The sequence below is a fragment of the Passer domesticus genome, unplaced genomic scaffold, assembly GCF_036417665.1.
Source record: "Passer domesticus isolate bPasDom1 unplaced genomic scaffold, bPasDom1.hap1 HAP1_SCAFFOLD_84, whole genome shotgun sequence".
In the NCBI taxonomy this organism is placed as follows: Eukaryota; Metazoa; Chordata; class Aves; order Passeriformes; family Passeridae; genus Passer; species Passer domesticus.
Window position 1 is genome coordinate 182654 of NW_026990181.1, and position 138714 is coordinate 321367.

The 138714-nt window shown below is 48.8% G+C and overlaps 6 protein-coding genes and 4 long non-coding RNA genes across 14 annotated transcripts; 4 read left to right on the top strand and 6 right to left on the bottom strand.

Moving 5' to 3' along the window:
- The first annotated feature begins 1466 nt into the window (after window positions 1-1466).
- Window positions 1467-15942, top strand: LOC135293169 (TOG array regulator of axonemal microtubules protein 2-like). Its single transcript, XM_064407162.1, has 13 exons — window positions 1467-1563; window positions 2263-2422; window positions 4412-4517; window positions 5249-5484; window positions 6499-6651; window positions 7799-7916; window positions 8366-8410; window positions 8880-8983; window positions 10360-10564; window positions 11736-11952; window positions 13036-13122; window positions 14415-14969; window positions 15449-15942. The coding sequence occupies exons 1-12, from the start codon at window positions 1467-1469 to the stop codon at window positions 14648-14650; spliced, it is 1764 nt and encodes a 587-aa protein (XP_064263232.1). The 3' UTR covers window positions 14651-14969; window positions 15449-15942.
- Window positions 15943-29697: 13755 nt separating this feature from the next.
- LOC135293170 (uncharacterized) lies at window positions 29698-33551 on the top strand. The gene is made up of 6 exons (XM_064407163.1): window positions 29698-31138; window positions 31643-31720; window positions 31832-31924; window positions 32576-32701; window positions 33062-33212; window positions 33353-33551. The coding sequence occupies exons 1-6, from the start codon at window positions 31048-31050 to the stop codon at window positions 33549-33551; spliced, it is 738 nt and encodes a 245-aa protein (XP_064263233.1). The 5' UTR covers window positions 29698-31047.
- Window positions 33552-42565: 9014 nt separating this feature from the next.
- Window positions 42566-46032, bottom strand: LOC135293178 (zinc finger protein 541-like). Its single transcript, XM_064407168.1, has 4 exons — window positions 45465-46032; window positions 45042-45130; window positions 44427-44513; window positions 42566-42942 (listed from the first exon to the last, which is right to left on the bottom strand). The coding sequence occupies exons 1-4, from the start codon at window positions 45526-45528 to the stop codon at window positions 42934-42936; spliced, it is 249 nt and encodes an 82-aa protein (XP_064263238.1). The 5' UTR covers window positions 45529-46032; the 3' UTR covers window positions 42566-42933.
- A 5061-nt stretch (window positions 46033-51093) lies between these two features.
- Window positions 51094-61889, top strand: LOC135293174 (uncharacterized). Of its 4 annotated transcripts, none has more exons than XR_010355294.1 (4): window positions 51094-54062; window positions 54231-55653; window positions 56015-56192; window positions 58938-61889. It is a non-coding gene; the product is annotated as an uncharacterized LOC135293174 (long non-coding RNA). The 4 variants fall into 4 exon arrangements; XR_010355296.1 differs by having other exon boundaries at window positions 51094-52949; XR_010355295.1 differs by having other exon boundaries at window positions 51102-54487; window positions 55514-55653.
- A 538-nt stretch (window positions 61890-62427) lies between these two features.
- On the bottom strand, window positions 62428-70126 carry LOC135293184 (serine/threonine-protein kinase PAK 3-like). 2 transcript variants are annotated; one of them, XM_064407171.1, is made up of 9 exons: window positions 69772-70126; window positions 68760-68823; window positions 66836-66884; window positions 65574-65620; window positions 64935-65052; window positions 64198-64297; window positions 63500-63696; window positions 62775-62912; window positions 62428-62626 (listed from the first exon to the last, which is right to left on the bottom strand). In XM_064407171.1, the coding sequence occupies exons 1-5, from the start codon at window positions 70004-70006 to the stop codon at window positions 64935-64937; spliced, it is 513 nt and encodes a 170-aa protein (XP_064263241.1). In that variant the 5' UTR covers window positions 70007-70126; the 3' UTR covers window positions 62428-62626; window positions 62775-62912; window positions 63500-63696; window positions 64198-64297. The 2 variants fall into 2 exon arrangements, with proteins under 2 accessions (XP_064263241.1, XP_064263240.1); XM_064407170.1 differs by having other exon boundaries at window positions 65574-65686.
- Window positions 70127-70194: 68 nt separating this feature from the next.
- On the bottom strand, window positions 70195-72504 carry LOC135293181 (uncharacterized). The gene is made up of 4 exons (XR_010355301.1): window positions 72288-72504; window positions 71342-71379; window positions 70818-70940; window positions 70195-70299 (listed from the first exon to the last, which is right to left on the bottom strand). It is a non-coding gene; the product is annotated as an uncharacterized LOC135293181 (long non-coding RNA).
- A 5655-nt stretch (window positions 72505-78159) lies between these two features.
- LOC135293185 (uncharacterized) lies at window positions 78160-79495 on the bottom strand. The gene is made up of 2 exons (XR_010355303.1): window positions 79389-79495; window positions 78160-79078 (listed from the first exon to the last, which is right to left on the bottom strand). It is a non-coding gene; the product is annotated as an uncharacterized LOC135293185 (long non-coding RNA).
- A 201-nt stretch (window positions 79496-79696) lies between these two features.
- LOC135293171 (maestro heat-like repeat family member 5) lies at window positions 79697-85309 on the bottom strand. Its single transcript, XM_064407164.1, has 14 exons — window positions 85284-85309; window positions 84680-84705; window positions 83714-83920; window positions 83409-83472; window positions 83010-83295; window positions 82677-82825; window positions 82287-82434; window positions 81884-82071; window positions 81664-81801; window positions 81271-81385; window positions 80962-81099; window positions 80585-80761; window positions 80302-80457; window positions 79697-80143 (listed from the first exon to the last, which is right to left on the bottom strand). The coding sequence occupies exons 1-14, from the start codon at window positions 85307-85309 to the stop codon at window positions 79697-79699; spliced, it is 2265 nt and encodes a 754-aa protein (XP_064263234.1).
- Window positions 85310-119508: 34199 nt separating this feature from the next.
- On the top strand, window positions 119509-123782 carry LOC135293172 (uncharacterized). The gene is made up of 4 exons (XR_010355291.1): window positions 119509-119654; window positions 119767-119944; window positions 123008-123215; window positions 123533-123782. It is a non-coding gene; the product is annotated as an uncharacterized LOC135293172 (long non-coding RNA).
- A 7771-nt stretch (window positions 123783-131553) lies between these two features.
- Window positions 131554-133535, bottom strand: LOC135293179 (zinc finger protein 629-like). Its single transcript, XM_064407169.1, has 4 exons — window positions 133240-133535; window positions 132519-132578; window positions 131997-132366; window positions 131554-131828 (listed from the first exon to the last, which is right to left on the bottom strand). The coding sequence occupies exons 2-4, from the start codon at window positions 132538-132540 to the stop codon at window positions 131612-131614; spliced, it is 609 nt and encodes a 202-aa protein (XP_064263239.1). The 5' UTR covers window positions 132541-132578; window positions 133240-133535; the 3' UTR covers window positions 131554-131611.
- Between the last annotated feature and the right edge of the window lie 5179 nt (window positions 133536-138714).

The window sequence follows — 138714 nt, forward strand, 5'->3', positions numbered from 1 at the left end:
AAGGCGAGCATGGGAGACATTCCTCTGAAACTATTGGAATGGATATGGAGCTGCATGGAAGACTGTGGCACTCTGTGCACTCTGTGCTCCTGATGAGATGTTGTGTCTGCTTGGTGTGTCTCTCCTTACAGTCTGTGATGTGTTTCCATTGCACCTAGACCCGCGCTGAATTGTGCAGGTTGGCTAAAGAGAACTTAGAGCAGAAGAAAATGGAGATTTTGTTGGAAGAGATGAAGAGGAGACAAAATGAAAAATCATTGCAGCTTCCTCCAGAGACATTTGAGCCTGGAGATGCAGCTGAAGCAAGTAAGTGGTGGCTAAACTTGTAGTGGTCCTTTTTGACCACTTGCTTGCCCTTTGCACAATGTTGCAATCAGACTGGGGGGGCTGTTCTGCTTGCATCTGAGTAAGAAGCTTGCATTAGGATTTAATTCTGTTTCCCAAAGAAAAATAGAGAGACATGAAGTGTCTTGCCCATGGCCTCATTGAGTCAGTAACAGAATATTAGCTTCCCACCTCCACTTGTAAAGTCTTTCAGAGTAGAAAATTCTGTCTTGCAAAGTACACTGGGGCTTCAGACTCTCTCCTGGAGAGCAGCCTCCAGGGAAGGTGAGGCCAAAAGGATGCTTTTCAACCAGGCTGCAACCTGGAAGGAACAAAATTCCATTCCTTCTGATGAAAACACCAGAGATCCTTCTCCTGCTGCTCCCTGCTGAGGAGCTGATGCTGTAGAGCTGTGCTGAAGCCCCAGGCAGTGCTTGTGTTTTCGTCCCAGGAGCAAGCAGCGTTCCCAACTGAATCCTGGCTGAGGGGCTCAGCCTGCAGGGCCGTGAGCGCTGCCCGAGGGCGGCAGCGGGGCCCTCAGGGGCAGCACTCAGCCCGAGGGCATCACACCAGGCTATCTGCACTTTGGTAACTTCCCTGCCTGCCTCTGGAACAGAAGAACAAAAGCAAAGCAATACTCTGGGTTTTCTTTGTTTCTTAGGAGAAGCGTCACTGCAGTTTGCTTTTAAACTAGAAGAGGGCAGATTTACATTAGATATTAAGGAGAAATTTTTTTTAAATGAAGGGGATGAAAAGCTGGCAGGATTTGCCAAGGGAAGCTGTTGTTGGTCTATCCTTGAAGGTGTTCAAGGCCAGTTTACGTAGGGCTCTGAGAAACCTGATCTAGACAACGTCCCTGCTCACAGGGGTTGGACTAGATGGTGGTTAAAGGTGCCTTCCAGCCCAAACTCCTCTGGGATTCTGTGATCACTGTCCCATGTTAGTGTGCCATTGTTATACCTGTAGTTCTTTGGGACAACAAAGAGATGTTACCCAGCTCTAGCAACTTCTCTGGCCTTTTCCATCGTCACCCCGTCCAGCACTCTCCACTTACAGGCTCCTCTTTGGTCCCTGCAGGCTTCAGCCTACCACCTATCAATGGCACAGCTCCCAGTGTACAGAGAAAAGATGCTGGTAGCGCCATGAAGAAAACAGTCGTGAGAAAGCAGGACACGGTGCCCTTACAGCCCAGTACGCCCACCCTCCATGGAGATGGCAGCTTCCCACGCAGCTCCTCGGGTAAGCCTGCTCCATGGCAGCATTTTCCTGCAGGGGTTGGTCCTTGCAAAAGGAGCACGAACTGCCTCCTGCCTCAGCCAGCACAGCCGGGATCTTGGGTTCATAGTGTGTCCTGAGAATGAACAGCAAATCTACTTTGGAGTTACTGGAGCTTGGTAGTCTAGAATATTTGAAGTCAATGGAAACAGAGGCACTGTCAGGTGTGAAGGGTCAGGTGTGGCTGTTCCCTGGTTGTTGCTCCCTGGGGATTGAGCTGGGCCCAGCAGGGCTGGGTTCTTCAGGCTTGGCTTGGTGCTGTCACGAGGCAGCTGCAGGTCTCTCCTCAGGGACTTGCCGAGAGCCCCTGTCCTCAGGGCTGTGGGAAATCAGGGTGCTGAGACAAGAGGGGCACTGAGGGGTTCCCTCCTGGGCTGGCCAGTCCTGCTGTTGGCACTGCCTGGCAGGGAGTGGGAGCTCTGCGGCCTCAGGAACCTGCCGCTGGCCGTGGCACCTGTGGCACTTGGAGCTGGGGCTGCGGGGGCAATTGTCAGGTTTAGCCTGGAGCTGTGCCCTGCTGGGGAGGCTGAGAGAAAGCAGGGAGCCCCACGATCCAGAGAGCAGGGAAGTCTCAGCCCCAGTGGCAGTGTGTGCCACAGGGAACCCTGGCTGGGAGATGGGGCTGCAGGCCGCTCCATGGCGGGTGCCTTGCCCGGGCCGCAGCGCCCATGGCCGACCCTGTCCTTGCAGTGACCTCGCAGACGGCCACTGGTGCCCAGCGCCGAGAGGAGCCGCTCCGTGGGCACAGGCAGAAGGACAGAGCCTCTTCAGATCCACAGCAGGCCTTGCAGGAGGCACTGTCCTTGCTGGGCAGCGACGACTGGTAAGAAAGGCCCCATCACTCTGTGTCCCTCTTGGCGTTAAGGTCGGTCAGAAGCGTGTCTCGCTGGTGCCTCTGAGCCCCGAGAGCCCAGAGGGCCAAAGGGCACTGCTGAAACCACTGTGGTGCTGTGAGAGGATAAAGAGTGGAGAGCAGCCTTTTCTTGGCCTTGCTCTGCAGCACTGCTCCAACTGCAGCAGGTCCATGCTGTTTCCTGGCTTTGGCTGCTGCTCCATGGAGCTGCAAAGGAAATGCTGAGGGAAGAGAGAAAGCTGTAGGACGAGATGCTTTGCTGGCTGAAGGCAGAAGCAGGATGGCAGCAGTTTTGAGTGTAGAGATTTGGGTGCCTTGGGCCACTAGCCCAGTGGGACTGAGTAAGATTCCTCTCTGCTCCCACTGCTGACAGCAATGGCAGGGACTCCTGCATGTGAGTCCCAGAAGCTGCTCCAGGCAGCTCCTCTTTTTGAGAAATGGACTGAGTTGTGCCTTCAAGTCCTTCTGCCTACCATTACTCCTGAAGGGCTCATGGCAGAAGAGAAGGAAAGAGAAATAAAATCCTCTGGGAATCTTGCACTTTTGCAATTCAACTTTTCCTTCTCAAGGAATCATACGGGCTTGAGATGTTTTGTCAATACTCACAATGCGTCCCAAAACTCTACACAGACAGAAGGAGGCCCAGAGGTGATACCCTTCCAAATGTTAGGTGATATTGGTTGTCTTTTTGATGTCTGGGTTAGCATCCACTCACTGGTCGATGCTTCATTCTCACAGGGATAAGCATGAAAAATTAGCCACGTTGCATCTCCTTGTGCAGTCTTCTTTGCTTTGCCCTTTCTCTTCTGCTTTCTTGTTGAGAGCTTTGTAACAAGCTAGCTCCGAGCTAAAGCTCACAGTGAGATTAATTTGACCAAGATACAGAATGAAGGGAGTTGCTATCCCAATTAAACTGTGTCCTTGGCCCACGGATGAAGTAATGCACATACACAGGTGGTGGAGCAAATAGCCTGGGAAAGTGGAATAGTTATACTAAAAACAGCACGTAGTTAGCTGATAGCTAGTTAGCCAATGGTGAGCTGGGATTTTGCACTATGCATGAGCTAATTAAAGGGTGTATAATAATCGGTGATTCGGGAATAAAGACGAGACTTGTCGATCATCATCTGGTGAGCGAGTCTTCCTTCTCCATCACTTTCTCTTCCCCATTTCTCTTTGATGCCCTGGGAGGTGCAGAGAGCTTCTGCAGGTGTGGGGGTCCTGATGACACTCAGGGGTGCCCATGGGATCAGTTGCCAGCCCTGGCTGCAGCCCTGATGCCTCACACACCTTCCTGTAGCTGAGGGCCTGCACAAAGCAAGTGCTGAGAGATGGAGTTGTTTGCACCTTTTCAATAACACTTTGCTGTTGTGGGCATTGTTTTACGTCGGAGTGTTCTGGGAAAAGCCAGAGTTTTAACAGTTCTTGCCCAGGGGTGGAATCTTAATCTTCTGGGACATCCTGCTGCTTTTTTGGGGAATGTGTGAGGTGGAGTGGGTGACACACAGGCCTCGACTGTAGAGTGGAAACTCAGCTCTAGAGTGCCAGTGCAGACTCTCAGTGCTGAACTGCCTGCTGGGGCTGCCAAAGAAGGAAAATGTCCCAGTAACAGCCCAATGGGACTGTGTCTCAGGGACAGGTACAGGGAGGTGACAAGAACCAGCAGCATGGCCTGGCCTCACAGCTTCTAGGAAGCAGTGATGACAGAGGGACTTAATAGCAGAGATTTTCAGAAAAGTCACAAATGAAGACTCTGAAAGCCCTCTCTTTGCCTCTTGGATTTGTGTATGCTTTTGACAGCCACAGCATCCTGTGGCAATGTGTTCCATGATTTCATTAAGTACTCCTTGAAAAGCACCTGCCATGCTTTGACTGAGCTGCCAGCCTGGTGATTTCAAAGGGTGCTGCCAAGTGCTTGGGTAGAGAGAAAAATCAATCTTTTTTGTACTTGCCTTTCAGGGAACGGAAGAAGAAGGGACTCTTGAACATCACACTGCTGGCTGAGTCCCATTCAGAAGTCCTGCTGTGTCGGCTTCGTGAGATTTGCTTGGCAGTTACCAGAGAGGTGAGAACATTGCTCTGAATTGTCCCCCATACTTGATACACGGCTTGTAGAGTAGAATATGTGCTTGTTCATCTCCATGTGTGCTCAGGGACTGCCTTCATTCTGGTTTTAGACCTTCTATTTCTAGTGTCTGTCAGCTATCTGTAGGATCTGTGTGTACATGTAGCTGTATTTGCTGGTAGGTCGAATATCTGACACTTGTCTGTGAGTGAGGTACCATTATAATGCAAGGCAGAAAAGAGACACTAATAACATGATATGCCAGATTGCCAATCTCTGCCCAAGCTGTAATTGAACACTGCAAATGAGTCTGTAGACCTGAGCCTGTGTTTTCTGTTTTCTGCCTGGGTGCTTCAACTACAGGTGTTGCTTTTTTGAACAGGAGCATCTGACTGTTTTATCTTTATGCCTTGTGCCTTTATGGTTTGAAAGCAGCCCTTTCTTTATTTTGCTTCTATGTTTTTCAAATAAAAGGGCCTAAAATCAAAGCAGTAGACATTATAGAAGGGTTAAGTGGAACACTTTAGTGAAGCCTATTTTTCATGCCTGCAGTAAGAAGGTGTGTGGGCAGAAACTGGTGCCAGAGTAAGTGCCTTTCATGCTTGGGCTCTTCTGCTCCTACTGTGCTTTTATACACAGTGGGACGTGTTGTGATTTCCTGGTAGTCTTGTCTAAGGAAACTGGTTTTCTTTGCAAGGTGATGCTTATGTTTCCCCTCATGACTTCCCCAGGTGACCAACCTCCGGTCCAACGTGTCCTGCTCTGCAATTGTCACTCTGGGAGAGCTCTTTGCGATCTTGGGGAAGGACATGGACTCCGAGGTGGATCAGATTGCTGCAGTCCTTCTCCACATGTTGCGGAATTCCCCAGAGTTTATTCAGAAGGCAGCCTGTCAGAGCCTGGGCATGATGGTAGAGAACGTGACTCCTACACGAGCAATGACTGCTCTCATGGACAATGGAGTCAAGTAGGTTCTTCTTCTTTCTGTGATATTCTTGACCTTCTAGTGTGTGGGTGAGGGAAGGGATGACAGAGAAAACGGGAATGGTGGAAGGGAAGGGCCCTGTATCCTGCATCTTCTGTGGACTCAGTGACTTGATTCTCTGATCAACCTCATTTCTCCTTTCTGAGAAATAAAGAGGGTACTTGCTGGGGCATGGAGCACATCAGGGAGAATGTGCTGGGTGTGGCACAGCCTGCACAGCAGGTGCAGCTCCGGCCAAAAGGAGTCTTGTGTGACTGTCCTGGCCTTAGAGCTCTGTTTTCTATTCAAACTGATGTTTCATGTTAGCCCTGAGATGATGGAGCACTTTCCAGGCACCCTCACCAGCTGAGTGCCATGGGACAGCTGAAGCAAATGCTGCCTGAAGTGTTGGTGCTGGGCCTGATAGTTCCCAAGAGACAGCCTCTAGAATAGGACAAGCTGGATAAACTGACTGCCACCCTTTCCTCAGCTTTGGAATATGGTAAAGCACTCAGACGTATCCCTTGCCAAGCTTTACAAAAGAAACAGGCTGCATTGCTGGGTGTTCCTCAACTTCACGGCCCACGGCGTGTTTTCTCTGCATTTGTGTTTTCCCAGGGGTCTGCAGATTTGGGGATGAATGGGTGGAAAGAGCCTCATCCTGCTGCAGCTCTGGGTAGTGGGTGCCCTCTGATGGGTCAGCACGAATTGTCCTTAATTTCTAAATAATTCATATGTAACCTATTACTTTAATCTTTCTCCGAGTAAACTTCGGGAAAGAAATTGAGCATCCAATAGTGCAGGGAGACTGAATGCTTCCCTTTTCCATGCAGACAGCCCATCTGTACAATGCTAACTTTGTGTTTATCTGAGGACAGAACCTTCTACAGGTGTCTGCAGCTGCAGGGAGAAGCCAGGCTCCTTCCCCCAGCAAGGACAGGGAGCAGGCTGTGGCCAAGGCCTGTGCTGCTGCTGCTCCTTCTCCCTGTGTCCCAGGGTTTGCTCTCTCCTTCCCAGGAGCCGCTACGTCCCGGCACGGAAGTGTACGGCCGAACTCCTCCTGTCCATGATGGAGAAAATGGGAGTCACAAAGCTTGCAGGCACACCCATGGCTGAGAGGCTGGCACAGGTGGCAGGGACACTTGCTCAGGACAGTCACAAGGACACGAGGTAATGATCTTCTTTCACCTCCTAGAACAGGAAAACCGTTTTGTGTTTGGCTTTAAACTAAAACCAGAAAGAGTGGAGACTCAAGGCAATAATAAGTGACCTCACAGTGTGGCTAAGGGGCATAGAATCATGAATATGGAGAGTTGGAGGGGACCCATGTGGGTCATGCAGTCCAGCTCCCGGCCATGTGCAGGACAGCCCAAGAGTCACTCCATGTGCCTGAGAGCATTGTCCAAATGCTTCTTGAGCTCTGTCAGGCTTGGTGCTGTGACCACTGCTCTGGGTTGTCTGGGGAAATGACTGTACTGGGTAACCTGAGGTTGGCAGCAAGGAGCATTGCCAGCTCCCTGTGACTTGCGAGATTCTTTACTGAGATTACAAGAGCTCTGATTAGCCAGTCCAACAGTTTTGTTTAGCCTTAGGTGCACAAGAGAAAGCCAAGTGTAGGCTAATGTTCATCACTGAAGGATCCCAAACATCTGTTTCTCATTAACTTAAGACTTCCCTAGAAATATTTTAGAGGTCTTTAGCCAATGTATTCAGTCTTTCTAAACCTCTTCTGCAGATTTCTAGAGTGCTATTATCTGTGGCTCAGTGACCTCCAAATTTCTTCTTGAAGAAAATTGTGGTTTCCTAGTGGCAAAATCACCCCAAGCCACCAAAATCCCCTTCCTTTGATGATGAAATTCCCATTAATAGCTGCCAAGAACACCAGAGCAACTAGCTGCCCATGTGTATACAGATAGTATAGAATAATCAAAAGCAAGGATGAGGTGTTTTGTCCTGGCTTCCCTGCCAGTTAAAGGAAGGAAAATGTATGTGCAAGGGCAGCAGAACACTGCTAATAGGCTCTGACAACAAAGCAGATGTGTTTCCCTTGTTGCCTGGGATCCTTTGATCCCACAGAAGCACACCCTCAGTTTCAGAGAGAAATGGTATTTTTCTGTTGGCCCACATTCTCCTCTTGCCTCTTGTGTTCAGCTGACAGCACTGTGCAGTGTCAAGTGAGGTAAATCTCCCTCTTTGCTGAGTCTAGGTAATGCCTTCTCATGCAAACATTGCACCCGATGAGTTTAAGGTATCAGCATCTTCTGTTAACACTCTTCCTTTGTTCACTTTTCTTTTGTTTCCTTCCTTCCTTCCTTAGGCATTATGGACAGGAGATGGTGAAGATGTTGCTTAGTAATCAAAAATTTAAAAAGCTTTTGGAACAATCTCTTTCCACGCATGACCTGGAAGATATCCTGAAGAGAATTAAGAAGAAAGTAAGTGCTTGGCAGGACAAATGTCTCCTTTGTGCAAGTATTGCCACTGCTAATAGGAGATCAAATATACCCAATGTGTCTGTATCTCATTCCTCTTTTGCTGAATCATTTTATTCCTGAAAATGAGCTGTTAATCCTCAGCCTGTTCTTCTGCAGACCACACAGGAACTGTATTCTTAGGGGAAAAGTAGGGTTTTGAATACTTTGAATATGGGTCACAAAGAGGAAAGGGAGAGAGGAGAAAATGGGTTTACATTCACGTGTAAGCCCCCACAGCACTCTCCCTACCCTGCCCTCAGTAAAGCAATTAAGTGACAATAGTGCTTCTGAACATAACAGAGTCTTTGCAAAAGAGACTCTAAGTCTCTTAGTAGTACCAAGAAAATTTCCAAATATACAAAAGATGTCCAAGTCAATCCTAATTACTACAATTATTGTCTGTCTTTTAGGAATACTGCCCTGCTGTCAAGCCCTGTGGAGCTGGAAGAAGCTTGGTAAATTCAGCAGCATCCAGTGGAAAATAATTTCTTTGATTGGGAGGGATTTTATTCTTTATATCTACATTACAGAAGGGATTTTTTCTTTGTGCAGGGGCAGGGAGAGTAAGTGTTGAACCAAATCAACTTCCAACACAATGGGCCAACCCCCAAAGAGTCCAATTTTTTCTGCTGCTTCCTTTAAGACCACTCATTGCCTACCAGTTTGCATAATTCCCATTTATGGTCAAAACTCATAAATTTGGGATTTTAGACAGCAGCTCAGTATGGTAGCACCCACAACCTGCCTTGGGGTACCAAAAACAAAGAGTTGGCATCACTGAATCTCTGGTCTGTTTATTTCTGTAAGTTAGGAAATGTTTCCCTAGGCCTTGGTAGCAGTGATCCTGGTTCTAACTGGTGTTTTAAAGAGGGAATTTCCTAGTTCTATTCTAAAGATTGATGGGGTTTCTCTGTGTCTCTGTAGGGGATGGAAAACCAGAAGGCTGAACGCCCATCTGTGCAGGAGCCGGTGAAGAAGAGGAATGAAGGCTCCAAGGAGCCCCAGGCCACATCGCCTTCTAGCAAACAGTACTGAGCACTTTTGCCAGATGTGACAAAGCCCATGACATGCTTCACATGCCTCTTCCTCAGGCACATCTTTCTGATGGAGATGACCAGTGCCAAAGATTGTTTCCTTTCCCTACAAATGCTCTAGGATAAAAAATATCTATTTCTGCATTGTGTTGAACACAGCTTCTCTGGAGGGCTTTCCACAAATACTGGGCGACAAAAAGTCACCCATTGCTTGCAGTTCAGATGATCCAGTGCAGTGGCAAGGGCAGGGCTGTGGAGGCTAGGAGAGGGCCAAGTCTCTGCTGCCTGACTTGAGACAAGTAAATTCAACCAGGGTTTTTTTCATCCAAGTGGAGTCCCTTTTAGATGGGTGTTTTAATGAGAAGTCCCAGTCTAGAGGCAGGATGCCATTCCTCAAACAAGCAGTTCCCTTCCATGAGGTTTGGTCTAGCTGATTGTTGGTTTTCTTACCCTCAAACAGCAGTACCAAGTTTGAGTAGTAAGGAGCAAGACAATTCCTAAGCCATTTTGGTCAACAGGTATCTCAAGGTGGACTTTTTGTCTTGTGATTCCTGTCCTTCCTACAGTTTGCTTGATGGACAGCGTGTTTGGTTTATTTCCCCCTGTGCTGCAATCAGCATTTAAGACAGGAATTTGGTCCTTGCTGTCTCGTCATGCCAGTGGCAGAGCTACTTGTACTGTTTTCCTCTGACAACAGAGGGGATTTATTTAGCTCTGTCATGCTCAGCAGTGGCAAGAAAGTGACCACATGCCTCAGTAGCATAGCTAGCATCTTCCCATTCTCATGGAAGAGGCAGGTTGATCCAAGAGGATTATTCCCAGTGGGTTTGTTACGCTGTGCATCTAGTTTCTAGGGAAGCAAATGAAATGTGAGCGTAGTTCTGGGATGTCTGATTTCTGTTTTTCTCTCTGTTACTGATTTTCTGGATCATTTAGCTATGCCCCTGTTCATCTGTTCAGATGCATCTGAGCTACTTTTGCAGATTGTCATGCCTGGTTGTAGAGACACTTCTCCAGAGTGATGAGTTTCCTTATTGTAAGACACACACGTCCCGTATGAGGAGGCATTTAAACTTGGAAGCAGTGTCTCTCTTTCCCCATAAAGCAACGTGGCCTGTGTGTCTTAGAAGCCATCTGAAGATAGATCAGATGCATCTCATCCTTGGTTTTCCTGCGTGAGCACTGGAAGAATGTGACTTGCAGATTGTTTCCCATAATGATTGTCATGAGGTCCACGTTGTTCTTCACTTCAGAGTCTCATGATTTTCTAGCTTGAAATCACATCATTAGGAAAGCTCCCCAAGATGTTTGGCTCACAATTAACTGAAGGGATTATCAGAAACAGATCCTAATTTGACTTTGTTTTCCAGGGCAAAGTCTGCCACTGGTGGACGCCGCCTACACCGTGCAAGAGCCCAGGTCACATTACCTGCATCTGTGGAAGAAAGGGAGCTGCTCCAGAAGCTTTACCATCTCCTGGAAGCCAAGGCGTTCCAGACACGGATGGAAGGAGTGGCACTCCTCCTAGATCTGTCCAAAACCAGACCCCAGCTGATCTCCACTAACATTGTCAAAGTATGTAGAATATCTTCATTGCTCCTTTCATTTAGCTCCTTTCCCAAGCCTGCAGAAGTACATTCAATTCAGTGTGTCTTGGCACTATATCCTGGCTGTTTGGGACAGACTGGCCCTTCTTATCCAGACAAATTAATTGAGCTCCAGGCTTCAGGACAAGTTATTTCAGTCCAGCTGTATTTGTCTGGCAGGTGCCTATTGCTGCTGTTCATCAGATGATGGCAGAATTTTCTGCTGGTGTAATCTCTGCTGTCTCCTACTCCCAGTTGGGTTAAGTGGAGGGAATTGAGCCATTGAAGACATGGCAATTATTTTCTAGAGAAAAAATGGGTTTGCATGGGGAAGAGAAGTATCAGGCTGGGTTGGTTTAAACAAAATGTTTTTAAAATGATACTTCTGTGAACTCCATCTTGTCTTGCACAGGTAAAACTCATTTCCATCCTAGTCCCTGTTCCTCTTGGTAAAGATGGTGCTCACCCTTCTTGGGGGGCCTTTTTTTCTCTTTGGAAAGGAAGAAAACAAATAAGGACAGATCCATCCCTTCTCCTCCCTGTAGCTGCTTTTCCCCTTTTTCCAGAAAAGTGTGCCTGATAATGTGGCTGTCAAGGGACTGAACCTGCTGGAATGAGAGCTGTACAGCACATTATATTTCACAAGTCCACCTGTTAGTCAGAGCAATGGTCTGGATCCTGGAAGAGTTGATCTGAGCCCTGCCCTTCTCCAGACACAGGTTCTGAGACAGACAAAATAAAACTTAGATCTCCTCCAGCCATAGTTTAGGCAAAATCATAGCTGCCCTCAGTACTTGAGGCAACTGTATAAAAAACTGGGCATTGTAAACATCTGCTTCCATACTTGCAAAGCAAAGGTAGTCTTTTGAATTAATAAATGGAATTGATTCAATGATTTATAGGATGAGAGAAACACCATAGGAATTTTTCTGTCCCCACCCAAACCTCTTAAAAACAGATGAAAATCCTTCAAGCAGCATGAGGTTGTGCAACCATTCCAGTGAGTGGCCCACAGGAAAACAGTGAAATTGTGCAAGCAAGGGCTGACCTGAGAGAAAGGATCACTTTCATCTTTTAGATTTCTGAGTGCTCATTTCTACATCGCCTCTTCAAAAAAAGTCATTTTAATCAAGCTTTCATGTTGTTTGTTCTCTTCACAGATTTTTGATTATTTTGGCCTGAGAATCTGTGACACACATAAGAAAGTGAAGCAGAAGGCGCTGGAGGCGCTGGCAGAAATCATAGGACTCCTGCAGGATGCCATGAACCCATTGATGATCCGTTTGGTTGAAGGCATAACAAAGAACCTAAACTCAAAGGATCCTGGGGTTCATGCTGCAGCTATGACGGCTCTGGACCAATCTGTTGTGCATTTAGGTAAGGCTGAGCCCTGGCATGGACTCTCCTCACCTGTGTCTCTGTCTCTCCGACACAAGAGAACGCTGAGTGCCTTGGTAGCTGTTGCTGTCTGTGGAATGCTCCAGCTGACACCCACCAGAAGCTGTGCAGGTGCAGTCCTTATGCACCATCCCCAACTGGCTGGAATGTGCAGCAGCATTTCCCAACAGTCCCAGGAGCCCTTGGCTCTGTGCTGCTGGTCTGAAGAGCAAGTCCTGGACTACAGCTTTGCTGCAATTCAGAGGCAAAGGGGTTTTGGAGTTTGCTTGGGCCCCGTCTGACTTGCCAAATGAACAGCTTTGCTGTAGGCATGAAGGGACACCGGCCCATCAGAGCTTCTGCACAGCAGCCACCTGGAAGGCTCTACATTATAGGCAGTAGCTGCCTGTTTTCCACCTTTCTTCTTTGTCTTCTTTTTTCAAAGGGGACCATAGGATTCATCAAGTTCATTTCTTTATAACACACGGGTCAAAATCCATCTGTCAATGATGCCTTGTTCCACACGTTGTTTTGCATGGGACAAGAAGGAAATGGCAAATACCTATAGAGGCAAGGGCAGCTGTAAATTTTTCTACCACACAGATTGATGTCAGGTCTGAAAATGCCACACTGGGGGAATATGGCTGAACAATGGAGTGTTGAAGAGGCAGGTCTTCAAGGGGAGTTTCCACTTTCTCCACCTCAGCTGCTCTGCGAAGTCATGGACTGCCTGACTCAGTGCCTTTCTGTGTCCCAAGTATGGGCTTCTTCCTTTTGGCTCTGCGATGCAGAACCTTTTCATTGCTTCCATGTGACTGAACTCTCAAGGACCCTGATGTGAAATGTTTTAACATAGCTCCTGATAGAGCAGACAACTTTGGATTTACAAATGTGAAAGGAGAGCTTTTCTTTTGCCATTTTAAACACTGACAAGTAGGCTGGAAGGAAAGAAGGAAAGGATTCAAAAATCAGCAGAAATGGACTTTATTGTATAAAATGGGGTTGCCCCTGTCCTTTCCCTTGCCACTGTCCTCTCTCCTATGCCCTCAGAAGAGTGAACAGAAACGTGTGTTTCACTTGTAGATGAAGTATCACTGATGAAAGAGCTCTGCCACCAATGGAGTCATCTGAGTGGCCAAGCTCTGCTGGATGTCACGGAGCGTATCACAGGTACGGCCTCCCCTTCTAAGCCAAGAGGTCTCCGAGGGAGTATTTACAGGGAATGCTAGTGAACAGACAGTAGAGTAGCTCCTCCACATCAGGAGGTGCTGAGCTCTCACTGGGGCCCTTCTCAAGTCCCATAGTGGCCAGTGTCTTTAATTGCATTTAAACTCAAATGAAGTCCCATTTTTGAATGGGTACCATAACCCTTTTCCTGCTTAGCCAAATTGGTTTTGGGTACTTTCAGGAGCTCTTTCAGTGTTGATGACTGCTGGTGGATTAACAGCATAGAGGAAATGAAGTTTCTTCCACCACAGAATAGTAAATGGCTATTACATAACAGTTTGCCTGATCAGGAAACAAGACTGGTCTCCTGAGCATTTCAGGTTTTGATCTTTCAGCCAAATCTGCCATGCAAGGAGCCTGTTGGTAGTCACTTTTTGTCTGTGTTTGATATAGTTCAGTTCAGAAAATGAGCAGAGAGCAGATTCCAGAGGCAATGTGAGAAAACCCTCGTGTTTTGGATAAATTTCAGTCCCCTGTGTAGCTTTTTTCTGTCTCTATGCCCCTATTTCAGTGCACGTTGTAAGAAGAAATGCTATTAACATTGGGAGGGAAAATGTCATTAAAATGTGGAGATGCTCAAGTGCCGGGGCAAATGCCAGGGCAATGGGTCTGGGTAATTCTCCAAGACACCCTGAGGTTTGAAACAGCTCTTTGTTGGAAGCCACAAAAGCATTCTGCCAAAGACACCAGGCTAGTCTCTGGTGGTTCTCATCCAGCTGTCAAGTAGCAGCCATCTCTGGTGGGCTGGAGTTTTGAAGTGTGTTCTAATACTGCCCTTTGCTGTGGGCCACGGAGCAAAGGGGAGAGCCAGATTAGACTTTTGGCCCTTGACATCAAAGTTACAAAAATGGAATCATTGCTTTTATTAGAAATCTCTCAATTGCCTCTCTAGGGTGCATTTCCAAATCTTCTACGTGGGTTTAGACAACTTGTTAATGGAAATAGAAGGCAATTTGACGTTTCATTCATTGTTCATGCAGAAAGAAATTGTGCAATAATTGAGTAAAGGTACAAAGTCTGCCACACGTACAAGGCTCTGGTTGGAGATATTAGTCCCGAGGGGTTGGTGGTTGTGTTTCAAGGATGATCAGCTGCATTGCCCGTTTCTGGGTCGTGGGGCTGTGTGTGCTGTTTCACTGATCTTGGCCCGAGAGGCTTCCAAGAAGCAAGAGCAGAGGTAGATCCCTGTTTGCATGGAGGCTGGTGGGTAAGCAGCTGTGTCTCTCTCCCGGCAGTGCTTGTGGAATGGGCTCATGCCAGGAGCCCTGAAGCGGTCGAGCGCTACACCCTGCCCGTGCTCTGGTCCTGCCTGGAGAACAAGGCGCTGCCAGTGCGAAGCGCCAACGTCCGCACTGTGGTCACCAAGCTGGCCTGTGCCCTCTGCGAGACACTGGGCAGCCAGATCATTAAGTTTGCTGACAGCACACCTCCACATGTGCAGGAAAACCTCAACAGCCTTCTGGGTTGGTGAAGGTTTGATGTTCTCCAGAAAGCGGACAAGTTTCTGAGCTGGACACCACCGGACGTGACTTTTCAGCTGTGCCAGGAATGACAAAATACTAAGGAAGGGTGTGCATCTGCCCCCGCTCTGTTATCAGCATTGCCCTTCCTAGTCATGACATGGGGGGCCATAAGCAACTGCAGACTGATGACAAGGTAAAGATGAAGTATGGATCAGCCTCAAGTGAACCCAGACTGAGGAAAAGGTGAAGACTAAGCATGGATCAGCCTGAAGCAACTGCAGACTGAGGACAAGGTGAAGACCAAGCATGGATCTGCCTCACACAGAGGTGAAGTGGGAGCTGGGCCGCTCTCTGTTGGGAGGAAGGGTCTTGTGGCAGCCCAGAGAGTCTGTGCACATTGGCAGGGAACATTGGCTTGAATTACATAATGGCTGTACACATTGTGCCCTGCATGTGCCCTGCAATGAGCTGTGCTGCTGCCAGTGCCCCGTGGAGCTGTAGGGCTGCTCAGCTGTGGGGCAGGGAGAGGAGCAGGAGGGTGCATGTGCAGCTGAGCCATGGCTGGAGAGCACAGGGCTCTGGGCTCCCTGCTGTCCCAGGGCAGCCCAGAGGCCAGGCTGTTCCTGTGGCAGCTCTGTGGAAGTGGGGCAGGGTTTTCCTCTGGTCTGCTTCAAGTTGCAGCCAGCAGGAGCATGTTTCCCTGTGCAGCTCTTTAGAAATTTCCAAGGAATCTGTCCCATTAAATACGGAGCTTCAGATGCTTTAGGTTTGCATTCCAGGCTCTGTTAAACTTTGTGTCTCCACAGATACGACTGGCTACAGTCTTTCCAAGAAGTTTTCTCTGGACATTTCTGATATTCCCTTACCAAGAAAGTCCTTGCCTCCAGTCCAGAAATGCTCTTTCGTCCAAGATCAGGAAGAAGCTACCAACTGTCCAAAGAATGTTTCAAGAATAGGATTTAGGCTTTAGGATTATCAAGAATAGGATTCATTAAGAATAGGATTCATCAAGAAAAGTATTCATCAACAATAGGATTCATCAAGAATAGGATTCATCAACTATAGGATTCATCAACAATAGGAGTTAGGATTTTGGAATAGGTTTAGGCTTCATAGTTGCAGATGTATCTATGTTCTGATAGTTTTGAATAAATGTGTTTGATTGTATATTTAAATTTTGATGACATATTTTAATTGTATATATTTTATTTTGATGATTTAAAAAAACTTAAATGAATCAATTAAATTTAAATAAACCAAAAGAAGAATGTGACACCAGGATCTCCTGGAGATTATGGGAGTGCAGTGTCTCACCACATCCTTTCTTCACTGGGCCTCTCTTCTTCCTCTTTTGCCATGTTTTCTTTGTGTCACTTGTGCTGCTGTTTTTAACTTGTCATGACAACAGGGCCACACATTGACATGTTTGGGGGACAATGGATCCAAAAGATCCTGTATGGTCAAAAGTTTTCTACCTAGATGAGTTCTGTGCTCACCAAAGGCCTGAGCAAAGAAACAAAGAGAAGTGTGCCCAAATGCCAAAGCTTTGCTCCTTTGCAATCTCGCACAGAGCTGGTTCACAGGTGTCTTCAATCACAATTTCATAGGTAAGAAGAGGTCGTGTATTTCACTGGGAAACGATGCACTGCTTTGGAAAAGTCATCTGTATATAGATTTACCCAGGCCAGCAGTCCAACTTTGTTGTTTGCAACTTGTTTGCAGAAGGATGAGTGGACTGGGAGGCCAATAACGAGTGACAAGGTTTCCTCAAACCTAAAGTGCAGCCTGTGTGCCATTCAGCCCAGAGCTGAGGGATCATTTGTTCCCATGGACCACTGCCTGCCAGGGTAATGAATTCCTGCATAGCTGGAACAAGCAATTCAGGATTCTGCTCCAGAATTGCTTGGTGGGCTGCATAATCATTGACAATACTCCCTATCCAGAAATTCTTTTGCAGTTTCCTTTCATAGTCTTTTGAAGCTTTTAAAGTTCACATTTCAATTTGCTTTGCCTTAAGGGAAAACACTTCCTGGGCCCAATGCATAGTGCAAGCTCTTGACAGCAAAGTCCTCATGGTTGCCAGCTTCTGATGTTACAGAAGAAACTGCGTGTGAATGCGTTAATTAGGTTTTCTGATGGAAAAACTCTATGTCACGTGGCTGCATGTGTTTGCTTAGCTATGAGTCTAGTCCTGGCCTAGTAAAGCCCAGGCAGGGTGGCATGTTGCAGGGAAAACAAGTCCATGTGCTTATGGGGTTGCCATCAGCAGCAGAGTGAACGTGTGCTTTGGGGCTTTCTCTGGAGACACAATTAGGGACCTGCTCCATGCCACAATATTCTCTTAGATCTTTCTAAAATATTCTAAAAAGGGCAGTGAAACTTCACATCTCCTTGCAAAGCCACTGTTTGAATAGGGGCATTCTTGTCCCTCCTCAAAGCCATTGCTGTTGCAGACCAGAAACATGAACATCCACAAACAGGAACAATGCGAGGACCTCCTGCTGCTGCTTCAGAGCACTGGGAATGCAGACCTGGGTATTACTAATGTGAACACTTAATTAGCATTTCATTCTCCTTCACAATATCCAGATCTCTGGGTTTTTAGTTTCAGCAGCTGCTGGACTGGCTCTAGGGAAGAACAGTAAATGGGAAACAGCGACTGCCAGCCTTGCAGGGGTGGGGGAAAACCTGGAGTGTCTGCGTCAAAAGATGAATGGGAAGAGTGTAAATGCCAAAGCCAAAGCTTTGTTAGGATAGCAGGATCAGTTCTTTACTGCATGCTTGCATGAAGGTCATGTGGGACCTCCTTTTTGTATCTCATGCAAAAAAGGAGGTCTTAATAATACCATGCTACTTAAACCCACATTGTGATGTAGCTCTGTAGTGGTTCACAATGAAGCAGATTGCATGCTTTGTCACTGCCAGCCCTGGTGACCCTGTGAGGGACTGTAGTGTATGCCATGCCTGTTTTACATCCAAGCAAAGCTTGATTTTGCTTATTAGTATAGAATAAATACAAGAATAGTAAAATGGACAACTAAACTGGCCACTTTGGAGGATATGCTCATGGTTTCACACATCACTCCTATACCTCATGCTCTCAAGGCTTGCACTCATCATGAAATATTTTAATAGAAAAACTCAGATCCCATGTTACATCTGAATAAAATTGCATCAGATCATCAAGAATTCTGCAGGCAGGAACAAGACAAAAGCCTTCTGACTCTCGCTTTAAGCTGTCCTGGATTTCTGATGCTCTTTCTGAAAGCTGCTATAGGCAGAGTGCTTGTAGTTGTTTTTATGGGCTTTATGAAAGATATGTGGAACAGTCTGCAGGGCTCTCTGAGCAGAAAACTGCTTGTCCAAGCCCAGGGACATCGTGCTGGCAGAAGTGGAACGGCCCCGCTCCCAGCCCAGGAGTGTGAGCTGTGCCACACTGGGCAGAACAGACACGAGGGACTCCAGCCCAGCTGATTCCCCTGCCGTGACCACTCCACAGAGCTCTGCCATTGGGAGAAAGTCCCAGATGCCAGACGAGCCACCGAACTTTCATCTCCTGCTGGAACTGCTCCGTGACAGCTCCTGTTCTTCCTGAGGGAGAACCCGGAGCCATCTTGTGACGCGTGTCCTGGGGGGATTGTCCTCCGGCATTTTGGGCCTTTGTTCCAGAGGGGGGACAGTGAGGTCTGACAGTTTGATATCTAGAAGTCACTGGCCTTTTTTCTTTAGTTTTCATTTCCTGTTGCTGGAAGGGGATTGTTGGAACAGTTTAGAAGACACAACTTATTGTTTTAAGTTGTCTCAAACTGCATGGGATAGATAGCTTCACACAGGAACATCCGCAATGCTGCTGAAGGGAAGGCACAGAGGGAGACAAACGCAGTATTTCTGAGGGAAATTCCTTGGCACCAAACCAACCTGAGTCATCAAACAGTGCACCTGATGTTTCGAGACATGGGCCAAAGGGGAACCCTTGCAGTGTGTTTGGTCCAGGCCGGGTCATGCTCAAGGCAAAGGTGTGTCAGTGCACTTGGCTCCTCGTCTCCTCCTTGTGTCCAGCACAAACAGGAGCCCAGAGCTCCTGCAGAAACCATCACACCAGCCAGTGGGAGCAAACTTTTGTCCAGTGCTCACACAGAGCTGTGGGGTCCAGCACTGCACCTCACTGGGATGAGGAACTGTTCCAGCCCTCTTGGGAGGAGCTAAAAGGGGGTTTGGCTTTCAGATCAGCTCCTTCCCTGCTCTGGATTTGCTGCCCTGGTTGAGCTGCTGCTTGTGGCAACACTTGTTTCCCAGCTGCCAGCCCTGCTCTGCTGGCCAGCAGCCATTGCAGGAGCTTGTGCTAGTGACACTGAACCTTTCCGATCTTCCTCAGGAAAGCTCAGGGCAGAACTTGTCAAAAGAGCATTGCCTGGGCGATGCCTTTGACATTAAATCTTTCCTCTGTTCTCTGTGCCACAGACAGTAAATATTTGAGGAAGCAAGTTTGCTGCTCCAGAAATTCCTTAAATCAGTCAGTTAAACGGTAAGATAACACGATTTGGGATGTGTAATCTCACTTTAATTCATTGTGCAGAAAGCTACAGTGAGCTGTGTGTCTAACCTAAATGACCTTGCCACCAAGAACTTAGAAAAGTGGGAGAGATGGAATCAGGTGCACAGGATCTGCATTGTGATTCTCCCACAGGCCTGAGGACACAGCCCACTTCCACTGGGCCATGGCTTTTTATCCTACATCAAAACTTTGTGCTTCAGGTTGTGGTAGTGAATGCCCCCGGCCTTGTCCGGCCACACGGTGGCCTGAGAAAGGCTTGTGAGGCCTGGGCCTTGCTGAACAGCCCCTGGGCCCAGCTCCTCCTGAGCTTGTCAGAGACACTGAGCACTCCCAGGAGCTTGTGCTGTCTGACGAGCTCCTGGGGTGTCCTGTGAACAGCCTTGGAAACCACTTTTCTTGCCTCAGTGGCACAACATCCTTCTTCTCCCACTTTCAAAGACAGGCTGCTGACCCACAGTGTGGCCATGATGAAGCATTAACAAAATACCCAATATATAGAGACCTATCTTGCAAAGTTGCCTTAGCCAAGGTGCAAAGCTCCATTCTTGGAACAGATCATCCAACCAGGATTCACCATCCTCTTTAATTTGGGCTGTCAAATCTTTCAGTTTTTGTATGCTTTTGTGAATGGATTCCGAATGATCAGACAGGTTCATACAACACAGTCCTTCAAATTCCTCACAACCATGTCCATGTGCCAGTAAAAGAAAGTCAATTGCTGCTCTGTTTTGAAGGGTAGCATGTCCAACACTATCAACATCGGTCAACATATCACTAATGGCAGAGGATGTGGCATTAGTTTGCTTGCTCAGCCAACACCCAACTCGATCTAATTGTTTCAAAGCCACTGCTGAAGTCAATTGGGGTAAAAATATACTTGCTGAAACCCTTCTTGCAGCTTTCCAAGGCATGAAATCACTCTGACAGTTCCATCATAATGATGAGCAGATCTTGTTTTCCTTTGTTTCCTTTTCATGACCGCTTTAGCTGAGGGTGCAATTACAGTGAGCATCCCAATGCCACAAGGGTCACCTTCAGGGTGTGCTGGAATGCCTTGCCAAGCCCTGTCTCCACAAATGAACCAATATCCCTTAGGCAATTGCCGGGGATATAGGTCAGCCTCAGGAAGCACATCCCAACTGTTTGAAGAATTACACCAAAACCTCAAATTTCTATATGCAAAGTAATGGGGAGTAACATTGAAATTTGGAGGATCACCTTTTCGCCAAGCACTAGCTATGAAGGTAAAGCAAAAATCTATTGTTAAAGAACCAAGGATTTCCAATTCTTGGGGTTCAGAAGCTGACCTCGGAAGTTTTTTGGCCCAAAGGTTCCAATTCAGTGTGGGATTGTTTCCATTGTCAATTTCACCTGGCTTACCATTGGATTGTTTTTTGACTAAAGGCAACTCTTTTACTGGCACACCAACCAGACAGGTTGAGAAAGGTTTTTCTGGTTCCGAATTAGACAACCATACGGTATCTGAGCCGGCTGCCTTGGCTAAGGTCACCCAAACATTTGGTTTTGGTTGTTCCACAGGCAAATCTGCACGACAAAAAAGAATTAAAACCCACCAATACCAACATACAACTTGCATTTGCTTCATCTTATCCATGAGCTAAATTTTGGCAGAATCCTTACATATATATCAATTTCTAAAATTTTGCTTTCAACAAAAACAAAAACCCAAACTTTTGCCAAAAGTCAGCTCTATAAAACAAACATTTGACATACAATTGACACACTTGTAAATAACATTAACACAAAACCAGAATTTGCAGGTTCCACCGATGCACAAGGAACGTCAGGCGTGACCAGGGATCTCTGTGCTCGGCTCACATCTGTGTACTTGCTTCCTCGGTTCTGGACTTGTCAACACGTTCTGGGGTGCGATATGGTTTGACATTTTTGGCTGGGACCCACCTAATTCCAGCACCTGTAGAGACAGAAGCATACCCTTTGCTCCAGGTTATTAATTGGAAAAGACCTTCAATTTGTCCAGATTCAGGGTTTCTAATTAAAACAGGTGGATTTTCTTTCAGTTTCGCCTGAGTGTTATTTGAAAAATGCCTAAAAATTGATGGATCAGGTTCTGCAAAACGAACTGTTTAGGAAATTAAAAACATACAAAGCTTTGTTCAGTCTCATCTGTGGTGTGACCTCTGCTCCCCCTTTCTGTTGATCTAAAATGCGTTTTAATGTTTGATGTGCTCTTTCAATAATTGCTTGGCTTGTGGGAGAGTGAGGAATACCACAAACTTTGATGTGATCTTTTGCTTGAGCGAGTGTGGCAGTTGCAGGCTCCTTTATTCCTGTTTTTGGACTTGACTTAACTTTTAGTTCAGGGAGATTAAGACTCAGGCAATATAGATGGGGGTATTTCCTGCTCGATTTCTCAAGTGATGGAATGTAGGAAGGCCTTCCAGGTGGAAAGAAGTGACGGAGTGCCTGTCTCAGATGAAGAAAGCGAGGCACTGCAAGAAACCAGCTGTCCTGGGTTGACTATATGATGCTTTTATCCCCAATTGTCTTGTTCTGTTTATACTGAATAATAAGTTTTACACCTTTAAGACTCTCTTCCAGACAGTGAGGAGGAGAGGGAAGAAGCGTGCAGTTTGTTTTCAGACTGCTCTCACTCCTCCACATTCCTGCTCCTGTGTTGTCTGTGGATGGACAGACAGCCGGACAGAGCTCCTTTTTCCCTTTTTCTTGCTTTTAGTTAGTTTTAGCTAGCTGAGGCAAAGAAGTTCTCCAGATTGTGATTTTTTCCTTTTTTCTTGGACCTGTTCAAGCCTGCTCTTGACTGAACACCCAGAAGAGCACCGGCAGCTCCACCTGTGGCCCCTGGCCGGGCCTGGGCTGCGGCGTTTCCAGCACCAGAGAGACTGATTAAAGACTGAGTGAGCCGAGCTGCAACCCAGGGAGGGGACTGTTCTGAGTTTGCTTTTCCTTGAATTGTTTAATATTGTTTTATTGTTTAATATTATTTGGTTTCTATTGTTTAATAAACAGGTTTCTTTCCACTTTTCTCCAAGGAGATATTTTCTCCCGAACCGGTTGGAGGGGGGAGGGGCAATTGACTCTGCTTCTGTAGAGAAGCCCCTTTAAGGGTTATCTCCCAAACTTGCCCTAAACCAAGACAAATACAGTTAGTGGCGCCCAACGCGTGGCTTGAGAAAGTAAAAAAAAACCCTTTATTGATTGTAGGTTTGTTGTGCTTGGTGTGTAGTAGGTTAAAGTACCCAGTAGCCATGTTATTTGAATTTGTAATGTCTCTTGGGGAGGCCTTTATATGGCTCTGGTCTCTAGACCTTTTTGAGGTTTCAATACCTTTCTAGTCACTAGGATTATTGTCCCTATCACGTAGTTTTTGCAGTAAAGGGGCACGAATTAGATTAGCTATTGTGTTGGCCTTAGTAATAATGATTTATAAGGCGTTTACAAAAATACTGGCGTCTGTTTACGATATGTATGGTTTATGGTTTCTTCGTCCTACCACCCTGCATCCCAATTCTAGCAGTATGTTTTGGGAATTTATTAGTAATTGCACCCAGCTGGTTAGAGGAGGAGCAGGGAATGAGGCTTTCCAGCCTTTCCTTTCCTTCTTCTCCTTTGAATCTGTTATGTCACTTGTAGAAAATGTTCAGTTTCCCCTGAATATTAAACAGACCATCTTTCTGGCATTTAATCTAGTAGGCTTCCTCTATATAGTCTGCAGCTTCTCTAGAATGAGGGCTGAGATGTCTAGAAAAGCTGATGAGACCCCTGACCCAGAAGCAGACCCACGTGTGGAGAATCCTGAGTGGGGTGGAAAATGGGAAAATATGAGCCAAATCCTGAAAGAATTCTCTGACCCTATAGTCTAAGACTTTCCCCATGAACAAATTCAGAACCCAGCTAAAGTGGGAAAATATCTGAAAGAGAAGTATCTCAATGATGGCCCTAAAGAGAAAAAGATCATTGCAGTGAGCTGGGCCCTGGCATATGCTTATCGCACACTGCTAGATACTCTAGGGCAGCAGACCGAGGAAGAGGGGCAGGGAGATACATCAAGAGCTATCCCAGTCGCTCAAGTTACAACCAACACTCCAGGCTCAAAGCCAACAGCTAAACCACATAGTGAGCCTAAGCCGGCGGTTAAACCAAACAATAAACCTCAACCAATAGCTGTTGCTACTAGCACTAAAAGTAGGAAGTGCACAGACAAGACCGATTGACCAATAAATGATAATTATGATGATGCAGGAGAAGGACCCTCAACATTTCCTGACATAAAATCAGGAGTCAAAGCAACTGGCACAAGATCAGAAGCCAATATTGAGTCCTTCTCCCTGAAAGACCTGCGTAGCCTAAAGAAAGATTACACCCGACGATCTGATGAATCCATAATTAGCTGGTTAGTCCGTCTTTGAGATGCTGCAGGCGAGGCTACAATTCTGGACGGCACAGAAGCGAGACATTTAGGATCCCTGTCACATAATCCTGTCATCGACCAAGGCATGATGAGGGGGGCTAACCCTCACAACCTCTGGGCACGGGTCTTAGACAGTGTAGCGCAAAGATACCTATATGCCGATGATCTCTACATGCAGCAAACACAGTAGAAGACCATAGAACAAAGGATTCAACGCTTGAAAGAAATGGCAGTGGCGGAGATTATATTCTCAAATGACATAACAACTAAGAATCCAGACTTGGTACCATGCACATCTGTGATGTGGCGAAAACTAGTACGACTTAAGCCACATAAATATGCATCTGCTCTAGCTATCATGAAGCGGGATGACACAGATGAGACCGTGCTTGACATGGCAAAGAAACTCCGAGCTTATGCAGATGCTGTACATAGCCCAACACATGCCAGAATCGCAGCGGTAGAAACACGTCTGCAGAGATTAGAGGATAAGATAGAGGAGAATCATAAGAAGCTCAAAGAGGAAATTAAAGAAGACCTTCTCCAAATCTCGACAATACAAATCAGAAGTTCTAGTACCCAACGCAGACGTTCCCCAGATGGAGAGAGAAGGTACACCCCACGAGCTGAGCTGTGGTTCTTTCTGCGTGATTGTGGAGAAAACATGAAGAGATGGGATGGAAAATCCACCGCTGCTCTAGCCCAAAAGGTGTGTGAATTGAAAGAAGACAAGGCTCAGAGAGGAAGTTCCACCACAAAGAAAGCAGCTCCAGTTGCCCATAGCCGAACTGCCAGGTATGATAATAATAATGACATGTCTAATCCCCTTGAAAAAACCTCTAAGACATATGCCCAAAGAAAGAAAGATAACCAAGCTTAGAGGAGCCCTGCCGCTAGCCAAGTAGAAGCTAAAAAAAATCATGTTTTCTGGACAGTATAGATTCGTTAGCCTGGCACATCAGAACCACAAGAGTATAAAGCTTTAGTCGACACTGGTGCACAGTGTACCATAATTCCATCAAGACACGTAGAGACAGAATCCGTTTCTATCGCTAGTGTGACAGGGGGATCACAAGACTTCACTTTAGTAGAAGCTGATGTAAGCTTGACTGAGAATGAGTAGAAGAAACATCCTATTGTGACTGGCCCAGAGGCCCCATGTATCCTGGGCATAGATTATCTGCGAAGTAGATATTTCAAAGACCCAAAAAGACTAAAGTAGACATTTGGGATAGTAACTGTAGTGACAGAGGGCGTCCAACAATTGAATACCTTGCCTAGACTGTCTGAGAATCCATCTACAGTAGAGCTTCTGAAAGGAGAAGAGCAACAGGTACCAATTGCCACTTCCACAGTACATCGTCGACAGTATAGAACCACTCGAGATGCTGTGATTCCCATCCATAAGATAATACAAGAGCTAAAAAGCCAAGGAGTAGTCAGCAAGACCCACTCACCCTTCAACAGCCCCATCTGACCTGTGCGTAAATCTGAAGAAGAATAGAGACTGACAGTTGACTACCGTACATTGAATGAAGTGACTCCACCACTAAGTGCTGCTATGCCAGACATATTAAAACTCCAATATGAGCTTGAGTCCAAAGCAGCGAAGTAGTATGCCACTATCGATATTGCCAATACATTTTTCTCCATTCCGCTGGCAGCAGAATGCAAGCCTCAGTTTGCCTTCACCTAGAGAGGTGTGCAGTACACTTAGAACCGGCTGCCCCAGAGGTGGAAGCACAGTCCTACCATCTGCCATAGACTAATCCAAAGTACACTAAAAAAGAGTAAAGCTCCAGAACATCTGCAATATATTGATGACATCATTGTATAAGGGAAGACAACAGCAGAAGTGTTTGAAAAAAGAGAGAAAATTATCCAAATTCTCCTGAAAGCCGGCTTTGCCATCAAGAAAAGTAAAATCAAGAGACCTGCTCAAGAGATCCAGTTTCTAAGAGTGAAGTAGCAAGACGGACGGCGTCAGATTCCCACTGATGTCATCAACAAGATAACAACAATGTCTCCACCATCCAACAAGAAGAAAACACAAGCTTTCCTAGGTGCCATAAGTTTTTAGAGAATGCACATTCCTAAGTATAGTCAAATCGTGAGCCCTCTCTATCTAGTCACCCGTAAGAAAAACACTTTCCACTGAGACCCTGAACAGCAACAAGCCTTCGTCCAAATTAAGCAGGAGATCGCTCATGCAGTAGCCCTTAGCCCAGTCAAGACAAAACCAGATGTGAAGAATGTGCTCTATTCTGCAGCCGAGAACCATAGTTTGTCCTGGAGCCTTTGGCAAAAGGTGCCTGGGGAGACTTGAAGCCGACCACTGAAATTTTAGAGTCGAAGCTACAGAAAGTCTGAAGCCAACTATACTCCAACAGAGAAGGAAATTTTAGCAGCCTATGAAAGAGTCCAAGCTGCCTCAGAAGTAATAAGCACCGAAGCACAACTCCTCCTGGCACCCCGACTACCAGTACTGGGGTGGTTGTTCAAAACAAAAGTTCCCTCTACCCACCATGCCACCAATGCTACATGAAATAAGTAGATTGCTCTCATAACACAACGCGCCCATATTAGAAAGCCAAATCACCCTGAAATTCTGGAAATAATTACAAACTAGCCAAAAAGTAAAAACTTCAATCTCACTAATGAAGAAGAACAAGAAGTGACACGTGCTGAAGAAGCTCCTCCATATAACCAACTGCCAACAAAAAAAACACAATATGCTCTTTTTACTAATAGTTCCTGTTGCATAGTAAGAATGAATCGCAAGTGGAAAGCAGCCGTATGGAGCCCCACACGACAAGTTGCAGAGGCCACTGAAGGAGAAAGTAAATCAAGCCAACTTACTGAACTCAAAGCTGTTTAACTAGCCTTAGACATTGCTGAAAGAGAGAAGTGGCCAAAGCTCTACCTCTACACTGATTCATAGATAGTAGCCAATGCTCTGTGAAAATAGCTAAAAAGGTAGAAAAAGGCTAATTAGCAACGTAGAAAAAAACCAATTTAGGCTGTTGAAGAGTGGAAAGACATCGCTACCAAAATAAAGAAGCTACCTGTAAAAGTCCGCCATATAGATGCCCATGTCCCCAAGAGTAGAGCCAATAAAGAGCACCAAAACAATAAGCAGGTAGACCAGGCTGCAAAGATAAGAGTGTCCAAGATAGATCTAAATTAGGAGCACAAGAGAGAGTTATTCCTAACTCAATAAGCCCATAATGCCTCAAATCATCAGAGTAGAGATACCAGCTATAAGTGAGCACGAAACTGAAAAGTAGATTTAACCATAGACAATATTTCTCAAATTATCCATGACTGTAAGACGTGTGCTGCCATCAAACAGACCAAGACAAAGTCCCAGTAGTACATGTCAGAAGTTTATTAGAGAAGACAGTTTAGATCAATCCTGCCTCGAATACAGACAAACCCATTCGTGAGGTTGTTTTTGCTCAAGAACCAAGTTGCACATAGTAAATAATGCAAAAAGATAGAAGAACACGATGTGTACCTCAAAGAGATCTGATTGTTGAGTGAGAACCATGTATAAATATCACTATTTGCTGAATGTTGCCACCATTGTCTATATATAGCTGTATATTAGATGTATAATGTATGTGTTTGTAGAGTTAGAATATATATATTAGTTTTAGTAATAAGGTGACGATATAAGAATAAAGAGTAGAATATCCTGGGTTGACTATATGATGCTTTTATCCCCAATCGTCTTGTTCTGTTTATACTGAATAATAAGTTTTACACCTTTAAGACTCTCTTCCAGACAGTGAAGAAGAGAAGAAAGAAGCGCGCAGTTTGTTTTCAGACTGCTCTCACTCCTCCACATTCCTGCTCCCGGACTGTGTTGTCTGCAAATAGACAGACAGCAAGACAAAGCTCCTTTTTCCCTTTTTCTTGCTTTTAGTTAGTTTTAGCTAGCTGAAGCAAAGAAGTTCTCCAAATTGTGATTTTTTCCTTTTTTCTTGAACCTATTCAAGCCTGCTCTTAACTGAACACCCAGAAGAGCACCGGCAGCTCCACCTGTGGCCCCTGGCCGGGCCTGGGCCGCGGCGTTTCCAGCACGAGAGAGACTAATTAAAGACTGAGTAAGCCGAGCTGCAGCCCAGGGAGGAGACTGTTCTGAGTTTGCTTTTCCTTAAATTATTTAATATTGTTTTATTGTTTAATATTATTTAGTTTCTATTATTTAATAAACAGATTTCTTTCCACTTTTCTCCAAAGAGATATTTTCTCCCGAACCGGTTAGAGGAGAGAAGAGGAATTGAATCTGCTTTTGTAGAGAAGCCCCTTTAAGGGTTATCTCCCAAACTTGCCCTAAACCAAGACACCAGCATGCCAGGGAACTGCTGTCCTGGGCTCACGAGTCCGACTGACAGTGGTCCTGCAGGCCTTTGCCCATGCCTGCTCCAGCTGGGCCATCTGCAGCCAAAGCTGGAGGTGTGAGTGCAGCAAAGCTGTTGTCCAAGGAACGCAGCACAGCTGCTGTTGAGGCTGACTGTTGCCTGCAGTGTGTGGGGAGGATATTGCCGGCAGCAATTGCCAGAGAGATGCTTGAAGGCATCTCTGGACAGTGGGCTTTTGGGGGGGTCCTGCTACTTCTTGCTCGGGCGGTAAAGACTGTCCCAAGACAATGCTCTTCCCTTTGAAGTGATGAAGAGGAACCACTGAGCTCCTCACCCTTGTTCCTCTCCTCTGCTCTCCACAGCAGCTCCAGCTGCGCCTCTGCGCTGTCTCTCGTGGGCCTCTCTGAGATACCAGCAGCTCTGAGATAGCCACCCCCTGAGAGGGCAGCCCAAGGCTCTGTTCAGAAGAGAGCTGTGCCTCAACCCTTGAAGCAAGCCTCACAAACTCTTCTCATATAGACACCCACACTTGCAGCCTTCCAGATGCACAACTGAGAGCTGTGGGACATATGCATGCTCATGCCCTGCAGTGCCCTTTCTGAAATGCCTCGGCTGCTTCTGAGGGAGCTGACATGCCACTGCAGCAGCAAAAGAGCTCTGGATTCAATGGGGTCCGGCAAAAAGCGTGCCTGGCATTTGCCTTGTGTGTTGCTCTGTCCAGTCGCCAGTGCCTTGGTTTGCCACCTCATCCCTGCTCTCTGCCACTGGGGCCGGGAGAGGCGGGCCCGGGGCTGTGGGGCTGTGCCGGCCCCGCTTCCCGGGCCGCAGCTCCAGCTGCCGCCGCTGCCTCGGAGCGGCCCCGCTCCGGCGCGAGGGCCGAGGCGCCGGTGCCGGGCCCCATTGGCCGCTGTCGTGCCGCCGCAGGAGAGCTCTCCGCCGTGTCCCGGCTGCAGAGAGCGGCTGCCGGGGCGGTTCGCCTGGGAGTCTGAAGCGAGCATGGCCCAGGGAGCGGAGCCGAGAAATAGAGACCTAAGAGACAGGGGCAGGAAGCAGAACGGAGAGACAAGGGGAGCAAAAGAGGGCCAGGGAACGGGGCCGGAGCTGCGGGAAGGGGCAGCAGGGACAGAGGAAGAGATGCAGAATGAGCAGGAGGGAGCAGGAGAGAGCGAACGCTGGGCTGGGGCGGGATGGAGACTGTTGAAGAAGCTTTGGAGGGACAACAAAATAGAGAGCGAGTGGCAAAGAACAGGGCTATAGCGGGCAAGCAAGGGACAGGCAAGTGGCTAGAGCAACACACAAGGAGAAGCCCAGGGGCAGTTTTTGTATGCACTCCAGTAAAGCCCGAGGTGTTTTCCTGCTGCAGTGGTCGCTGCGAGCCAGCAGCAGCAGCTGGGGCTGAGGCCCGGCAAGGGGGGCCGGCACAGCCCCGCAGCCCCGTGCCCGCCCCTCAGGGCCCCGTGCGCAATGGCGGCAGCAGGGGACGAGGAGGCCGCGGGCTGCGGGCAGCGCTGCCGCCCCGCCGGGCCACACGCCGCGGGCGGCTTCAGCAGCAGCACAGGAGCTCTGGGGACACTGGTGCCGCAGCTGGTGACGGGCCGCCGAGCAGCACAATGGCGCGGAGCGCGGTAAGGGAGAGCCTGGGCGTGTGGCCCCTTAAGGAACAAAGGAGGGCCGTGTTCATTGGTGCTTCCCCTCGGGCAGGAATGGAGGGCCCGAGATGGCGCTCAGACCCAAGGCCGAGGCAGCTGGGCAGCCTGCCTGGGTCCTACGTAGGAAGGAGATGTCACCAAGACATCCTCCAGCCTGCTCTGGCCCTCTGCTCATTATGGGCTGCGGCCTTCACAGTGGGCAGTGATGTGTGCTTGATTCCAGAGGATGCCATGGGCCGAGTTTCTGCAGCTTGTCAGCTGCATAGGACTCTTACGAGCCTTAGAGAGAGACCCGAGGGGTGGAAATCTGTCAGTGCCTCTTTGCTTGCAGCTGGAAACACCTGGGGCTTAAGTGGTGCTTCAGGGACAACTGTACCAAAGGTGCTCTAGAAGGCTGTCCAAGAGCTCCTGAGCGTAGGTTGCCTGGCACACATAAGTCATGCATATTTATTTGCCAGAAGAGCTGCTCAGCTAAAAGGCCAGCAGTGTTACCAGATATCTGCAGCAACCAAGACATTTGTGTGTGTCCCGTGGCGGTGCCTGATGGTGTCCGAGGACAAGGCAGAGGGAGCTCAGGGGCTCTGGATGACTGCTTGAGGGATCTGGGCCGCATGTGGTATTTTCTTCCGCCACGTGCAGTGAGCCAGACCCAGGAAGGCTCTAGAGGTGAATAGCTGGCAGCCTGGTGTTCCCAGCAACAGTGTGGGAGTTTGACCGTGGGTTACTCTACAGGACAGCAGGCCTGATGGTGGCACATGGGCTACATCTGCCTCAAAGGGAAAAAGGCTCTTGGCTCCAGAGTTAGCAGGGCTCCTTGAGAGAGCTTTAAGTAGCATTGGAAGTGGAAAAGGGAGTAAACCAGGCTGACGGGGAAGATGCGTGAGCACTGCACAGCCATGTTTGCGTGACAGTGGAGGATGGAAGCAGTGCTGCCATCAAAGGTCATGAAACTGTAGCAGAAGTCATGGGAAAAGCAGGTTTTTGCCACAATTCTTTCAGACAAAAATACTACCAAAGAAACACTCTTGAATTTGGGCTTTTTACAGCAGCCTTCATCCAGGTCTTCTTCTAGGGAATTTCTGAGGAATAAGACATGAGTGCCTCTGCATTCCCATGCACAATGCTGCCTCCAAAATACTCCAGCCCTTCTCCATTTGGCTCCTTCCATTCCTGTGCAGAATAAGGAAATTCAGTAGAGGGGAGGTGCAGGAATTCACAGGCAACGTGGCCGTACATTGGGGCCTTCACAGCCATCACTTTGTTATGAGGTCACAGAGCTCTGTTTGATGTCACGTTCCAGAGCCCCACTGTGCTCTTCAGTGCTTGCTCTGGGCAACACTGCAGCAGCAGCAGCAGCAGCAGCAGCAGCAGCAGCAGCAGCAGCAGCAGCAGCAGCAGAGTGTTGCTAGCAGGGGGGATCATGGTCCTGAGCCGCTACCTCCTGCTGCTCTTTCTCGTGGCCCTGCCAGCCCAGAATGCCCAGAGTGCTCCAGCAGCTGGGCAGGGAGCAGGTAGGCAGGCAGGGGCCAGCACACAGCCCTGGCTGGCAGCAGCGGGGCCGGGAGCAGGGATGGCTGAGCCAGGAAGGCAGCACGGGGCAGGCAGAGGGGCAGAGGCTCCAGGGGAGGTGTGAGGGGCTGCAGCTGCTTTAGGGTGCAGCATGGAGAGAGCTTCCTAAGGAGCAAGGATGTGGGGAGGGTCGGGTCAGGCCCGGAAGCTCAGCACCAGTTCTCCATCACTCAGCAGTGGCTGTCCGTCCCTCCGCTCTGGGTGTCCAGCCTTCTGGCCCGGCTCCAGGGCTGACCCGCACACAGATTGTGTGGGCACGCCACGGCTTTTCCCTTCATGTGGGAGCTGCCAGCTCAGTGTCCCAAGGGCAGCCAGACCCCCCTGCAGCTGTGAGGATGCAGACCTGCCTGAGTGTGCCCTATCAGTGCCTCCCACATCCAGGCCTTGAGGTGTGCCCATGAGGGCAGTGCACGTGATGGTAACTTCTTGTGGGTGTTTGGTTGTAGTTGTGGACACAGAGAGTGCTCTTTCAGCCCCTGAGCGAGGGGCAGATACCGTGCTGACTCCGAGCTGGTACCTCAAGCGTGAGTAGTCAGTCTGTCCTGCCTTCACAAAAAGGAGCGCCCCTTTTCCCTGTTTTATTCACGAGAAAAATACCGTCATGGGTTAACGTGCTTTTGTAAATCTAACAATAGGGATGAACGATGACAAGGTTCCTGAAGAGTTCCCTGAAGGATTGCCGGATGTTCCAGAGGAGCTCCTGGCAGCCTTGCATGAAGCCCCATCTGGTTAGTATATCCCACTCTGTTAACCCTGGCAGCCGGCAAGCTGAGCTTTTGGTTCCTGTAGGCATGTGCTGTATCCTGGACAGGCAGAAGCACTCAGTCAGAGTCTTGCTGCAGGCCCACTCCATTTCACAGCTCCTGCAGGGAGCCCTAGAGATGGTCCAGCACAGCCTCTGCTCGCAGCTGTGCTTCCAGATGACTGCCAGGGGCTTCTCCAGCTGCTGCTGCAGTTGTAGCATTCCTGGCCAGGGCTGCTCTGTGCAGACATTGGCATCCAGATGTTGGGCAAAGGCCAGTGCTGAATTTGGGTTTGCCACATGCTCAGCACAGCATGGAGGCAGCAATGACATCAGAGCAAGCCTTGGCTGCCCCTTGCAAAGCTCAGGCTCAGGGACAGGTTGAAGCTGGAGTCCAAGGGTGAGGGGGAACCTGAAGGTACTCCTTCTGTGGGTCATTTGGTTGATTAAGTCTTGGCTGGTTTGGGTCTGCACTTCTTGTTGCACTGCAGAAAATCCAGCTGTCGATTCCTCCTGTCTTGGGGGGGACAGCGGCCTCGTCAGCGCCGCCTGCCGGAATGCCCAGGCCATGGTACCGTGCTTGTGCTGAGGGGCAGTGGCTTCTGCTTAATGTGTGCAATGGTTTTTTTTTCTGAAGAGACAGATTCTGAGACTGTACCGGAGACCTTAGCTGTGGAAGAAAGTGACATTGTGCCAGGCTCACATGAAAAAAGAGAACCAATAGAGGACACCAGGACACTTGCTGAGCCTGAGGAATATTCAGGTGAGTGCTTGCTAGATGCTGTCTTGGGCAAAGAGCAGCATTTCTGCTGTATCCCTGCAGTGCTCTCCATGGGTGAATTGCAGGTGCCCAGCACGCAGCCCGGGCCTGCAGCCCGGAGGAGTAGATGGGGCAGTGCTGCTCCCTGGCACACACTGGGCTCTTGTGCATGAGAGCTTGATGGGATCCCTCTTGGTCCCTGATGCTAAGACACCAGAGCCAGAGGAAGCCATCTCTGAAGACATCAGATGTCAGTTCTGATCCACTAGCAGTGCCAGTCCTTGGGCATCTGAAGCACACTGTGGGGTTATGCCTAGTGCAGAGCACAAACGCTGACTCTTGCATTGTCTCTTCTCCTGCCAGGGTCATCCGGTGGGCAAAAAGCTGAGACTGCTGGACACTGTGACCCGAGCAAGTACTACATCCTAGTAGGGACAGTAGCAGCCTCAGCTTTGCTTCTGCTTGGGGCAGTGTCTGGCTATCTAGTCATGCATCAGCTGCTGAGGAGAGACAGGTGAGTTATTAATTGCTGCCATTGGCAAGGAAGTCTTTGCAGCATGCAGGAGCGCCCAGGCTGCTCCTAGCAGGGCTCTGAGGAAACTGTGCTCCAAATTCCTATCTGTGAGGAGTCTTCTTGGAAATCTGTTTCTACAGGAGGAGCCAGGAGGACAAAGAGGCAACAGGACAGGACTGTGACTCTTCCTGGGAAAGCAGTGGTCAGCCTAGAGGTGAAGCAGAGTCAGGAGAAGGAGCGGGAAGCGGCGAGAGAGTCCAAGGCAACGGGTTCAGGGACAGCTCCGCCTGTTTCCTGAGCTCTTTGCAGCAGAGCTCGCCCAGTTGTACAAGAACATGAGCGCAGACCCGTCACCTCTGCCCACCTGCTCCTTCTGTGCTCTGGCTGACAATGCCTCTTCACAGGACCACTGGATTTCCCTGGAGTCACCTCAGCCCACAGCATCCTCTTGCCCCTCCTACCAATACCAGCAGGACTACTATCTCTTAGAGGATGATGATTAGTGATAGTGATAGATGATTAGTGATAGTGATAGCCATAAATAGTGATAGTGGTAGTGATTCTTTTAGTGATAGTGATAGGGACACTTGATATTAGAGGGTGGTGGTTGTTTTAATGATAGTGATAGTTAATATTAGAGGATAGTGATGGTTTTAATGATAGCGTTAGTTAATATTAGGGGATAGTGATTGTTTCAATGATAGCGTTACTTGATATTAGAGGAGGGTGATTGTATTAGTGATAGTGATAGTCATAAATAGTGATAGTGGTAGTGATTCTTTTAGTGATAGTGATAGGGATACTTGATATTAGAGGGTGGTGGTTGTTTTAATGATAGTGATAGTTAATATTAGAGGATAGTGATTGTTTTAATGATAGCATTATTTGATATTAGAGGACAGTGATTGTATTAGCAATAGTGATAGTTAATATTGGAGGATGGTGATTTTTTTTGGTGATAGTGGTACATTTAGTGATAGTGATACTTGGTATTAGCAGACAATGATTGTTTTCTTGATCTTGATAAATAAATATTTTTCCAAAAGCAGTAAATTCTTGCCTGGTGCGGCTGTTTCTGTTGGGGCAGAATGCACAGAGCTGGGAGCAGGGCTGGGGCTGTGACAGGAGCTCTGAGAAACTTGCACTGCAGTGCAGGAGCTGCTTGTGCCACCTCAGCCTGCTTTCCCAGCAGTGGCCGTTCACAAAGCTTTCCTGCACCAGCACGGGGACACGCTGGCTAGCAGTGACATGCAGAAACTTCTCTGGGAGCTCATTTGGGATGCTGCCCTGAATCAGGAAGGTCTGGGCAGAGAGGGAAAGATGTTCTGCAAGGGATGGCTGTCCAGCAGTCAGCACATCAAGGAGACCTGAGGTGGTGACTTAGGTCGTGGCAGTCCCTCCCCGAAGAGCTTCAAGAGAGGAGCATCAAGGAGCAGAAAGCTGGAGCCGGGCTGTGTGAGAGAGGAAGGAATGTCCTATCAATCACAGGAGCCTTCTTAAAAATTAGATGGATAACAGCGACTATAATTATAATAAAAATTACAGTCTTGTCGCACGCAGTATGGGAAAAAAGCCCAGAGCTGGAATAGAACAGAGAACTTTTGTGGAGGATTTTGTGAACAGCTAGCTAGTTGACAAAGGTCACACTGATATAATACCCTTAATTAAGCAAGAAGGAGATGAGGATAGGAGTCAGCAGTCAGTGTCCAAACCTGGCAAGGGCATTGTGCCCTTGGTGCAACATCAGGATGGGGGAGAGGATGGTTAGTTAGAAATATGAAGAAAATATGTAGACAGCTGCAACATAGTAGCCACAAGAATGCTAAGGTAGGCGTAGTTAGCTGATAAGTAACTAACCAATAATGAGCTCGCCTTTTGCAATATGTATTGGCCTCATTAGCACCAATATAAATGTATGTGCCTATCAATAAAGTTTTGAGATTTGCTGATCACTCATATTGAGTGCCGCATTTCTTCTGCCGATTACCTGAAATGGTGACCCCAGACGTGAAACCGGGAACGGCAACCACGGTGGATCAGTGAACGAGTTCGGGTCCTATAGCAGCAAGGACAGGGAATAAACAGCACTGAAAAAGCGAAAGGTGCCGCGCCCTGAGTGACCTTATAGAAGAGCCTGGCCAATACGTGCTGCCGAGACCTTGAAGGGTTGCAAAAACGTCAACGTTCTCAAAAATGGAAATGGAAATGGAAATGGAAATGGAAATGGAAATGGAAATGCAAGCAGCATATGATTTATTTACTTGCTTTTTAAAAAGCATCAGGTTAAGGACATAGACTTGCAGAAAGAGCTCCCACAGTTGTTAGCTTACGGGTACGCACAAGGAGTTTCTCAAAATCCTTATACCGTACATGAATTAACAGAGTGGCATAAGTTCAGGACCAGGAGTGCGACAGGGGCCGCGGGAGAGCCCGGGGCAGACGCGGCAGCGAGAACGCGTGTGGCAGTGGTGGCATGCTCGGTGCCGGCGGCGGGCACGCGCACCGCGGGTCCAGTGACACGCACGGTGACAAAAACTCGCACGGCAGCTGTCCGTGGAGAAAGCGCACAGATTGCGAGGGAAGTGCCAGCCAGGGCCGGGCCAGACAAGGCGAGACGCGGGGGCCGAATACACGGCAGCGACAAGCACAGTGCCAGTGATAGCGGCGGCGGACGCGCACCAGTAACGCGAAACCCGAAAGCTGGAGCTGGGAGGGCTTTTTCACTTTTTGCAAGCGCACAAAAGCACCAGCGGTGTGGGACATGCTCCCGCTGGCTGTGGGTGTTGGCGCAGAGCCAGGGGGAACCAGCCCGAGCGGAGATCCAGGCAGAGCAGAGCCCAAAGGAGACCGGGGCTGCGCGGGTCTGGGAGAGGGCGTTCCTTTCCACACCCCCGAAGTGGCCCAGGCTGAAGCTGTGCCCAAGCAGGCGGAGACGGGCACGGGCAGACATTCCTCAAGGCACCGCCCTGTCACAGCTGCCTGGCAACCACAGCAGCCAGCCCATCGCAGCAATTCAAACAAGTGTCTGAGAAAAAACAGGTCAGGAATTTTCTTCAAGATCGGGATGGAAAACTTCCGAAAATTCACACAGTGCTTTATCCAGCTTTTTATAAAAAAAAAAAGAAAAAGGGCAACTCCACAGAAAATGCAGCAGATGTTGTACGGGGCACTTCACCCAACTGTTCCACAGGCTTTACAGTTAGTTTACCGTTTTGGTTTTTTTTTGTAAATGTGTTTGCTTTTTTAAAAGTGGTAGAGTATTTGGGTTTGATGGCTTAAAGTTTGATGACTTCATTGCCTTTCCCTTACCTGAGGCAGGAACAACCTTTTAAGGGAACAGAATCTAAATAAACTTCCTAGTTTCTGTTTGGACTACATGTGAGAAGATTTAAACTGTAATATTTCTGTATACTATGGTCTTTATGGTCTTTGCTCTCTTCTATTCATTAAGAGATGGCATTAGATAAATGGAGGTAAATGTGCGAATTGTTTTTGTACTGTCCTTATTTTAAGTGAAATTATTTGTGTTTGAAATTATCTGTCATCTTTCTCAGTTTTGTTTTAAAATATCTATGCAAACTGTCCAGCTTTACCAGCCTGTTATCCTTCAGTTAATGATTGTTGTCCATCAGTAAGAAATCTCAGTGTAACAAAATGCCACCTGGATTCATCAAAAAACCAAAAAAAACAACAAAAAAACAACAAAACAAAATTAAAAAAAAAAAAAGGGGAACTGCTTTTATTATAAAAAATTATTCCCTGGGAAACAAAATGTCGTGTAAAGATGAAAGTATTAGTAAAGATTTAATTACTCAAGGTGTCTTGGAAGACAAAGCATTTGGGAAAGGTGAATCAGATCCTGTTGTGGGGTCATCAGTCGATTCCCCAATGATTCAAAGTTTTAAGAATTATTTATATTAAGTTTATAACCTTTGTTATTTTCGGGTTTTGTAAGTAATGCTGATAGATAGTGATTGTTGTTAATACTAGATGAATACTTTGGGAAGGTTGTCTTAACCCCTTCAAGCACTTCTTGTTAGGGAGTTTTCAGATTTTTGTGATGAGAGTTGTTGTTGGTGTGTTGTTGTGGTGTTTGCAGCCGGCTTTCATGTGTTTTTCTATTTTTTTTTTTGTGTGATCACCTGCAAGACACTTGTCTCTTCAAGATCCTGTCTTTTTATTTCCTAACTATTTAGATGTTTCTGAGGGTTTTTATCCAAATTGCCAGTTTTGTGGTTCTTTTATTATTATTACAGAAATACTCCAGCAGAGAATTCAAGAAGTGTGCTGTGTTTAGAAAATCTCTGTCTTGACAGAAACTTCAGAAGGATTCAATTATTTGCTGGTTTGATTGGTTTGTAACCCTAAGGTTTCTTGTTTATAACAGCTGTTTTTAAAAGTCCTGTTTAAAAAATGTGTTAAGTGATACTCACCAATTAGAGTTCGGGCTCTGGCCAAGTTCTAACTCTATTTGGATAGAGTGACTGACAATCGACCCAGATGTTTTCTGCATCAAATAGTATTCAAGTCCTTTTGACTTGGCGATTTGACCATCTATGATGGCTGAGCCATTTTCAGAGGTGATTTGGAGAACCATGAATCCGGACATGATTTCTCCAATTCTCTGTCATTTTAAGGTTTATCAGCTGTCGCAGACTCTGGGATAAGAGTTCAGTGTTGTAGTGTTTGGTAATTTTCTGATCTTGTATGTGTTGTTGATGGTGTGTATTATCTGAATTTATTCCTAATTACTCTTATCTTAACATTTCTCTATGTAACATTGCAAAATGAAACCAGGACCCATTCTTCACCTCTAGGATTTTGTGAAAATTCTTCAGTCCTGCGGGGACGTGGGATTTGTTTGTGTTTTAACAGGTGCAAAGTCCAGATGGATTTCAATGAAGAATGTGAAACTCTATCAAGAGCAAGAGAAACGTTGACCATTCAACAAGCAAAGAAGACAGACAGATATTGGACTGTGTGACACAGGGCAGTGTCCGGAGACGAGACCTTAACCTCCCTATACAGCTGACAGTTTGGTGTGGAACTAAATACTTACTAGGTGCATTTACTCAGCAAAACAGAAAAACGGGGGAGGCGTGGGCCTTGGAATGGATATCTCCTCCACTTCAACAGCATAAAACCCTCCTTCAAAAAATTGAAATTTTGACTGATTTCATCAAGAAGGGTCGTGAATGGACACCACAGATCATGGGAAAGGAGCCTGCTCAGACACGGGTACCAATGAAGAAAGATACATTGACCTGGTACCTGATAAACAGTATGGAATTACAAGAGGCACTGTTAGGAGCCGGAAGTGTGATTGCCACTGATGATATCCCCAATATACCGTTGAATTGGGTAGGGCAATGGGGTTGGACTCAATGCCCAAAAAGGTCACAGAAACCCCTGGCGGATGCCATAACAGCCTACACAGATGCAGGAAGAAAATCCAGAATTGCTGCAGTGACCTGGCAGGAAAAGGGACAATGGCACCATCAGATTCTCCAGGCCTCCGAATTGGATACTTTACAAACCATGGAGTTATTGGCTGTTGTTTGGGCCATGATGCATTTTTCTGGGCCCCTCAATATAGTGACAGATTCTTTGTACGTTGCTGGAGTATGCGAGCGAATAGAAGATGCCTCTATAAAAGAGGTTCAAAACAGGAGGTTACATGAGCTGTTTATACAGTTACAGAGGGCAATTAAGCTGAGGAAGTATCCTTTCTCTGTCATTCATATCAGAAGTCATAAGTGGGATATTGGTCTGGGAGAGGGTAATGCACGAGCAGATAAGCTAGTCTCAATCACACATGTGACTCCAATTCCCAGGCAGACTATGGCCAGAGGGGCACACGCCATGTTTCACCAAAATGCAAAAGGCCTCCATAGAGAATTTCAGATATCTATGGAAGAGGCACGGGCAATAGTCAAAGCCTGTCCCATATGTAGTCATCATAATGGAGGCTGCGGGTTAGGTCTAGGAGTTAACCCCAGAGGGCTGAATACAAATGAGACCTGGCAAATGGATGTCACACATGTTGCTGAATTTGGAAGGATAAAGTTTGTGCATGTTACTATAGACACCTATAGTCATTTTATATGGGCCGCAGCACAGACTGGTGAGAAAGCAGAGCATGTAGAGAGGCATCTCAGTAGCTGCTTTGCAGTAATGGGAGTGCCACGGCGTATTAAGACAGACAATGGGCCTGCCTACTGCAGCAAAAGAATAAAGCAATTTGTGCAAATGTGGGGGATAGAACACGTGACAGGCATCCCTAATTCCCCGACAGGACAAGTGATCGTAGAAAGAGCTAATGGTACCATGAAAAGATATCTAGGTAAATACAAAGATATTAGAGAGCCGCAAGAAAGATTGCTAAAGTGTCTATTTGTCTTAAAACACCTGTGTGTTTTTGGGGAAAGCAAAGTTCCTGCTGTAATTCATCATTATGTAACAGAGAAAGATAGTGTGAGGCAGGACGTATGGGTAAAATACAGAGATCCCAAGACAGGACAATGGCAAGGTCCTGCTAAGGTATTATACTGGGGCCGCGGGTATCTTTGTGTTTCTACCCCTACAGGATCCTTGTGGGTAGCTGCTAAATGGACCCCAGCAGTCGTGTTAGATGGAACCAGACCCCAGACAACTGAGCGAAGAGGATGGTCGGCGAGTGGAGGCAAAGCTGCTGATCACCATTCGACTGATACTTCTCAAGCTGAAAGGACACTGTAGCTTTGCCATTGACCGAGCAATTGATCGGTGTCAATCTCTGGACAGTATACTAAGCCTGATTCCGACACTTCATACATTTTATCATAGAAGGCATAAGAGATTAGCTTGTATTAAGTGTCAAAATACTCAGTGTGCTGCATGGATATTGCCTTTTTGCGGGGCTTGTCAGCAAACTAAGTGGGTGCTTCAGTCCCAGTTACCTGAGCTGTGGTGCAGTAGCTGTGCATTTTATTGGCAGTGGGATTCCTGGCAAGTAGAACTCCAGGCCTTTACAGGGTTACCTGGCTGCCAAGGGTTACAGTTGTATGAGTCCCCAGAACAGAAAATTCTCGCATGGTTTAGGTGGGAAACACAGCACTTTGCCAAACACGTTTACAGCAATCTCAAATGTGTATCTTACTGTGTAAGTGTGGTCGGGGTATTCTCCTCTCCCAGTTAGATATAGTAGGTCCGATTCTGGGGGATCAAGATCCCAACCAAGCGTAGGATGATTGTTTAAGGGCTCTAAAAAGATTAAGTCTGGGCAGCTCGAGAAAGAAAAAGGGGAAAGGAGAGAAGAGACTTTCTTAACAGTTTGTGAGCAACCTGTTAATTTCCCAAATGTCTGGATGGTTCAAAACAGCGCCCGGGAAAATCAGGGTGATGTGGCAGACTTATGCTGCTGTTTTACTCATTTTTACCCTCTTAATAGACAGCCCAGACATTGCCAAAGGAGTGGGAACCCATCAAGCATGGGCTCCACCTCAGCCCAAGACTAATATTTGGATCACCATGGCAAATTTAACTAACCAGGAGGCTATTTGCTTGTCATTATCTTCTCCCAGCAATCCATTTACCACCTGTTTGGTTGGACTACCGGCAGATCCCTGGCCATGCCCATCAAAAATACCCACCTGCAAAACCAATGACGCCAGGGTCAGTGTAGATAACTGGGACCAATGGATTTCTCATTTTCCTATAGCACTGCAGGAACCCCAAGAATTGGAACTATTAGGCTCAGTGATGGCGGATGCATGCCTTAGGTTTAAGCATAAAAGTCAGCTGCCAGCCAAGAACTATTCTACTATTGTAACTTCTAGCATGGCCATTTACCGTAATGCAACAACCTGGTGCAATTATACCACAAAGAGGGTGTCAATCTCATCAAATGACCCTATTCAATTACCAGCAGGTTACTTTTTAATATGTGGGGACCGTGCTTGGCTTGGTGTCCCATCGATGCTGAGAGGGAGGCCATGTACAATTGGACGGTTGTCTCTACTCACACCCAATACGTCCATGATCTTAAATATGAGCCACCGCTATCATAGAATTAAAAGAATGGCCCATGCGTTTACTGCTGACTGCAAAGATGATGTAAAATTTTGGTCCCCAGGGGCCATAGTGGCAGCATCCTTTTTGGCTCCAGGGGTATCAGCAGCAGGTGCCCATGCCATTTTAAACAAGCTAGGGTGCTGGCTTGCTAAACAAACTAATGCCACTTCTTTGGCACTTTCTAGCTTTTTGCTTGATGTTGATTCTATTTGCCATGCAACGCTTCAGAATAGAGCTGCAATTGACTTCCTTTTACTGGCACAAGACCATGGTTGTGAAGAATTTGAGGGCATGCATTGCATGAACCTCTCTGATCATTCCCAGTCCATCCACTCCCAGCTCTCTGAGTTGCGAAGGTTAACTGGTAACTTATAGGTAGAATCGGGCTCCGGTATTGATGAATGGCTCAAATCTTTAGGCTTGGGATCATGGTTGCACTCTATTCTTAGAGTCATCATTATAGTAGGCATTATAGCTTTGTTAGTAGTGTTAGTTTTGCCTTGTTTTTTGCATGTGCTTACACAACATGGTTCAAAGAATGATACTTGCTGCATCTAATCAGATTATGCTTGTGCAACAGAAAAACAGTGGAAGTGTGGAAGATTTTGTGAACAGCTAGCCAGTTGACAAAGGTCACACTGATCTAATACCGTTAGTTAAGCAAGAAGGAGATGAGGATAGGAGTCAGCAGTCAGTGTCCAAACCTGGCAAGGGCACTGTGCCCTTGGTGCAACATCAGGATGGGGGAGAGGATGGTTAGTTAGAAATATGAAGAAAATATGTGGACAGCTGCAACATAGTAGCCACAAGAATGCTAAGGTAGGCGTAGTTAGCTGATAAGTAACTAACCAATAATGAGCTCGCCTTTTGCAATATGTATTGGCCTCATTAGCACCAATATAAATGTATGTGCCTATCAATAAAGTTTTGAGATTTGCTGATCACTCATACTGAGTGCCGCATTTCTTCCACCGATTACCACAGGCCTCAACCCACTATTTTTATCCCAGCAAGTACAGTGAGACAAGAGCACTCCTTTAGATCCAATGCATTGAATTCAGCAAAACCTCCCCAGCCACTCCCAGCTGAGATGTTCAGGAATCAAAGGAGGAAGCTCCACCATGATTTCATTGGCAGTAATGGGGACACGCCTCTGAAAGTGCTGCCAGCTGAGCCAGGGGCTGGGCCTGGGGGGGACTCCTGTGCCCCCATTGCCCTCTCAGGGCAAATGCCGTGCCTGCAACACCAAGGAAATGTAATGAACACTGCCTTGGGGATTTCATAGAGACAGAAAGGCAAAATGGAGCAAACTTTGGTTTAATGATAAAAACAGATTGTGTCTCAACAAAGACAAAATGTGAAAAGTTGAAGCATAGAAACACCAAACCTGTTACATTTATTGCTAAATCTAACACTACTGATACATCTTGAATAATACTTATATATCTTAGCTAATAAACAGAGAGATTACTATCATGTAAACTAATAGAAGAATAAACAATCCTAAAAACTTGAAAAACAATCTTATTTCTATCTATCCTCTTGACGCCTAACTCTTGCTAGCCTGGGGCAAATGCAGGGCTAATTTGGCCTTTTCTTCTTGGGGAGAGGCTGTGCATCCTTGTGTGGGCAATGTCTTCTTCTGTGCTTGTTCCTCTCCTTGATTGTTTCAAACTCCCTGGAAGACAGGAAACAAACCATCCATTGTTAACTTCATACACACCATTAAGCCAAGCGCCGAGATCTCCCTTTTTGGATGAATTTCCATCTTTTCAGGCTGTGACACCTTTGTAAAGTGATCAGCACCATGAGTCTCATCTTTCTGGTTTCAATTCTTTGAAATGTCTTCCTCCTTTTGCTTCATCATAGGTTTAATTGGATCAGCAGCATCAAAGCAAGCTTTGATGCATGTGTTCCTGCTTCTATGAACTGTGTCTTGTTGGGGCATGGCAAGGTTTCACTGGGAATGCTGGGTTTGAACGAAGCTGTTTGGGTTTCAAGTGGGCTGTAAGCTTGAGCAGGGCTGCCAGGGGCGATCCTGCAAGTGGCCTCAGCTTGCCCTGTGGTGCCTTTGGAAAGGGTCAGCGTGCTTTAGGCCAAAGGGGCAGGTGGGAGCAGAAGGAGGAGGAGCTTGCGCACCGTTGGCACTGCCCGCACGGAAAGGGGCCTCCCGCCGCCTGGGGCGGCTGGCGCGGTTGGCAGCAGGGACACTCCGCGCTGCCAGCCCGCTTGCAGCTTCTTTTCCCTGTCTCCCCAGTCTCCTTCCTGGGAGGGCTTTTCCTCCTCTTCCGTTTGCCCTCAGTCTGGGAATCAAAGAATCCTTATCAGTGCTTCCTTCCTCTCAGAAAGCTGGAATTCACAGCATCCACCCCAAAAATCTATCAGCCTAAGCAAATTCTTCCAAACCCCGAAGAGCTGAGAAAAGGGCTGGATATGGCAGTGGGCTGCAGCAGGCTGCCAGCCATGGAGGTTGGAGGAAAATACTCCCCTTCACTACAGCTCTAAGGGGGTGGGATAAACACGTGGCTATCTCTAGTTCTACATGTCTTATTTCTACCTCTCTGCCTAACATCTATTTATCTCTGGTTTTCCTCCCCACATGTCTAGGGCATGGCTTTTACATTCAATCACACTAGTGAAGACACATGATTACCTATATTCAGCTACCCAAAATGATCTCTCTCTCTCCCTCTCTCTGTCTCTCTCTGTGAAGAAAACTGTTCTTTGCTGGTAAGGAAAGTATTAAAGGTGCCATGGCACCGGCAGCTCCTTCTTGGGGATACGCTGGGGTGCTACAAAAGATCTCTAAAATTTGGCAGCATCTCCATGAAGGCAGCCCAGATGGCTGATGTTAGCAAGCAGTGGGGAATGAAAGGTCTGATTGGAATCTGAGGGTGCCAGCCCTTGAGAAACTGATTTGTAAAGAGTCAAAGCCCATTTTGGTGGTGGTGCTGCTTTGTTGGGTCAAAGTTGTGCTCCAGAATTCCGTATTTTAGGGTAGCAGCACAAGAAAGCCCCGGGCAGCACCTGCTGCGCCTCTCCCAGTGCGTGGGACCAAGGGAGCTTGGCAAAGCGGCGTCTGGCGTGGCTTGCCAGCAGGGCTTGTGCCCTTCTGCCCGTTTCTTGACCCTGCTGGCATGTCTGGATTTTCTTCCCACTCACCTGAGCAAGAGTGCTGCTGGCAAGTTTCTGCTCTTTTTTCCAGCAGTAGTAATACTCCACACACTGTGCCACGGTCTTACTTGGGATCTGTTGTGAAAAGCAAAAGAAGGAATCTGAAATGGCCATCCTGTAGGGTGCATTGGAGAACAATGAGATTACAGAGTAAAGTAGGAATTAAAGTCACGGAGAAAATTGAGGAGGGTGTAAAATGAAATCAATATGCAGGAGTCAGAGAGGCATTATGCAATGTAATAAACCGAGTATTGTGCTACGTGGTAACGCATGTAATGCACAGATCAACACCAAGTCCCTCTAGCAGAGTTCTTCTTTGCCCCGTTCACTGCAGTTATCCCAGCACAAGGTGTTGTGGAAGCAGCAGCACACCTGGGAGACAGGTTTAACAGAACAGAGCTTTGTCTTCCAAAACAGCCTGGAGAGAAGGGCTGCAGAGGAAGGATCACCATTTTCACACAGGCCTTCCATGTCCTGTTCTGTGACTACTTTAACAGTTCTGGTACTTGAGAAAAGAGGGACATAGGTGCAGTATTTGGTACCACAATAGTCAACTTGTCCTTCTGATGATCTGCCAAGGTGTGGAATGTCCTGTGGCTTTACCTGCTTCTGGATGAGATGGAAATCCTTGCCGTAGGTGTGGAAAGCCTTTTGGAAGGCCTCCTTCTCCTCAGGTGTCCATCTATCAGAGCCTGGCAAGAAAAAGCAGCAGCTGAATTGATCCCTCTAGCCACTTGAAGCAGATCCCACTGGCTGCTGAAAGCAAGCTGGTGCCAGCCGTCATTCACGTGTGTGCATGTCTGCTCCCTCAGAAGGTGATGAAGACGAGAGCAGGCATTCCCCAGGGAAAAAAGCATGGAAAACGAGTCAAGCTGAAGGAGTAGATGCTGGTGCTTTCCCTGCCCCCAGAGAAGGCGAGATTGTGTGCTGGTTTTAAGCACAACTAATTGAAGCAGAAATGCTTGACACAGCCATTAAGGGCACGGCAGCATGTGTCAGTGAAGGAAGAAGCTGGGCTTAGGTTACCTGCGTAATGATAATCAGCCAAGGGATGGCCTTGAGCTGTTGGAGGACCCCCTGAGAGCAACATCTCCAGAGCCTCCTGCAAGATGCAAAGGAAAAAGGCTTGAGCTGCCCCACAACACAAAAAAGGAGCCAAACCCCACCCATGCTGCCCTGCAGCCGCTTTGCGTCTTCAGCTGAGGATTCAGGCCACTGGATCTCATATGGGTCAAAGATTGTGCTTTGCTCCCAGTCCCTCATTTTTGCTGCCCAGCCCTTGGCTCCTGCTCCCAAGGGTAGCATTTTCCTCTCCAACTCCATGATTTTGCTCCTCCTGCACCCTGAATTGCCTCAGCTGACTGCGGCTTCTGGGAATTGCCCCTCAAAATGTCTTAAAGAACACAGATCTCCAGGAGGTTTTCAAGGCAGCAGGCTGCAGGACCCTGCGGCGCTGCCTCCAGGAGAGATCTTGTCCCTGCTGGAGCCATTTGGGCTCAGCCCTGCCGCAGCTGGACGAGACACAGCAGGCAGCGAGTGCTCTGCTGCTTGTGAACTCCCTTCTTCAAGGAGCAGCCAGGAAAGGCTGTCCCGCTGCCCGGACCTTATCAATTCCCTGCCCACTCTTGCCCGCGCCCAAACAGCCGCTTCCTACCGGAACGCTGCCGCGAGCCTGGTGCAGGCAGTGCAGGGCGAGCTCCAGCTGAGCTGCTGCCCCGGGGAGGCCACGGGAGCTGGCCATGTCCAACAGTTCTCTGACTGCAAGCACAACAAAAACCCACCCAAAGTCAGCCTTGAGCCAACAAAGGGGAATGCTTGCCATACAAGGCAGGAGGAAAGCACAAGAGCTAAAGCCTGCAGCTTGGAGAGCACGAAAAGGAGAGCAAAGCAAGGGGAAGCTGAAGCAAGGGCCCACCTAGTGCTGCCTCTCCCTTCCAAGCAGCTTTTGGCATAAGGAGTGGGGGCCAATCTCCCCTCTTCCAGTGGCAGATGCCCCTGACCCATTTGGAGAGCAGCACAGTTGCTCTTTTTCCTGCTCTGCTGCAAAAGCAGAGCATTCTCCTTGCCCCTACCACTTCCACAAGGGAAGATGGGCATGACAAGGAGAGAAGCAGAGCCTGCCAAAAGCTGCCATTTTACCCAAAAACCAGCATTTTACATGCCCGACTATCTCAGGAGTGGAAGGAAAGCTAGACAGCTACCACTGTCCGGTTTATCCAGGTCAGGGTCGTCTTCCTCCAAGGGCTTCCAGACCAGGGTTGCAGGCTCTTCAGCCTCACTTGGCGGCCCGGTCTGCAGCTCGGGGAGCTCGGCCTGAAAGTCACTGCCAACATTGATGTGTCTAGAGGAAGAAGGAGTAGGACGTAAGAAAGGCAAGTGGTCAAGAGACACCTGGTGTGCAGCCACGGCCTTGGACCAATCCCACCCTGACTCTGAAAGAGCAGTTGTCCTGCTCGCCATTCCTCAAGTTTGCTGTCCTTTAACCCTAGGCCAAAACTCACGGCTCAGTGTGGGCTCTTGCTTTCCTTTTCATTGTGCCTCTCCTTTCCACCTGAAAGAGATCAAAACAACGCTCCAGATAAAACTCATTCTGCCAAGATGTGTCGGTAGCCTGCTTTTCATCCTCATCATCACTGAAAACCCCAAGCTCCTCTGTCCCAGCTCCCCTCCATTAGGTGTCATTGCTGTGTTTTTCACTTGGAATTTCTGAGGCAGGTCCCTCTAGCATTCTGCAGCTTCCTGAAGAAGGAAAGCTGAAGGGCAGGCACTAGAGTGCCGTGAGTCTTGGGGCCAGTGAGAAGAGCCAAGAGGATGCATGGAAGATGCACTACTGCAGGCTTGGGTTGGATGGAAGGAAAAGGTTCTTCAGCCAGAGGGGGCTTGGGCACTGGAACTGCCTCCCCAGGGAAGGGCTCCCAGCACCAAGGCTGAGAGAGCTCCAAAAGTCTTTGGACACTGCTCTTGGGCACAGGCTGGGATTCTTAAGGCTGTCCTGAGCAGACCCAGGTGCTGGGCTCCATGATCTTTGGGAGTCCCTTCCAGCCCAGAAAATGCTGTGATACTGTGATTGTGTTCCTGAGAAGCACCACTCAAGAGGACATTTCACAGCTGCCTCTGACCGTGAGGCAGAGCCAGCCCTACACACATTGAACAACACAGACAAATCTATAGCAATATCTCTCTGGAAAAGAGATGCAAGGCAGGTGGAAAAAAATCAAAAAAGCTATGAAAATAGAATATTGTTCCAGTGTCTGTAAGTGATGTAAGTATGTGAGTACATAAGAATTGCTGCAACCAGATCATTTTGGAGGATGAAAGCCAGTACTGCAGGACAAGCCCAGCAAACTGCTTCCATGCTCTGATGGGCAGGCATCCCAGAGGAGAAGTCCCATCCTTCTGGTTTTTGAAGCTTTGCAGGAGGTGTGACCAGAGTGAGGGTGTAACAGGATTAGTGGACACTGAACCCCTGACCTCCCCCGGAATGACCAAGTGGTTTTGGGGTTACCACAACGTAAATGGGTGCTAAGAACTTCTAATCAGGTGATCAGTGGACGAGAATCTACAAGTGCACCGTGACAGCTCCCTACATCCTCTATGGAAAGGTCTGTATTTCCCCTGGAGGCAGCATTATTCCTGGAGAAGTTGCACCCTGCTTTCATGTGCAACCTCGTCTGGGGAAAGTGACCACACACCATATCTCTGGTGGTTGGTGGCAGAGCCAGCTTGAGCCTCCTGCTGTTCTGTGAGTGCTTTGGGGCCCACGGGTATTTTCTTACCTCGCACAGTGCCAAAGTGCTGTGGGGATGCCTGGCGGCAGACGAGGAGATGAGGATGTCGCTGCAGAGGCCAGCTGTGGCGCTGAGTGCAGAAGGTGGCTACTGAGGGACAGCCAGGAGCAGATGCTGCAGCTGCTGCTCCAGCTGCTCCACCAGTGTTCCACCAACGGCCGCAGGAGCAGCAGACAAGGGCAGTTGCTACGGACACAGCCCAACATTCCATGCAGAACCCCAGGGGAGCCATGGGACAGAAACAGGGATAGGCCACCTTTGCCCCTTCTACTTCTTCTGCTGAGAGTTTGCTCTGAGGAGCTCCCATTGAGGCTTTTCTCCTCAGTCCTCTGGACGGGGAAAAGCAGAGCAGGGACAGCTCTGGCTCTCCTCTGTGCTTCTCTGTAAGGTGCCTGCAGCTGAACAGGCAGAGGAGGCTGGCACTGTCCAAGGGCCCATTCCACATTTCCTGCACTGCAGAACCACAAGGACTCCTGCCGCTGCCTCTCCTCTGGCTCTGAGAGGAGCTGGAGCTTGCAAATCGTTCCATGCAGAACCAAGTGCAGAGCTTTCTCTCCAAGTGGCGGCATTCATCCTGCCCCCTTTCTCAATTGTCTGGTGCCCAATAATGTCACTTGATGTTTTCCCTCCTTTGGCCTGCTGAGCTGGTCTCTCACCTCAACACTCCATCCCTGAAACTTGGAGAAACGGGATGTTTCTCAGGGCAGCTGATGCGGACACACACACTGGGGCAGTGCACCAGCATTGCTGTAGTCAACAGGTCATGCAGAATTTCTAGGTCTCTCTTCCAGCTCCCTTGAAGAAGGGAGAATGTTCATCTCTACTACTCTGGCATTCCTCTAAGGAAGGAACACCAAGAGAATTTCTTTTCCACACTAATGACCTTCAGCTTTGTTTGACTACTTAGGTGCCAGATATGGCAAAACCCAGCCACTTGTACTGCTTCCCTGCCTAAGGTTTAAGCAAAAGCAAATCTTGCTTCCTTCCCAGCCTGCATGTTACACCTACGCCAGCCACCAGCTGGGAAAACACCTGGAACAAGGCCCACTGCAAGGCAGATACTTTGTAGGCTCCAGATCCCACCTGCACTGGCTCCAGCAGGCAAGGGCAAGCTTTGGTCGCTTCCCAGAAGCAGCCTGGCCATTCCCCCCTGCCTCGCCCCCTGCCATCCTCCACAGCCCCTGCTGCCAAAGCCTTGCTAGGCAGAGCCATTTGCTGGGCTCGGTAAAAGAGTGACTTGGATTCTTCTTTGGCGCAAATACCAAAGCTGTGAGAAGTGAGAGGATCAGGTTCACAGCCGCTCTGCTTTAGCTGAGGACATTACTGGAGGCTCAGCACCTGGTCCTTTAAATAGAAACTGAATCTGAACTCCTGGTGTCTTTGTGGTGCATGTGGATGTTTCTTTTCTAGAATCAGAGAGGTTAGAAAAGTCCTCCAAGGTGCTCAAGTCCATCTGTCCCCCAAAACGAAACAAAGTTATGTTGCTGGGCAACAAAAAGGCCTCAACCCACTACTTTTATCCCAGCAAGTACAGTGAGACAAGAGCACTCCTTTAGAGCCAATGCATTGAATTCAGCAAAGCCTCCCCAGCCACTCCCAGCTGAGATGTTCAGGAATCAAAGGAGGAAGCTCCACCATGATTTCATTGGCAGTAATGGGGACACGCCTCTGGAAGTGCTGCCAGCTGAGCCAGGGGCTGGGCCTGGGGGGGACTCCTGTGCCCCCATTGCCCTCTCAGGGCAAATGTCGTGTTTCCAACACCAAGGAAATGTAATGAACACTGCCTCAGGGATTTCATACAGACAAAAAGGCAAAATGGAACAAACTTTGGTTTAATGATAAAGACAGATCATGTCTCAACAAAGACAAAATGAGAAAGGATGGAGCATAGTGAACACGTAACCTCTTACATGTAATGATAAATAACATACTATTAATCTACTAGTAATTTAACACAACTTATCATCTAATAGTACTAATACATCTTTTATATTATTAATGTATCTGAACTAATTAATTGAGAAATTCCTACCACGTAAATTTAATGGACGAATAAAGAATCCTAAAATCTTAAAAAGCTATCTTATTTCTTTCTAATCCTCTTGAGGCCTAACTCTTGCTAGTCCTGGACAAGTGCAGGGCTAATTTGGCCTTTTCTTCTTGGGGAGAGGCTGGGCATCCTTGCGTGGGTGATGTCTTCTCCTATGCTTGTTCCTCTCCTTGATGGTTTCAAACTCCCTGGAAGACAGGAAACAAACCATCCATTGTTAACTTCATACACACCATGAAGCCAGGCGCCGAGATCTCCCTTTTTGGATGAATTTCCATCTTTTCAGGCTGTGACATCTTTGTAAAGTGATCAGCACTGTGAGTCTGATCTTTCTGGTTGCAATTGCTTGAAATGTCTTCCTCCTTTTGCTTCATCATAGGTTTAATTGGATCAGCAGCACCACAGCAAGCTTTGATGCATGTGTTCCTGCTTGTACAAACTGTGTCTTGTTGGGGCATGGCAAGGTTTCACTGGGAATGCTGGGTTTGAACGAAGCTGTTTGGGTTTCAAGTGGGCTGTAAGCTTGAGCTGCCATGGGCGATCCTGCAAGTGGCCTCAGCTTGCCCTGTGGTGCCTTTGGAAAGGGTCAGCGTGCTCTAGGCCAAAGGGGCAGGTGGGAGCAGAAGGAGGAGGAGCTTGCGCACCGTTGGCACTGCCCGCACGGAAAGGGGCCTCCCGCCGCCTGGGGCGGCTGGCGCAGTTGGCAGCAGGGACACTCCGCGCTGCCAGCCCGCTTGCAGCTTCTTTTCCCTGTCTCCCCAGTCTCCTTCCTGGGAGGGCTTTTCCTCCTCTTCCGTTTGCCCTCAGTCTGGGAATCAAAGAATCCTTATCAGTGCTTCCTTCCTCTCAGAAAGCTGGAATTCGCAGTGTCCACCCCAAATGTCTTTTGGCCTAAGCAAATTCTTCCAAACCCCGAAGAGCTGAGAAAAGGGCTGGATATGGCAGGGGGCTGCGGCAGGCTGCCAACGATGGAGGTTGGAGGAAAATACTCCCCTTCACTACAGCTCTAAGGGGGTGGGATAAATACGTGGCTATCTCTACTTCCTCATGTCTTATTTCTACCTCTCTGCCTAACATCTATTTATCTCTGGTTTTCCTCCCCACATGTCTAGGGCATGGCTTTGACATTCAGTCAAACTAGTGAAGACACATGATTACCCATTTTCTGCTACCCAAAATAATCTCTCTCTCTCCCTCTCTCTGTCTCTCTCTGTGAAGAAAATTGCTCTTTGCTGCTAAGGAAAGTATTAAAGGTGCCATGGCACCGGCAGCTCCTTCTTGGGGATACGCTGGGGTGCTGCAAAAGATCTCTAAAATTCGGCAGCATCTCCATGAAGGCAGCCCAGATGGCTGATGTTAGCAAGCAGTGGGGAATGAAAGGTCTGATTGGAATCTGAGGGTGCCAGCCCTTGAGATACTGATTTGTAAAGAGTCAAAGCCCATTTTGGTGGTGGTGCTGCTTTGTTGGGTCAACGTTCTGCTCCAGAATTCCATATTTTAGGCTAGCAGCATAACGAAGCCTTGGGCAGCATCTGCTGCACCTTTCCCAGTACATGGGACTGTGATTGGTGTTACCAGTCACAGCTAGAAGATCTGCCTTCTGATTCCCCAGTGGGAGACAAGCCAAACCAACTTGCAGAGCAAGCCAAATAATTGTTGATTAGACACTTCTTTTAGCATGGAGTGTTCTGCCCTTTTAGCTGTCCTGGTAATATAGGCCAAATCAGTTACTAGATTAAAAGGTTGTTGTAATTTTTTAAATGCTCTGACATCAGCAGCCAACTCAGGAATTTGGGGGGTTCCTTCAATGACTTGAACATCCTACTCCCACTTCTGAGTGTTTGGATCCTTCCAAGTGATAACCGATTTGTGTGATTTTCCAGAGCGATCTGTAAAAACTGTGAGGGCTTTAAGAGGAACCTTACCTTTTAGAGAATTTGGGACTAGATGGAATGTTTCTTTTAGTAGCTTGTGTTTTGGATAATGAATAGAGACTTGTCCGGGATAGCTGTCTAAATCAAACTGAAGGTATCCATTTGTCTGTAATAGCGATTCTAATTTGTGTAGTTGAAATGCTGGATAAATGTATGTTGGGTCACACGCTGCAGGGGTTCGGAGGTGGTTCCTGTCTTTAATGATTAACTGAGCTAAAAGCTCTTGAGGGATTGTAATAGTTTTTTTGGTGTGGCAAAAATACCCATTCTACAATTAACAATTTTTCTGTAGAAGACGGGTCCCACTGAAAAAGCAGTGCCTGGAAATGTGGGGATTTACCAAGACTAGCAAACTGGGAGGTTAGAGAGCGGTCAACGCGGTGTGCTTTTCGAGATGAGATAGCAGGTGCTACCTTTTGCAGCGCGTCGTGGGCATCTGGAGTTAAGATGAGCTGGGAAGTCAGGTCATGGCTCCCCTTCAGTAGGCTGAACAAAGGGCACAGCTCTTCTCTCGTGAGTCCAAGCAGTGGTCGGATCCAGGTGATGGAGCCACACAACTGTTGTATGTCCCTTAGCATTTGAGCCTTATCTTTGATGGAGATATTTTGGGGAATAATGGCTCACCCGCTGATAAGGAATCCAAGGTACTTCCACAGGGAGGTCTACTGGGTTTTTCAGGAGCAATATCAAAACCTGCATCTTCAACTGCTGTCATAGTCTTTCTGATCACTGGGTTAAGGTAAGTCTTTTCTTGGGAGCAAATTAAAATGTCGTCCATATAATGCCGAAATATAGCTTCAGGGAAGGTTTTCCTGATTGGAGATAGAATCCCAGCCACAAACATTTGACATAAAACAGGGGAAGTTTTCATTCCCTGTGGCAATGTGACCTAATGATATCTTTTAAAGGGTTCTTGACAGTTGATTGGTATCGAAAATGCGAATTTGGGAGTGCGGGACAGAGAGGGATGTTGAATAAACAGTCTTTGATATCAAGGATTGTGAGCTGCCAGTCCCTGGGAAGTACAGAAGGTGAGGGGAGCCCTGGTTGCAAGGAGCCCATGTCTTCTAAAACATCATTTACTTTCCAAAAGTCTTGTAATAACCTCCATCTGTCTTTGCCAGGTTTTTTATAAAAAGACATGGGTCAGGAGCTAGTTGATGGTACAATGTGTCCTTTTAATAATTGTTCCTGTACTGGGGCATGGAGCACTTCTAATTTGTCATTTGGAAGGCCCAATGATCCACCCACACAGGATCATACCCACAGGGAGGGATCATACCTTTTCCCACAGATGGACAACAGCCATATTGAGTGGTTTAGTTTTCATTTCTTTTTAATTCCCAAAGTTTCATTTTTTTCAACATTGTAATACAGCATCTCTATTCAAATCATTATACTCACCTTGGTTAATTAAATATTTATTAATTTATTTTGCCCCCATAATATCAGACAAAAGCATAGGACAAAAGCATAGGAAGAACAACAAGCAATTACAGAAATACAGTATCTTCCCTGAAAATCCCTTGGAAACCATATTAAAACAATGGGAAGAACATCAACTTACTAAAGATAAAGACCCACAGCTCAAGATTGTGCATTGCATGTTAGAATGGCCAAAGAAGAAATTAAAACAAGGTCTTCGCTGGCTGAAGCATGGGTCTACCAGGATGTGGATTTGCGAAGTACTTTACAATTACGCCCAAAATAAATTAAATGCAGACTGGAATTGCAGTATGTGGAGGTCTGGTTTAAATATTGGAACAGCGAAAAGGAAGTAGAAACAGATAAACCAAATTCTCTCTGTAACGATCAATGATAAAGACACAAGGAGGAAAACCAATCAACCAAGGTGGGACTCATTAAATTTCCTCCCCCCTACTGCACCTCCCAACGAACCAGCTGCAACTGCAGCTGAGTCATTGGAGGCTTCATTGAGTCATGTAACTGAGAGGGCTGAAGAAATTGAAAGTAGCAGTGGGACATCAGAAGAAACATATATTCTATCATTCTCCTCCAGGCAAATTACAAATTCAGCCATGCAGGAAGTTCCATCCAATCAAGAAGGTCCAGCCTTCTTCACTTGAAGGAGAACCCTGGTAGTACAAAAATGTTCCTCCTGCTCCAGCAGTAAAGATAAAACAAAGGTGGCATCCCTCAGAGAGGTCCCAATGGAGGGTGCACAAGGTGGAATAGGATATGTAAATGCACCCCTCACCTCTTCAGAAGTGAGGCATTTTAAAAAGGAAATGGAGATATTATTCAGTGACCCAGTAGGTATGTCAGAAAAAGTTTACCAGTTCTTAGGCCCTAGGATTTACCCTAGGGGAAAATGAAATTCAATAATGCAAACCCTTTTCTCTCCAGAGAAGAGAAAAGTTATTTAGACTGCAGGGATCAATATATTGGACAGAGAACATAATTTAGGAACAACTGGAGAGAAGAAATTACCATTAACAGATCCAGAATGGAACCCTAACTCAGATGAGGGAAGAAAAAGTATAGCAGAATACAGAACCCGAATTGTAAGGGGAATAAAAGAGGCAGTCCCCAGAGTTAATAACATGAAGAAAGCCTTTGGTAGCAAACAATAAAAACATGAGAGCCCAACTGACTGTATAACTCGCTTAAATAATAACATCCAATTATATTTAGAAAGAGATTTAGGTAGTGAAGGAGGGAAGACAATGTTCTAGGTCCACTTTGGGTTACATTCTTGGCCTGACATAAAACAGAAATTAGAGAAATTAGATGGATGGCCAGAAAGAAGTTTAGATGAGTTATTAGCTGAAGCACAGTAAGTTTATGCCAGGTGAAATGAAGAGAAAATGAAGACTAAAGCTAAGATGATGGCTGCTGTCCAAATTCCTAAACCAATTAGGCAGGATGGGGAGAATATTCAATTGAAGAAACCTATTTGCTTTTATTGTAAGAAAGAAGACCATATGCAATCCTGCTGTTTTAAGACATTGAGGGACTTAAGAGATTCTCCAAGTGGAGAATCAACCCTCAGAGAACTGAGGGGGTCAGGGGCTCTTCTTCTTGGGCCACAAAAACCATCTTCAAGAGCCCTTGATAAAATCAAGGATAGGACCCCTAGAACAATTAATGGAATTATTAGTAGACACAGGAGCAGAGACAACTTGTTTAACTGAAAAACCAAATGCATGTGCCATAAGCAAAGACACTTTCAATATTTGTGCTGCTAAAGGGGAATCCTTCCCCATTCCCATCATTAAGAATGTCACTATAAAGGGTAATGGACTAACCAGAAAGGGAGATTTGTTTTTCTACCTCCAACAGGTAACAACTTACTTGGCCAGGATCTCCAGATACCTTTGAAAGTTGGAGTAGTTCCACAAGAAGGAAGGATGAAGGTCATTTTGTTTACTTTATCCACACAAGATGAAAACTGATTAATCCTACAGTGTAAGCCCAACCAGGTAACTGGGATAAAATGAACATTACACCCATTGTAATTAATCTCCTTCCAGATATTAAACCAGCAAAAGTACCCTGGCACCCCCTTACAAAGACCAAATGGTATTGGCTAAAACCCATAATAACTGAACTGTGACATTATAATATACTAGAGCCATGTACTTCCCCATACAACACCCCATTCTTGCTATTAAAAAGCCTGACAATAGCTACAGGCTAGTTCAAGACCTACGTGAAGTACATAAAAGAGTGCAAGCTGTGTGCTCATTAGTACAAAATCCTTACACCTTGTTAAGTTATCACCTATGCACTCTTGGTTCTCAGTAACTGACCTGAAGAATGCATTTTGGTCATGCCCTGTAGATTCTCCTTCTAGACACCTGTTTGCTTCCACCTGGGAAGATCCAGACACTGGAAGGAAACAGCAGCTGACCAGGACCTGGTGACTGCAAGGGTACATGGAGTCTCCCACACTCTTCGGTCAAGCCTTGGAGAGCCTGTTCATTTCCTTTTCTCCACCCTCAGGAATACAAGTAACACAGTATGTAGATGACATACTACTCTCCAGAGAGCAAGAATCCACTGTAAAATTAGGCACCATTCAGTTACTGAACCTTCTAGGAGAGAATGGACTAATAGTATCTAAATCCAAATTACAATTTGTTAAACCAAAGTAAAATATTTCGGACATGTAATTGGTCATGGTACCAGAAAATTGAGTACTGAAAGGATAGAAGGGATTTTAAATTTACAACCTCCCCAAACAAAGAGCGAGGTTAGACAATTATTAGGCTTAATGAGGTACTGTAGAATATGGATTGATGAATACACACAAAGTGTCACAATTTTATATGAAAAATTAACTACATCAGAACCTATTAATTGGACCCAAGAGGATAATAAAAACTTAGAAAATTTAAAGCAAAAGATGATTCAGACCCCAGTTCTCTTTCTTCCTTCACTAGAAGAAGATTTTCACCACTATATTAACATAGAGAAAGGAATTCCTTATGAGGTCTTGGCCCAAGAGTGGTCAGGAATCCATAAACCTGTAGCCTACTTGTCCATATTGTTGGTCCCTGTGTCCCAAGGATGGCAAACATGCATCCAACCAATCACTGCAGCAGCCATCCTAGTAACAGCCAGCCAAAAACTTACATTTGAGAGAAATCTGACAGAATACATACCACACTCCACCCAAACCATTCTTAAACAACGAGCAGCCGAATGGCTAACAGACTCTCATATTATACAATATGGGAGCACCCTCATCCATTCCACAACTGTAACCCTGAAAACAACCACCCACACCAATCCTGCACAGTTCCTATGTGGAATTCCCCAAAAACAAGATCTCATGCACAACTGCAGAGTTTTTATAAACCTGCAAACAAAAATTCAAGAAGACCTCCTAGAGAGCCCATTAGATGAAGGAGAAATCCTGTTCATCGACGGATCATCTAGAGTAGTAAATGGAAAGAGGTGCTCTGGATACTCCATCAGAGATGGAATAGAACTGTACAGGTTAGAAAAGGAAAACTACCACCTTCCTGGTCTACCCAGGTATGTGAATTAGATGCTTTGGAAAAAGCATTGCACAGACTAGACAGAGCTATTGGAACCATTTATACGGACTCTAAATATGCATATGGAGTAGTCCACACGTTTGGGAAAAGCTGGGCTGAAAGAGGGTTTCCCACATCTAAGGCCAAAGACATTTTACACAAAGAACTTATATTAAAAATTTTAGAGGCACTTAAGTTACCGAAAGAAATTGCAATGGTACGTGTTCCAGGTCATCAAAAGGGAACTCTGGAGAAACCAGAGGAAACATCCTAGCAGACCATGCTGCAAAGGAGGCTGCTTTTGAGGGGGAATTAAAGGTATACAGATTTTATCCAAGAGACACACCCGAGAGTACACCAGACAACACCCTTCCTATCCCTATTTTTAAAGACAATGAAAAACAGAAACTCATATCACTAGCTGGAAAGGAAGATTCTGAGGGACGGTGGCATCTTCCTGATGGCCATCAAATGTTAAATAAAGAGCTCACTCGAGAAATTTTACAGAACCTCCACCAATCCACGCACTGGGGATCTAAAGATTTAGCAGATCACTTTCTTCAGAATTTTGGATGTCGGGGAATTGATGAATTAGCTAATCAAATTACCACAGGTTGTATAATTTGCCAAAAAGTCAATAGAAAATTAACGAGGAGAACGAGACCTGGAAGAATTGAAATTGCAATTAGACCCTTCCAAAGTATTCAAATTGATTTCACAGAAATGCCCCATGCCCAAAGATGGAAGTATTTCTTACTGATTGTAGATCACCTTACCAATGGGGTTGAAGCATTTCCACTGTTAATGCCACTGCTCAAACAGTAAGAAAGGTAATCCTAGAAGAGATAGTCGCAAGATATGGAATTATAAATAACATTGTTTCAGACCAAGGTACACATTTTACATCATTAGTATTGCAACAGTTGGCTCAACAATTAGGAATAACTTGGAAATTACATACCCCTGGCACCCTCAAAGTTCGGGAGGGGTAGAACGCATGAATCAGACTATTAGAACAACCTGGACCAAACTGATGTTAGAAATGAAGTGGACTTGGATAAAGTGCCTACCCCTTGCCCTTCTCAGAATCCAGAGCTAACCCAGAGCTGACTTAGGTTGTTCCCCATATGAAATGTTATACAGGCTTCCCTATTTAGCCACCCCACATCAAGTAACTGCCAAAGAGTGAGGAAATATAAATGTGCAAAGGGATATTCAAATGATTGCCCAGAATCTAAAAGACTTAAAGCAGAGAGGTCTTGTACCCCAGAACATTCCTTTAGACTTCTATTTACATAAGATATGCCCCAGAGAGTAGGTACTTATTAAATGCTGGAAGGAACAATCCCTGACTCCATCAGGGGAAGGTCCTTTCCAAGTTCAACTGACCACAGAGACAGCCATCCGAGCACAGGAAAAAGGGTGCACTTCCGTCAGCCGAGTAAAAGGTCCAGTAACACCACCGCAAGATAACGAGAAACCTCCATGAACTACTCTCTACAACAGTCCTCCCCGGTGTTATTCCTGAAATTATTATATCAATTGTTATTCTCTCACTGTTTTACAGTAGAGAATCTAATGGTTATTGTACTTACTATTTAACAAGTTATTATGAATTTTCAATTCCATTTCTCCACCAGTGAAGAGTATCATTTCCCTGAGAAATGACCCTTCCTCTCCAATAACTATGTCTTTTTTTTTTTTTTTTTAAATTTCCTTAGGAGAAACAACATGAATAGAACCAAGGCCAGTTCCAGGTAGGACTTTCCTGCATTTAGGTCCCTTCCTGCATCCAGGTACACTCCCATGAAAACCAAGGGGTCTGAACCCAGTAGGAAAACCAGAGAGGTTGAATGGTCTGCACCACCTATCAAAGAGTACCACAGCACTTCAATCTTCCCATTGACCCCTGAGCAAGGGAAGGGAAGGTGCGCCCTACTCCTCATACTCTCCCTCTGGATCCTGTAGATCCCCCTTGTCAGAGCCTGCGTCTGCTGCCACCAATGCTAACATACAGTGTACCTGACCAAAGGAAACTCCTACCTCATAAAACACTCATTCCAGGCACATTCTTATGTAAATCCCTTTTGTTATAATATGATGACACTGAGTAGATACTGACAATCGGACAAAAACCAATGGATTGGTAGAAATATTGGAAATGCAAACCAGAAAAGGAATGGAGAGTGTCCTGATGAAGAGATTTGGCTATATGTCAAATTTAATTATATAACGAAAAAGAAGGATTTGTTAAAAAGGAAAACTTATGATGATGATTTGATTCGAGAAATTGTAATAACTGAAAGGGGGAAACAAAAGGGGGACAATCCATTAGCTACCGATAAAAACTTATTTATTGTTTTAGCAGAACAAATTAGTAAAAATCAAAATATAACCAATTGTTGGGTTTGTGGAGGCACCTTCAAATCAGAAGCCTGGCCTCAGCAAGGAGTCAGTATTGGACCCCTCAAATGACTTAAACTAAATTATTTCCCCTCCCAAACTCCAAGAGATCAAGACAATTGGCTATTGAGGGACACAGTTCTTGGAGAAGAATGCATCTGGAGAAAAGGAAAAAGATACACTGAGGAAGTTGTAGAAACTACCTGTAAAAGATATTTACTAACTGAGGATCACGTGGATGTATCAGTGGTGGATACTGAACGAACCAGATACCTTTTGGTCAAAGAAGAAAATCAGAAACAAGAACTGCATATTACATCCCAATGAACAACTTTATCAGTGCTGGGACCCTAAAAGTCAGCCTTTATTCAGTATTACCCCAAGTTTCTAAGTATTGGACCTCCACTTTTATCACGCTTTCACATTTTTGGGAGGCCCCCCAAGGTTTATACTGGAATTGTGGGCAAAGAGCATATTCTTAACTCCCTTCGTACTGGTGTGGCAATTGTACCTTAGGAGCAATACGACCTAGCCCCTTTCTACTATCAGAAGCAGCTGGAAACCAGCTCGGAGTTCCCCTAGATGATAAATTAAAGAGACAAAAAAGATGTGAAATAGGGGGAATGTAACAATGGGGTAAGGAAGAGTGGCCACCAGAGAGAATTTTAGAAACTTACGGACCTGCCACTTGGGCTCAGGAGGGGAGCTGGGGCTATCAAACTCCCATTTACATGCTAAATCACATTACTGGACTACAAGCCCTGATTCACGTCATATCTAATCAGGCCAAGAGTGCAATTGATTTTTTCAACGCCCAACAGAAGCAAATGAAAACAGCTGTATATCAAAACTCTTTAGCCCTAGATTATTAGCCAAAGAGGGTGGAATATGCGGCAATTTCAACACATCAGACTATTGTCTGCATATTGATGACCATGGTGAAACTATTACTAAAATTACCCAAAACATCAGAAAGCTTACACATGTTCCAGTCCAGTTTTCACCTGATTAGTGGAAAAATATGTTCTCTAGGGAGTGGTAGAAGAAAGCCTTAATTATTTTTCGAGTTTCCTTAGTTAGCCTTCTCTTTCTCCCGTGCTTAATCCCATGTTTCATTCATCTAATTACCTCAGTAGTACAAAGCATGTTCGCTAGTCAAAATCTTCAAACGAGCCAACATTCTATGCCTACTGTCAAGAAAATAATAAATCTCAATCCAATCAAAAGAGATAGGAAAATGGGTAAAAAGGCCCAGCAAGTTTAGATTAATTTTAAACAATTAAACACTATCAACAAAGAACTTTTACATTTATGTAAATGCAAAAGCCAATGACTAACATAAGAGAAAGAGGGAGGAACTGTCATTTATAAAATCCCTTACATGGCTTTTGCATTTGTGACTGGTTTATATTTGTAACTGTTAATTAGCTTTTGCATTTATAACTGTTTAAAGTTACTAGTTTGATCAAATAAAAGTGTTCAAATTAATGAAGTAAATAATATAAAATCATTATCAAGTTATACTAGCTATTCAGTAGATCCCAACTGAATGTTTAACAGTCCTATTAAAATAGGTAGCAAAATAAGAACTATATTATTTTTATAATCCTTTGTTCTTAACCTAATTACATTATTTGTAAATTTAATTATCTCTTTTTAGTAGCCTTATACTTTCAAAGTTCCCAGTGCAGTTTCCTCTCACCAACAGCATGCAGCATTTTACAGACAATTTCTAGCCCACTCCAGGTTGAACTGGTAACTTGATGCCACAGCAATGGTGCATACTAATGAGAGAGAGCTTCCCATCAAAAACCTCAGAGATATCATCCCACCCCAGTGACAGCACACTCTGGGAAAGAAGATCTTACCCCATCATCTACTAGCACCAATCACCTGAGACTATGGGGGCAGGACTGCAAGTACAGACTGAGAGGACCGAGAACATCAAAGGGGCAGCCTGGCCTGAAGAGCTGTCTTTGCTGTCTTTTACTGTTCCTGGGACTGTGACTTAGCTACAGCAGGGGACCCCACACTGCAGATTTCAGTCAATATCTCTTTTTAGAGACCTTATTCCAGATTTGAGGGCAGACTAAGTGCATTCACTGCAATGCCCTCGGGTTCTTGCCTTGGGGCCAGACGCCAGTTCAGCTAGAGGTTTCCTCAATCCTTGGGCCTGGGACTTTATGCTTTTTTCTTTCTTTCCTTTCTTCTTTTTCCTTACCTCCCTTTTTGTTTTTCCCCTTTAAATAAACACCCTATTTTTGTTCAAATCGCCAAAGCTGTATCTTTTTACCACATTCAGTAAATTTTCAGACTTCATGCCAGCTCCTCGGAGCAAAGCATGAAGATTACTCCACCAAGGCAAGTATGTGTAGTACTCCCTTGTGTTGGCATCAGTTCCCGTGGCAGAACATGCCTTCCCACTGGACACTCACCTGCACCTGAGCCTGTGGAGAAGCCCGGCTCCCTCCCCCTCTGCCCACAGCAACACAGACACTCCCAACCTTTCCCAAGAGCTGCAACACAACCACAGGCACAGCAGCATCCCCAGCAGTGACACCACTGCTCTGCTCCATTCTGCCCTGCTCTGCTCCTCTAGTCACAGCTGCAAGCCTGTATCTCCACAAGAGGCTGTGGCCTGGAGGCGAGGAAGGAAAAAGATCTTTGTTCACAAACAAACCGTGCCACAAACCCCATCCATGGGTCTTCCCACATAGCAGAAACACCTGACCATTCAGAAGCAAATTTAGAGCTTATTCACAGGGTGAGAACAAAAGGAAGCTTCCAACACAAAGGGTTTATTTATTTATTATAGTATTTATTCTGACTATCACTCATAACAAACTACAAACTACGAGCTATAAACTACAAACTACAAACTTCAAACAACAAACAACAACAAAGGCCTCCTCCAGGGCTAGTATCTCCTGTCGGCCATGAACTCCTGCGTGGCCATGATCAGAGGCGTCAGGGAGGAGGCTGGCTTGGCTGATGTTACAAATGGATGCTGCCCAAAGAGAAAAAGAAGCAATGAGCTTCTACTTTCCCCACAGGCTGAAGCAGGCTTTCTCTGGCTAGCAGAAAGATACAGAAAGGAGGGCATTCTGTGCACCTCTCTCTCCACATCCAGGACCTGCAGCCGCTTTGCCTGTTACCTGCAGAAGTTCCTGGGCAGACCAGCGCCTGTCCTCGTCCCTCTCCAGGCAGCAGTGCAGAAAGTCTCGCAGCCACGCCGACTGCTGCCTGGGCTTCTGCAGCTTCGGGGGGGCCCCGGTGCTTATCAGCTGTTGAACCTAGAGAAGAAGGAAATGCCACACTCTACCTGTCTCCTTCGCACCCCAAACTGCTCACACAGAGCCCATTGGACAAGCTCCACTCTGCAGTGGCACTTTACTCCCTGCCACAGGGTGGTAGATACCTTTCCTACCCCTACTAAAACAACCCAAAGCCAGAGGCAGCCATAGCCAGTCCAGTAGGCAAAGGCTCTTGCCTTGACCACTCATTTCACTGGATGATGGAATCAGCAGCAGCTCCATCAGCTAAAGCACACTTTGCTTCTCTGAGCACTGACACAGCCTCTACAAGTGACATGGAAGAGTGACTTTCATCTCACTCTTCTATTTCCAAGGATTATTCCATAAAATGCAGCTCAGCACTGCTCACTGCTCCCTTAGGCAAAGCTTCTGCCAAGCAAAAGGCATCCTGATTTTTAGGTCCTGTTCATGCACAAAAATGGCAAGGGGATGATCTGGCCAAGAAGCACGAGAGACTGTGCAGCCTGGAACCTATCATTTTCAGGTGTTGGCAAGCTTCCCAGGCAGAAGAATGGGAGCAGATTTTGTTAGGGTGACAGCAGTGTCTGAGAGCAGCTGCAGCGTACCGTGCGGGAGGTTTTCATCAGGTACGGAGGCGCTCCGTCCACCATCTCGATCCCCACGATGCCAAAGGACCAGATGTCCACTTTGGGGCCATAGGGCTTCCTGGTGAAAATTTCTGGCGCCATCCAGTAAGTTGTTCCAACAGCTGATCTCCGTTTGTTCTGCTCGGTGGTGAGCTGAGCAGCAAGGCCAAAATCAGCTGAGGAGGAAAAACCACTCTGATCAAGCCAGCGTGAATTAGGAAAGCAAACAAAAGAAATCCCCATTGTACCAATGTCCAAGAAGGCAGTGTGGAACCCAGCTGTAAAGAGGCCATACCTCAGGCCTGCAGCCAAGGAAATACGGAATTGGCCACTTAGCAAAACCCCCCAGTTTCAGGCAGTGGATTTTAGTCCCCTGAAGCTATTAGACTGTAACTGCCTTGCTTGGGAAGGGACACACACAACCCAAAGCCACCCCTGAGCCCTTCTTCCCAGCAACACTTCCCTGCACCTTGTGGCTGTGCTCTGTGCTTGCAGCAGGGCAGCCTGCACTGCCACAGGCACCACTGCAGGGAACTGGAGCCACCCAAAGGCAACCCCACACCGCAGCCCGCCACGGGTGAGCCTGGCCACAGGCACCACTGCAGGGAACTGGCAGCCACCCAAAGGCAGCCCCATACCGCAGCCTGCCACGGCTGAGCCTGGCCAGCAACACCCACCCAACTTGACTGATCCATCCAAGCCCAGGAGAATGTTGTGGCTTTTGATATCTCGGTGGATCACTTGCTTGGAGTGCAGGAAATCCAGGCCTTGCAGGCACTGAGAGAGGAAAAAGAAACACGAGCCTAAGTGGACTTCATCCCACAGGCAGAAAAGTGGCACATCTGCAACACTGACTTCCTGGGGGATGGTAAGCCATGGCAGGACAGGCTGCTGGCAAGGGCAGGAGCCTGCTGCTCCACCACGAGAACAGCAGTGCCTTTCTAAGTGAGGGTATGTTTGCTTCTGAAAGAGAAAGGGCAATTGTTCCTCTGGCCAGTGCCCTGCAAACACAGGCTGAAGGAGCCCTGCTGCAGTGGCTGTGCTCTCTGCAGCCAGACAGCAGTGGATGCTTTTGCAAACACCGCTTTGGGTGCAAGGCTCTCCTTTGAGGCTGAGCTCTGGGAAAGTCCTGTGAGTATCTCTTCGTCTTTGCCCCTTGCTTCACTTTGCACCACCAGCACCTTTGCCCTTACAGGGAAGGAATGCAGCACACACAGGCTCCAGGCAAGTGTTTAGAGAGGCAAAGACAAACACACCAGAAGAAGGGCAGGGACACTGGCAGGCACTTAGATGCTCTTGCTACTGCCAAGGACATAAGAGAAAGGCTTGGAAGATGAAATCTCTCCTCTCCTTATCACCCATTTGGAAGGACCATCCCAACCAAGCCATGGGAAGCACAAGTGCCATCCCTTACCTACTGAGAGACAGCTGCTATCTCTCCTTCTGCCATGCGAGTCTCCCTGATGACATCATGTAAAGAACCTCCGTCCATGTATTCCATCACCAGCCAGAGTTCCTCATCCACCAGGTAGCTGAAAGGAGCAAACAGCCTGGAGATGAACGCACGCACTTACACAACCTGATGGATTCTTGTTTCTGTGTCTCTCTCAGAGGAACACAGGAGGAAGTGAGTAGTCATTCCCGACGCTCTGCAGGGCTTGAACTCTGAGCAGTCTAAAAGACAGCTCGGTATCCACACCAATGCAACAGGCCAAGGGAAATACAATAGACAGTGCTTTGTCAGCACTTCAGACACAGGGAAAAAATCAAATCCCAAACCCAACAAAAAAAATGTGGAGAGAGGACAGGAACTTGGAGGCTGTTGGCTCAGTAAGACAGGGCCCAGTCCTGTCTTTGAAAGTGCCCTTCACACTAGGTATGCCAGGAAAGATGAATGCAGGCCCAATGCAATCTCCTCCCAAGACGCTGTAGATCAGCCCAAGAACAGGAATTAACAGCTCCATCCTCTTTTGCCAGCGACCAAAGGAGTGGTTGCACCTCTGGCTTGCAGGATGAGAATGACCTTTCATGGCAGGACAGCAGAACCACTCACCTGTCTACATAGTTCACAAGGTTGGCATTCTTACTGCCACGCATGACCTGGATTTCATTCAGGCACAGCTCACTGCTGCTCTCTTGCAGGAGACTAATTTTCTTGATGGCCACCTAAAACAACATGGAAAGCCATGAACCAAAGAAGTCTGTGGCACAGGAACACAAAGGGAACATGAAGACAGTGATTATGGGATGACAGTAGCCCCAGCTGGGCTGGGACAAACTGCCTTGTGACTGGACATCAGACCCCATGCTTGGGCACCTCCCAGGACAGAGAGACAGATATCCTTTGCCTTGTAAACCTGGGAGAAACATGGTCTAAGCTCTCCACCTCAAAGCTCTAACAACACTCACTGTGCCCACTGTCTTCCCCAGGACCTTCCTTTATCATCCCCATTGTCATTGACACACCTCTTGCAAGCAGGAATCGATTCTGTGCCAGTAGAAATGGAACAAAACTGCTGGGAAACCTTGGGCACTTCTAGGGGGCTTGATCATTACTCCAGCAACCACTAGCATTCTCCATTGCACAACTACAAAGCAAACTCTTACAGACATGACTGATAAAATGCTGTTTGTCCTAAAATCATCCTCAGGGTTATTCCCCATAAGAAACACAACCCTACATATTTCACGGAAAAAATGCTGTGATGATGAAAACATCATTAAGGACACCTCCAAAAAAGACAATCCAAGCACTTCCTCACTTCAGGAATTTGCATTTCGTTCCACTAAAATACTTTAATTCACACCACTGATATTTGCAATTACTGCCTGACTGTAAAAAGAAATAACCCATGCCTTGATCCTCTAGGGATGCACACCAGGCTCTGAGCAGGACTCAGGCCCTTGAGACACTCCTTGCAGACCTTGCTCTCTCTAAGCACAGATCCCAAGGGCAGCACTGCAGGTGGCTGCAGAACTGCCAGCATGATTTCCATGTATTGGCTAACAGCCAGAAATGAGAATTCAGGAACGCTGCAGCCCCAAAGAGCAGTGCCATGCTCTGAGACACCACCTGGGCACGTAGACCCAGCCCTGTGTCCTCCTCTGAACGATACCGCTTGGCCTCCTTGCATCCCCTGGGGCAGCTGAGAAGGACAAAATCTGTCCCCACTGTATCTGGCAGGCAGACACTGCTCTGCACTCCATTTGCCTTTGCAGCAAAGCTCCACTGGCGAGCCAAAGCTCAGCCACAGCTCACAGCAGAGGGGAGGGCACTCGAGAGCTGCAGAAGCTGCGGCACTGCTTGAGGCTTACCTCTTCTCCTGTGGCAGTCTCCACTGCCATGCACACAGTGCCGAAACCCCTAGAAACAAAACAGCAGCAGAGAAAGAACAAGTCCTTTAGTCCCTGCTAGTGCAAAACACTGCAGTCCAACAGGAACAAAGTCCTGGAGCAAAGAGTAAATGGAACATGACAGATTCTTCTCTGGGTCTTTTCTCCCTTTTCTCTTTCTCTAGCTGTGCATGTGTCGGATTTTTCCAGGAATATGCCCGTTGGGTCTTCTTACACCTCTCCTTGGAGTCTGTCTGCCAAACTCAAGCACTACCACTCAGGCTTTTCTGAGAAGCCTGAAGCCATTAACAGCCATTGGAGGAAAGCCTCTAGACACAGATCCCTTCTCCAGCTTGCAAGGAAAGTAGTGTCCAGCCACAGCCATAGCAGGCAAAGGCTTCCATTGCTGCACACAAATGGAGAAATCCTCAAAACACAGGGTCCTTAGGCAGCTGTGTTCTGGGTCCAGAGCCATTGGCAGCTGCTTCTCTTCGATGCAACAGACACTGGAAGGACTCCACTTTTCTGGCGACTTCTTGTACATTTGGCTTCTGTTCTGGGGTGACGTTATGATGCTTGTTTCCCCAGTCACTTGTTCTGTTTATGCTGGATGTTATATTCTGTGCCTCCAAGACGGGATCAGACAGTAGGGGCCGGGAGAAGAGGGAGCACAGAGTTTTGTTATCAGCTGCACTCTCCCCCGCAGTCTGCTGGAACACAGAACTCCAGTGTTGTGGTCTGGGCACAGATGGGGCCACACACCACACTCCTTTTGCTTTTTAGTTAGTTTAGCTAGCTAAGGTAGTCTGAGTTTCGCCTTTAGTGTTTTTCTTTCCCTTTTCTTGGAGCCATTCGAACCTGCTCCAGACTGAGACCCAGCAAAACACTGAGAGCTCACACTTTGTAGCCCACCAGGGCCTACTCTGCAGCCTTTCCCAGCACTGGAGAATGACAACCCCCAGGAGAGACTTTCTGAACTTGCCATCTCTTCAGAGCAGCAAATGAGTTTTGTCATCCGGTATTGTTCATTTTGTGTGCTGGGGAGTGATTTCCCTGTTAAATAAACAATTTCTTTCCACTTCTGTCCGAGGAAATTATTCCCAAACTGGCTGGGGGCAGTGGCCATGTGGGTTTGCTTTTAGGAGGGGCCCTTTCTGGAGGTTTCCTCCAAAATTCGCCCTAAACCAGAACACCTGGTACAGAGAAAATGTTGCAAATCAATCCCATCTACAGTCAGCAGAGCTGGCTTTCAAAGGGAATAGCTTGGTGGATTCTTTGCAGCAAACGCCTAAACCCCACAGGATCCACGAGGAGTCTGCCATCAGGCAGATGATGCCTTTTCCTCTAGAGTGCATTGCCACTGGGCATGCCCCTGAAACTTTGCCTTTTGCCACCGCAGCCACAAAAGAGAGCTGCTTCTTTCATTTCTGCTTTTGGCTTCTAGACTAGGTGGTGGTCATCCTGACTACTGAATTTTATTTGTGGCAAAATATTGGAAAGAAATGTTACTGAGAGCTGTTCCCTGACAGCTGTCAGCTGCTAGCTTGACCTTTGAGACAATGAAGTTTCTCCTCCTTTCATTCCCACGTATTCTGTATTCTTTTGAGACACTCAAAAATTATTTCTCCTATGAAAAGCGGCAAACAGGTGCAAACACACTTGAGGGACAGGAGAGCTGCCAGGTGCTGCTCTTTGCCGCAGACAAGACATTGCCAGCATCCAGGTGTCTTGGCTGTGCCTTCACAACACAGCTATAAATGCTGGCCAGCATTGAGAGATCACCTGGCATCATCTTAACGCAGTGTCTGAACAGCTTTGGAACTTGCCTGATGTCACTCTGGGGAGATGGGACACGAGCAAAACACACTGCCCCTCTCTTTGAAGAAGGAACTGTGGCTGCACTCACCCTTTGCCAAGAGTTTCCAGTTCTGTGTATTTAGCCTCAGGATCTCCCTCGCTCACCAGCATCTCTGTAAAAATCCCAAGGACAGATGCTCACTTCAAAAGAGATCCCACCCTTCATCAGATCACAAAGGCAGCCCCACTCTTCGGGACACTGGGCCCTCTCAACTCAGTCAGTCGGGAAACAACAACACCACTGCACCAGCACCACCTCAAAAACAGCAGCAGCAAGACAAGCAGCCCTGCAGCACAGATGGCCAGCACTAAACTAAAAGCCTAAAGTAAAATCTAAGCACACAGAGAAACAGTCAGAGGAGACAGGGATCAGAAAACTCTAACCAAGAGAAGTGATTGTTGTCTATAAACATTAAGGGCAGCAGGAAAAACAAAACCTTCCTGTTCTTGGCAATGAACACTCTGCGACATTCAACACAAGCTTTCATCCTTGCAAACATCAAAGGCATCTTGGGTTCTGGAATCAATTTTTGTCATCAGCTGCCCTCTCCAGAACAGGAAGAATATTGCAAAGTGCTTCCAGCAGAGCCCAGATCTCCAGCTTTAAGCAGGACTTTGCCTAAACAATGCCCTTCAGCCTTTCAGGAGCAGCAGCTCATGTTATAAGCTACTGTGATGGCCTTAGGAATGAGGTCCCTCAGCCTTTAGGACAGGCTGAGTGCTGAAGATGACCTTGGCCGTGCCCACAGCAGCTGGGCCCCGCAGGAGCTCCTTGAGGCCTACTCATTCGCGAGGTCACGGCCTCCTGCTCAGCCAGAAACAATCTCTGCTTGGCCTTTTGCCTACAGGGAAGCTCAGGCAAAGCCAAACCAGGCCGAGCTGCTCTCAGAGGCAGGAGCAACACCCCGCTGATCCCTCACCACCTCAGAGCACAACAACAGATCCTGTGTGGAGGAGGCCTCAGGACCTGGCACTCAGCTGAGCAGGAGGTGGGACAGCTCATGCCGGCACACGCGCACACAAGGCACTGCTCCGGCACACAAGGATCACAAAGGACCTACTCAGCATGGCCAGGCACTTGTCCTCTGTCCTCTCTCGCTGCTGCTCTCTGCTGCCAGACGAGCTGGTCATGCTCCAGGTGCACGAGCTGCTCGTGCTTGAGCTTCCAGCCTGGGCACTGGAGCCTTCTCCCGAGCCTTCAGCTGCAGCTCGTGCAGGTGCCAGGACAGAGGAGATGGAGCTCTGGGACAAGAAATGAATTTGGGTCACAAATGAGCCTGGCAGAGATGCCCCCATTCCATTTCAAATGCAAGCCCCTAGGAAGATGCTGCTGGCCACACCCAGGGCTCTTCACCTCTCAGCTTGTGCAGCCCGCTTCAACAGCTCAAGGCACAAAATCCAAAGGCTGCTTTTACATGACGGACAAAATGACACCAAAGACGCTGCTACCCAAAGCAGGCACTTACTGGTGTTGTTTGCTCTGGCCATGGGCTGACCGCAGGGCCAGGTTCATCGGCACCTTCCTCCTCTTCAGCCTCTTCCTCAGGTACAGAGGCAGCTAGAGCAGGTGCTGACGCTGCCCTTGTGCTCTGTGGACAGACAGCAGCATGAGGGATAGGAAAGAACCTGTCATTCACCACCTTACCTATATTCAGCTACAGGCCCTGCTGCAGCTCAGCTCTTCCTTTAGCTACTGACTTTAGCTGCTCTGTGGGGAGGGCCAGGTCCCTGCTGGGGACAGTGCCTCCTCGTATCCTGCAAGCTTGTGAACTGCATCTTTGCACTGCTCTCCTCACAGGGGACAGGGAGCCTGCACAGCCACTGGCCACCAAGGACCTCACTTGTACCCCAGGAGCATCCAAAGACATCCTAATGCTACCTCTTGTCTCTTACTAAGACAAATTCACAGCCCCTTTCAGAACAGTAGGAAGCTGCTGCATAAACAATCCAAGTTCCACTCTGCTTTTCCAAGCTCCACTGACTGGGGGAAGGGCCGGAAAGATTCCAGCCTCCAGCATCTTCAGCCAGGCACAGGAGGTGCTGTCTGATCAGAAACTTGCAGCTATGCTTTGCTCCAGCCACAGCACGACCCAGAGCTGCTACTTACTGATGCTGGATGCTCAGGCCCTGCAGTGGCAGCAGGCGCAGTTTGGGGAGCATCTTCCTCCCCTCTGGCCTCTTCTGCAGGAAGACACGCAGCCAGAGGATCCTCCGAGGTTGGTGTTGGGCTCTGCAGACAGACAGCAGTGTGAGGGACAAGTGACCTTTTCTATGTTCAGCTCTAGACCCAGATGCACTAAGGAGAAATCATCTGCAGAGAAATGGGTTTCTAAGTTGTTCCCACTGAAGTAAAATGGGACAATTAGAGGGGACTGCACTCTCTTGTGCAGGGGAAATTCCGTCATGGCTTAAAGCACCAAGCAACCCCACTTCCAGCTGCTTAAAAGCTCTGAAAAGGAATTGGAGAAAACAGCCTGGGCTCCTCCTGCTGCTGCTGCTCTTGCTGCAAAGGGTCTGGACTGTAGTTTCATTCATCCAACCAGGCTGGCACTGGACTGCAACACACCCAGCTCACAGCTTGCTCCACAATTGTCAAATGCTACCAAGGCCAGAGACTTCTTTCCCACTCACCCAAAGACCGGATTCTCTCCAGGCACGGGTGATGTGACCTGCAACACACAAGGGAAAAACAACCAGATGCTGGAAGAAAACTGCCTGTGCTGGGCAAGCCCACAAAAAGTCAACCCAAAGACAGAGCATTCTGCTTTCACTACATCACTCCAGCTGCAACCCCTGTGTCACACAGCAAGCAAGTCAACAGCACAAAATATTGCCTGGTGTCTACCTTCTATCCTCTGTGGCCACTCAACCCACAGAAACTTGAGATTCAGAAAGGCCCAGTGGTTCTGTAACAATCACTGCTTCTGCCCCACCCCACCCAGCAGGAGCTACAGCTCCTCCCTTTCCTGTGCTTCAGTTTTCTCAAGAGATTGCATGCAGCAATTGCCATGAGCTCACTGAAAACCTTTCCCCGGAAAAGCTTCACCCAAGTGCCCCTTAGCCAGGGTGGCAATTCTATCGTGACACAGCACAGGAACAGCTCCAGGGTTCGGGAGCATACAAGAACTCCTCTGAAATGTCTATCTCAGAGGCCTTTTCCAAGCTGATTCTGTGACTTCATCACAGAACAAATGGCTCTTTTAGTGTGCAGGAAATGTCAAGGTCCACAGGCGCATGCTGGGATGAGGGAATGCAGACAAGAAGACTTGAACTGAGGGACATTCCCTCAGTCCTGGAGAGCAGTGCACAGCTTTTACAAGGACTCCTGACAAGCTCTCCCACTCTTCCTATCTTGGAAGTTGTCTTCCTTGAGCCAGTAAACTGAGGAGACTAAACTCCATAGCCACAGGCTGTGCCACAGGAGGAGTGAAGCCCCTGCAGGCCACATTACAAATGCTACCCACTCCCCACTGGCTAGAGACACCCCCTTCTTGGCTGGAGCTGTTGACAGCGGCTTTACCCAACCAAAGGCCTCTTTGTGGCATTTTGGTTTCCATATGCTGCAACATCTACTTACGTGCCAGGTGGGTGAGAAAGTACCCAGAATAAGCCACGGAAAAAGCTGCGCAAACTGCAGCACACACTCCCTCCATGGCTTGAGCAGCGCTGCTCAAGTCTGTACCAGACAACGCCTGTGGGAAAAACCAAAAATATTCCGAGTCCTGCTGGCAGAGACCTCGTCGATCAGCAGGTTCCGCCTGCAGTGAGCGTGCCACAGAGCTGCTCTGCACACTGAGCCCTTCCGGGCCTCAGCACAGCAACTTTGCCTTGACAACGCCGGGATGCGGCCGCTGACATCACAATAGCAGCCGCCCTAGGCTGGATTGTGAATTCATGCATAGAACCAGACCTGCTCTACACCTAATGCCAAAAAAATCCTGCAAAGTTTTCCTCTGCTACGAAGCAACACAAAAAGCCCTCCTAGTCCATCACCTGTTGCTCAAGGCATGTAAGAGTAGAAACACACTTAGCCCCTAGAGCCCACACTGAGAAGCTGAGCACTGAGAAGGGACCAGGATGTGAGGAGCTGCAGCAGTGGTCTTTGACCACTATTTCTGCTGAGCAAAAACCAGAAAGCTTATTCCTTTGTTCTAGAAATCAGAAAACAAGGAGAAGCACTGCTTTAATTACATTTAGAGGTTTTTCCTAGGTACAGAGACATGGTCATGGATCTTTCTGTATATATATATTTTATTTATATATACACATATATATATATATCTATATATATGTATGTGTATTATATTATTGAATACTATATATTCAAAACATTTTACATCATAGCCATGGGAAATGGCATTCCCACAGCAGGGAAATGCCATGACAGAAAATGCAAGGAGGATCGTTCTGTATGACTCACTCTAGCAGGGAGGCCTTGGGACCAAAGCACCACCACCATTTTTTCCCCCATTTTTCTCCTTCCACAGTATTAGTCAGGAGGCGGGGCTGAGATGGGGGGCACGGAAGTGACAGCTTTGACACACAGCTGAAACCATCAGGGCCAGTGTGGCATGTGGGACTGTTTTTCCACTGCAGCAGAACCAGGCAAGCCAGAGTGGTGACACTGATCCCAAGTGAGTCCAGCCAAGCCAAGTGGAGCCCAGCAGGGTGGTAGGAAGAGGCAGCTAAGTGGCAGATCCCATTCCCACACACATGCCCAGCGTGGCAGACTGATGGCAGCAGCAGTGCCAAACAGAGCTCTGCAGGGACAGAGAGACACCCATCACCATCGCCACTGCCACCATCCCTGCTGCAGAGAGGGAGCAGAAAACTGCCACTGCAGGTGCACAGCTCCTCCAGGCAGCACCAGCAGCCCCCATCTACCATCAGAACCATTCTGTAAGCCGTCGCCATCCTGTCTTTGTTCCAGGGGCCCCATGTGACACTTCACCTTTGTTGCTTAAGCCATTACTCCTTTTGCACTATTTTCTTCTTATTGTTGTGCACTGCTTTTTATTTCCTCACTACATTATAACTCTAATAGTTTTAACCTCTCATTTATTGTTTTCTCCATTGACCCTTTCCATTGTCATGGAGAAGGAGAGAGAGGAGAGGCTTTACAAGGACTACCTCAAGAAGAGGACATAGAATGGAGGGAAGGCCTTAGAAAGAATAAACAACCCTCATGCTGCTGCTTTTGCAAGGAATAAATATCCAAGTTTCTTAATATCCAGCCACAAATCTGTGGAGTCTTGACAGCCAAGAAGCACAGGAACCTGGACACCTTGTTGTGAGAGACTAGAGGAGATTGCTGGCTCAACACTTTTCAGGGGCTTGTATGTGGGGAAGGGGCAGATCAAGCCTTGCTCTGGTGAGGCCATGCCCCACTCAGCACGCCCCACACCCCCAGGCCTGTATCCCAGCCCAGCAGTGGCCACTGATCCCTGGCACACCAGAGGCAATGCTCCACACCTGTGTCTGGGGCCCCTAACCCAGCTCCTAAATGGCCAGGTGAGTGGGAGCCCCATGTGGGGGAAGGCCCCAGGAGAGCCAAAGGCTATTTACCTTGGGATATGTGGCCACCACATGTCTTGACCCTACCTCTTCTTGGAATTTCTATCAGCTGAACACCACTGGAACCTGGAGTGATAGCTGTGTTGGTTCTTTTCTGTCATCTCTTTTTCTCTTTCTTCTCCCTTTTCCCTCCTCTCAGATTTTTGAAAATAACTTAAAATGTAACAGGTTTAGTAATCTAAATGTAAATTAACTTACTAAGATTATAAGTTGAATGGGCTAAATTAATGCTTCATAGAATGTTTTATGTTGATTGAATCCTGCTCTAAATTATTTTTGGCTTTAAAGTTCTCTTATTTTCAAATGTTGCCAGTGAAGGGTTTTGATGTTGTTCCGAACTCTTGAGAACATCTCGTCAGTATTTCTCCTGCTTTTCTAACTTAGAGTACATGAACAAGTTTAAATCCTTTTAAAGTATCTCATAGAGCAATGTTTTTGGAGGCTTGCATTTTAATTGGCACAGCAAGCAGGGTACTCTTGAGGTGAGATGGGCCTTTTATACAGCATTAACTGTTCATGACATAATAAAGGAGAAATAAATTGTCAGTCAAAGCTGCTCTTTTCTGGCAGAAAAGTAATAGAATCCCACGCAGAAACTGATCTGAACTGCTCTCCACTGACGCACTTGCTAAAAGCTTATATAGAAAGCTTGTCCAGCCCTAAAGAGAGATGGGGATGGAGAGAAACTAGCACCATCCACAGTTACTTGTGGAGAAACATGAAATTTGGTAGAAGAAAATTAAAAATTCCCAGTAAAGGACCATGCCTGGTATGCATATGCATGGAGGTTTGACTCAGAGCTGTATGGTGCCCATCAGCTGGAAAAGGAGCTGCATCAGCTGCAAATTGCTGAGCCTGAAACAATAGCCAGCCTCAGGCCAGAGCAGGAATTGAATGCCAGGATGAAGCCAGCCCCCAAACCATGAGAAACCAGTGAAACACGCTCTTCCAAAGCCAAAGAGTTTTAGAGTTGCAATTCAACACTGCTGGGGAAGGCCCGGAAGCAGTGTTTTCCGTAGTCCAGGAACAGCCAGGCCTTCCTGACTGCAAGGTCAGCCCCACAGCCCTTGGGAGGCCTTTAGTGCCTCAAAGTCCAACCCCGCCCCTCACCCTAAACTCTCCCCACCCCTATAAAATACAGAGGCAGGATGCCCCGAAAATGATGTCACCTTCCTCTGCTCCCTGGAGGAGAGGTTCGGCTCTGCAAAGCCAATCTTCTTCCCTCCTCATCCCAAGCCCTGCTCACTGATAAAGAAGGAATTCACTTACCAGGATGCAGTGTCTGCAGTGATACCTCATTCTGCAACAGAAGTGGTTGAACTACACGGGAAAATAAGCAATGATCGCAAAGAAAGGGAAATGGAGAATGTTTTGCGAATTTGGATTTGGGGGAATGAAATAGAACTTTTGGAGAAGGAAGCACATGGTGAAAAGCGCTGGTCTTTTGCTCAGGGAACAACTTGTGGTATGAAAAGTTTGGACCCCTTGCAGAGGGGGGAACCCCATACAATGCATGAGAAACAGCTAATGCCTGTTGACCTTCTTCTGTGTTATTGTAAGTTATTTCAACATTCAAGGATCAAAACTGAGAAAACAAAATCTTGGCACCACCTCCAAAAAGTTATGGTTGTTGATAGAAGGTGGTGGATTGAAATATCCCTAGAGGCTCTCTGGAAAGAAAATGGGGATTAAATGGGGACTCAGTTTCCCCGGATTCTTAATGAAACTTTGCAAACTGCTCCTGCCCTGCCTCCTTCTGGCAGCCCTGGCTATTGAGCCTTGTCTGCCACCAAAGGCTGGAAGCCGAAATGCTGCTGCTAGAGCATAACCCTTAGGAGAAAATGCTTTTATCATCGTGCAAGTTTGTTGTTTTGGTCTCACTAATAAGCCTGAATGTTCAAGAATGTCCTCACTAGTCAGGAGACTGGGTGTACATCCAGACCCGGAAAGGAGAGCCACTTAACCAGAAGTGGAAAGGACTTTTGATCCCATGGCTGTGAGATTTACAGCTGGACACTCCTAAATTATGTGATTAAAGTTAGCTCTGGACACATGGAATTGTATTGGACAGTCCAGTAAATGTAACTCTGCTGCAAATAAAGCTGCAGTGGACATTTCTAAAGTGAAAAAACATTAAATGTTTTCTCTTTTTGCCCATTTCCAGAGCAGTGTCCCTGGTATGGCAGCAAGGCTGTTTGTTCCTGAATTAGTCAACCATCCTAGCAGGACCATGTACCTAATGACTACAATAGCAAGTATGGCTTTGAGTGCCAGAGGGGTAAGAGACCAAGAAAGAAAAGAGAGCCATGTCTGTAGGAGTGTGCACCCTAATGGCAGAGTGGCAAAACTAGCCTTTGTCCCCCAGAAAAGAAAAGAAGGCCAGAAGTTTCTCTCAAGGATTAGGTGAAAAGCCACCTCATGGGACCTCAGGGACTTCACCAAATACTTGAGGACATCTAATTGGATAGAAGCCAAAAAGTCCCGCTTGATCCATCAGGGAGAAAAAGAAGAGAAGAAAAGAACTAAGTGCTTTTGTGAAGTGTTTTTACCAGGAGCAGACTGCTGCACCTGGCTCGAGTTTTTCTCTTTGTTATTATACCTTTTATTAAACCTTTTTGTTTCTAACACTGCAGCAGAAGTCATCCTCCTAATTTTATGCCCCCAGAGTAATAGATAAGCTGTCCTTGGGTGTATTATATTTCTTTTGAGGGCTTATGAGACCTGGCTAAGAAAAAGAAACATAATAGAGCAGAACTGGGCAGCAGCAGGGGGTACTACAGTGCACTCACAGCCACCTGCCAATGCAGCTGGCCAAAACTAAAACAAGCACAACCAAAAACCCAAACACTACAGGTGCTTGGCCTAATAGCCTGGTTACTAATAACATAAGAAAACAACTATTAAAGATGACACCTGGGACACCAGCTGGCCAGAGCCATTTCCCAGCTACCCCAAAACTTGCCTTTCTCTGCGAACACAGAGGTTTCAGTTGCCCACCTTTCAGAGAGAGGAGCCTGCCAGACCAGGTTGAACATTCAGCAATGTCTACTTGAATGATCTCAAGCTTTCAATCCAAGCCCAAGCTTATGAAGTGTGATTCTTCCTTTAATTTCCTAGATTCAAAACTGATTCTTCAGATCTACGCATGAGACAGTTCTCCAGATCTACTGAGGACATGGAATGGTTTGGAAAGCAAACTAAGGAACAAGTCAAAAAACCAAATTTTATAGGGCCAGGGAGAAAATGCTAAGAGGAAAAAGAGCAATTGTGTTTCTATTCCATCCTTATTAGCTATAACTTGCAATTGCTGTGGGGTAGTTAAGAGTTTATTCAGGTTGACAACTTGAGTCAAAAGTTTATTTCATTCCTGAAGCTGCAGACTTGAAATGCTTCAAGTTCTTACATCCCAGGGGAATCCTGTATGCAAAATACTTGAAAACACATTTTTTATCAGAAAGAAAAAGAGATTTAAGCATTGTTGCAAGTGTTTTATATATTCATAGAAATATCAAACTACTAGGTTAATTCCTAGTTAATTCCTAGTTAATTCCTATTTTTATCTTTTGCTCTTGTGCTTATTGTTCTCTTATTCCATATTCTCTTACTACTTGTAACCCACACTAATCCTATCTCACTGCATGCAATAATAAAGCAAAGAATTACCTAAGGGATGAAAAGAAGACATTCCTCACTATCTTGCATAAGGATGAAAATGGAACATTTCAAAGACTTCAACAACTCATTTCTCTGAATAGGAGCAAAGAAATAAAAGGCAGCAAGCTTTAAACACTCCACAAATTCTAGCAGAAGTAAGCAGCTCACAAAGGGCACTAAGGCAGGGAGACATGTGGACACGTGCACACCATCACCTCATCTGACAAAAATGAACCTGTTTCACAGCACCAGGCAGTTCATAGAGCCAAACTCCTTCCCCAGCCCCATGGGAAAGCAGTGTCAAGGCACAGGAACCGGGAAGTGTCCCAGGGTGCAGAGATAATGCTGGCAGCATTTGAGCCTGCAGCACTGGCTCAGACACACTGAAGTTCAGCTGTTGCTGTGCAGCAGTTTCTTCACACTGGTAAGTTTCATGGGGCTGGCTGTATTTTTCACAACAGCCACTTCAGTACAGGACGGGTGTAGTGAAAAGCACCGCAAGCTCCTTTGCCCTCGGTGGATGTTTGCCATGGAAGAGCATACTCAAGCTGGCTCTTCTAAAACCCAGGGTCCTTGTTCCCTTCAGTGTGCTCAGCATGACCTTCAACTCCATGGTGCTGTGCAACTGGAGCAGCAGGACAGGGACCTCTGCAGCTTGAGCTGCCCTTGTTCCTCTCTGCCCGTGCACAGACGACGGCGTGGAAGAGGATGGCAACAGGGCCCTGCATGTCCCTGGGCTCAGGATTTGTGCTGCTTCAGCTCCACAGAGGGAGCCACGAGTCATGTGAAAAAGCCAAAGTGTTTATTAAGGGAAGGCAAAGTGAAGGGGTGAACTGGGAGGGAAAAAAGGGGATGGGCAGGGCTTGGGGGCTAGAGGGAGGGAACTACCAACAGGAAGGGAGGAGCTCCTGAAGGTTGCCACAGGCTCGGCTGTGACCAGCAAGAGCTGCTGGGCCTGCAGCTTCAGCTGGTCCCCTCTGCTCTGCAGTTAGTCCCATCTTCAGTGGGAAGTGGGGGTGGCCAAAGGACACTGGTTCTTCCCATCCTGCAGGCGCAGTTCGGCAGATCTTGCGTCGAATGTCAGCTGGACAAATTGCTTTATAAAGGAGGGGCACTCATATTCGCTCAGGGCTTGAAGGGCTGGAAAAGAAAGGAACAGTGCCACGGTCACAGGCCTGATTGCTGGCATCCAAGCAAAGCCTCCTGCCAGGGCCTTCCCACCCAGCTTTTGCCATGGCCAGGAGTGAGCGGCTGACAAGGGCTTTGGCCAGAAGGCGCTGGCCTCGCATCCCGCACGTGTCTCTGAAAGCTCTCCGGGCTCTGCTCCCGCTGCCCCTGGTCCGCACAGGGAGCAGAGCCCTGGGCAGCCCGGGCAGGGATTGTAGCTCCGGGGCCAGGATGTGCAGCTGCCCCCGGCGGTCCCTGCTGGCACACGGCTGCCCTCACTCACCCTCACTGAGGACCTGGAGCTCCTCCTTCTGTCCCATCAGGAGCACTCCGGCCACCCCTGGCAACACAGAGGCTGTGGGGCCCCAGGCGGCACAGCTGCCCGACACGGGCGCTGCCAGCCCCGGGGCCGCACGCCCTCCTCCCCGGGCAGGGCTCAGCCCGGGCCCTGCCGCACGCTGCCGCCCGAGGGAGGGCACGGCTGCGGGAGGGCGGCGGCAGCGCCGAGGGCGGGCGGGGCTGCAGCGGCCCGGGCGCGGCTCCCGCTGCCGGGGCAGCGGCCGGGCCGGGAGGCGGGGAGGGACGCCGGGCTCATGGCTCACCGATGATCCTGACGGCCGCCTCTCGCAGGGGCCGCTGCGGGCTCTGCAGGCGCGGCAGGGCCCAGCGCAGGTGCTCGGCCACTCGGCTCGCGTCCTGCAGCAGCTGTGGGGAGCAAAGGCTCGGCACGGGCTCTGCCCCTCGGCCGGGCGCTCCCTGCGCCCAGCACCGGCCGAGCCAGCCCACACGGCCCAGGGCAGGGAGCGGCGTGCGGGGCGCGGGCTGGCGGCCCCGGGGGCAGCGTTGGGCAGGGACACAGCTGCCAGCCCCGCACACTGAGCACCGGGGCCAGGGGGCTTCTCCAGCCCGCGGCTGGCGCTTCCAGGCTCTCCTTACCAGGTGCTCGGCAAACTTCATCCGCTGCTCCTTCCTCAGCAGCTCCTCCATGTCCCTCCTCCTCAGGAACCGGGCCGCACAAAGCAGTGTTTCCAAAGAGGCCTGGAGAGCAGCACACAGCCAGAGGTGGAACCAGAGCCCAGGGCACAGGACCTGTGTCCCTGTGCCAAGGCCATGCAAGGCTGCAGCCTGCCAACTGCCAGGGCTGGAGGCAGCCGAACCCCTTGCCAGGGATGTGGCAGCATCACACAAAGCCTCACCTTGGCCACACGCCGGTTCTCATTGTGCCAGCAGAAGAAGAGAGGGAGCAGGCTGCGGCTCACAATTCTTGTCAAAGGCTTTTTGCCCTCTTCCACTACCAGCTCCATCACCTTGCTGAAGAGCTGAATGGAGAGCAGCTGCACATGGCTGCTCTCCTGGAACAAAGAAAAAGACCTCAGCACCAACTACTCCAGGCCCAGCAGGGCAGAGGCCTAAAACTGCACAAGATACAAAATTTCTAGGCAGCCTCGAGTGCTCCTGGCTGGGGGCACAGAGCCTTACATTCTCAAAGTGTGGCAGGAGTGGTTCAGCCAGCTTCAGGGCGGTGATGCCGGGTATCTTGAGGTCTTTCTCCTGGAGCATATATGTAAGCACGGAGAGGATCATCCCGACCATCTCTGCATCAGGATCAGCCAGCTGCTCCAGCAGGTGTTGATACAGGCCACGTATTCCTCCACTCTGTGTGCAAGACGAAGCTGTGCTGTGAAGCTGAGGACAGCTGCAGCAGCAGCAGCTGCTTGGGGCACTCGGGCAGCTGAAGCGGGAGGCAGGAGAGCTGGGAGCAGCTGCCTCTGGTGCCAAAGGCCAGCTGAGCCCAAAGGTCTGTGTTCCCCAGCCCCACGCTGCCAGTGTGGCTTCAGCCACTGCCCCCTTCTCACCAGCGAGGGCTCCTTGCTGAGCACCACAAGGCCTCTGAGCTCCAGGCGCAGCCTGTCCCTGCACTCGCTGGGCAGGTGCCTGGATACGACCGACAGGGCACTGTGACCGTGTTTGCTCAAGTCCAGACACTCCAGGAGCTGAAATGCACAGGGCAGTGACAGGGCACCCGGCCAGCAGGAGCCCGGAGCTGCACAGGGCCGGGCCCAGGCAGCAGCAGCGGGCACAGGCAGCGTCCCAGGGGCTGCAGCTACCAGAGGCCAGAGAGCTGGGAGGCAGCTCAGCCAGGCAGCGCTGGCCATTAGGCTCACCTCCACCAAGAACGCCAGGGCAGGCAGATGCCAGCGTGGCTGCTTCCTGATGAGCAGGCTGAGCAGGTGCAAGGCGATGCGGGAACACAAGGGGGCCAAGCCACGGCGCATCTCCCTGGCAGGGGGAAAAAGGCACCAAAGCCCTAAGCCAGGCAGGAAAATCTCTCCCAGGACTGACTCACAGAGGTCTGATCTGTCCCTAGCACTGCCAGGGGACGTGGGTGCTTTGGGAGGCACCTGCTCCCGGGCACCCTCCTCTGCCAGCCTTTTCCAGTCTGCTTGGGTGCCCCTATGTGGCAAGGCACTCTGGCCCAAAACCACAGGGACTGTGTGGGGCACTCCAGGCACAGGGCACAAATGCTGGTGGTGGTGGCGGGGAGAAGGGGCTCTCACCTGGCCAGCAGACCTACTGCATAATGCTGGGTGTCGGCACAGAGCAGGGTGTCCCAGACCTGCTTGCACTCCAGAGCCACCAGCTTGTTCTCAAAGCCCAGTTGGCAGAGCAGAGCCTTCACGGCCTGCACTGCAAACCTGTGTGCCGAGCAAAGGCCAGGTCACACTGGGAGCACTGGCCCTGGCCACAGGGCCATGGGAAGGACAGGGCGACTGGCACCTGTTAGGCTTGGTGGGAAGGCGGTGTTCCTCCTGGCACGCTCTCCAGAAGTCCTCAACCTCTTCTGGTATCTGCTCTGTGGTGGAGAAAACTTGGAAGAGCAGAGCCACAAACAGCTGGGCCGAATGAAGGACTACTGCGTCGTGCCACTCGGGCATGTGGGCAATCTTCCACAGCACCACAGTTGCCTGCAAAGGAGAGAGCAGCCCGAAGCAGCGCTCAGTGCCCAGCTGTGCATGTGGCAGGGCCCAAGGGGAAACGCAGGCCGAGCACCCAGCCTGCTGGCCCTGAGCCTGCCCCTAGCCCAGCTTTCAGCCCAGCAGCTGAGGCAGGGAGCTGCAGGGCAGGGAGAGCATGGAGAGGCAACCCGGAGGGTGAGCAAAGGCCAGTTGCAGAAACTCACAGCCAGGGCAAAGACGGCCTCGTTATCCCCACTGTAGAAAAACATACTGTACAGTGGCCTGTCCTCTATCACAGAGAACAGTGCTGGAAGCACCTTCTGCACTGCGGGTCTTGACGTGCCGATGCTTCTCCACATCAGTACAGCAGCTCTGTGGGAGCAGAGCTGCACGTCAGTACCGTGCCCTGTGCAGCCGCGTGGGGCCGGGTGACAGAGCCCTGGTGCCCTGAGGGGCAGGGGGGGAGCATGGCAGCAGCTCAGGAAACAGAGGGGCCCGAGGGTCCTGGAGCTCTCTGCCTGTCTCTCTGGCAGACCCCTCTGGACAGGCTGTGCAGGGTGAGGGGTCCTATGGGCCGGTGAGCACCGAGCTCTTGAGGCCCTTGTGCCCCATACCTGTCACAGGATGGGGCACAGCGCAGGAGGCTCATCACCACATTAGCAGGGTGTTCTTCAGCCAGGCTCAGAAAGTCTGTTTCCAGCCCCGTGTCCGCAGTGACACGGGACACGAGTCTCTGGTGAATGTCCCCCACCCTGGCTGCCACCTGGAGGAGGCATGGGGATAGCTTGGAGTGCTGTCTAAGGGAGCAACTTGCCCACCTTCCCCCAGGAAGTGCTTGCCTTCCCACCCCACTGTGCTGGCCTCAATGGCTAAGGGGACCCAGGGGACGTGGCCTAAGGGGCCACACGATCCTGGGAGGCCTGCAGCCCTGGCCCCAGGATGCTTACCTGCTGCTGAGATGAAAAAATATCCGGAATGGGAGCAGGAATCCCAGTCCAAGTGGCCGTGCTGTTCATCTTTGAGATGGCCCGAGTCCTTGGTGTCCTTCGCTTCCAGCTGTTTGTGCTGGCCGTGCCCTCAGTTGGAGCCATGACAGCCTTCGCCCGGCCCGCAGCTGTTGCCCTGTCCGAGGTTGCCGCATGCTCAGAGGACGCCGCGCTGGCACCAGGCCGTGCCCGCAGTGGCGGTGGCACTGGTCTTTCTGCGCCGAACACGCAGGAACCTCCGCAGTGCCTGCAGCAGAAGGAAGGGCGGGAAGAGAGGGACGTTCCAGGGTCTGCTCCAAGCGCGGGGCTGTGCCGAGCAGTGCCAGCAGGCCCAGCCCAGGCCGGGATGGCCGCAGGTACCTGTGCTGCTCTGTGGAAGCGTCCGCTGGTGGGATCCTGTTCTCGTGTCCCATCTTTCCTGCATCTGGCAAAGAGCAAGTGCAGCCAGAGCTGAGGGGCTGCAGGAAAGGCTGGAGAACACAGCCCAGCCCTGTGATCCCCAGGCAAGGACAGCCCTGGGATGCCCAAGAGACAGAGCACGGCCACCGAGAGGGCAGCCCTGGCCCCTCTTCCATCCTGTCCATGGGCATGTCCAGAGGGGCAGGGATGGGATGGGGCCAGGTTGGCTGCAGGCACCAGCCCTGCGGCCCAGCCCTGCCACTCACCGTCCTGCAGTGGTTGCAACTGCTCTGGCTCTGCAGGCTGCTGCGCTGGGGCAGCTGCAGCGCCATTCTTTTTCTTCCCCCGAAGCATCCTGAACAGGCTGAGCACTCTGCCTGCCATCCCGCTGTCTGACCTCGAGGGCACGTTGGAGACAGATGCCTCGGCAAAGGTCCAAGTCAGCGGGTGCAGCAGTCGCGCCTTCCAGGTGCCTGCGACAGAGAAGTCTCAGGAAGGCCACAGGACAGCAAGTCCTGCACTCTGGTCTCAAGGGCTCCTGTCGCAATGACAGGAGACTCCTTGTGAGGGATGGAGGTCACCAAGTCCCACGGCCAGGCCACGAGGGCACCGGCCGCAGGGATGGGAGATGCCTCAGGAAAGCGCTGAGTCACCAAGTCCTGCAGTCTGGCCGCAGGGCCAGCCACAGGAGTAACGTCTCAGAAAAGCTCCGGGTCAGCAAGGGGTGAGCCAGCTGTGCGGGGTCTCCTCACAGCACCACTCTCTGCTGTCCTGTCCCATCGTGTGCACCGAGCACTGGGGCCTGCCCGCGTCGCCACCAGCACCTATGTCAGCGTGTGTCACAAAGGGCTGCTGGCACACCCTGTCCAACTCCGTTCCACAGTGACCGTGCTGCAGCGTGTCACAAAGGGCCCTCGGACGCGCTGCCATGTGCCCTGGGGCCTCCCCCACCCCACCCAAAGTGCCTCCAATTGGAAGGAATGTGTTGCCCCAAGTGTCTAAGGCGGCCCGGGACACGTCAAAATCAACCAAGTGCTCAGGGAAGGACTCTCCACAGTGCCTGGCTCACACAGCCCAGCTCAGTGCTGGCCCTGGAGCAGAGCAGCTTCCAGCAAGCAAGATGCGAATGCATCTTGCCAAGAGTTAAAACACAGCAGACAGGGACGTGGCATTAGTGTGTGCATAAAGGCCTTTGAATTCACAGCTCTCCATGAAAGCTTTGGGGCTCTCACGTGGACAGAGACGATCCGTCTCAGACCTGTGCTCAAAGCGGGGGAACACACCCTACCACAGGTGCTTGGCTTGGTCTCCACAAGCCCGGCAGATGTCAAAGCTGCTCTTCACATCCTTCCCCCTTCCCTGCTCCTCTGCCAAGTGCAAGGGGCCTCAAGGACTGAAAGGAGCGCAGGGAGCCAAAGGGAGACAGCTGCACCTACCTCACTGGGGGCTCCTGGGCATGGGCATTGGGGGTGAGAAAGCCAGATTTTCAGGAATAACATGGGAAAGCACCATTGTCTACATTAGGGAAAATTCATTCCTTTCCCATGATTCAAATGCTGATTCAAATGCTGTACTCCCTTTCACACCTGTACCCTTTGTATCTTTCATTAGTTATTCCTGTAAAAACTTTTCCCCTCCCCATCCCCCTCAACATGTATCACGCCACCTTTTGCCCTCCCCACGAACTTTCCAATGACCCACGAGTTGGGTCATTTTGTACCTAGCCCCTCTTACTTGCTGCTGTGCTTAAAAACAGTAACTTTCCCCAAGGACATTGCACTCCCCTGGTGTCCTTCTAACTGGTTGTTACCCGATCCTGCTGTCCCTCTGACTCACCGTCCGTTCCTCAGTTTATCCTCCATCTTTTCCTATCACTTTTGCACCTTGCAATAACTCAGTTGAAATTATCCAGGACTCGAGCTTCCCTCTTTCCATCTGGTGAAAAGAAACATCTAGCCAGGGTAGAGCAGGTGGGATTCTGACCCTGGGACCTGGGGAAGCAGTTTCCTTGAGAATCAAGCTCCTCTCCTCCAAAGACACTTCCCCAAATGTCTGCATTTCCCAGAGAACACCAACACACACATCAGAAACCCTGGCAAGGCTGAATTCCTTCTGCTCCTTGCAGCACAGGCACTCCAGCTCGAGCTCATCTTCCTTCCCCCAGCTCTGTGTCACTTCCTTCCCCACGCCCACGTGTCGCTTTGGGCGTGCAGCCCCGGGTCCCTACAAACACGAGCTGCCGCTGCCTCTGCACGTGCCTGAACTCCTGCCTGCGCTCACGGCAGCAAAACCAGGCTGTTCCCAGCCAGGGAGCAGAGCCCTGTTCCCGCAGGAGGCTCTGCTCAGCCCCTTGCAGGATGCTCCGCTGTGCACGCAGCACTTCTCCTGCCTGCCCAGAGCACTCCTGGCACAGCAGAGCACAAGCTGGCCGGCTCTGGGCTCAGCACACCCCAAACCCAGGCACAGGAAGACTCAGCCGCTGTTTTGCAGCCATGCCCAAGACAGCTGGGAAGGGTCCCCTGCCTCTGGTCTCACTTGGTTGTCTTTCTGACTGGGCCTGAGGCAGAGGCTGCGATTCCTCACTTGTGGGGAAAGCAGAGCTGCCAGAAGCACACCCAGCCTGCAGGCACTGCCTGACAGCGCTGCAGCCACTGGGACGCTCGCGCCTCTGAGTCACAGCCACTGCACTGCTGCTGCTGCTTCATTTGCTTTGAGGCACACCCAGAGCTCACTGTTAGGCCATCATGGTGTCTGGTTCTGCCCTCTTCCTGTCCCTGTGTATGCATGGAGCATTGCTGTGCTTTCAGCAAGCTCTCGGGGAGAACTTCCAGCATGGCAAGCTCCTCTGCCCTTGGTGGATGTTTGCCATAGAAGAGCATACTCAAGCTGGCTCTTCTAAAACCCAGGGTCCTTGTTCCCTTCAGTGTGCTCAGCACAACCTTTAACTCCATGGTGCTGTGCAACTGGAGCAGCAGGACAGGGACCTTTGCAGCCTGAGCTGCCCTTGTTCCTCTCTGCCCATGCACAGACGACGGCGTGGAAGAGAACGGCAGCAGGGCCCTGTGTGTCCCCGGGCTCAGGATTTGTGCTGCTTCAGCTCCACAGAGGGAGCCACGGGTCAAGTGAAAAAGCCAAAGTGTTTATTAAGGGAAGGCCAAGCAAAGGGGTGAACTGGGAGGGAAAAACGTGGATGGGCAGGGCCAGGGGGCTGGAGGGAGGGAGCTGCAAACAGGGAGCAAGAAGGCAGGAGCTCCTGGAGCTTGCCACAGGCTCAGCTGTGACCAGCAAGAGCTGGGCTTGGAGCTGCAGCTGGTCCCCTCTGCTCTGCAGGTGCTCCCATCTTCAGTGGGAACTGGGAGTGGCCAAAGGACACTGGATCTTCTGAGCCTGCAGATGAAGTTCGGCAGATCTTGCGTCGAAGGTCAGCTTGACAAACTGGTTTATGAAGGAGGGGCACTCGTATTCGCTCAGGGCTTGAAGGGCTCGAAAAGGGAGGAACAGAGAATAAAAAAGTCTTGACTAGCATTGATTTGTTTGTTGTTTGCTTTTTAAAATTTTCTGGTCTCTTGATAGCTTAAGAGTTTCAGTCTATCTATTTTTTACATTTCTTTGTTTCGGTTATTTGTTTTCTGGTCTATGGAAATCTATAATATTATCTCAGCTTTTTTTTTTCTTTTTTTTTTTTTGTTTTGTTTTGTTTGTTTGTTTGTAATCTACATCATGACTGCCATGGTAAGTTACTTACCAGACAACAAAAACTTTATGCACTTTGTGTTTGCACTGCTGGAACCTGTGTCAGCTGTGTCATGCTCTTTGTGTGCCCGTAAGATGTGACAAGGAGCAGCTGTAGTGGATGTCAAAGGAGTGCAAGGAGGGGTGGAGGAATCAATTTGCATTCTTTAGAAAGAAGGGAAACAGAAGTACTGAGATGGCTTTACACTACTTCTGTGATGGATTTCTGGCATATTGTAATACAATTATCTACAAGCAGGAAATCAGCAGGCTGCTGAAAGAATTACAGCAGAGGGCTGAATACCCCTAGTGCTGAAGGGCAAGGGATTTAATTTGTTCCTATGTTGGTAGGGATCTCATTCTGTGATAAGGTAAAGAAACAAATTGCAAGTAAAATAAATCTGTGCACATCTGTGTTGAGACACTCTGACTGGCGAGGTGTCTGGATGTTGTGTGCATAAGAATCTCTAACCAAATACCAAATTCTAATTGACTTTCACAAGTGAATTCATACTGGATTTCACAAAGGCAGTTGTCAATGCTCTGCAGTTGAGCAGCTTCTTGAATTAGGAGAAACTTGCTCACTATTCTGAGCAGACTGCATTCTGAAAGTGCAGGTGAAAGAGTTAAAAAATCCCATCAAATATGAATTAGCAGAGAAAGGATTTCTGAAAATTGCATTGTAAATAGAAATGTATTTTTCTGATTTTACTTTCATTGTTCTGTAAAATTAGGATGACTTTTATGAATAAAAGAATTTCTGTTTATTGAACATAAGAAATTCTTTTCTTCTTTACAAATGGCTGCATAAATTAAATACTATTTCTATATTTCAGAAAGCTGTGGGAGAGCTGTGGAGAGTTCTGTTTAAATCACCCCAAGTGATTTCTAAATCACTTCTAAATTGTTTAAATCATCTCCAGCCTATAAGATAGGAAACTCTTTTTGTTAGAGAAGAAGCTAACCCATGTCTCTTCATACTTGAAATATCTGATGCTTTGAATAATACATGACATTTGAATGCTGATTTTGCACTTGGGACCAATATCATCTACTAATCTTTAGGGATATTGGGACCTGACATCCATCTCAGCAGCTTGCTTTATGCAGTAACCAGCTGCAAGCAACTTAAAGAACATCAGCTGTGAGAGTCACTTCTAAAACTTCCTGTCTCCAAAGTTAAATTATTTAAACAAATACTATAGGTTTTTAATAAGATGTAAAATGTATAAGGAAGCTTTCAGAATGGCTTAGTGAGATATAAATGGACTGTGATTGACTGGAAATACACCTAGGTGCTGTGATGGTACCTTTTTGCTATGGAAGTGTGAGCCTGTTGTTACTCAGGAATGACAGACTTCATTGTCAGGAAAACAAGAGGTTGCATAGAGCAAGGAGTTTCCAACAGTGCAAACCAGCACCAATCATTTTGCAAGTCAGGACAGCCTTCAATCACATTTCTTTCCAAGTTTCATATTGGATGCTCTCATGACTGTTTTCTGTTCACAGACTCATCTGGAAAATGTGGAGATCCTGAGCTGTTTACACCGACTAATCCCTCAGGCTAGGAAATAGAGCAGAAAACAATGCATGTGACAGACTCCTTAATCCTTTTATGATATCCATCTTTAATAGGCATCCTGATGGCACACAAGAAACCTGACTGCAGAGTGGTGATGCATACAGAGCACATGTCACTAGTTGCTCAAAAGTGGGCCTGTGGGTATTTCAGGCTGAGTGGGTGGGTGTTTTCTATATCACATGCATGTGACAGCTCTCTTCGTGTAGTAGGTGAATGCAGTAACTGATGTTCCACCACTAACATTTGTTTAATGCAATCAAAGAAAAGGGTTTTTTCTTTACATTATTTGTTTCTATATATCCAACTCTGTATCTTAATGGATTCTGAAAGCCATAGTGATTTTTTCATCTGCTGGGTTTTTGTTGTTGGTTTTTTTTTGTTGGTTTTTTTTTTGTTGTTTTTGTTTTTGTTTGTTTGTTTGTTTGTTTGTTTTTTTAAGAGGTCTAATAGCACAGTTAACACAGTTGAATTATTTATCCATGTAAGAAATTTCACTCCATTTTCTGCTTTCCACATTTATTCAATTTATTTTCATCAGGTGCCAGCTTGCTGTCTGGCAAACCAATCTCATTCTATATTGGTTTGTGATGAGGCCACAGCACAAAACAAAGCAAAAAGAATAGGAAAAAAGTAGCGAAGAAAAGAGAAGCCCTTGACCTCCTTCCTTTATGTGGCAGCCTCATTTGGCTGAAAGATAAGTGTTGTAGTATAGAGGAAAGTAATTCCTCTAGTACAAGAAGTATAAATTTATTTCTAGCTCCTCTCAGTGTGGAATTTGTGTGCTAGATTTGGATAGTTAACATTTTGTGACAGGAGTCATGATTCAGCAGAAAATATTTTCTAGTTGAAAAACTCGCGTGACCGCTAGCTGGTGAAAACCCAACACAAGCAGAAAGTTTGTTTGGCCACCCTGTCTTAAGAGCCTCACTGCTGAGTGAAATTGGCAAAATGAAGCCAAGATCTTTTCAAAGGCTCGGGCCTGTTTATTGAAAGTCAAGACAAGTGCAGAGGAGAGCCCAGGGTGAGCCTGGGACCTGGGCGGCAAGTCCGAGTTCCAAGCTAACAATGCTGGGTGCTGTACAGGGTGTTTCCTTGGGCACGGGCTGGGCAGAAGGACCCAGGTGCTCAGCACCCGCGGCTTTTAAAGTCTCTTAAAGCCACAGGAGTGGTGCACTCTCAATCCACCTGTTGCTTGCTCCTTTTCTTGGTTGTTGGTTGCTCCATAAAATGGTGCATCTCTGGCCAATCATTCCAGAGTTCTGAGGCTTCATTGGCTGCCTGCTCTTGCAATCATGTTTCATATTAATGTCATCATCTCCTGAGGCAGTTTTCTAGCAAATTCCCTTACCCAGATCTCACCACCCTCCCTCTACTGGGCATGCATTCCTATTTCAGCACATTTAATTCCGTAACTTATTACTCTATAACTTATTACCTAAATTAAGTATAACAATTGATTGCATTAAGTAATAATTCATGTCCCCGCCTACAAAAGCTAACTTATTTATAACCCTACTGCCAAGAACTTGGAGCTCTGCTCCTGCGCCTTTCTTGGCAAGGCTCCTGGGGCAGCTGGTTACTGTGCCAACACTACCTGTTCTTTTGTATCAGATACAGGAGTGATGAGAGAAAAAAAGAAAACACAGTGTAAAGCAGAGCTCCTGAAGAAGGGACAGCCACAGTGTGTCCTTTTGTTGTTCAGAAGCTTCTCACCGTCAGGGAAGGGAGCAAACCACATCAAAACCTACCACTTTAAACCTGAACTGGAAATCCAATCATCCTCTTGTGGTATTCACATATTCTGTGGACAGAAAGAGACTTCATTCTCTGTCAGGATTTTCCTGAAAAGCTGTGAGAAAGCTCAGAGAAAACTAATTCTTCTCTTAATCTCTGCACCTGTTGTTGTGCACATGTGGAATGTGTTCTGGAGGTTGTTTACCAAAAGGTAGTTTCCTAATTGGACTCTAGTGCTGGTGTTGGATTCCTTGACCAATTGGATCCAGTGTGTTGGACTGGCTGGGAATGGAGATGGGTTTTTCCTAGTAGTATAATGTAGTAGTGTAATATAATATAGCATAGCTTAATAAAGCAATTCTTCAGCCTATACTATACTATACTATACTATAATATAGTATAGCTCGATAAAGCAATTGCTCAGCCTTCTGCAATCATGGAGTCAATGCACATTATTCCCCCCATTCGAGGGCCCCCTGCCACACAATAATCCTATAAGGATTGATCAATGGCCTTTAACAGAGAAAAAATTAAATATCCTTAAGAGATTGGTAAAGGAGCAATTAGAGGTCCAAGATCACATCACACCCATGAATAGTCCCGGGAATTCACCAATATTCCTCATCCACAAGAAGACATCGGGTTCCTGGAGGTTGCTTCATGACCTGAGGAAGATGAATGGAATGACTGAAGACATGGGACCTCTTCAGCCTGGACTTCTTTCTTTAAAAATGTCACATTAAAAATGTGACTTTATGGTCTCATTTTTCAATGGGACCTTTCTGAGAGATATCCTTTGTTGAGAATAGAATGGGTTTGTCTTCCCTACAGGTTTCCAAAGACTAGTTTTACAGTGTTAGGGATTATAGCACAAATTGTCATTAAGGCCAGAACAAGATTGTTCAGTTTAGCAAGTCAAGAATTTGCAGTTATCTATTTACCACTGAAAAAAAGATTCTCTTGATTGGGCAATGCAAAATTCTGATGATTTACAATATGCATTATTAAATTTTACAGGTATTTGTTCTGTTCCTTACGTGGCTCACAAATTATTGCAAGCAAAATTGAGTTTTAGAGAAGAACCTATGTTAAGTGAGGAACCTTTAAATGCAATAACTCTCTTCCCTGAGGGATCTGGGAAAAGTCATAAATCAGTTGTAATTTGGTTGAACCAAACATCTAAAACCTGGGAATCAGATTTTCTAATAATAGAAGGATCTCCTCAGATTGTTGAGCTTGCTGCTGTGGTTCAGGCTTTTCAGCTCTTCCCACAACCTTTTAATTTAATCAGAGATTCTGTTGCTAATGTGGTTAAAAGATTAGAAGGATCAGTTCTAAAGGATGTTAGTAATGACACTTTATATTGTTGGCTTCCCTGTCTTTATACATCATTGCAATATAGAACTAATCCATATTTTGTTTCTCACATCAGGGCTCATTCTTCACTTCCTGGATTTCTAGTGGAAGAAAATGCGAGAGCAGACAAACTGGGAATGGTTATTTCAAACACTTTGCAAAACATTTTTGAACAAGCAAAACTGAGTAATGTCCTTTTTCACTGAAATGTGCAAGCACTTGTGCGAATGTTTCAAATTTCTAAAAGTCAGGCTAAAGCTGTCATCAGTACTTGCCCTGACTGCCAGCTTGTGCAGCCTCCTGTTTCTACAGGAGCGGTCAACCCGCGGTGTTTGCAGAGCCTGCAGTTGTGGCAAATGGATATCACTAAATACCTTTCCTTTGGTAAATTTAAAAATACTCATTTTTCAGTAGACACATTCTCTGGTGCAGTTTTTGCTTCTCTTCACACAGGTGAAACAGGTAATCATGCTTGTCAACATTTTTTGCAAGCTTTTGCTTCATTGGGTGTGCCCCAAAAAGTAAAAGTCTGCAATGGTCCCACATATATATCTCAAAAATTGGCCACATTTTTAAAGGATTAGATTGCTCATCACCATTCTCCCACAAGTCAAGCAATTGTTGAGAGGACACATCAGACATTAGAACACATTCTTGATCAAGAATGAGGGGGGGAGTAGAGATCACACCACAGATGAGATTGAACAAAGCTTTATATATTTTTCATTTCTTGAACTGCTCTGTTGCAGAACCTGATCCACCAATTTTTAGGCATTTTTCAAATAACACACACGCAAAATGAAAAGAAAATCCCCCTGTTTTAATTAGAAACCCTGGGACAGGACAAATTGAAGGTCCTTTCTGATTAACCACTTGGGGCAAAGGGTATGCTTCTGTCTCTACAGGTGCAGGAATTAAGTGGGTCCCAGTGAAAAACATCAAACCATATCACACCCCAGAAGGTGTTGATGAGTCCAAGACTGTAGAAGCAAGTACACAGACGTCAGCTGAACAGAGGGATCACGGGTCACACCTGACGTTCCTTGTTCATTGCTGGGACCTGCAAACTCTGATTTTATGCTGTTTATAAATGTGTCAGTTGTTGGTTTTGTAGAGCTTTTTTGGCAAAAGTGTGGTTTTTGTTTTGTGACATTATAGATCCCCTCTATTGGGTTTTCAAAATTGAAGTTTTTATTAAAGGTCAAAAGCAAAGTTTTTAAATTGAGGAAGATATGGGAGGTTCTTTTGCCAAAAATTAGCTCACAAAAAGAATGGAGCAAAATTGAATGATACACTGATGTTGGTTGTTTTTAATTGTTTAACAATTTAACAAACTAATGCCAATATCACTGCAATAACACAGTGATATTAAACAGATGTTAACATCTGTTTAATATCACTGTTAAACAGATGTTAAGATTGTTGGGCATGCTACCCTTTGAAATAGAACAGCTGTTGATTTTTTCTTTTTCCTGGCACATGGACATGGTTGTGAGGAATTTGTGGATTGTGTTGCATGAACCTGTCTGATCATTCTGAATCCATCCACAAAAGTATACAAAAGCTGAAAGATTTGACAGCTCCAATTAAAGAAGATGGTGGTTCCTGGTTAGATGATTTGTTCCTAGGATGGAGCTTTGCACCTTGACAAAGGGAACTTTGTAAAATAGGTCTATATGTGTTGGGTGTTTTGGCAGTGATACTGTAGTAATACCTTGCATACCTCAGTGTGTGCCACAAATGACGGACAAAACTATCAAAGAAGTATTTAGCATATAAGAGACATAGGTAGGAAATGGATTCACAGAGAGTTCTCAAAATCTCACAGAGATGGTGGATGAAGGTATTGACATAGAAGAAGGTTTTGAATTAAGACCTTGGAACAGGTGAGACTTCTTCTGACAATGACTTGTAATTGCTATCAGACATGACTTATGCCCTTTGAACTGACTGGACTTTCACAACATTAAAATTGCTGTGTTGTAAAATAGCAAGGCTTAATGTGAGCAAAAAGGATGCTTTAAGCAAGTAAAAAGCCGATATCCTATAGTAAAGCTATGAAACGCAAGGCAGTTAATAAATGACACGGTTATGAAGGGTTTTTTTAGTCAAACCGAGAGGGAGAATTGTGGGAATCCTTAAAATCAGAAGGTTTTGGGAAAGCTGCAAAAGGCAGGGCTCAAAGACATAAGAACTGCAATTAGAGCTAATCAGCAGCCATAAGTCTGCAGCAAAATTACATAAGACGTAAAAAAGTAAGGACAAATGGAACAATGGTCTTTGTAGTAACGCTTGGCTAGAATAACTCCCTAAGCTACAGAAAAGTATATCTAGTGAGATATTAGGAACTTCTGAGCTTAATAATGGAGCTCTGTGCATTGTACTTTAAGGCTTACAATGGGTATTTCATTCCAAATAAGCAAGCATTGTTTGAACAAAAGGTACCTGTGCTTCTAGGGGTTGGATAGAACTATTGTCAATATGCTTTTGCTTTGTGGGATTGGTCAAAAAAGTTTACTTTTTTAAGGTAAGGTAACATTAAGTTCTTTGTGTGCTGCCGGGGACGTGAGCTGTTGGCATCTTCCCATTGTCATAACCATGTAATGAGAGTGGAAACCAAACAGCTGGAAAACAAACAGCTCGAGGCGTGTTCCTCAGCATTCCCGTCCCGTTCATGGATTGACACAGATCCCTGGCCAGCAATGCTCTCCTCTCAGGAAATGTGGAGGGACATGGAGTTATTCAGCTTTGTGAAGAACAGGCCCCAGGAAGACTTTAGCTCCACTTCCCAAAACTTCAGGGTGGCTTTGAAGAAAGTGGGAGACAGCTTTTTTAACAGGACCAGTTACAATAGGATGTGGTCTAATATTTTAAGGAATAGATTGTAAACAAATCAAGTTCTTATATGAACTGTCCATGAGGTAGGTAGACTTCAGGATGCTTGTCTGTGGTTTCCACTGAAGTGTATTTTAGGCAGCTGAATATCATAGGGTTATTATACTGTTATATTATTTACTTAAGAGTCAAAGATGCACCTTCACAACAACCCCTTTTTCCCCTTTTTTCTTTGTATAATAAATAAAAATAAGGACAAAACATGGGTTTTGAGCTCTGCCTGAGTCTCTTTTTCACTATGAGAACCTGAGAAAAACCTCTTCTGGATGAGGCTTTTTTCATTTCTCTCAACGGAAAAAGAGAATCTAGGTTTAATAATATATTTTTCTTTACCAGCCAAGTTCATGGCTTGATCAGGATCATGAGCTTGGTTGGGGGAGGTTTTTTGTATTTATACTTTAAAAACAAACTTTTACTAATATCTAGTGCACGAAAACTTTAGACATGAATAACAGTGCAAGTAATCCACCCTTCTCCCCTTGTTAAAAGTTATACATTTTGTTAGTGATTTAATAGATGACTTTTAACTTTTAAAATGTGTCTTGGTTTGAAATGACAGATGTCTGCTGAGGAAGGCAGAAACCTCCACTGAAATGGAAAATGTGAAACCCCTCCTTACAAATTGTTGTAGTTTTGAAATTAAGGGGGCCTCTCAGGCAAAGATGCGGGAGCAGGAATAACAGTTCTTTATTAGGGAAGAAAATAAAAGTCAAATAAACAATGCAGTAATACAAAACAACACTGCCAGAGTCAGAATACAACCTGACACCTGTCAGCGATGGAGAGAGATGGAAGACTGACTCAGTGATAGAATCCAATTTTATTGTGGGATACAAACACTTTTATATTATATACTACTTCAGGGAGACTAGTAATGTGTACTACAATGATTAGGTTAAAATCACATACACAAACTTATGCATATAACAACATCTCCTGCTTGCAGAGTTTAATGGGATTTTCTTTTTCTGGTAAACCTCTTTGATTTAATCTTCTTGCAATCTAAGTCTAACTTTCAAAGTTCCATTTGCTTTTGCCAAGGCATCCTGTTATCAAATCTCTTATGTTAACCAGGTCCAAAGTCCATCATCTGCCTTGTGTCCTCCAACACTCCAAGAGACACCTGTTGGTCAGGGGGTTGGTAGCAGTCCAATTGGAATGATGGCTGCCGTCCTCCTGGAGTGTCAGGTGTAGTTCTGTTGAAGCAGTGATCCTGTAGAAAGGTGTAGTCATCCTCTCAAGATCCAGTGGTGGTGTAGATGGGCCTGGTCTTCCTCTGGGAATCCAGTGGAAAAGGCAGCTGCTCTTCTGGGAATCCAGTGGAAAAGGCTGTCCTGGTGTCCAAAATCTCAGATGATATCCAGTTAGGAATGCTTGGCTCCTCCCTCTGGGCAGAGCTTCTCACAATGTGGGATGATGTAGTTTTATCAGTCATGCTGTGGCACTCAATGGCCCATTAACAGCAGATGTGTCCCCAGAGGGAGGATTGGTCATGGAAGAGATAAAGAAAACTGCCCAATTAAGAGAAGATAACAGAGCCACACCTCTAACAGATGGCAAATAGAATACACACATTACCTTGCAATCTAGGACAAAATGATGACAAGTGGTAGAACTTCAGTGAAAGAACTTTGCAGCAGTAATTTGGTTATGACAAATTGATATTTTTTTTAAAAATTAGTATCTTAGTGGATATCCCTTGGATCTCAACCATCCTTCTTGAAACAAGGCAATAATAATTAGTAGGAGTACTAGGAAAACACATATTAATAGACATACTAAGGCTTCCTTGATGCACAGCAGTTATTGCCTGAAGAAGAAATAGCACGTTTTCCCAATTATAGGCCTATTGATTTTGGTCCTAACAATTGCAAACAGTCATAATGAGTATTGTTCTATGAACTCTAAGGCATATTTTACAAACAGTTGTACATTTTTCTAACTTTTGTGTGATAACCCTTCAGTGTGTTTGTTAGAGTTTTTGGAACATGATAGCCTTGATTTGAAAAGCTTTGTAGGGCAATGTTGGCTTTCTGTTGGACTTGGTGAGAAAGTGGCCCTCTCTCAGCTGCTGTGAAATGGCCGTGGCATGTGGCCAGCAGCATCTTTTCAGGACGGCTTGCTTGCTATTGCTGACACGGTCCCACACCCTCGCACGCTTCTTTCCACTATATTTTGTTGGTTGGGCCCCCGCAGGGGCTTTTCCTACACTCTGCTTCTGGCTTTGGTGTCTGCAGCTCTTCTCAGATCCGACCTTGGAGGCAGGCTCGGGGCTCGGGGGCAGGGCCACTCCCGATGCAGACACGCTGGGCTCCAGGGAGGGGTGACTTTGGAGCCAGTCCACTCGGTTTCCATGGTGATGGGAATTGCGGCGGCCCCGGTGCGAATGGTGGGGGGCGATCTCAGCGGCCACGTGGCACGGTGTAATGGCTGCGGAATTCCCCTGTAACCCGGGAGGGCTCGGAGCGGCTGCATGGCATGGTGTCCCCGGTGGGGAGCAGAAGCGTTCCCCACATGGTCTGCTCCCCCAGGGCAGGGCGGCGTGGTGTGCCCGCCCGGGTCGGCTGCCGGGACTGTGGCGGCCGCCATCTCTCCACGTGTCTGGATTGTGCAATCGGCGCCACCGGCCCTCTGGACGACACCAGTGTCCTTGGCTCCGGCAGCCCCCGGATGGTCTCTGTTTTCCGGGATTCCCCCACTCCCTGGGGCTGTGCTGGTTCCCACAGCCGCTCCACATTGGTCAGCCATAGTCCCAGTAGCAGAGCACGTTTTCACAGCGGCCGGGGCCTGCCGTGTCTCGCGGCAATGCCAGCTCACACACAGGGTGGAACGAAGGGGCGGCTGCGCTGCTGCCCTTCCCCCTTTGCCTTTCATAATCCAGTTCTTTAATAAGTCCAGAACAAGTGTCCATGGTTTTATAATACCGATGGCTGCATCATCGCCAAATGAGACTGCCTCAAATATATTTTGTCCATCCCTCTCCCAAAAGGGCAAATCTAAAGCATCCCCTTTTGATACGTGCAGCTCATGGTTTTCGCACCATGTGAATAAAGCTTGTAGAGCTCACTCATCATGGTTTATTTCTCTTCTTTGGAGGACGAAAATCAGTACCTTCGTTACAGAGTTTTCTGGTCCTGACATCCAAGCTCCCATGGTCTCCTAAGTGATTCCAGTCCACAAATACAGGGCTAGAAACCTCGCAGCACTTTATGCTACTTAGCAAAGTCCCAGGTTTTCACCATATCAGCTCTGTCACCATTCCCAGCTCCCAGGCTGTATTTCTCCAGTTCCAAACACCAATTTGGGCCTGTTGCTCTTGTAATCTGGTTCCCACACCGTTTCCCAGCTCTTACGCTGCTTGTAATCCGGTTGTACACCGATTTCCAGCTCTAACGCCATGTGTCTCCTTTGCTCTGTGCTTCTGAGTTCTTATCACTTCAGGGTTCACCACGTGTTAGGTCACGTCTGGGGGTTGTGGGTGCAGGAGACAGAGATCGCTCAGCCCCAAGGTTTGTGTGGCACAGAGAGGGTTTATTTCCCAGCCTACCCCTCACACAGAGCATTTGAAAGACCCAGTCTGCATATTCTCATTGGTCTGAACTGCACACCCCCTCGGCATCTGGCTGGTGAAATGCTTGCAGCTTCCTAAGAGATCTGACTGGGGGAAGCCCCTGGCAGTCAATCCCGGGGCTTGGCAGCAAGCTCATCTCTGACATTTGGGAGCACCAGCCAATGAGTGCCTTCTTTCTGTTCAGGTCTGTTAGGTCTCGGTTTGGTTTCAGTTATGTCAGGTTGGGACTAAAGGCACAAAAAGGGTGCCATGTTTACAATAAAGGGATCTCCTTTAGATGCATGAGGGGATCTGTGTCACTTTGTTCCCCACTGCTGCATCCAAATCTGCCTTTTGGGAGTGCTAATTCACTAAACAGTCACTATACACAAACAAGGCATGGGCTATAATTCTCAAAAAACTTCAAATTGTCTCAAGCCGTTTTGTTTTGTTTTGTTTGTTTGACAGAACACCTACTTTATGTGTGAGGTAGAGAGTTATGTCTTACAGACTGCCTTAAAATAAGAGATACTGGAACCCCACCAAATCAGATCAACCAAAGCACTCCTAATCTATTACTAAGTATTAACAAGGTCTGAACTTATATTTTCTGTCTCAAGACTTTTTATGTACATCCATCCACACAATACCACTGTGATTAACTACACTGACACACAGGTTTGCATAAAGATTATTTTCCCAAATACACTGGAGTATGGTAGAGCAAAAGAAAACCTTGATTGCAGTGTCTAAAGACATTGCACGTGGTTAAATATTCCCTTTCTGTTCACAACTTGAAATTAAAATTTACACCTTTATAACTAAAGGTACTATAAATAAAGGCACTAGAGGTTCCCATGAACTCCACAGATCTTTGAGAGGTGTTCTGTATACACAGAAGTGCTTCATCAGCAGGTTTTAAGTTGCAGAGTTTTCTGACTATTTGCCACCTGTCACTTCTGTTTACAGTGTATATAAAATAATTTTCATGCTGAAAATCATTAACAACTACCTTCCATATTTATTCATGGTTAAGCACTCATGCCAGCTCCTGTTGAAGTCAAGAGCAGGTTTCTGAAAATAGCAGGAATAGGATTAAACCTAAAAGGTCTGCCACTGCTATCACTGAAATATTAATTTGCATGTTTTCTTAATTTTCAACCAAAATATGACCATGGCTTTTAATGTTGGGTTTTTGCAGCCAGTATGCAGATATAATAATCACAGAACTGAGGTCATTTGATATTACAGAAAGGTTAAAAACTAGGCATGGGATGGTCATAATGAAAATTTCTAACTAACAAAAACTGGTTTGTCCTGCAGCCTTGAACTCATGTCCTTATACCCTTCCCAAAAGAAAACCTAATCACTGAAGATGCATCATCATCCCAAAAATATGTTGAAATTAGGCTCATGATTCCCTCAGAGAGCTAGGAGGTAATATTTTGCTGCAGCCAAAAGGTTATTAGAAAAAAGAATGAAAGCTGTTGGTGCTAGGTGGTGTTAGTTCTGGTTTGCATTTGTTCCAGTTGATTTCTTGGGTGTTGCTGTGAGCTGGAAAAGGGGCAGGCTTGAACACCAGAATAAAAGAGAGGTAGGAGAAGAGGAGAGGGGACAGAAAAGTAGGCTGTCAGGAGAGAATAGAAGTTGCCTAGCACCCAGCCAAAGGGGAAGGGGACAGGGATCACCCGAGGCTGGGAAAAGCAATCAAAAGCAGCATTGTGTTGGTGTGTGTGCATGTTCAGCTCTTAGGAGACAGAGATACACAGCCGGCTCAGTTGAATCCTTACCAAGAAGAAGGTTCTCTTTTGCTTTAATGACTTTGTCTCCACTTAATGGTAATTAAGAATTTGTTTATTTCTAACACCTCTCTCCCAGCAGCTCAGAGGGGCATTGCACAGCACTTGTTGTGCTCCAGAGAGCACAAAGCAGGCTGGCCTGGTGGCCCTGGATATTTCTGCAAAACACTCTGCATTTCACACCTTTGCTGTGGCTCAGGGCAGAACTGCAGGCCTGCAGGCGCTTCCTGGCAGAGCTGTGGGAGGCACTGGCTCCTGCAGATGTGAGCTGCCACGCTGTCAGTGCCTCAGGCTGGCCTGGCTTGCCCTGGCAGAAGTGCCGTGCCTGAAGGACGCTGCCCTGTGCTCCAGCCTGCCCGGCAGCCCGGCTCCCTGTGCTGCTGCCCAGAGTGCTGCACACACTGCTGCCCTTTGCCAGGAGTCACAGGGCAGCCGGCAGAAGAGTAGGAATCCTCAGCCAGGCCACCGGCCCTCGCCTGCCCCTGGCCTTTCTCTGCTCCTGGGCAGACTCCAGACGGCCAATGCCTCCAGTCTGGGCTGTGCCCAGCACGGCTACGCTTCCCCTCGGGAGCAGCCAGCTGCCACCTGGGCTCTGAGAGCGGAGGATTCGCCCGCTGCCAGGAAGAGGCACCCAGGGCCCGGCTGCTGCCTCCTGCAGCTCCAAGGGCCTCCTTCCAGCCTGCCTCTGCCCAGGCTCAGGCTGCTCCGGGCTCTGCCAGGCCTCTGCTGGGGCTGCACCCCGGCCAAGGCCAGGCCCGCTCTCACCTCACAGGCGCTGCCAGCTCTGCACCAGAGGAGACCTTTCAGAGCCCCCTCTCTGATCCTTCTGCTTTCTCACTTGAGCAAGGCTCTCCTTCTGCCAAAGAGATTGCACTTGGGGATACAAATCTAAGTGGCAGGAACTTGAATGCTCCTGAGTCACAGCAGAGAGCCTGCATCCGCATAGAGTATTTGGGCTGCCCCATTCCTCCATTGTATTTCCCTGCAAACGCCATTGCCCTTTCTACCTCAAATAGAGGTACCACAGCAGACCAAAACCAGACAAGTGGGTCATATTCCAAAAGCAGCATGGTCTGGAGAGGATAAATGAAGAAGAGCATTCCCCAATTTGACACCATGCCAAAGACACTGTGGGGGTGACTTCCTCCTTTAACAAACAACAGACAATTTACAAGGAATTCATGAGCTTATTCACAGAGTAAGAAGGAAGGAAATTACAAGGAGAGTTTTGGTTTTAAAATTTTTATTAATTTCAAATCCTACTCAGCAGACCTATTAGACAATCATACCCTAACCCTAACCCCCTAAGATTAGTTGTAACCCTAATGCTAACGCTAACCCTAACACTAACCCTAAACCTAAAGCTAGTCATAACACTAACTCTAACTGTAACCCTAGTCCTAAACCTACTCCTAAACCTAGTCCTAAGCCTAAGCCTAAACCTAAACCTAAGCCTAAGCCTAAGCCTAAATCTAAGCCTAAGCCTAAGGCTAAACCTAAGCCTAAGCCTAAACCTAAGCCTAAACCAAGCCTAAATCTAACCAAGCCCTAACCCTTAACCTTGTCCTAACCTACAATCCTGCTCTAAGCTGGTTGAGAAACAAGTGGTGCTGATGTGATTTTCACTTTCTTGTCTCCTTCCTCTTCTTCAAGGAAACAATCAGTGGCACCAGGCTGGATGCAGGCTCAGCAGATGTTATAAATGGATGCTGCACAAAGGAAAAAAGAAAATCAAGAGAAGTCAATGAACCATGACTTTCCAAACTCAAGTGCTTCATTCACAGGATTCACAGGGCTCCTAGAAAGATCCAGAAAGATGGACCATCTGCACCTCAATCATCATGTGCAAGACCTTGCCATCACAGACAAACCTGGCCCAGAATCCCACTCATCCTTTTATGAAGGTGTTTTCATCTTGCTGGGATTTTTGCACTGACAGTGCTCTAGAAATGGTGCTTTCAGTCCTTGGAGTTTCTTCTTTTCAGGAAACTCCAAAGCCTCACATTGGTCCTTGTCTTTGAACAACAGGCACTGGGCTGATTCCCACAGGGAGACAGAGCAGTGTCTACCTTTCCATGCCCTGCCCCTCCTGTGCTGGATGGCACCTTCCTTCCCAGCAGGGACAGCCCAGTGGCACTGGCTGCTGCACTTCCCTCTCTGCCACACGAGCTGGCAGTAACCCTGGGGCAGTTCCTGTCTGTTTGAGCGTGCCAGGCAGCAGATGGGGCTGGGACAAGTCCCTCTCAGCTCTCCCTGTTTGCGTGCCAGAAACCTCGAAGGGTGGGCTGGGGGCACAAACCAGGGCCCCTCAGAGGCTCACAGTGAGCCCCCCGCAGCCCCTCCTGCCCACAGCCAAATCACTGACCACTCAGCCAGGCCTGGCTTCCTTGGGTTCCTGCACCACCTTTTCATGTCTCTGTACCCTGCACTGCTCTACTTCAATTCTTTTGCCATTGGATAAAATGGGGCACACCACCAAATTGCAGAACAGGGCAACAGAAAACAGTCAGAGGACAGAGCACCTCTCCTTTCAGGAAAAACAGAGAGAGGTGGAGTTATTCAGTTGTGTGAAGAACAGGCCCAAGGAGATTTTATAGCCATTTTCCAAAATTCAGGGTGGCTTTGAAGAAAGTGGGGGACACCTTTTTTGAACAGGGCCAGTTACAACAGAATGTGGGGAAATATTTCTAAACACAAAGGGGATGCAATCAGAGTAGGTCTTAGGTAGAACTTGTTTACTTAGAACATTCTGCCACACTGGCACAGGGGTCCCCAAGAGCTTGTAGGTGCCTCATCCCTGGAACCATTCCAGGTCAGGTGGAAAATGGCTCTGAGCAATCTGATCTCTTTAAAGATGTCCCTGCTCATTGCAGGACACTTGCACCAGATGACCTTTACAGGGCCCTGCCAGCCCAACCCACTCTAGGATTTCTCACTGTTTCCATTTGAAGAGCACCATGAGTGGAGATGAGGAGGAAGGGGGCTCATCTGATGCCTTGGACTTCCATGGAGGAGGAGCCCATCCTTCACACCTTGTTTCACCTGCAGCCCCTTTTCATTTTACCTGCAGGAGCTCCTTGGCAGACCAGCGCCGCGCCTCGTCTGCCTGCAGGCAGCAGCTCAGGAAGTCACACAGGCAAGGTGAAAACATCTTGGGCTCCTGCAGCTTTAGTTTCCCTCCTGTGCCTATCAGGATTTGAGGCTGGGGAAAAAGGAAACAGGGAGGTTCCACCTGCTGCTTTGCCCATCTGTAACTGCTCTCCCTGAGCCCATTGTTTAAGCTCCACTCTGCAGTGGCAGTTTCTGCCCTGGCAGAGACCCAGAGATGACTTTCCTTCACCTACAAAAAACCCAAACCCCACAGCTTTTCCAACATCCTGCAGATCTTGCCTTGGCAGCTGATTTCAATGACAGACCTAACAAGTGGGAACTACATCAGCAAAGCACGTTTGATTCTCTGGGAATTCACACCAGCTTGATAGGCTTTTTGGAAGCGGGACTTTGCTATACTAACTCTGCTATTTCCAAGGATTAGTACAAGAAAGGCATCTCTGCAGTGCTTGTTGGTCCCTTAAGCAGAGCTGCCATAAAACAAAACTCATCAAGTTCTCTCCTTTGTTCTTGAAAACAATGGTAATTGGAAGGAAAGAAAGGAAATCCACCAGGTATTCCTCAGGTAAGGAAACAAACATTTAAATCTCAAATTCCACACAGACACATTAAGATGCCTGCAGAAATGTATTGGGATGAAAATGCCTGCTTGGGCACACAGGAAACACCTGCAGCTCGACTCTCAGCAGTCGGAAAATTTCAGCTTCCCTTATGCAGCAAAAGAAAACTTTCCATGGTCAGAAGAAGGAGAGGTGCCATCCCTATGGTCGCTCTCTGCTCATTTGGCTACTCAAGTCAATGCATTAATGGTAGGCCCATCCCAAAAAGTGCCAGGAAACAAACAGGAGGTTTTGGCAGGCTCTCCACATCACCAGGCTCTGGCTTGGTGACGTGGAGAACGTGGCTTGGGCTATGAGAAAAAACTCGGTCACTAGGTGTTTCAGCAGCACTGGAAAAGAAGCAGAAGAGACTGAGCCATTTACACCCTCATGTCCAGCCTTCCAGCACAGGGAATTAAGTTCCTCTCTAAAAATCATTGTTTTAGAAACTTTGTTGGCTTTGGGTTTCTTTTCTTCATTGCTGGAAATGTAACACCAGTTCTGAGAGGCTTGCGTTGTGGTTTTAGGGGCATCTTCACAGACAGACAAGTGGGAACAATTTGAAACCCGAAGAAAAGTGTTGCCTGAGAAGACTTGGGGAGTGTTTGCCTGTGTTAAGGCTTCAGCTGCCTGGCAGTCCCCTTACATCCATGTGCAGAAACACCCAGCTGCTCCCCAGATCTCAGTCCCTCTGGGCACACAGGCCTCAGGAAAATGATTCCAGCCTTTCTCCTGCTCAAGAGTATCTAACCTAAGCTGAGCTCCAGTTTCTTCAGTAAAGCCAAGGATGTTCTCTTCCATGCAGCTGACAGTGTTCATGGAGCTCAGCAGGTCTTCCTGATATTCCTCAGGCCAAGGAATTACAGTGGAATTTGGCCAGGCATCAGATGAACATTATCCAATGTGGTTCATGCAGAACCAAGCTCTAACGCTGACAAGCCAGAATGAGAGAGCTCATTCTGCTTTTGAAAGATGTCAGTTAGAAACATAAGACACAGACTTGGAACTACTCAAACCTCAGCTTGCAGAATCCATCAAAAATAGACCAAAATCATAATGGCAAGGGGCCTTGGGGTCTTGATAAATACACCCACCACGATAATAATAACTCTGTGCTAGTGGCAGTGAAATCAATGGTGGCCAAAGAGACTTTATTACTTTCCTCTTCAAACCAAAGGAAAATTTCCAAGCCTAAAATAGCCAATGTACTCTCCTTGATTAAAAGCAATTATGACAATTCATTCAAGTATGCAGACGTGAGCCAAACAGAAGGATCACAGGTCATGCCTGATGTTCCTTGTTCATCAGTGGAACCTGCAAACTCTGATTTTATGCTATTTATAAATGTGTCAGTTGTTGGTTTCGTAGAGCTTTTTTGGCAAAGGCATGGGTTTTATTTTCTTATGTTACAGATCCCCTCTATTGGACTTTCAAAGGCAAAATTTTAATGAAAAGTCAAAACCAAAGTTTTTAAATTGATATATATGGGAAGATCTTTTGCCGAAAATTAGCTCATGAAAAGGATGGAGTGAAATCAAATTATACACTGGTGTTGCTTAGTTTTAATTGGTTCTTGTAGTGCAGATTTGCCAGCGGAACAACCAAAACCAAATGTTTGGGTGACTTTAGCCACCAGGCAGCAGGCTCAAACACCATAAGTTTGTCTAATTTGGAACCAGAAAAGCTTTTCTCTACATGTCTAGTCAGTGTGCCAGTAAAAGATTTGCCCTTGGTCAAAAAGCAATTCAGTAGTAAGCCTGGTGATATTGACAATTGGAGCAATCCTGTAGTGGATTGGAACGTTTGGACCAAAGAACTTCCCAAAGCAGGACCTGAACCCAAAGAATTTGAAATCCTTGGTCTTTTAACAATGGATTTCTGCCTTACGTTTGAAGCTAATGATTGGCAAGAAGGTGATCCTCCAAAGTGCAATGTTACTCCCCATTATTTTGCATATAGAAATTCTAGGTTTTGGTGTAATTATTCAAACAGTTGGGATGTGCTTTCCGAGGCTGACCAATATCCACGACAATTGCCAAAAGGATGTTGGTTCATTGGTGGAGATAGGGCTTGGCAGGGCATCCCATCACACCCTGAAGGTGCCCCATGTAGCATTGGAATGCTCACTGTGATAGCACCTACTGCTAAAGCAGTCATTAAGAAGAAACACAGGGGAACAAGATCTGCTCATCACTACCATGAAAACTGTAAGAGTGATTTCATGCCTTGGAATGTTGCCAAAAGGGTTTCAGCAGGTTTTTACCCCAATCAGCCAGGGCATTGAAACAATTAGATCAGGTTGGATCTTGGCTGAGTAAACAAACTAATGCCACATCCACTGCAATCAGTGATATGCTGACAGATGTTAATAGTGTTGGGCATGCTACCCTTCAAAATAGAGCTGCAGTTGATTTTCTTTCACTGGCATATGGACATGGTTGTGAGGAATGTGAAGGATTGTGTGTTGTATGAACCTGTCTGATCATTCTGAATCCATCCACAAAAACATACAAAAGCTGAAAGATTTGACAGCTCCAGTTAAAGAAGATGGTGGGTCCTGGTCACTCCAGCAGCTGGACCACACCGGAGAAGCCACTGGACACCTTGTCCTGCAGCACAACCTCCAGGGGAGCGCTGGTGCCGTCGGGCTGCGGGAGGAGCACGATGCCATCAGTGGGGCTGATGCCGTGCTGGGGGTCAGGAAGCCCTCAGCCAGCCCGGGATGCTCTGCGCCCTGCGCTGGCCCCACGCCCGCTCTCCCTCGAGGCGTCCTGGCGGCTCCCACCCTGCCGGGCCTCGGGTCATCCCTGCCCAGCACAGCACCTCGCTCACTCACCAGCTCACCCCAGTGATGGACGCGGTTCCGTGGCACCCTTTTGATGGCTACCTGCAAGCCAAGTGCAGAAGTGGGCTCAGCTCGCTGTCCACCCAGCCCAGCACCATCCTCCTCCCGCCTCCTCCCCCCTGCTCCTCCTCCTCCTCCCCTTCCTCCTGCGCCCGCCGCCGGCCCCGCTGCTCACCGGGGCGCCGTCCGAGAGTCGCGTTGCTGCGAAGACGCTGCCGAATCCGCCCCGGCCCAGCAGCGAGCCCAGCCGGTACCGCTCCTTCAGGCGCTGCTGCGCCTTCCCTGCGGGCGGGACGCGGCTGTCAGCGCTCGGCCCGGGGCCAGCAACGGCCCCCGAGCGCCCCTCACCCGCCCCGGCCCGGCCATCCCCCGGCGTTCGCTCCCTGCAACGGGACAGCGGCGGCTCGGGGCCGGGGGCCGTGCTGCCGAGCGGCGGAGCTCGGGCCGGGCAAGCCGCAGCGGAGGCGGCGGGAGCGGCCGCGCCGCCTGTGTCCTCCGCGGGCCCCGGGAGGAGCCGGGGCCGGGGCCGGGGCCGGGCTCGGGGCCGGGCTCGGGCTCGCGCCAGGCGGAGCCAAAAGCCGGCGATGCCGCCCCAGCCCCAGGCACTGAACCCCGCCCAGCAGCGCCAGCGCCAGCACGGCCAGAGCCGGGCTGAGACACAACGGCGGCGAGACGGCCGGGGGCGGGCACGGGGCAGCCCCGCCGGGGCCGGGGGCGGGCCGGGGGCATGGCCCGGCCCGGCACGGGGAGAGGGAGGCGGGGAGAGGAGACCGGGAAAGGGAGAGTGGGAGAGATACGGGACAGCGGGGAGGGAGAGGGAGAGGAGAAGGGAATCTGAAGTTTCTTCTCTCGCTGCCGCTGCTGCTGCTGCTGCCGCTGCTGCTGCCGCTGCTGCTGCCGCTGCTGCTGCCGCTGCTGCCGCTGCCGCCGCTGCTGCAACTGAAGCTCCGGGGCCGTTTGTCCCCGTGTCCGTTTGTCCGTTGCCCGCTCGCCCCCGCCCCGAGCCCCACGTTCCCCGAGGGCAGCCCCTGAGCCTGTCCAAACACGGGAACTTTGCCGAGTTCAGCCAAGAGCCAGAGTCTGGACTCCTGCACAGTGGCTCAGGAATCCCCTCGGTCCCTGCTGTGCATTGTCCCTGCTGAGGGTCAAACACTCTCAGAGCGCATTCCCTGAATGCAGAATTTGTACCTGACACAAGCACTGCACTTACCTCTCCAGCATTGCTTTCCATGAAAAACAGGGGAAGCCAAACTGTGTGTAGGTCATGGTATCTTAAAATGTCTAAAACATGCCAAGTCATGGATCTTAGCGGTGAGATCTGTTTGGAATTAATGGGATGGACAACTAGTGCAAGATGGAAAAGAGGGGGAAAAAATAAACAGAGAAAAATGTCTTGAATTGTTTCAAATTTCATTTAATTTCTTAAAAGCTCTTTCAGTTTTTCCAGAAACTTCTCCTCAGTCCTGTATGCTTTTTCCAAGAACCTTTCCTGAAGAATGAGGTGCAGCTTCTATCACAAGGTGTGCCACCAACTGCAGCTTCTCTTGGCTTTCCACACTGTGTGTGCAGCACACTTGCAGCAAAGCAGGACAAATATTTGAAGAACTTGACAGCTTGTTCTTTTCTTTTCCTTGTGGGCTGGGCAGTTGTGCCATTGGTAAGGTTTTCATTGTTACTGTTCTACCCCAAGAAAACATGACAGGCTACCAAGAACTCCTAGGGAATGCAAGCCTGACTGAATGCAGAGAAACAATCTGCAGAGCCTGCAGCCAGAAGTGGAGAGCTGTGTGATCATCATTCCAACACCCCCAAGGACATCTTGAAAGTGATCTAGAAGATGAAAATGGGCTGACAGAGGGAGTTTGTTTCTGTGCTCACTTCAGATTCTGCTACATCTGAAATCAATTCTAAAATCTCCATCTAAATCAAGAGTAAAATCAATTCATGAAAAGCCCCAGAACAAACTCTACCTCTCAGGAGATGACTGAAAGAATGTGAAAAGGAAAAATGCAGGAGAAATGCATTTCTCAGCACTGCAGTATTTGTCTGCCTGAAACCCTCCTCCATTTCCTCTGCATGCCTGGATCTGTTGGTGTCAGTTCTGTATTCGGTGGTGCCTCCAGCCCTGAATCCCCTCGTCTACAGCCTGAGGAACCAGGAGCTCAAGGCTGCGGTGTGGAGACTGATGACCGGACATCTTAGGAAGCATTAAACTGATTGCCAATTTCTGCAAATCACTTGTAACAAAATTAATTTTTGATAGTTCTGCTGGTTTGGTTCTTTGATTTCCCTGTCTCTTTTTTTTTTTTTTTTAAATATTCTTCCTAAATCTAGATCATTGTTTCTGCTATTTCTGACTTTGTTTCTCTCCACATTCAGTGGCCGCAGACTGTGACAATGAGGAGCTGTGCTCTCAGTGGCTTTAAAGGAACTAAAGGATCTCCCAGCAGAGTTTTCTCCAGAGATCCCTTTTGTTGCCTTCTCTAGAGCTGCAGCAGCAATGTCGGTGTGCAGAGCTGGGGCAGATCAGTGCTGGCACAGCAGCTGTGCCCAGCAGCAGCAGCAGCACTTGGTGTTGCCAGTGCTGCTGCCGTGGCCCTGCCCCGCTGCCCTGGTGGCCCTGGTGTTGCTGCAGGGCCTGAGTGCTCTCAGGGCCGGGCACAGTCCTGGGGGTGGCAGTGCCAGGGCTGCAGCAGGGACAGGCCATGGGCACTGCTGGGGCAGCGCTGATGCCTCAGGCCAGGCCCTGGGGGCTGCAGGCTCCTTGCCCAGGCTCTCTCAAGAACACGGCCAGGCCAATGCTCAGCACAGAAAAGCCCCAGGCTGAGCAGCCCCAGGCTGGCCGTGGGCAGGCTGGGGACAAACAGCATGGCTGGGGCTCTGCAAGGGCCCTGGGGGAGATGGGAAGGAGCAGCAGAGCAGGGGCTGATCCATCCCAAGGGCACTGCACAGCCCAGGGCAGCGTCCCAGAGCGTCCTGATGGAGCTGCCAACAACATCCCCCCTCTGCAGCCCTGGCCTCTCCCCCAGCTCACAGAGGTGCTGCATCCTTGCAGGCACAGCCACGGCAGCACTGGCTCAGGAGCCCCTGTTTGCATTGCACAGAGCAGGCAGGAGCACCCCCATGCTGTTGCTTGTGGGGACATGAACCTGAGGGAGCACAAATGCCATCAGCCCCTGGGGCCAGCAAGGGCTGGGGGACACCAGGGAAACCACTCAGCTTTGTCCTGGCCTCTGCAGTCAGCCATAAAGTTTGTTCCCATTAGCTGGGAGTTTCCTGTGCCACTGCAGACGCTGTTGCTCAGAGCCAGGGCTGCCTGGCAGCCACCCCCAAACTGCCCTGAGCATTTCCTTGGCTTCACCTTTGCTTTCTTTACTGTTCCTGTTACAAATTTCTTCCTCTTGCCCACCCCTGTTCCCTCCCCTGCAAACAGCCCATCCCTTTTTGCCCTTTCCTCTCTGGCCCCACTCCCCATTGCAGTTCCTGACTTGGCACCATGGGAACGTCCCTTGGGGAGCAGGATCATCCTCCAAGTGCTGCAGGAATTGTCTGCAGGCTCCTGCAGTGCCTGGTGCTGCTCCCTTGCCAGAGGCACCCCAGGCCAGGGGGGCACATCTGGGCTGCTGTGTCTGCCTGTGGGGCTCCCTGTTCTGGGCAATGAGGAGGAGCTGCAGAGGCTCTGCAGGACTGACAGGATGGGCTTTGGGCTGGGAGGAAAAGCTGAGGCACCTGGGCTGCTGGAGCTTCTGAAGAGGAGGCCCAGGGCTCATCCTGCAACTGCTCCAAGGGTGGTTTCAGAGAATCCCAGAACCAGCAAGGTTGGAAAAGTCCTTGGAGATCATCAAGTCCTACATGTGCCCTGACATTGCCTTGTCTCCCCTGAGCCTCCTCCTTTTATCCAGGATAAATAAACCCAGCTCCCTCAGCTGCTCCTCGCAAAACTTGTGTTCCAGACCCCTTACCAACCTCGTTGCCCTTCTCTGGACACGCTCCAGCCTATCTATGCCCATCCTAAATGGGGGGATCCAGGACTGGACACAGCACTCGAGGTGCTGCCCAACCAGTGCTGAGCACAGGGGAAGAATCACTGCCCTGCTCCTGCTGGCCACACCATTCCTGATGCATACGAGTGGCAGGGGTTGGATGAGGGAAATGGTGGGGAGTGGGTGGGGACAAAGTCTGATTGATTGTCAGCCAAGAAGGGTCTTGATTTTCATATCTATTCAGACTGCATTAGAAAGTGCTGTGTTCAATATCAATTGCAGATTGCTGATATAAGTAAAAAAAAACTGTAAAAAGGTGTCTTGGGTTGAAAAGACAGGAGCTTGTGAAGGAAGGCAAAAGCCTCCTGTGAAATGGAGAAGGTAAACCTCTTCCTTCCGAATTATCACAACTTCAGAATTAAAAAAAGGCTCTCAGGTAAAGATATGGGAAATGGGAATAACAGTTTTTTACTGGAAGAAAAAAACCAAAACAACTAAATAACAATGTAATTTAACACAAGCAAAAACAACTACTGGCAGAGTGAGAAAAACCTGGCACCCTGAGAAGTCAGGGTGCTGATAGCAGTCTAGCTAAATGGTGGCTGCTCCTCCTGGAGCGGCGATTTGCAGAAGGGTGTAGATCCCTTCCGAAAATGCGGCGAAGGAGCAGCTGGGCTTCAGTTCCTGATTCCTCTTGGAAATCAAGTGAAGAAGGCTGTCTGTGGTCTCAGAAGTGCTTGTTTTATGGTGGCAGGAATGCTTGGCTCTTCCCTCTGGGTGGAGCATCTCCCAATGGGATGATGTAACTAATCTTACCAGCCACAGTGAGTAATTCAATAGCCCATTAGCAGGACATTGTCTTCCTGGCAGTGTCATTGCTCTTGAAAGAGATAAGAAAAACTGCCTAACCCTCAACAGATAGCAAAAAAGAATACATGCTTATTTTACAAGCTAAGACAAAAGGAAAAGTAAAAGAAAGAGGACAAAACTGTTCTCTCTGCATTGTTTTCAATACAGTATATTCACTTTGAATTCACTTCTGAAATCTGTCTAACTAGCCACAGAAGAATTGAAAACATCAATTATTCCAAGGGGCTTTTCTTTTTGTTTTTTTTTTTTTTTAACTAATATTTATGAGCGTTTTTCACTGAATTCCTAAACTGAAAAACTCACGAAAGAGGCCTCTGCAGAAGGAAAATTCATCAGCAGCCTCCAAGTGGCTGAAAATCCATCCCCATCAGAGCAGCAATGAACAGAAATGGGCACAGCTTTGTGGCTGCCCCAGCTTTGGGATGGGCCCTGGGCCTGGAGCAGGAGCAGCTCTTGAGGGCCCCAAAGCCGGGGCTCTTGTGCTGCCCTGGGCACATGCGATGGCAGCAGGGGCTGCAGAGCTCTCAGCACCTGAGCCAGAGGGGAGCAGGGCAGCCAGGGAGCCTCCTTTGGCCTTGGCCCAGCCCCTTCCCCCATGGCTGGGGCTGAGTCCTGTGTGAGCTGCAGCTGCTGCTGTGCCCTTGGCAGGGGCTGAGGCCGTGGGGCCAGTGGCCAGAGCAGCCTGGCCTGAGCAGAGCTGTGGGGCCAGAGCCGGCTGGGCTGGGCTGGGGAGAGGCTCTTGGTGCTGCCCAGAGCTCAGGGCAGCTGGCAGAGCTTGCAGGGAGCTGGGCTGGGCTCAGAGAGCCTGCCCCAGAAACCATCAGTGTCCATCTCAGCCTGGCTGAGCGTGCAGGGGCAGGACTCAGCCCAGGCCTTGTGGGGCAGGGCCAGTGCCTGTGCCAGGCATTGAAAAGAGGCAAGTGCCCCAGAGAGGAGGCTGCTCCGTGCCCTTGGGGGCATGGACAGAGCAGGGAGGGGGCCCAGGACATTTGTCATGGCCAGCCTCTGTGCCCAGCCCTTGGCAGCCCTGGCTGCTGAGCCCAGCTTTGCCCTGGGCTGAGTTTGGCTGTGGCCCAGCTCCATCCTCCTGCAGGGCTCAGGGCCTGTTCCCGGCCATGGCCAGCCCTGGCCGGCCTCTCTGCTGGCCCAGAGGCCGGCAGAGCCCGGGGCAGGGCTGTCTGTGCAGGCCCACAGGTGCCAGGGGCTGTGCAGGAGCTGGCAGAGGCTGCCCCGCAGGGAGGCCATGGGGCACAGAGCCCCAAGGCTGCTGTGGGCACCATGGCACAGGGGCCGTTCCCAGCCGCAATGCTCCTGGCCTGGGCTGGGCCTGCACAGGGGCTGGGCCACCATGGCTGGGCCAGCACAGGGCCACCAAGGGGCCACGCAGCCACTGCCGGGGCTGACAGCAAGGCCAGGCACACACAAGCAATTGCTGAGCATGGCCTGCGCTGGCCAGGGCTGACTGTGCCAAAGGCAGAGCTCAGCTGCCCTTGGGGGCTGCAGGAACAGTCAGGAGCCCAAAGAGCCTCCATGGCTGTGCTGGAGACCAAGGCTGGAGCAGGGAAATGCAGGGCTGCTGCGGGATGGGGAGGGCATTGAATTCCAGCACACCCCTCAGCTCTCTGATGATCCCGGCACCATGCTGGGCCCTGTTTCAGAGTGGAGCAGAGCAGATGTTGATGGGACAGGAGCCCTGTGGGGCTGGCAGGGACCTGCAGCTTGCAAGGTGCTCTGCTCTCCCTCAGGTGCTCTCAGAGAGATCCAATCCCAGCTGGGCACCTCAGGGCACAAGTGGCACTGCGTGTTCATGGGCACACAGCTGATGTCTGCCTGGAAAGGGGCACAGGTTTTAACACTTGTTAGTTTCATAATAAACAAGTGAATCTTTATTATCTGGGTCACTTGAGTGCTTTGAAGAAATGGCAAAGTATTCCCACCAGGAGCAGGAATTTCCTGGATCTACTGGATTCTTCAACTGATGGCAGGAGAAGAAATTCTGATCTTCCCCTCTACATGAGCCACCAATATTCACTCTAATATTTCATGACTCCGTCCTTTGCAGCTCTCCTGTTCAAATGGCCGTGTCTAAGGACATCTCTTCATTAGGGCAGCTGGATCTATGTTCTTCCCCTTGCTCCCAGATTATTTCCTGCAGCTGTTCTCAGGTCATTGCAATGTGCATCCCAGGCTTCATGCTTTGAGCTTCAGGGACTTGCCCAATTTCTCTGAAGTTTAAATACCTCTCTAGTCAGCATCTTAGTTGTAGTTTTATCTTTCCTATCACCTCTTCTTAAGTCTCTGTCTAAAATCCTTCCTGTATGGCAATCCCTTGTGGATGGTGGACATGTCAGATGTTGCTGGGATGTCTCAATGAGCTGAGGGAAGGGGTTTGATATTTCTTAAATTTTATCATGTTCACATTTTTTATATTGGCCATGAAGAGAAACCCTTCTGTGCCTCTGAGTCTCACTAGTTCCTGGTCTCTCAAAGGGCAAAAACCTGATGAGTTGTGGTTCCCACTCCAGTGGCTGCACTTGGATCTCCCTCCATAGCCAAAGCAGAGCTCCTTTGTCCCAGAAAGTCCCTGGCAAAGGAGGGATGAAGGAAACAGGACAGGCTGTGGGGATCAGGGCCAGGGCAGAGCCAGGGAGAAGAATGACTTTTGCATTTGATGGAGCTGTGCCTTCTCTTGGCTTTGTTGGCTGACAATAAATGAACATCCCTCGGTGTCTCAAGCAGCTCCTTCTCCAAGGAAAGCAGGTGGGAGTTGGAGCCAAGGAGCTGAAAGCTGCAGGTGCAGCCTGGGCTGGAGGGAGCTGAGATTTGCACAAGGCTGCTCTGAGTGCCAGGGCTTGGATGGGGGAAATGGTGGGGAGGGGGTAGGGACAGAGTCTGATTGATTGTCAGCCATGAAGGGTGTTGGCTATATCTATTCATATCTATTCAAACTGCATGAGGAGGTACTTGGATTCAGTGCCAATTGGAGATTGCACATATCAATTTATGATCAGGAAAAAAAAAACAACTAATTAGGACCTAAAAAATGTTTTCTCACTCTCTTTGTAAATATTCATTCAATTATACATTCACTTTGAGTACACTTATGAAATGTGTTGAATTAACCACACAAGATTTGAAAGGTAAAATCAAATTATTCCCAAAGGCTTGGCTTGTTAATGTGCTCTGAATGTCAATGAGCCCTGGGACACTGAATTCCTGCACTGAAGAGCTGCAGGCTGAACAAGCCTCTGGAGCAGTGAAATCCAGCAGCAGCCTCCAAGTTGCTGAGGATGTCAGCAGCCCCCACTGAGGCCATCCCTGCCCAGAGACCTTGGGGGAATGGGAAGACAAGGAGAGCGTCCCTGGGGCTGGGCCAGCAGAACTCAGAGGCACCAGCGGCTCCAGCCGGGAAATGGAGTGTGGAATGTGGCTGGGAAAGCCCTGCCTGGGCTGTGCCAAGCAGGACAGACAAGCCCTGACTCCCATCCCCCAAACAACTGTCTCAAGGAGACATTTAAAAGGAATTACAATTGTTTGTGTCCTCTGAGTTGGAGGCACTGGAGAAATACCAGTACAAGAGATTTTGAGGAGCTCAAAGCAGCTTTTATTGGCAACTCTAGAAAATCAGAGAAACTATGGCAAAAGGTTTAATATGACATTCAATCAACAAAAAAACTTTTCTGAAGCATTAACTTGGCCATTCCACTTGACAAACTCTAAGCCTGATAAAATTTAAGTTCATCAAAATTCGCCAGAGGAGAGAAATAGAAGTAGACATAGAAAGAGAGAAAAATAAGATTTAAGAAGCACACACAGAGATACCAACTCCTGGATTCCAGCAGCGTTCAGACAGAAATTCCAAGAGGCTGCAGGGTCAACATGTGTGCTTGCCTTGTGGACAGCCTTCAATACCCCTTGGTCTTCCTGGGCCCTTCCCCCAGGTGGGACTTGGGCTCATTTGGTCACTCAGGAGCTGGGCTGGGGCTCCAGAGGTGGCTGTGGAGCATTGCCTGTGCTGTGCCAGGGACTGGCAGCCACTGCTGGGCTGGGATAGAGGCTCTGGGGGAATTGGGGTTCCAGGGCAGGGCAGCGCTGGGGTTTCAGGGCAGGACAAGGTGGACCTGCTTCTTCCTTCCCCACACACAAGATGTTTCCAGCCAACAATCTCCTCCAGCCTATCACAACAGGGAATGTTTGAGGTGAAACTTCAATTTTGGCAATGATCACCTGGCCAAGAAGGACAGTTCTTTTCCACAGGATTGAAAACCACCTTTTCCATAGGATTTGTTACTCATTTCTGGTTTGATTGCCTGGGTTTGGTTTGGTTTGGTTTTGTTGTTGGATTGTTTCCTCGGTGTGCCTGAAGTGTCCAGTCAGGAGCAGAGTGACTCTTGCCAAGGAATTTTTGTGGTGCTGTCACTTAATATTAAATATGTTTTTTGCTGATATCTTTCCTGGGATTTTTTCAGTGCTTTCAAGCCCTCGTTTGTAACAGGGTGAAGGAGCCCTGGCCCAGGCTCTGGCCCTGGGGGACACAGGGACGCTTCCGGGGAGTCCCTGTCCCCCTGTCCCACCCCCCAGGGCCTCGGCCCCCTGTCCCTGTGTCAGGCTCTGGGGTCGATCTCGTGGAACATCCTCTGGGGGAGGCCGCGGCGCTGGGGGTGGGGAGACAGGGGTCTATTGAGAGTCTCTTGTATTATGTGGTGGAAACCCAGAAAAATAATGGTCAGGAGAAGCCTGGTTTATTGGGAACATTCCTGCATAGAAGACAAGATATAGCCTTGTGCAAATTATTCCATGCAGCATTCAAATGTTTAATTGCTTCTTTTCATCTTCCTGGGGAAGCAGAGTTGCTTTATTTACTCCAAGCAATATTTTCTCCCTCCTCCCTGGCAAAGAACAAGCTCCCATCCTGACAAGTGCTCACAGGTTTACTTAAGGCTCATCACACCCATGCTCAAGACAGTGGAGCAGGTTAATTTATCACTTGTTCCAATGATTAACTTGCCCAGCTGCCAGGTTCAAGAGCCCCAGAGTGCCTCAGGTTGTACAGGATCTTAGAAGGAAAAGCTCCATGGAATTAAGCTGCTGCCACACTGGCCCTCTTTGCCTGTCAAACACATTCAGCTGCTCTTGCTCTGCCCTGTCAAAATCCCCCATAAAATACAAGTGAAAATCCCTCCTCACCTGTGAGAAAAAACAGTTGGGTTCTGCTCAGGGCATTTCAAATTACGTGGGGTAGATGTGACCTCCCCTTACAAAGGCAGCATTTCAGGAAAACCAAAAGTTTCTTTTCAGGGACTCACCAGACTCAGGACACCTTCCGCTAATAAGGTTGCTCCAAGCCCCATCCAACCTGGCCCTGAACAGTTCCAAGGCCAACACAACCACAGCTTCTCTGGAACCTGTTTTGCTCCTCCCAGGTCTAAAATCGCAAGCAAACTTAGCAGCCTCAGAGATAGATTTCTATTCAATAGCTGCATTTTTCTAGGAAAGAAATATGGCAAACCTTGTTTGCATCTGACTTGGCAAAATCAACACGAGCTCTTCAGAAAGGGCTGCGGCCCACTTTTCTTCCTTTTTCCCATTTTGTGGAACATTTTCATTCTGTTGTTGTTTGGAGCAGTATTTTAATTGATCTGAGGATGCTGAAAATAGTACAGCAAGTTACTTGTGTGAGGGGTGGAAAACTGAGCTCTTGCACATCCAGTGTTTCTGTTGTTGGAAGTCTTCAATCCCACCTCTCGCTGGGATGAAATAGCTGCTACTCATCCAATTTCTAAAATATCACGCATCGAGCTGACACTATTTGGAGACTTAAAAATAAGTGCAAATTTAAACAAACCTCTGATCCCTTCCTTTTCCTCTGTTCCACAGTTGATGACAGAAGACAGGAGAGAAAGATTGTTTTGGGAACAATATTTTCAGGAGTCTAAAAAGAATATCAAACCTGCTCTGCCACACCCTCAGCTGTTACAGCCCCCAAAAGCACCGGTTGTCTTTACTCACAGAGTCACAACGGTGATGGGATTTCTACCACACCACAGGACAGCAAATTTTTGGTTTTTTTGTTTTTTTTTTTTTCCTGGGAATAACTACAGCACTTCTGGGTAGCAAGGCAAACATGTGCCTCTTCTAATGGCCCTTGAAAGTGGATGTGTGAAATGAGGTAGACAAAGCCAAAGGCCAGCTGAACCTGAGATCTCTGAATGTGTCTTGATATTCTTCCCAGGAAGATGAGTGGCAATCACTGTTCTGCCAGGGAAACGGCATCTGCTGGCAATGTGGTCTAGAAAATATGCCTTCTGCTCCTCTCAGAGCCAAAATTCCTACCCATTTCTTCAAAGTCCTTCTTAAGGACCATGTTCAGCTGAGTGACAGTGAAGCAAAATGGCAAGCCAGGAATACATTGCCGTGCACACAACATCCTCCATTCACATGGATGGTTTCTCACTGGCACACAGGAGGAAGGAAGGAACCCAAATGCATCATTGTACATCAAGTCATACATGTTGAGGGATGAACAGATCTCACAGGGTTATGGAAACCTCTCCTGAAAACCAGTTCAGAGAAATCCTGAGCTGTTTTGTGCTGCTAGGCATGAAGATGCTCAGGGTCTTCCACAGGTGCTCAGCAGGCAGCAGGATTGTGGCTGGATGTCACTCTGGAAATGCCAGTGGCTCAGCTGAGAGCTCTGGCAGTGACTGACACTGCACTGAGAGGGGCCACAGTCCTGGAAAAGGCTTTCATCAGGAGCAAAAAGCAGCCTGGAGGGTGGGGAATGCTGGATCTGTACTACTGCATGCTCATCCTTCACCGGAATGTGGAGCTGCCCCCAATGTTGCCATGCATCACTTTTTCTTTTTCTCCTGTTGGGTATATTTTGGAGCAGCTGTTCTATGTGGCTTTTGATGGTGATCCTGTGGCAAGCAGCCATTTGCCTGCTGTGCTGTTCTCACCACTAATACTAACTCCTCATTTCCTTTGGTTTTATTTGGGGTTTTTTATCTAGTTGTTGGATTGGTTTGCGTGGGCTTGTTTGTGTGTTTCTTTGTTTGGGTTTTTGTCTGTTTTGGTTTGAGTTTTTGTTTGCTTCTTTAGAAATGACTGGGGAAGTTGGCATAGCCACACTCAACAAAATGTAAACCAAGCTCGTCTCTCCAGAAATTACTTTGGGCAGGGTTTAGCTGCATCCCCCAGGCTCAGGATCACTAGTATATTTTCAGGTTTTGCTCTGCATCATTAGCCTGCCCAGACTCTGCTTGTTGTTTCACAAATGGAGAAGACAATGGACATTGTGCCAGGCTTCCTTTCAAACAGAAAAACCTGGGACAGCATGACAGAAAAGAAGAAAAAGCAAATAAATCACCAGTTAGAACAGAACCAGTGTCCCAACATCTTCCTCTCCACTGTTATTAATTTTGTACATTTAGAGGCAAGCCTGGGTCTAAAGCTTGCATCTCTCAGTTTCTAATGCTATTTGCTACCCTGCAGCCTTGACTGGCCCTGATGTGACTGAGTGCTGGGCAAGTGGGGCTGGGGATGCTCAGCCTGGACAGAGGAGACACTGGGCGGCCTCACTGTGGCTGTGCAGGACTGGAAGGGTCCTGCAGGAAAGAAGGGGACAGAGTGTTCAGCAGGGCCTGTGCTGACAGGACGAGTGGGGATTGGCTTTCAACTGCAGCAGGTTGATGGAAGCTGCATCTAAGGAAGCTGCTCTTTTCCACTGGGGGTGGTGGGGCACTGGCCCAGGCTGTGCACAGAGGCTGTGCATGCCCCATCCTTGGGAACAGGGCTCTCAGCAGCACGCTCTGGGGGAAGACTGCTCAGCTGGGAACAAGATGTTGTTCTTCAGGCTCCTTTCCAAGCCCAACCGTGCAGGGACTCCATCATTCCATGGTCTCCAGTGTCCAGTTCAGATGGAGCCTGGGAACTGTGATGTCACAGCCCAGGCTTCAGCTGGAACGTCCAGCACCCAGCAAAGGGCACAACACAACCCTTGGCCGCTGTGTTGACACGCTCTGCACCTTGCTCCTGCCCTCGCCTTTCACTCTTCTTATGCCCCCGATACCCCGATCATTCCTGACAGCTCCTGAGTGCCTGGATTTCATCATCCAGCCCTGCAGGATGCTCCCATTTCTCCTGAGGATGGTATGGTGCCATTTCATGGAGGTGGACACCCCCCACCTGCCCGGGTGGGCTCGAGTTCTGTGGGGATGGAGTGGGACAGGGACCCCACTCTGAGGTTTTGCTGCCTCTGCAGGCTGTCCCAGATGGAGAAGAGGAGATGGAGGTGGATATAGAGATTGATAGAGAGGAGGACATGGAGACGGAGGGAGAAGACACTGGGGAGGAGGAGATGGAGGTGGAGGTGAAGGTGGAAGAGGAGATGGAAGTGGATATGGAAGAGTCCATTGAGGACATGGATATTGATTAAAAAGGTGAGGAAGAGGCCCTGATCTTGGCATGAAGACCAATGCCAGCAGCAGGACAGGCAGAGTGGGTCTCCTGCTGCCAGGCTGGGGCTGGGCTGGGTGCTCCCTGCTCAGGGACATTGTACCCAGGGCACTGCATTCTGGTGGCCATCCACAGCCTGTCCTGTGCCTGCTTTGCTCCACACAAGCTCCATGCCAGACCCAGCCAGGCTCAGTTCTGGTAGCAGAGTCCTGCTGCTGGGCCAGCATGTGCCAGCCTGGGGGCACATGCAAGAGCCCTCTGTGCCTGACTGGAGTGACCGTGGCATTTGCTTTTCTTCCAGGTGTGATGGACAGCACAGACAGAGACACCACCCTTGTGTATATATGTTCTACACTTTGTTGTTGTTCTTTAGAATATAGATTGTAGGGCTATTTTTGACTTCTGTAAATACGTTTCCCATAGTTTTGCTAGGTAGGTTTTTCTTTATATATGTTCTATCGATTGTTGTTGTTACAAATATTCTTACAATGTAAATATGTTCTGTATTTTTGCTGCTGTTCTTCTGTAATAAACAAATTTTATTTTTCACACCCCAGTTCTCCTTGCATTTGCTTCAGGCACAGGCAGCATTTTGCAAAGTTGTAGTTTCCACTTGCTCCAGGTTCCCAGGGCTGGAGGTCAGAAGTAGATGAAGGGGAAAAAAATGCACAATTAAAGGTGTCCAAGACACCCAGAGCCAAAAGAAGCCCAGGGGATTAGGAAAGAGGGAAGCACGTGCTCCAAACAACAGCAGAAATGAAGTGAGAGCTCTGGAGGGAATAAAAGAAAGAGGAAGTCTGAAGAAAGGAAAAAACGTCTCCCCACAAGGTGTTTTGCTTTTTTTCCTTGAGAGCCTCTTCTATCATGTGGTGGAAACCCAGAAAAATAAAGGTCAGGAGAAGCATGGTTTATTGGGAACATTCCTCCTTAGTAGACAATCCTTGTGCAAATCATCCCATGCAGCACTCACACATTTAATTGCTTCTCTTCCTGGGGATGCAGAGTTGCTTTATTTACTCCAAGCAAGATTTTCTCCCTCCTCCCTGGCAAAGAACAAGCTCCCATCCTGGCAAGCGCTCACTTCTTTCCTTAACACTCATCACACCCATGCTAAGGAGAGTGGAGAAGGTTAATTTATCACTTGTTGCAAGTTCTAAGTCCTTCTTAGATAAGGACCATGTTCAGCTGAGTGACAGTGAAGCAAAATGGCAAGCCAGGAATACATTGCCGTGCACACAACATCCTCCATTCACATGGATGGTATCTCACTGGCACACAGGAGGAAGGAAGGAACCCAAATGCATCATTGTACATCAAGTCATAAATGTTGAGGGATGAACAGATCTCACGGGGATATGGAAACCTCTCCTGAAAACCAGTTCAGAGAAATCCTGAGCTGTTTTGTGCTGCTAGGCATGAAGATGCTCAGGATCTTCCACAGGTGCTCAGCAGGCAGCAGGATTGTGGCTGGATGTCACTCTGGAAATGCCAGTGGCTCAGCTGAGAGCTCTGGCAGTGACTGACACTGCACTGAGAGGGGCCACAGTCCTGGAAAAGGCTTTCATCAGGAGCAAACAGCAGCCTGGAGGGTGGGGAATGCTGGATCCACCTGAATGTGGAGCTGCCCCCAAAGTTGCCATGCATCACTTTTTCTTTTTCTCCTGTTGGGTATATTTTGGAGCAGCTGTTCTATGTGGCTTTTGATGGTGATCCTGTGGCAAGCAGCCATTTGCCTGCTGTGCTATCCTCACAACTAATACTAAGTCCTCATTTCCTTTGGTTTTATTTGGTGTTTTTTATCTATTTGTTTGATTGGTTTGCTGCATGGGTTTGTTTGTTTGTTTGTTTGTTTGTTTGGGTTTTTGTCTGATTTGGTTTGAGTTTTTTGTTTGCTTTTTTATAAATGACTGGTGAAGTTGGCAAAGCCAAACTCAAGATAATGTAAACCAGGATCAGCTTTCCAGAAATTGCTTTTGGCTGGGTTTAGCTGCATCCACCAGGCTCAGGATCACTAGTATATTTTCAGGTTTGCTCTGCATATCAGCCTGCCCAGACTCTGCTTGTTGTTTCACAAATGGAGAAGACAATGGACATTGTGCCAGGCTTCCTTTCAAACAGAAAAACCTGGGACAGCATGACAGAAAAGAAGAAAAAGAAATCACCAGTTAGAACAGAACTAGTGTCCCAACATCTTCCTCTCCGCTGTTATTAATTTTGAACATTTAGAGGCAAGCCTGGGTCTAAAGCTTGCATCTCTCAGTTCCTGATGCTATTTGCTACCCTGCAGCCTTGACTGGCCCTGATGTGACTGAGTGCTGGGCAAGTGGGGCTGGGGACGCTCAGCCTGGACAGAGGAGACACTGGGCGGCCTCACTGTGGCTGTGCAGGACTGGAAGGGTCCTGCAGGAAAGAAGGGGACAGAGTGTTCAGCAGGGCCTGTGGTGACAGGACAAGGGGGGATGCCTTTCAACTGCAGCAGGTTGATGGAAGCTGCATCTAAGGAAGCTGCTCTTTTCCACTGGGGGTGGTGGGGCACTGGCCCAGGCTGTGCACAGAGGCTGTGCATGCCCCATCCTTGGGAACAGGGCTCTCAGCAGCACGCTCTGGGGGAAGACTGCTCAGCTGGGAACAAGATGTTGTTCTTCAGGCTCCTTTCCAAGCCCAACCGTGCAGGGACTCCATCATTCCATGGTCTCCAGTGTCCAGTTCAGATGGAGCCTGGGAACTGTGATGTCACAGCCCAGGCTCCAGCTGGAACGTCCAGCACCCAGCAAAGGGCACAACACAACCCTTGGCCGCTGTGTTCGCATGCTCTTCACCCTGCTTCTGCCCACTCTGCTCTTCACCTGTCCCCTGATAACCCTTTCAGTCCTGAAAGATCCTTAGTGTCTGGATTTCATCATCCAGCCCTGCAGGATGCTCCCATTTCTCCTGAGGATGGTATGGTGCCATTCCATGGAGGTGGACACCCCACACCTGCCCGGGTGGGCTGGAGCTCTGTGGGGATGGAGTGGGACAGGGACTCTGAGGTTTTGCTGCCTCTGCAGGCTGTCCCAGACAGAGAGGAGGAGATGGAGGTAGATGCAAAGATTGATACGGAGGAGGAGATGGAAATAGACGGAGAAGACCCTGGAGAGGAAGAGATGGATGTGGATGTGGAGGAGGAAGAAGAGATGGACGTGTATGTTGATGAGGAAGAAGAGATGGATGTGGATATGGAAGAGTCCATTGAGGACATGGATATTGATTAAAAAGGTGAGGAAGAGGCCCTGATCTTGGCATGAAGACCAATGCCAGCAGCAGGACAGGCAGAGTGGGTCTCCTGCTGCCAGGCTGGGGCTGGGCTGGGTGCGCCCTGCTCAGGGACATTGTACCCAGGGCACTGCATTCTGGTGGCCATCCACAGCCTGTCCTGTGCCTGCTTTGCTCCACACAAGCTCCATGCCAGACCCAGCCAGGCTCAGTTCTGGTAGCAGAGTCCTGCTGCTGGGCCAGCATGTGCCAGCCTGGGGGCACATGCAAGAGCCCTCTGTGCCTGACTAGAGTGACCGTGGCATTTGCTTTTCTTCCAGGTGCGATGGACATCATGGACAGAGACACCACCCTTGTGTATATATGTTCTACACTTTGTTGTTGTTCTTTAGTATGTAGATTGTAGGGCTATTTTTGACTTCTGTAAATACGTTTCCCATAGTTTTGCTAGGTAGGTTTTTCTTTATATATGTTCTATCGATTGTTGTTGTTACAAATATTCTTACAATGTAAATATGTTCTGTATTTTTGCTGCTGTTCTTCTGTAATAAACAAATTTTACTTTTCACACCCCAGTTCTCCTTGCATTTGCTTCAGGCACAGGCAGCATTTTGCAAAGTTGTGCTTTCCACTTGCTCCAGGTTCCCAGGGCTGGAGGTCCCTGGCACAGCCTCCCCAGGAGTGGGGGTCTCTGTGCACAGAGGGGTCCCACTGACAGAGGTGAGCCTCTCCTTGCAGTTTCTCTGGACACACTTGGGAGCTGTAGGGGCAAAGCCCAGTGTGCCCTGGCCCATGGATCCCATGTTGGGGCAGGGCTGAGCCTGTGTGCTCCTGCAGAGCCTCAGCCATGGCTCTTCCCTGGGTATCCCCAGGGCTAAGGAGGGAGCACTGGGCTGTGGGCAAGCCCTGCTCCTGGGCACCCTGAGGGGCTGGAGCCAGCCTGGAGGGAGCCTCAGCCCTACATGGACCAAGATTTCCTTTGGAAACCCCCTCTCTCCCCAGACTCCTCTGAGCACAACAAGAATTGATCCTCCTAGTTCAAGGTGTGACCTTCATTGGCACAAATGTGTCCCTTGCACTTTCTAGCACAGCAAATGTCAGTGCTTGTAATCCCTGTTCTGCACACTCTGCTCGGGCAGCAAAACATCTGAACCTGAGGGAACATCTTGAATTAGCACAAACCTGCAGAGAGCTCCAGGGGGAGAACCTACCCCCAAGCACCACGAGAAATACTTGACACTGACAGTCTGGGGCAGAGCTGAAACTAAAGTATTTTAATGCCAAGAGAGAGGATTATTTTATTGCTGAATTCATTCTGCAAGAACAAGAATGGAAGCTTTTGGTCTCCTCACCTGCCACAGATGTGTATTGCCAAGTTTTTGCTTCTGGCTTATGACTGGTTTTGATGAATCTGTTCAGAACTCTGATGCTGTTCCTGGCTAAGGTGCAGAGATGATATTTCAGAGCCAGATGAGCTCAGCACATCTTGTGCAATGCAGAATTTCCAGACCCAGACATTCAGGCCATGCAAACTGGTGCTTTTTCATCTCCGTGCAAAGATCAGTATTAGGACATCCCTGATGTACCACACACTTCTCAGAGCTGTCCCTTTCATCCAGCTCTCCCCAGTCACTTCACAGACTTCACTCTAAGCAGTTTCTGATAGAGCTCAGTAGCACATGGGATTTAATCCTGGTTTTTCTTCATCTTCTCCAGAGCCGTCTCCAGACACAGTGTGTGGGCACTGTCTGGCAGCAGCAGCATTAACCTGTCACCTCCCTGACACTGAGGTTCATGTCACAACTTTTCATCAAAAGCAGCAAATCAATGATTCCCACTGGGTCCCACAAAGCTCCGTGGGGAGTTTGTGTGGCTGCAGTTCCAGCACCAGCCCTGGTGCTCAGAATTTCAGGAGGAGATACAGAAGGAATCAGCCATTCACAGAGAACAACATGAGTTTGCAGGGCCCAGATCCCCACAACAGAGTCCCCAGACTCTGCATTTACACTTTGGCTTCTGTGCCTTACTTTTCCTCTCACTAAAGTCCTGACAGTTTATCTCATGCTCAGGTTCCCAAGATAATTCAAAGCAGCTTTAGGAGCAGGGATATATGGGAACTGTCCCAAGGCTCAACAAAATTTCTCTCCTCAGGCCTGACAATTGCAGCTAAGGAGAGAGGAAAAGCCTGCATGAAAGAGGTGTGAAATCAAAGCAGTAATCAAATTGAGGTATAATGAGAGCAGCTGAACAGGTTTTCAGTGTTCAGAACAAGATTAGCAGCTCCAGGCACAGGAGGGATGTGACATTTTCCCCGTTGTAACAACTCTGTGATGCAAATTGCATCTCAAATCCTCCTCCCCAGCTCTGGGACCTGTTCAGCCACAAACGTGGTGCTGAATTTTTAAAGCAAAGTGGAAGCTGGTCAGAGAGCTGGTTTGCAAATAAAAATCACAGAGGGCAGTTTGGAAGCACCAGCTGGAGCAGAGAGTGGCAGAACCTGGCCCTGGGGGGCAGCACAGCCACACAACACATGCCTGAAACTCTAAGAAATTAAAGAACTTGCCACTGGTTTTCCCTCAGGAGCTACAGAAGGTGCTTTATGGAATCCCTGCCTCCTTCACACATGCATCAGCATGCAGGAGAGCGCAAGGATAAAGATTACAGCACCTTCTGCTGCTGCTTCCATCTCCTGACTCAAATCTCACCAAAATCTGTCACGATTGGGCCTTTCCAAAGTCTCAGATTCACTTGGTCCTTGCAGGATTTTGGTTCTGAGGAGCATGAAGGGAGATAAAGGCACTTGCAGACACCAGAGATGCAGTTGGTACCTGAGGCGCATTTCACTGCCCAGGTTAGTGCCTCTAAAACCATCAAAAGCAGCCCCTTTGACAGCACCAAGCCAAGAGCAGAACACCAGGGCCTGCACTCTTGCTTCGGCAAGAACCCCTTGTGTGAGGACACGAGGCTTGACTCCATTTTCATCAGAAGGCTGATTTATTATGTTATATATTATACTAAAATACTACATTACAACTACACTAAAAGAACAGAGAGAAGAAGATCAGAAGGCTACAAAGACAAGAATAGAATAGGAATGAATAACAAAAATCCTGTGACTGCTCACAGCCTTGGCACAGGTGGCTGTGATTGGTCACTGATTGAAAACAATCCACGTGGACCAATGGAAGATGCACGTGTGGCCTTCACAGCAGCAGATAGTTATTGTTTACATTTCTTTCCTGAGGCTCTCAGCTCCTCAGGACAGGAAAAATCCCAGCAGAGGCTTTTCCCTAAAATATCATGGCTACATCTCACCCTTTAAAATTTATTAAATTAAATAGAAAAAGAAATGTTTGCAATCTCTTCTACTGCGCCCTTGCAGAAGAGAGAACAAACACCTCTTGAGGTTCATCTGTTGCCAATCAAAATCTCAATCAACTGCTGATGTGGAATGGTCAGGGAAATTCTTCACCTGTGGAACATTCAGGGAAATTCTTCACTTATCAAACATCACATTCTATCCTATCACTAAAACAATCCTAAAATATAAGAAAATGCAAAAACTCATGCAAACAAAGTTCATTGTTTCAAGTCCAAGCAGCTGAGTTTCAGGACAGAGTCCATGGACTGAAGATGTTCTTCTTTGACATCTCTGGAAGTCCCCTTTGGTCCTGAAACAGGCTTGCAGAATTCTGAAACAAAGAACTGCTAAAGAGAATCAATCAACAAGAATCATCAAAAATCCATTGACAGTCATCAAACAATTCAGAGAGAAAATTCTGGAATGCCCTGGCCACAGCCCTTCATTGAACCACTTGGGCTGAGGCTAATTTTTGGCTTTTCAATGCTTTTGAGCTGCTAGCTCTTTCCACTTTTCTTCTTTTTTTTTTTTTTTTTTTTTTTTTTTTTTTCCAAAAGAAGAAGAACAGCAGCAGCAGAGGGTCTCTAGGACCTTTTGGTGGCCCTGGTCCTGGTGGGCAGACCAGAGAACCCAGACCTGGCTCACAGAATGGTGGCCCAGGTCCCTGCGGGGAAAGCAAAGTCCCCAAACCCAGCACTGGACAGGGCGGTGGCCCCAGCCCAGGGAAATGAGCCAAATGGCCCAGAACCAGCCTGTGAGGTGGGCTCTGCATGCTCAGAACCTGGCAGGACCATGCTGCCAGTGTCTTGAGAGCAGAATGCTTCCTCCCCCCAGCAGCACCGGCGCACACCGGCAGCTCGGGAAGAGAAGCTTTCTCAGGAATTGTCATCCCAGATGTGAGCGTTTCTTGTCCCCAGAGCAAGCGAGCAATGCTTGCTTTGCTCTGTGTCTCTTGCTCCTCCAAGGCAAATGCCACTGCTCCTGCATTCTGCCCCTCGGCACCACCCCCATCCCCACTGGGCTGGGAACCAGAGGCAGATACCACAGGAGCCAACTCCCCCACGCCACTGGGGCGCTTGGGGGAAGGCAGGCACCCCAACCCCTAGGGAGAAGCCCCCGACCACATGCGAAATGGCCCAGAAACCACACTGATTTTGAACACAGCCAGCCGAACTGCTCCTGCGGTGAGCTGGCGGGCCGTGCCCTCTCCACGGAGGGACAGACTGTTCACAGGGTCTGATGCGAAGGTCGGAGCTCTGGAAGGCAGCGGGACAACTGGGGTGGGTGGTGCGGGCAGCACGGGTGCTGGTGTCGGCTCTTGAGACGGTCCCATGGGCTCAGCACCATTCTTGGCATGCTCTTTCACTGCAATTGGGTTGGCAGGGAGCAGCAGGCTCGGCACGGGCGGCGGGGCCGGCTCCCCATCTCCCCCAAGAGAAAGAGGGGGGGGGAAGGCAGCTCTGCCTGCTCATGCTCCAAGGGAGCGGAGAAAAACTTTTGCTCAGCTGTGGGTAATGCGGGGGGGCTGCGAACCTGCGGTTCGTCTTCTTTGAGAGGCTCCTCTCGTGCCGAACCTGGTGGAAACGGAGCGCGACCGTGCCACCGAGCCACGATGTCCCCTGCAGCCTCCCTTTTTTCCAAAATACAGAATAAGAGCCATAGGTGCACTCCATACATTGTTGGGAGTGTAACACCCTGGTCCTTTGTCCACTCAAAAGCAGCGTCCATGAACTCCCAAAGATCTAAATCAAGGGAGTATACGACATTTGTAAAAAATCTATGAAATTTTGCCCATCTTAAAAACTCATAACACAGTCTCCCCCACACACTATTAACTCCGTTCTCGTGTCCCCATCTGTGCCAGAGTTTAATAACTTTCTTCTCTGACGCAGTAAACGGAACCTGAGCTTCCGAAGGTACATTTTCCCAACTTTCCTCCCACCTTCTGTGAATGGCAGGATCTTCAGGAAGGGAAAAAATAACAGTACCTTTAGACAGTGTCCTTGTGGATCCAGCTGTGCAGCTCTGCTGCTCTGCGGTCTCTGGACACAATGTCCAGGAAAGTCCAACAGGTTCTCCTGTTTGCCTTGGCTGTGAACTCTGCCCATCTTCAAGGTCTCGTTTCTTCAGCTCCAGGCTGGACTCTGTGGTCACTCCTGGGGTTGCCATCAATTTCACACATCCAGGGGTCACCAATTATTGTTTAGGCTGCCCTTTGTGTGAGGACACGAGGCTTGACTCCATTTTCATCAGAAGGCTGATTTATTATGTAATATATTATATTAAAATACTACATTGAAACTATACTAAAAAGAACAGAGAGAAGAAGATCAGAAGGCTACAAAGACAAGAATAGAATAGGAATGCATAACAAAAATCCTGCGACTGCTCACAGCCTTGGCACAGGTGGCTGTGATTGGTCACTGATTGAAAACAATCCACATGGACCAATGGAAGATGCACGTGTGGCCTTCCACAGCAGCAGATAGTTATTGTTTACATTTCTTTCCTGAGGCTCTCAGCTCCTCAGGACAGGAAAAATCCCAGCAGAGGCTTTTTCACTAAAATATGGCTACAATTTCCCACCATGGATCACAGGGAGTGTGGGCCACCAGGGCTGTGCCCAGCGTGGGTCCTGCAGTGGGGGATGGAGCTGGAGCAGCGCATGAAGCTCTTCCCGCACTCGGGGCACTCACAGGGCTTCCCTCACCAGTGCCTCCGTTGGTGTCTGGTCAATGTAGAGCTCCTGGAGAAGCTCTTCCCACACTGGGGACACTCGTAGGGCCTCTCCCCAGTGTGGATGCGCCGGTGGGTGACGAGGGTGGAGTTGTGCCTGAATCCCTTCCCGCAGTCGGGGCAGCAGAAGGGCCTCTCCTCTGTGTGAATCCGATAGTGCCAGAAAAGATGGGAGCAGATCCAAAACCCCTTCCCACACTCGGAACACTCGTAGGGCCTCTCCCCAGAGCGGATATTTTGGTGGTAGATCAGGTTGGTGCGAAGTCTGAAGCTCTTCCTGCATTCCCCACACTCGTAGGGCCGTTCCCCACTGTGGATCACCTGGTGCCTGATCAGGCTGGAGCTGCACCTGAAGCTCTTCCCACACTCCAAGCACTTGTGGGGCTTCTCCCCATCAGGAACCTCCTCATGGACCACCAGCTCCGAGCTCTGGCTCCATCTCCGGCCGCCTTCCCGGCCCAGGCTGGCTCTTTCCCCCTCAGATCCCCGTGATCTGCGCTTGCAGCCCCTCCTCGTGCGGCATCTCCGGGGCTTTTCCTCCCCGTTGGGTTCCTGCGCCGTGGAGCCGCTCAAAACGGCCTCTGCCACGAGGTTCTGCTGTGCTGAGCTGGGAGATGGAACAGCAGAGAAAGGGAAAGGGGCACTGACTTCCTCCTCACCTGCCTCATTGTCCCAGGGCATCTTGCTCTTCCTCACAGCCTCCCAGGGGTTGGCAATGAGAAATCATGGTTTGAGGAAAATAAGGGATGAGCACGTTGAATTTGAAGGTCCGTCTGCCCGAGCCCACCTCGAGAAGTCACCGGCCATCTGGGCTCCAGAAAAACCTCCCAAACACCAAGGTTCAGCCCTAAAAATCCTACCAAGAGCTCCCTGTCCCTTGTCCCTCCCCTCTGCTCTTCGGAGTTCCCCCTGTCCCAGCTGCTGGGGTTACGCTTGCATTGGGGGTCCCCCTTCTCCTCGGTGCCCGCCCTCTCCAGGCTGCTGGCAGTCCCAGCAATCCCAAAAGCTGCCACCTCTTCCCTCAGCCCATTCAGGGGTGCTGGGGCTTTTTGGGCTCCCTTTTGGGCTCCCTTCTCCCCTCATTCTCTGCTCTGGGCTGCTTTGGAGCCCTGCCAGCTGCAAACATCCCCCCAAAAAAACCCCAAAGCCAGGCACCCCCGGGATATTCGGGCCGTGCTCCCCCTCCCTGGGCACCTGCGGGATGGGGGGCGATGCTCCTGGGGCTGCGGCGGCTTCAGGGACCGCCAGGGCCACGAGATTCTCCCTCTCCTCTTCTGCTGCTGCTCGGCCTCTTCCTCCCTCCCTCCTCCTCCTCCTCCTCCTTTCCCATTCTTGAAGGTCCTCCTGAAGGCTGAACCATGAGGGGAAAAGGGGCAAGGAAAGGGCAGGAACCGTGAGGGGAAAGGAGGCAAGGAAAGGACGGAACCGTGAGGGGAAAGGGGGCAAGGAAAGGACGGAACCGTGAGGGGAAAGGGGGCAAGGAAAGGGCGGGAACCGTGAGGGGAAAGGGGGCGAGGAAAGGGGGCAAAGAAAGGACGGAACTGTGAGGGGAAAGGGGGCAAGGAAAGGACGGAACTGTGAGGGGAAAGGGGGCAAGGAAAGGACGGAACTGTGAGGGGAAAGGGGGCAAGGAAAGGACGGAACCGTGAGGGGAAAGGGGGCAAGGAAAGGGCGGAACCGTGAGGGGAAAGGGGGCAAGGAAAGGGCGGAACCGTGAGGGGAAAGGGGCGGGCTCAGGCCAAGGGCGGCAACTGTGAGGGGACACTCTGGGAGGCGGCACTCTGCAAACAGAACTGCAAGGGACTGAGCATGGACGGGAAGAAAGCAGTAAGTCTGAAAGTTTTATTTGCTATCAAATACATCTCACACACCCAGCCCCACGCAATCCCCGTACCTCTGCACTAAACTGGGATCCCACTTCTCCCAGTGTCATTCTAACCCCATGTCAGCCTGGTGGCTTTGGAGTCGAGTGACTTTGTTGTGGGATTGAGTTTTTTGAGGTGGGAAGAAGCAAATCCCTGGTGCTATTGAGCTTTCATTCAACAATTAATTTGTTTTCAGTGGGGCTGAGTTATTCTGAAGTAACAGACCCATCGACTTGGCTTTTGGACTGCAAAGATTGAGAAGAGAAAAAAAACATTAAGGCCAAACCAAAAGGAGGAGCAGCCAGATGTGTTCCCACCACGGATCACAGGGAATGTGGGTCACCAGGGCTGTGCCCAGCGTGGGTCCTGCAGTGGGGGATGGAGCTGGAGCAGCGCACGAAGCTCTTCCCGCACTCGGGGCACTCGCAGGGCTTCCCTCACCAGTGCCTCCGTTGGTGTCTGGTCAAGTGAGAGCACTGTGAGAAGCTCTTCCCACACTGGGGACACTCGTAGGGCCTCTCCCCAGTGTGGATCTTTTGGTGGACAAGGAGGTTGGCGCGATGTCTGAATCTCTTCCCACACTCCCCACACTCGTAGGGCCGTTCCCCAGTGTGGGTCCTCTGGTGGTGGATCAGGGTGGAGCTCTCCCTGAAGCTCCTCCCACATTCTTCACACTTATGGGGCCTATCCCCAGTGTGCATTCACCGGTGCCAGACAAGATGGAAGCTCTGCCTGAAGCCCTGCCCGCAGTCGGGGCAGCGGAAGGGCCTCTCCTGTGTGTGTGTGCGCTGGTGCACGAGGAGACTGGAGCTGCTCCGAAACCTCTTCCTGCACTGATCACACTCGTAGGGCCGTTCCCCAGTGTGGCTCCTCTGGTGCCGGATCAGGTTGGAGCTTATCTGGAAGCCCCTCCCACACTCCAAGCACTTGTGGGGCTTCTCCCCATCAGGAACCTCCTCATGGACCACCAGCTCCGAGCTCTGGCTCCATCTCCGGCCGCCTTCCCGGCCCAGGCTGGCTCTTTCCCCCTCAGATCCCCGCCATCTGCGTTTGCAGCCCCTCCTCGTGCGGCATCTCCGGGGCTTTTCCTCCCCGTTGGGTTCCTGCGCCATGGAGCTGCTCAAAATGGCCTCTGCCACGAGGTTCTGCCACGGGGATTTGTCCTCCCTGCTCTCCATCCTCAGCTCCTGCTCTGGGGGAGGAAGGACAAGGACAGGATGGCATTTGCCTCTGGGCCACAGGCAAGGGCAAGGAGATGCCCCCAGGCTGCCCTGCAGCCGGGGCCGTGCTGGGCTGGGAGATGGAGCAGGCGAGAGGGCAAAGGGGCACTGACTTCCTCCTCACCTGCCTCAGTGTCCAGGGACATCTTCCTCACAGCCTCACAAGAGACGGCAATGGGAAATCCTGGTTTGAGGAAAACAAGAGATGAGCACGTTGAGTTTGAAGGTCCCTCTGCCCAAGTCCATCTCTACAAGTCACCAGCGACCTAGGCTCCAGAAAAACATCCCAAACACCAAGATTCAGTGCTGAAAAACCCGCCCCAGGAGTTCCCCACCCCTGCTCCCTCCCCTCTGGTCTTTGGGAGTTCCCCCTGTCCCACCTGCTGGGGTCACGCTTGCATTGGGGGTCCCCCTTCTCCTCGGTGCCCGCCCTCCCCAGCCTGCTGGCAGTCCCAGCAATCCCAAAAGCTGCCCCCTCTTCATTCTGCCCATTCAGGGGTGCTGGGGCTTTTTGGGCTCCCTTTTGGGCTCCCTTCTCCCCTCATGCTCTGCTCTGGGCTGCAGGGGCTCCAAGGAGTCCCCCCTGCCCCTCTCCAGCCTCTGCAGGCTCCCGCCAATGGCGGCGCTCCCCCCTCTCTGGGCTCCCCACTTTGGGCTCCTGGGGGACACAGGGCTCTGCTCCTCCAGGCTGCCTCTGCCGCCAAAAGCCACGGCCACCCCCCGATGTCCCTCCGAGGGGCCTTTTCCGCTCAGCCTTGCACTTCTTCATTCTCCAAACATCCCCCCAAAAATCCCAGCCCAGGGACCCCCGGGATATCTGGGCCGAGCTCCCCCTCCCCGCTCACCTGCGCCATGGGGGGCGATGATCCCACAGGTGGGGGCTGCGAATGCACGGAGGGCTCGACCGCGTGCTTCCTGCTGCTCAGCCTTGATCCGCCTCTGTCCCTCCGCTTCCTCTTCCTGCCCCTTCTCCTATTCCATCCCCCCGCCTCCTCCTAATCCTTCTCCTCCCTCACCACACCTCCTTCTCCTTCTGTGGCTGCTCTCTCTCCGCCTTCCCCCTCCTCTTCCATCTCCCCTCCCACTCTCCTCCTCTCTAATCCCGCCTCCTCCTCCTCCTTCATCCCTCCCCTTCCCTCCCTCCTCCCCCTCCCCCAGCAGCAGCGACGCCCTCGCTGCCCCGTTCCCGGAGCCCTCGCAGCCGCGGCAGGAGCGGGGCTGGAGCCGGCACAGCTCGGCACGGGCAGTGCGGGGCTCTCGGCTGCTCCCGGCCGCTGCGGAGAAGGGGGGAAGCCGGCCCGGGCGAAAGGAGAGGCAAACTGCGACAACTGGGGGCCCCACATCCAAACTGGGCCCTGCTGGGGAGCCTGCCTGGGCACTGCCAGCCCTTGGGGCTCCTCTCGGCACATCCGGGAGGGGGGAACGCAGAGAGGGCTGCGGGATCCCAGCGCTGGCAGCACTGCCAGGGACTGGGCTCTGCTGGGACCATACTGGGAGTGACTGGGACTCTACTGGGTTTGTTCTGGGATCATACTGGCATCCCACTTGGACTGTACTGGCTTTGTACTGATATCATTCTGGGATCATACTGGGAGTGACTGGGACTGTACTGGGTTTGTACTGGGATCATACTGGAATCACACTTGGACTGTACTGGCTTTGTACTGATATCATTCTGGGATCATACTGGGAGTGAGCAGGAGCCTGCAGAGGCAATTGAGACCATGTTAGGGGCAATTGGGATCTACTGGGAGTGACTGGGATTGTGCTGAGGGTGACTGGGAGCAGCTGGGAGCAACTGGGATCATGACAGGAGCAACTGGGAGTGGCTGGCTGCATGCTGGGAGGGATTGGAAATAACTGGGCTTCTACTGGGATCACGCTGGAGGTGACTGGGATCATCCTGGCAGTGAGTGCCACTGCACTGAGGCTGACTGGGAGTGCTTGGCAGCAAATGGGATCATACTGGGGAATAATGGGAGGGACTGGGAACATGCTGGAGGGACCTGGGATACACTGGGAGATACTGGGAGTGACTGGAACAAAAGGGAGTGTGAAAGAGAGCCACTGGAACCATGTGGAGCACAACTGGTTCATACTGGCAGGGACTGGGAGCACACTGGGCTCATCTCTGGATCATACTGGGAGGGACTGGACTAATACTGGGAGAATCTGAGAGCGACTGGGAACACACCCTGCACATCATCCCCCATACTGGGCCTGACTGGGAGCAACTGGGGTTATACTGGAACCACACTGGGAGGGCTGGCATGTGACTAGGATCCAACTGGAGCTTACTGGGATCATATTGGGGTTGAAAGGGAGTGACTGGGATCACACTTTGGGCTTCTGGGAGCACCTGAGAGAAACTGGGATCATGCTGCAAGCAAACTGGAGGAACTGGGCAGGACTGGATGCATGCTGGAGGCAGCTGGGATATTCTGGGCATGACTGGGGGATCGCACTGGGAGAGCTGACACCTTCCTGGGGCCACTGGCAGCGCCTGGAAATGACTGCAGACATGCTGGGACAAGGTGGGAAATGTTGGGGGGTTTTGTGGATTTTGGGGGGGTTTGGATTTTGGGGGTTTTATTGGCGCTTTGGGGGGGGGTGTTTTTCTGGGGGTGTTTGGGGGTTTATTGAAAATTTTGGTTGTTTTTTTTTTTTTTTTGTATTTTGGGAGGTTTTACTGGGATTTTGTTGAGGGTTTTCACGATTCTCATAAATTCTGGGGGTTTTATTGGGATTTTTAGGAGATTTCGAGGTATTTATTATAATTGTGGAGGCATTTAGTGTGATTTATTTGGGATTTGGGTTTTTTGGCAATTTGGGGTTTTTTGGGAGTTTTGGTGGGATTTAGAGGAGTTTTGTGAGGTTTTTTGGTTGTTGCTCTGATTTCTTTGGGTCTTGGGGGAGATTTTGCAAGATTTTTTAGGGGACATTTTTGGGGGATTTGTGGGGTTTCATCAGGATTTTGGGGGTTATTGGGATTTCAAAAGATTTCATGGTCTTTTTTTGGGATTCCAGGGTGTTCTAATGGGATTTTGTCATATTTATTTTGGATTTCATGAGTTTTATTGGGACTTTTGGGGCTTTTAAGGAGATTAAGGAGATTTTGATGCCTCTCAGCCCTTCCACAAACCCTGGGACAACCCCAAAGGTCCCAGACGCCCAAATGCCCCACAAAATCCACTAAAAATCCCAAATTTCTCAAGAAATTACAATAAGATCCTCCAAAACCCCAGAGAATCCCACAAAATCCCAGTGAAACATACCAAAACTCAAAAAAACTCCCCAAAATTTCACTAAACCTCCTCAAAAATCAACGTCCCCAACCCAAATAAAATCTCTCAAAATCCAAAACTCCCCAAATCCACAAAACCCCCAAAACCCCATAACCCCCCAAAACCCAATAATTGTCTCCAAAACCTCTATAATTCCCCCTACACTTCCATCAAATACCCAATAAAGCCTTAAAAAAGCCCCAAGATAATCCCCAAAAACCCTCAAAAAATTGCATCAAAATTGCCCCAAATCCCAAAAATGCCCCCCAAAATCCCCCCAGACTCTCTGGGGCCGTCCTGGATCAGGGGCACCGGCCGGTGGAACAGGAGCCACCTCAGGGGCCCTCGGAGCTCTGTGGGGAGGGGGCACCATGGGAGACCCCCAGAAACGGGAGGGGGAGGTGGAACCCCTGTTGTGCCCCCTCGCCCTGAAACCCCCAGACCCTGGTTCAGGGGGGGCCTGGGACCCCCCGGGACCCCCAGATCTCCCTCGGGACCCCTCTGGGAGCCCCAAACCCCCCCAAGGTTGGCCCAGGATCACCCTGGACCCCCAAAACCTTCCCGGGAGCCTCAGACCCCCCAGTTCCCCACAAAATTGACCCCAGACCCACCTGAGACCCCCCTCAAATCCATCAGACTGCCCCAAATCCCCCTCAGCCCCCTCAATCCCCCCCAAACCCTGGGAAATCCCCTCACACTCCGCTAAATCCCCCCAGATGCACCTCAGAACCCACCAGAGCCCCCCAGCTCCTCTCACAACCCCCCAAAATCCCTTCAGGCCCTCCCAATTCCCCTCAGATCCCCCTAAACCCACCTGAAAACACCCAGACCCTCTCAAGCTGCCCCCAAAGATCCCCAAAGCCCCCTCAGACCCACCAAAGCCCCCTCAGACCCCCTCATTATCCCTAAACCCGCCGCACACCCCCCTATTTCCCGTCAATCTCCCCAAAATCCCCAATTTCTCCTCAGACCGCCCCAAACCCCCCCAGTTTCCCCTCAGCGCCCTCCTCAGCCGCGCTCGCCTCTGAATCTCCCGCCTCCGCCGTGTGCACGGGCTCCCCAGCCAATAGCAGCGCGCCCCGCCCCGAACCAGCCAATGAGGACGCGGCTCCCCTCAGCAGCGCCCGCCTCCCCACAGCGCTGCAGCCAATCAGAGGCGAGCCGCAGCGGCGGTGCCGGTGCCGGGCGCTGCAGAGAGTGGGGGCGGCGCTGGGAGCGGCCGGAGCGCTCCGGGAGCTGCTGAGGCGGCCGGGACAGGGCCGGGAGGGGCTGAGAGGGGATCGGGGGGGCGTGGGAGGGTCCGGGGGGTCTGGGGGGGATTTAGGGAGGGTTCCGGGGCTGTGGGGCGGGGTCTGGGGAGGGCTCTTGGCTGGGGGATCGTGAGGTGTCAGGGAGGGTCTGGGGAGGGGTCCTGGGGCACTGTGGGGGGATCTGGGGTTGGGGAGGGCTCCTGAGAGGGGACTCAAGGGTGTCCTGGGGGTGCTGGGGGGACTTTGGGGTTCCAGGGTGGTCCGGGGCCAACCTTGGGGGCTTTTCAGGGGGATTTGGGGTTCCCGGGGGAGATTTGGGGATCCTGGGGGTTCCCAGCCCCCCCTCCCGTTTCTGGGGGTCTCCCATGGTGCCCCCTCCCCACAGAGTTCCGAGGGCCCCTGAGGTGGCTCCTGTTCCACCGGCCGGTGCCCCTGATCCAGAGAGTCTGGGGGGTTCTGGGGGGCAATTTTGGGGGGCATTTTTGGCATTTGGGGCATTTGGGGGCAATTTTGGGAGGGTTTTTTTGGGATTTTGGGAGGGCTTTTTTACAGCTTTGGAGGGTTTTGATGGAAGTTGAGGGGGTATTGAAATAAATGGGCAGGAGATCTTTCTCCTTTTTAATGCCTTTATTAAGAAGAATCAGCTCAGGTGGGGAGAAATCGATGGGTTGCGCCCTCGCCGCCGCTGCTCCCAGGCGTGGCACGAAGGAGGAGGATGATGCAGTTTTGTCCGCTGGTCTGCAGACAGAACTGGGGACTCTGTCCTCACGGGAGAGTCGTTGAGTCCTTGGTTTGTTGGTTTAGAAACCCGGGGGGTCTCTTTAATCAGTTTCTTTTCAGGTTAGGGTGAGAAATAAAAAGATTCAAGCAGGTACGGGACAATGCTCCCATCCTTAGACATCACTTTAAGTCACTTATTGGCTCGTGATTTTAGGGGTTTTTCTTATAAAAACTGTAAAACTGTAACAATCCAGGGTGCACTGCGTTTCTTATTTGCATGTTGTTTCTGGTGTCACTGCCCATCTCTTTACCCTGGAGGGTTTCCCTTGGTATCTTCTTGGCATGCAGCCAGCATCAGGGAAACAATCAGTTAATCACCTGCCATTAACAGGTATTTGAAAAGCTTTCCTTCCGCAGCGAAACTAAAGGAGGCTGACTCGGTCTGGCTTGTTTTTTTTTTTTTAACTCTGAAACTTTAAAAAAAAAAATACAATTTTCTATTCATAACAGGTATTATTGGGGATTCAGAGAGAATTTTTCTGTTTTGGGGGTTATGGGATTTTGGGAGTTTTGTGGATTTGGGGAGTTTTGGATTTTGGGGGATTTTATTGGGGTTGGGGGGGTTGATTTTTGAGGAGGTTTAGTGAGATTTTGGGGAGTTTTTTTGAGTTTTGGTGGATTTCACAGGGATTTTTTGTGTGATTCTCTGGGGTTTTGGAGGATCTTATTGTAATTTGTTGAGGAAGTTGGGATTTTTAGTGGATTTTGTGGGGCATTTGGGCGTCTGGGGCCTTTGGGGTTGTCCCAGGGTTTGCGGAATGGCTGAGAGGCATCAAAATTTCCTTAAAAGCCCCAAAAGTCCCAATAAAACTCAAGAAATTTGAAATAAATCTCACAAAATCCCATTAGAACACCCTAGAATCCCAATAAAAGCCCACAAAATCTTTTGAAATCCCAATAACCCCCAACATCCCGATGAAACCCCAAAAATGTCCCCTAAAAAATCTTGTAAAACCTCCCGTAAGACCCAAAGAAATCAGAGCAGCACCCAAAAAACCCCACAAAA

Excerpts from the sequence above, each read along its gene's own strand:
- LOC135293178 (XM_064407168.1), bottom strand. The coding sequence starts at position 45,528 with ATGTTGCTCTCAGGGGGTCCTCCAACAGCTCAAGGCCATCCCTTGGCT. Across the intron at positions 45,131-45,464 it reads GGCTGATTATCATTACGCAG|GCTCTGATAGATGGACACCT; the intron begins GTAACCTAAGCC and ends TTTTCTTGCCAG. Across the intron at positions 44,514-45,041 it reads TCCATCTCATCCAGAAGCAG|ATCCCAAGTAAGACCGTGGC; the intron begins GTAAAGCCACAG and ends TTTTCACAACAG.
- LOC135293179 (XM_064407169.1), bottom strand. The coding sequence starts at position 132,540 with ATGTCCCTGGACACTGAGGCAG. Across the intron at positions 132,367-132,518 it reads GTCCCTGGACACTGAGGCAG|AGCAGGAGCTGAGGATGGAG; the intron begins GTGAGGAGGAAG and ends TTCCTCCCCCAG. Across the intron at positions 131,829-131,996 it reads TGTGATCAGTGCAGGAAGAG|CTTCAGGGAGAGCTCCACCC; the intron begins GTTTCGGAGCAG and ends ATGTGGGAGGAG.
- LOC135293184 (XM_064407170.1), bottom strand. The coding sequence starts at position 70,006 with ATGGGGGCATCTCTGCCAGGCTCATTTGTGACCCAAATTCATTTCTTG. Across the intron at positions 68,824-69,771 it reads CAAGTGCCTGGCCATGCTGA|AGATGCTGGTGAGCGAGGGA; the intron begins GTAGGTCCTTTG and ends GGATTTTTACAG. Across the intron at positions 65,687-66,835 it reads AGACTGCCACAGGAGAAGAG|GTGGCCATCAAGAAAATTAG; the intron begins GTAAGCCTCAAG and ends ATGTTGTTTTAG.
- LOC135293171 (XM_064407164.1), bottom strand. The coding sequence starts at position 85,309 with ATGGAGGATAAACTGAGGAACGGACG. Across the intron at positions 83,921-84,679 it reads GACGGATCGTCTCTGTCCAC|GCACCTGGAAGGCGCGACTG; the intron begins GTGAGAGCCCCA and ends TCTCTGTCGCAG. Across the intron at positions 80,762-80,961 it reads TCAGCAAGGAGCCCTCGCTG|AGTGGAGGAATACGTGGCCT; the intron begins GTGAGAAGGGGG and ends TCTTGCACACAG.
- LOC135293170 (XM_064407163.1), top strand. The coding sequence starts at position 31,048 with ATGGTCCTGAGCCGCTACCTCCTGCTGCTCTTTCTCGTGGCCCTGCCA. Across the intron at positions 32,702-33,061 it reads TGAGCCTGAGGAATATTCAG|GGTCATCCGGTGGGCAAAAA; the intron begins GTGAGTGCTTGC and ends TTCTCCTGCCAG. Across the intron at positions 33,213-33,352 it reads CAGCTGCTGAGGAGAGACAG|GAGGAGCCAGGAGGACAAAG; the intron begins GTGAGTTATTAA and ends CTGTTTCTACAG.
- LOC135293169 (XM_064407162.1), top strand. The coding sequence starts at position 1,467 with ATGAAGAAAACAGTCGTGAGAAAGCAGGACACGGTGCCCTTACAGCCC. Across the intron at positions 1,564-2,262 it reads CTTCCCACGCAGCTCCTCGG|CGCCCATGGCCGACCCTGTC; the intron begins GTAAGCCTGCTC and ends CCCGGGCCGCAG. Across the intron at positions 13,123-14,414 it reads TGTCACGGAGCGTATCACAG|TGCTTGTGGAATGGGCTCAT; the intron begins GTACGGCCTCCC and ends CTCTCCCGGCAG.